Source organism: Amblyraja radiata, chromosome 30 (genome assembly GCF_010909765.2).
Source record: "Amblyraja radiata isolate CabotCenter1 chromosome 30, sAmbRad1.1.pri, whole genome shotgun sequence".
Classification (NCBI taxonomy): domain Eukaryota; kingdom Metazoa; phylum Chordata; class Chondrichthyes; order Rajiformes; family Rajidae; genus Amblyraja; species Amblyraja radiata.
The window spans coordinates 13,418,512-13,558,268 of NC_045985.1; the positions used below are offsets into that span (position 1 = coordinate 13,418,512).

General features: G+C 47.3%; 4 protein-coding genes and 2 long non-coding RNA genes across 13 annotated transcripts; 3 read left to right on the top strand and 3 right to left on the bottom strand.

The window, feature by feature from the left end:
• Positions 1-28,061: 28,061 nt before the first annotated feature.
• Positions 28,062-69,482, bottom strand: LOC116989964. The gene is made up of 14 exons (XM_033047519.1): positions 68,736-69,482; positions 68,550-68,645; positions 67,423-67,656; positions 66,746-66,768; positions 66,529-66,647; positions 53,098-53,416; positions 40,081-40,295; positions 37,392-37,987; positions 34,289-34,879; positions 34,103-34,198; positions 33,276-33,509; positions 32,196-32,218; positions 31,974-32,092; positions 28,062-28,789 (listed from the first exon to the last, which is right to left on the bottom strand). Exons 1-14 carry the CDS (start codon positions 69,144-69,146, stop codon positions 28,260-28,262), a joined length of 3,606 nt encoding a protein of 1,201 aa, XP_032903410.1. The 5' UTR covers positions 69,147-69,482; the 3' UTR covers positions 28,062-28,259.
• Positions 40,545-45,535, bottom strand: LOC116990141. Its single transcript, XR_004416434.1, has 3 exons — positions 45,480-45,535; positions 44,081-44,295; positions 40,545-40,608 (listed from the first exon to the last, which is right to left on the bottom strand). It is a non-coding gene; the product is annotated as an uncharacterized LOC116990141 (long non-coding RNA).
• Positions 69,483-71,971: 2,489 nt separating the features above from the next.
• LOC116990143 lies at positions 71,972-78,403 on the bottom strand. The gene is made up of 2 exons (XR_004416436.1): positions 78,193-78,403; positions 71,972-72,865 (listed from the first exon to the last, which is right to left on the bottom strand). It is a non-coding gene; the product is annotated as an uncharacterized LOC116990143 (long non-coding RNA).
• On the top strand, positions 78,131-101,357 carry LOC116990130 (RNA-binding protein 4B-like). 7 transcript variants are annotated; one of them, XR_004416427.1, is made up of 8 exons: positions 78,131-78,443; positions 87,732-88,038; positions 90,107-90,840; positions 92,121-92,244; positions 96,792-96,831; positions 99,081-99,187; positions 99,780-99,965; positions 100,926-101,357. XR_004416427.1 is itself a non-coding variant. In XM_033047683.1 (4 exons), exons 1-3 carry the CDS (start codon positions 78,339-78,341, stop codon positions 90,832-90,834), a joined length of 1,140 nt encoding a protein of 379 aa, XP_032903574.1. In that variant the 5' UTR covers positions 78,131-78,338; the 3' UTR covers positions 90,835-90,840; positions 100,926-101,357. The 7 variants fall into 7 exon arrangements, 1 of the variants encoding a protein (XP_032903574.1); XR_004416429.1 differs by having other exon boundaries at positions 99,081-99,174; XR_004416431.1 differs by lacking the exon at positions 99,780-99,965.
• Positions 101,358-103,805: 2,448 nt separating this feature from the next.
• Positions 103,806-113,078, top strand: LOC116990137 (E3 ubiquitin-protein ligase PPP1R11-like). 2 transcript variants are annotated; one of them, XM_033047690.1, is made up of 4 exons: positions 103,806-103,882; positions 110,238-110,437; positions 111,915-112,023; positions 112,685-113,078. In XM_033047690.1, exons 2-4 carry the CDS (start codon positions 110,342-110,344, stop codon positions 112,936-112,938), a joined length of 459 nt encoding a protein of 152 aa, XP_032903581.1. In that variant the 5' UTR covers positions 103,806-103,882; positions 110,238-110,341; the 3' UTR covers positions 112,939-113,078. The 2 variants fall into 2 exon arrangements, with proteins under 2 accessions (XP_032903581.1, XP_032903582.1); XM_033047691.1 differs by having other exon boundaries at positions 103,806-103,878; positions 110,235-110,437.
• Positions 113,079-132,610: 19,532 nt separating this feature from the next.
• LOC116989965 (E3 ubiquitin-protein ligase TRIM39-like) lies at positions 132,611-137,935 on the top strand (the record flags this gene model as incomplete). The annotated part of the gene is made up of 2 exons (XM_033047520.1): positions 132,611-133,109; positions 137,931-137,935. Coding segments are annotated over 2 exons (504 nt in total), but the record flags the coding sequence as incomplete, so codon positions are not given.
• Between the last annotated feature and the right edge of the window lie 1,822 nt (positions 137,936-139,757).

Below are 139,757 nucleotides of genomic sequence, written 5' to 3' on the forward strand. Positions count from 1 at the left end.
AATTTAGTTTCAGAAGCGTTGGAATGAATCAGGGCTATTTTCCCAGCGTGGAAAAGTCAAAGACGAGACGACATTGAATTTAGCACTGTAGGGGGATCTTTCAAGAAAATGTGCGGGGCATGTTTTATTACACAGGGTGGTGGGTGCCTGGAACGCGCTGCTGGAGTGATGGTCGAGGCACATACGGTGCAGGCATTGCAGTCTGATGTGGGCTCTCCATAAAGACATCCTCTATGGAAAGCTGCATCTGGGAGGAGAACCATTGGCCTAACCCCAGCTACGTTACAAGGATGTCTAGAATTAGAACTTTTTAAGTTCTAGGCTAGAACTTTTTAAATATCGACACTTTTTAAAAACTTTTTATATATATTTATTTTACAGAACCATGCACATGAGGCATTTTTATGGACGCGCCTAGCACTTTTACTTTTACTATTTACCTGATTGGAGAGTCAAATGCAACGAAATTTCGTTCAAGGTGCACTGTGTCTAGGTGTATATCTGAATGACAATAAAGTTTTCATTCATTCATTCATTCATTCATTCATTCATTCATTCATTCATGTCTGCAAGAGAGATATGAAGGTGCTCGACATCGATGTGGTGTCCTGGGAGAGCCTTGCAGCTGTCCGCATGAGGTGGAGAGGTACCCTGAACCAACATCTCAAAATGGGGGAAGAGAAACTGTTGAACGCAGCAGCAGACAAGTGGGGCACGCAGAAAGGAGCGCAGCAACTTCAACAAACCAGAGACCACACGCAAATGTGACCATTGCGACAGAGATTGGCACTCCCACATTGGTCTCTTCAGCCACAAGCGACGCTGCTCCAGCCGAGGTTTGTAACAAGAAGCCAACAACTAGGATGCATCACCCATGGTCAGTCATGACCGAGGGGGACCCCACAATATTAAAGTTCTGATCTTGAGAATATCACATTTTTGAATTTTCAAGGCAGTCTGGGTGTTTATTACTATTTCCGTCACAAAGGTCAATTTTGTAATTATCTACAATTAGGTAACTAAGTAATTATACGCTTTAATTTCAGGTCATCCAAGTAAGATGTATCATGTGTTTAAGAAGGAACTTCAGATGGTGGAAAATCGAAGGTCAAATGTAAAATTACCTAAAATGTATCATATTTGTTTCAGTCTATAATAACTGAACATTTCATTCAGTTATCTTATTTTTTAAGAAAGTTATGAGCTTTTATGTCAATTGGCTGTCCGTGATCACAGCTTTTGTATTAAGTTTATGGAAAAGCAAGAGGGAACAAGATGCCAATTTCTGAGTATGAAAATGATCATAACTTTTTTAATACTGAAGATATGAAAGTGAATTAGGCATCAAATTAAAGTTGTTTTGTGCTTTATCTGATGGGATAAATTACAGGTTTGATTTTTTTAATCTCAAAATTGTGTAACATTCCTACAGAGTGGAGCTTACTTTACTTTAGAGATACAGCATGGAAACAGGCCCTTTGGCCCACCGAGTCCACACCGATCATCGATCACCAATTTAAGCTTGGACTCTGATATCCCGCTTTGCCGTTCACTCCCAAAACACTTGGGGCAATTTACAGAGGGGCAATTAACCTACACACCCGCAAGTCTTTGTGATGTGGGAGGAAATCGGAGCACCCGGAGGAAACCCACGCAGTCACAAGGAGAACGAGCAAACTCTGAACAGACAGCACCCGAGGTCAGGATCAAACCCGGGTCTCTGGCACTGCAAGGCAGCGGTTCAACCCGACTGCTCCACAGTAGCTCAGAAATATTAACCCTTCCCGTTCCAGATACTCTATACTGCCTACTTGCTGAATGTCGACAACATTTTCTGTTTTTGCTGGTAGTTTATGGTCAGATACACATTCCAATCTCTCATTCAACTGGAAAAACTAAAAAATACACAGATGCTGAAAATCTGAAATAAAGAAATGCTCAGCAGGTCGGTTAGCTTCTGTTGAGAAAGAAGCAGAGTTAATAACTCAGGTTCAACACCATTCATCATCAGTATTAGATCTGAAATGGAAGGTCTGTTTCACCTTGCAGATGCTGTCTGACCAGCTGAGCATTTGGGGCAATTTCTTCTTTTATCCCACATTTTAAAGCCTCGACATTTTAGCCATGCATTTGGTTTGGGCCGCATACTAAATAATGTGGGTGTACAAAAATGCTGGAGAAACTCAGCGGGTGAGATGCTGCCTCACCAGTGTATTTTTTAACATGTTCAATAAATTAATTTAAAAAAATTAATAAAGTAAGTACCTTGGTGCTTTTAAGATGGAAATCATCCTAAAAATGCTTGGCTGTGCAGCTTGTTTTTAAACTCCATTTTTGAATATTCCTGCGTGCAATTTGTAATTGCAATATTTCCTACATTGCAAAATAGTGGCTGCATTTCCAAATTATTTTGTCAGTAAAGTACTTTGGAGTCTCCTGTGGGGATATTGTACGAATGCAAGAAGGTTCTTTGTGGCACGAACTTGGGCTTGGAAGAAACACTCCATTTCCAATGCTGAAACTGAAGTGAGTAGACAAAGTGGCCGAAGGTGTCCGCGGCCTTGGAATGGAAACTGGTCGCTCGCCCTTGCCCAGAAATGGAGACAGAGCCGCCGAGAAATGGAGGAGGGCAGTGCGAAACTAAACAGAGAAAAGTGGTGACTATTTGGAAAGTGAGGGAGATAAAACGATAAAAAAAAGATAAAGAACTGGACAAGCTAGATGCAGGAAAAATGTTCCCAATGTTGGGCGAGTCCAGAACCAGGGGCCACAGTCTGAGAATAAAGGGGAGGCCATTTAAGACTGGGGTGAGAAAAAATGTTTTCACCCAGAGTTGTGAATTTGTGGAATTCCCTGCCATCGAGGGCAGTGGAGGCCAAGTCACTGGATGGATTTAAGAGAGAGCTAGATAGAGCTCTAGGGGCTAGTGGAATCAAGGGATATGGGGAGAAGGCAGGGACGGGTTATTGGTTGGGGACGATCAGCCATGATCGCAATGAATGGCGGTGCTGGCTCGTAGGGCCGAATGGCCTCCTCCTGCACCCATTTTCTATGTTTCTAAAACATTAAAGTGGTGAACGAGAGCAGCAGCGATACAGACATAGAGTCACACAGCACGGAAACAGAACTTTCAGCACAGCTGTTCCATGCCGACCAAGATGCCCCATCTAAGTTAGTCCTATTTGCCGCGTTTGGCCCATGCACCCCATCTAATCTTTCCCGCCCATGCACCTGTCCAGATGTATTTTAAATGCCTCAAACAACCGCCATATAGTACCCGAAGAAGCGGCGGGGGAGGGTTGTGGCTACGACTGAAACAAGGAACGTTCCCCGTAGTCTACAGAGAGGTAGGCAGAGCCTGATCCCTAACGGGTTCCCACCCGGAATCTGGAATTTGTTTTGGACCAATTCTTGCACAGATCAATTCATTAGAAAACGAATCTATTGCGTGAAGAGGAAATGTTGGAAAAACGATATAAACACAACGTGAGAGCGGGCTTTAGGATTTGGGGGAGCCCGGAGCTGTGGACCCGCCGCGGCTGCTGCTGAACCCGCGGTCAATGAGGTTTTGTGCGCGAAACGGCGGCGGAACAATCAATGAAAGGAGCGGGGCCCGGCTGAGGGGAGGCGGAGCTCAGCCCCGTCAATCACAGCCCTGACCAGAAAGTGGATGTAATTTGTAATCAGCTTCGGGTAAATTTCATTCCCTTAAACTAAATACATCAGTGCTTCCTATCGTGAATTGTTCATTATGTTAGGCTGTACAATAATATTACTTATACCGCAAATACTATAATGAATAAGGGTCTCCTCCCGTGATGGAAATGGGTTTTAGGAACTAGAGGGTACGCTAAGGTCCGTCAGGCTGAAGGGGGGGGGAGGGGGATATTTTTAATGTGCGGTCATACCCATGTAAGAGTACACGAGTGCATAACTTGTTTATTGTGTATTATATGACACAGCTGCTTTCTTGTGTCTCTCTCTCTCTCTCTCTGTGGCTCTGCCCATCGTCTGCTTCGGTGAAGGAAGCTGGTGATTGGTTACAACGCCCCTCGGAGACTGTGTCTGATTGGCCATCGAGTGACCAGTGCATTACGTGATTGGACACAATGGCCTTGGAGACAGCGGCTGATTGGATGGGAGGGAGACCGATTTGTTGATTGGACGGGAATGTTCAGGGAACCTGGTTGGTGATTGGTCACAACGCCCCCGCTGAGACTGTGTCTGATTGGCCATGTAGTGACCAGCGCATTACGTGATTGGACACAATGCCCTTGAAGACAGCAGCTGATTGGACGGGAGGAGACCGATTTGTTGATTGGACGGGAATTTTAAGGGAAGCTGGTCGGAGATTGGACGCAACCCCCTTCGAGACAGCGGTTGATTGGCCGCCAAATAATCGGGCACAAAAACTGACAAATAGGTAGAAAAAAAAAAAAAATCGGAATTGCAATTTAAATCTGATATAAGGTACATAGGGTGGGTATCGATTAATTCTAAACAACAGATTTAAAAAATAATCTAACCCCATTAATTAACTCAAGGTGTATTATGATGTGTTCTACAGTATGAAGTGTACAGCAAAACTTGCACTTCCAGAGTGGTCTATCATGTTGTTTCTTCAGTGGACCACCGATTTATTTTAAGAGCAAAACATAATGTGCTGGAGAACTCAGCAGGTCCAGCTGGATCTATGGAGGGTCCGAAGAAGGTTCTCGACACAAAACGTCACCTATTCCTTCTCTCCAGAGATGCTGCCTCACCCGCTGAGTTACTCCAGCATCTTGTGTCTATCTATGGAGGGAATGGCTAGGCGACGTTGAGGGTCGGGTCCCTCCTTCTGGCATTTTTAAGGGGTTGGGAAAGATCGAAAATTTTACGTATTTAAACATTATGTTACAAATATAACTAGTAGTGTGGGGTAAAATTCCATGAGCTACAATTGCCACATACATACCGGGGTGGAAGATTGCAACCTTCACCCTGTTTCGACTAATGCAATCAACTCGACGTGCACAAACGGAAGATCAAATAGAAGTATCAAGTATCAAGTAGCCTTTATTGTCATTCAGACCTTGCGGTCTGTAATGACAATTTTGTTGCCACGCTGGGAAAATAGCCCTGAATCATTCCAACGCTTCTGAAACTAAATTTATCATTAAAAAAATCTCCAGACTTACATCGATCTGTATTCCTCAGTCAATATAATTGTGTTGTGACAGAACAAGTTGTCCAACAACTTTAGGCTGTGCACGCCACACGAAAGAAGAAGCCACATACATACCCAAAAGTAGAAATGTAGAAAGTTACAGTGTGTAAAAAAAATAGATATCTGGAACATTGTAGACTCCTTGTACCAAATTCAAAATTCTATATGTTGAAAATGTGCAAAGCAAAGAGGAGCATGTTCTCTAGAAAGGCTTATCCTAAAATAATTGATCGGAAGGGTGTGATTTTCAGTCAGGATGTTTGAATCATTCAGTCAGCGAGCTCGCGGTCCGGACCCCTTCTCTATTACCCTTCTACATAAAAGCAAAGTGTCAATGCCTCTTCAAGTTCTATTAATCCACCCGAAGCTTCAGTTGCAGGTACAGCTGAAGGGATTTGGCGCTCGGGCAACGCTATGAATTTATATGAATTTTTAAAATCCGATACGTTTAAATCGTTCAAAAGCTACAACCACAACGTGATAAATAACGCTAAATAAAACAGAAGCAAATAAAGGCAAACAGAAGAACTAACCTTGAAGGAGAGAGAGAAAACAACACGCATACAAATTACTAAATAATGTGGGTGTACAAAAATGCTGGAGAAACTCAGCGGATGAGATGCTGCCTCGCCTGCTGGGTTTCTCCACAATTTTGTTTCTACCTTCGTTTGTTCCAGCATTTGCAGTTCCTTCTTAAAATAACATGGGTGAATGCCTATACCTGCACAGCAGGAAGAAGCCTATGCTCGCGATACGGAGCCCTTAATGACAGTAAGTTTTAAGAAATTCTCCCGTGAATTTTATTCAAAGGAACGTGGCGTCATTAATACTTGGTCACAACACAATTATATTGACTGAGGAATACAGATCGATGTAAGTCTGGAGATTTTTTTTAATGATAAATTTAGTTTCAGAAGCGTTGGAATGAATCAGGGCTATTTTCCCAGCGTGGAAAAGTCAAAGACGAGACGACATTGAATTTAGCACTGTAGGAGGATCTTTCAAGAAAATGTGCGGTGCATGTTTTATTACACAGGGTGGTGGGTGCCTGGAACGCGCTGCTGGAGTGGTGGTCGAGGCACATACGGTGGAGGCATTGCAGTCTGATGTGGGCTCTCCATAAAGACATCCTCTATGGAAAGCTGCATCTGGGAGGAGAACCATTGGCCTTCCCCAGCTACGTTACAAGGATGTCTGCAAGAGAGATATGAAGGTGCTCGACATCGATGTGGTGTCCTGGGAGAGCCTTGCAGCTGTCCGCATGAGGTGGAGAGGTACCCTGAACCAACATCTCAAAATGGGGGAAGAGAAACTGTTGAACGCAGCAGCAGACAAGTGGGGCACGCAGAAAGGAGCGCAGCAACTTCAACAAACCAGAGACCACACGCAAATGTGACCATTGCGACAGAGACTGCCACTCCCACATTGGTCTCTTCAGCCACAAGCGACGCTGCTCCAGCCGAGGTTTGTAACAAGAAGCCAACAACTAGGATGCATCACCCATGGTCAGTCATGACCGAGGGGGGCCCACAATGTTAAAGTTCTGATCTTGAGAATATCACATCTTTGAATTTTCAAGGCAGTCTGGGTGTTTATTACTATTTCCGTCACAAAGGTCAATTTTGTAATTATCTACAATTAGGTAACAAAGTAATTATACGCTTTAATTTCAGGTCATCCAAGTAAGATGTATCATGTGTTTAAGAAGGAACTTCAGATGGTGGAAAATCGAAGGTCAAATGTAAAATTACCTAAAATGTATCATAGAAACATAGAAACATAGAAATTAGGTGCAGGAGTAGGCCATTCGGCCCTTCGAGCCTGCACCGCCATTCAATATGATCATGGCTGATCATCCAACTCAGTATCCCGTACCTGCCTTCTCTCCATACCCTCTGATCCCCTTAGCCACAAGGGCCACATCTAACTCCCTCTTAAATATAGCCAATGAACTGGCCTCGACTACCCTCTGTGGCAGGGAGTTCCAGAGATTCACCACTCTCTGTGTGAAAAAGGTTCTTCTCATCTCGGTTTTAAAGGATTTCCCCCTTATCCTTAAGCTGTGACCCCTTGTCCTGGACTTCCCCAACATCGGGAGCAATCTTCCTGCATCTAGCCTGTCCAACCCCCTAAGAATTTTGTAAGTTTCTATAAGATCCCCTCTCAATCTCCTAAATTCTAGAGAGTATAAACCAAGTCTATCCAGTCTTTCTTCATAAGACAGTCCTGACATCCCAGGAATCAGTCTGGTGAACCTTCTCTGCACTCCCTCTTTGGCAATAATGTCCTTCCTCAGATTTGGAGACCAAAACTGTACGCAATACTCCAGGTGTGGTCTCACCAAGACCCTGTACAACTGCAGTAGAACCTCCCTGCTCCTATACTCAAATCCTTTTGCTATGAAAGCTAACATACCATTCGCTTTCTTCACTGCCTGCTGCACCTGCATGCCCACTTTCAATGACTGGTGTACCATGACACCCAGGTCTCGCTGCATCTCCCCTTTTCCTAGTCGGCCACCATTTAGATAATAGTCTGCTTTCCCGTTTTTGCCACCAAAATGGATAACCTCACATTTATCCACATTATACTGCATCTGCCAAACATTTGCCCACTCACCCAGCCTATCCAAGTCACCTTGCAGTCTCCTAGCATCCTCCTCACAGCTAACACTGCCCCCCAGCTTAGTGTCATCGCATAATCGGAGATATTGCCTTCAATTCCCTCATCCAGATCATTAATATATATTGTAAATAGCTGGGGTCCCAGCACTGAGCCTTGCGGTACACCACTAGTCACTGCCTGCCATTGTGAAAAGGACCCGTTTACTCCTACTCTTTGCTTCCTGTTTGCCAGCCAGTTCTCTATCCACATCAATACTGAACCCCCAATGCCGTGTGCTTTAAGTTTGTAAACTAATCTCTTATGTGGGATCTTGTCGAAAGCCTTCTGGAAGTCCAGATACACCACATCCACTGGTTCTCCCCTATCCACGCTACTAGTTACATCCTCGAAAAATTCTATAAGATTCGTCAGACATGATTTACCTTTTGTAAATCCATGCTGACTTTGTCCAATGATTTCACCACTTTCCAAATGTGCTGCTATCCCATCTTTAATAACTGACTCTAGCAGTTTCCCCACTACCGATGTTAAACTAACTGGTCTGTAATTCCCCGTTTTCTCTCTCCCTCCCTTCTTAAAAAGTGGGGTTACGTTTGCTACCCGCCAATCCTCAGGAACTACTCCAGAATCTAAAGAGTTTTGAAAGATTATTACTAATGCATCCACTATTTCTGGAGCTACTTCGTTAAGTACTCTGGGATGCAGCCTATCTGGCCCTGGGGATTTATCAGCCTTTAATCCATTTAATTTACCCAACACCACTTCCCGGCTAACCTGGATTTCACTCAATTCCTCCAACTCCTTTGACCCGCGGTCCCCTGCTATTTCCGGCAGATTATTTATGTCTTCCTTAGTGAAGACGGAACCAAAGTAGTTATTCAATTGGTCCGCCATATCCTTGTTCCCCATGATCAACTCACCCGTTTCTGACTGCAAGGGACCTACATTTGTTTTAACTAATCTCTTTCTTTTCACATATCTATAAAAACTTTTGCAGTCAGTTTTTATGTTCCCTGCCAGTTTTCTTTCATAATCTATTTTTCCTTTCCTAATTAAGCCCTTTGTCCTTCTCTGCTGGTCTATGAATTTCTCCCAGTCCTCCGGTATGCTGCTTTTTCTGGCTAATTTGTACGCATCATCCTTCGCTTTGATACTATCCCTGATTTCCCTTGTTATCCACGGATGCACTACCTTCCCTGATTTATTCTTTTGCCAAACTGTATCATATTTGTTTCAGTCTATAATAACTGAACATTTCATTCAGTTCTCTTATTTTTTAAGAAAGTTATGGGCTTTTATGTCAATTGGCTGTCCGTGATCACAGCTTTTGTATTAAGTTTATGGAAAAGCAAGAGGGAACAAGATGCTAATTTCTGAGTATGAAAATGATCATAACTTTTTTAATACTGAAGATATGAAAGTGAATTAGGCATCAAATTAAAGTTGTTTTGTGCTTTATCTGATGGGAAAAATTACAGGTTTGATTTTTTTAATCTCAAAATTGTGTAACATTCCTACAGAGTGGAGCTTACTTTACTTTAGAGATACAGCATGGAAACAGGCCCTTTGGCCCACCGAGTCCACACCGATCATCGATCACCAATTTAAGCTTGGACTCTGATATCCCGCTTTGCCGTTCACTCCCAACACACTTGGGGCAATTTACAGAGGGGCAATTAACCTACACACCCGCAAGTCTTTGTGATGTGGGAGGAAATCGGAGCACCCGGAGGAAACCCACGCAGTCACAAGGAGAACGAGCAAACTCTGAACAGACAGCACCCGAGGTCAGTATCAAACCCTTCAACCCGACTGCTCCACAGTAGCTCAGAAATATTAACCCTTCCCGTTCTAGATACTCTATACTGCCTACTTGCTGAATGTCGACAACATTTTCTGTTTTTGCTGGTAGTTTATGGTCAGATACACATTCCAATCTCTCATTCAACTGGAAAAACTAAAAAATACACAGATGCTGAAAATCTGAAATAAAGAAATGCTCAGCAGGTCGGTTAGCTTCTGTTGAGAAAGAAGCAGAGTTAATAACTCAGGTTCAACACCATTCATCATCAGTATTAGATCTGAAATGGAAGGTCTGTTTCACCTTGCAGATGCTGTCTGACCAGCTGAGCATTTGGGGCAATTTCTTCTTTTATCCCACATTTTAAAGCCTCGACATTTTAGCCATGCATTTGGTTTGGGCCGCATACTAAATAATGTGGGTGTACAAAAATGCTGGAGAAACTCAGCGGGTGAGATGCTGCCTCACCAGTGTATTTTTTAACATGTTCAATAAATAAATTAAAAAAAATTAATAAAGTAAGTACCTTGGTGCTTTTAAGATGGAAATCATCCTAAAAATGCTTGGCTGTGCAGCTTGTTTTTAAACTCCATTTTTGAATATTCCTGCGTGCAATTTGTAATTGCAATATTTCCTACATTGCAAAATAGTGGCTGCATTTCCAAATTATTTTGTCAGTAAAGTACTTTGGAGTCTCCTGTGGGGATATTGTATGAATGCAAGAAGGGTCTTTGTGGCATGAACTTGGGCTTGGAAGAAACACTCCATTTCTAATGCTGAAACTGAAGTGAGTAGACAAAGTGGCCGAAGGTGTCCGCGGCCTTGGAATGGAAATTGGTCGCTCGCCCTTGCCCAGAAATGGAGACAGAGCCGCCGAGAAATGGAGGAGGGCAGTGCGAAACTAAACAGAGGAAAGTGGTGACTATTTGGAAAGTGAGGGAGATAAAACGATAAAAAAAAGATAAAGAACTGGACAAGCTAGATGCAGGAAAAATGTTCCCAATGTTGGGCGAGTCCAGAACCAGGGGCCACAGTCTGAGAATAAAGGGGAGGCCATTTAAGACTGGGGTGAGAAAAAACGTTTTCACCCAGAATTGTGAATTTGTGGAATTCCCTGCCATCGAGGGCAGTGGAGGCCAAGTCACTGGATGGATTTAAGAGAGAGCTAGATAGAGCTCTAGGGGCTAGTGGAATCAAGGGATATGGGGAGAAGGCAGGCACGGGTTATTGGTTGGGGACGATCAGCCATGATCGCAATGAATGGCGGTGCTGGCTCGAAGGGCCGAATGGCCTCCTCCTGCACCCATTTTCTATGTTTCTAAAACATTAAAGTGGTGAACGAGAGCAGCAGCGATAGACATAGAGTCACACAGCACGGAAACAGAACTTTCAGCACAGCTGTTCCATGCCGACCAAGATGCCCCATCTAAGTTAGTCCTATTTGCCGCGTTTGGCCCATGCACCCCATCTAATCTTTCCCGCCCATGCACCTGTCCAGATGTATTTTAAATGCCTCAAACAACCGCCATAAAGTACCCGAGGAAGCGGCGGGGGAGGGTTGTGGCTACGACTGAAACAAGGAACATTCCCCGTAGTCTACAGAGAGGTAGGCAGAGCCTGATCCCTAACGGGTTCCCACCCGGAATCTGGAATTTGTTTTGGACCAATTCTTGCACAGATCAATTCATTAGAAAACGAATCTATTGCGTGAAGAGGAAATGTTGGAAATACGATATAAACACAACGTGAGAGCGGGCTTTAGGATCCGGGGGAGCCCGGAGCTGTGGACCCGCCGCGGCTGCTGCTGAACCCGCGGTCAATGGGGTTTGGGGCGCGAAACGGCGGCGGAACCATCAATGAAAGGGGCGGGGCCCGGCTGAGGGGAGGCGGAGCTCAGCCCCGTCAATCACAGCCCTGACCAGAAAGTGGATGTCATTTGTAATCAGCTTCGGGTAAATTTCATTCCCTTAAACTAAATACATCCGTGCCTCCTATCGTGAATTGTTCATTATGTTAGGCTGCACAATAATATTACTTATACAGCAAATACTATAATGAAGAAGGGTCTCCTCCAGTGATGGAAATGGGTTTTAGGAACTAGAGGGTACGCTAAGGTCCGTCAGGCTGAAGGGGGGGGCGGGGGATATTTTTAATGTGCGGTCATACCCATGTAAGAGTACACGAGTGCATAACTTGTTTATTGTGTATTATATGACACAGCTGCTTTCTTGCATCTCTCTCTCTCTGTGGCTCTGCCCATCGTCTGCTTCGGTGAAGGAAGCTGGTGATTGGTTACAACGCCCCTCGGAGACTGTGTCTGATTGGCCATCGAGTGACCAGTGCATTACGTGATTGGACACAATGGCCTTGGAGACAGCGGCTGATTGGATGGGAGGGAGACCGATTTGTTGATTGGACGGGAATGTTCAGGGAACCTGGTTGGTGATTGGTCACAACGCCCCCGCTATGGCTGTGTCTGATTGGCCATGGAGTGACCAGCGCATTACGTGATTGGACACAATGCCCTTGAAGACAGCAGCTGATTGGACGGGAGGAGACCGATTTGTTGATTGAACGGGAATTTTAAGGGAAGCTGGTCGGAGATTGGACGCAACCCCCTTCGAGACAGCGGTTGATTGGCCGCCAAATAATCGGGCACAAAAACTGACAAATAGGTAGAAACAAAAAAATAATCGGAATTGCAATTTAAATCTGATATAAGGTACATAGGGTGGGTATCGATTAATTCTAAACAACAGATTTAAAAAATAATCTAACCCCATTAATTAACTCAAGGTGTATTATGATGTGTTCTACAGTATGAAGTGTACAGCAAAACTTGCACTTCCAGAGTGGTCTATCATGTTGTTTCTTCAGTGGACCACCGATTTATTTTAAGAGCAAAACATAATGTGCTGGAGAACTCAGCAGGTCCAGTTGGATGTATGGAGGGTCCGAAGAAGATTCTCGACACAAAACGTCACCTATTCCTTCTCTCCAGAGATGCTGCCTCACCCGCTGAGTTACTCCAGCATCTTGTGTCTATCTATGGAGGGAATGGCTAGGCGACGTTGAGGGTCGGGTCCCTCCTTCAGGCATTTTTAAGGGGTTGGGAAAGATCGAAAATTTTACGTATTTAAACATTATGTTACAAATATAACTAGTAGTGTGGGGTAAAATTCCATGAGCTACAATTGCCACATACATACCGGGGTGGAAGATTGCAACCTTCACCCTGTTTCGACTAATGCAATCAACTCGACGTGCACAAACGGAAGATCAAATAGAAGTATCAAGTATCAAGTAGCCTTTATTGTCATTCAGACCTTGCGGTCTGAATGAAATTTTGTTGCCACGCTGGGAAAATAGCCCTGAATCATTCCAACGCTTCTGAAACTAAATTTATCATTAAAAAAATCTCCAGACTTACATCGATCTGTATTCCTGTCAATATAATTGTGTTGTGACAGAACAAGTTGTCCAACAACTTTAGGCTGCGCACGCCACACGAAAGAAGAAGCCACATACATACCCAAAAGTAGAAATGTAGAAAGTTACAGTGTGTAAAAAAAATAGATATCTGGAACATTGTAGACTCCTTGTACCAAATTCAAAATTCTATATGTTGAAAATGTGCAAAGCAAAGAGTAGCATGTTCTCTAGAAAGGCTTATCCTAAAATAATTGATCGGAAGGGTGTGATTTTCAGTCAGGATGTCTGAATCATTTAGTCAGCGAGCTCGCGGTCCGGACCCCTTCTCTATTACCCTTCTACATAAAAGCAAAGTGTCAATGCCTCTTCAAGTTCTACTAATCCACCCGAAGCTTCAGTTGCAGGTACAGCTGAAGGGATTTGGCGCTCGGGCAACGCTATGAATTTATATGAATTTTAAAAATCCGATACGTTTAAATCGTTCAAAAGCTACAACCACAACGTGATAAATAACACTAAATAAAACAGAAGCAAATAAAGGCAAACAGAAGAACTAACCTTGAAGGAGAGAGAGAAAACAACACGCATACAAATTACTAAATAATGTGGGTGTACAAAAATGCTGGAGAAACTCAGCGGGTGAGATGCTGCCTCGCCCGCTGGATTTCTCCACATTTTTGTTTCTACCTTCGTTTGTTCCAGCATTTGCAGTTCCTTCTTAAAATAACATGGGTGAATGCCTATACCTGCACAGCAGGAAGAAGCCTAGGCTCGCGATACGGAGCCCTTAATGACAGTAAGTTTTAAGAAATTCTCCCGTGAATTTTATTCAAAGGAACGCGGCGTCATTAATACTTGGTCACAACACAATTATATTGACTGAGGAATACAGATCGATGTAAGTCTGGAGATTTTTTTTAATGATAAATTTAGTTTCAGAAGCGTTGGAATGAATCAGGGCTATTTTCCCAGCGTGGAAAAGTCAAAGACGAGACGACATTGAATTTAGCACTGTAGGGGGATCTTTCAAGAAAATGTGCGGGGCATGTTTTATTACACAGGGTGGTGGGTGCCTGGAACGCGCTGCTGGAGTGATGGTCGAGGCACATACGGTGCAGGCATTGCAGTCTGATGTGGGCTCTCCATAAAGACATCCTCTATGGAAAGCTGCATCTGGGAGGAGAACCATTGGCCTAACCCCAGCTACGTTACAAGGATGTCTAGAATTAGAACTTTTTAAGTTCTAGGCTAGAACTTTTTAAATATCGACACTTTTTAAAAACTTTTTATATATATTTATTTTACAGAACCATGCACATGAGGCATTTTTATGGACGCGCCTAGCACTTTTACTTTTACTATTTACCTGATTGGAGAGTCAAATGCAACGAAATTTCGTTCAAGGTGCACTGTGTCTAGGTGTATATCTGAATGACAATAAAGTTTTCATTCATTCATTCATTCATTCATTCATTCATTCATTCATTCATGTCTGCAAGAGAGATATGAAGGTGCTCGACATCGATGTGGTGTCCTGGGAGAGCCTTGCAGCTGTCCGCATGAGGTGGAGAGGTACCCTGAACCAACATCTCAAAATGGGGGAAGAGAAACTGTTGAACGCAGCAGCAGACAAGTGGGGCACGCAGAAAGGAGCGCAGCAACTTCAACAAACCAGAGACCACACGCAAATGTGACCATTGCGACAGAGATTGGCACTCCCACATTGGTCTCTTCAGCCACAAGCGACGCTGCTCCAGCCGAGGTTTGTAACAAGAAGCCAACAACTAGGATGCATCACCCATGGTCAGTCATGACCGAGGGGGGCACCACAATATTAAAGTTCTGATCTTGAGAATATCACATTTTTGAATTTTCAAGGCAGTCTGGGTGTTTATTACTATTTCCGTCACAAAGGTCAATTTTGTAATTATCTACAATTAGGTAACAAAGTAATTATACGCTTTAATTTCAGGTCATCCAAGTAAGATGTATCATGTGTTTAAGAAGGAACTTCAGATAGTGGAAAATCGAAGGTAAAATGTAAAATTACCTAAAATGTATCATATTTGTTTCAGTCTATAATAACTGAACATTTCATTCAGTTCTCTTATTTTTTAAGAAAGTTATGGGCTTTTATGTCAATTGGCTGTCCTCGATCACAGCTTTTGTATTAAGTTTATGGAAAAGCAAGAGGGAACAAGATGCCAATTTCTGAGTATGAAAATGATCATAACTTTTTTAATACTGAAGATATGAAAGTGAATTAGGCATCAAATTAAAGTTGTTTTGTGCTTTATCTGATGGGATAAATTACAGGTTTGATTTTTTAAATCTCAAAATTGTGTAACATTCCTACAGAGTGGAGCTTACTTTACTTTAGAGATACAGCATGGAAACAGGCCCTTTGGCCCACCGAGTCCACACCGATCATCGATCACCAATTTAAGCTTGGACTCTGATATCCCGCTTTGCCGTTCACTCCCAACACACTTGGGGCAATTTACAGAGGGGCAATTAACCTACACACCCGCAAGTCTTTGTGATGTGGGAGGAAATCGGAGCACCCGGAGGAAACCCACGCAGTCACAAGGAGAATGAGCAAACTCTGAACAGACAGCAACCGAGGTCAGGATCAAACCCGGGTCTCTGGCACTGCAAGGCAGCGGTTCAACCCGACTGCTCCACAGTAGCTCAGAAATATTAACCCTTCCCGTTCCAGATACTCTATACTGCCTACTTGCTGAATGCCGACAACATGTTCTGTTTTTGATGGTAGTTTATGGTCAGATACACATTCCAATCTCTCATTCAACTGGAAAAACTAAAAAATACACAGATGCTGAAAATCTGAAATAGACATACCATTCAAGAAATGCTCAGCAGGTCGGTTAGCTTCTGTTGAGAAAGAAGCAGAGTTAATAACTCAGGTTCAACACCATTCATCATCAGTATTAGATCTGAAATGGAAGGTCTGTTTCACCTTGCAGATGCTGTCTGACCAGCTGAGCATTTGGGGCAATTTCTTCTTTTATCCCACATTTTAAAGCCTCGACATTTTAGCCATACATTTGGTTTGGGCCGCATACTAAATAATGTTGGTGTACAAAAATGCTGGATAACCTCAGCGGGTGAGATGCTGCCTCACCAGTGTATTTTGTAACATGTTCAATAAATTAATTTAAAAAAATTAATAAAGTAAGTACCTTGGTGCTTTTAAGATGAAAATCATCCTAAAAATGCTTGGCTGTGCAGCTTGTTTTTAAACTTTATTTTTGAATATTCCTGCGTGCAATTTGTAATTGCAATATTTCCTACATTGCAAAATAGTGGCTGCATTTCCAAATTATTTTGTCAGTAAAGCACTTTGGAGTCTCCTGTGGGGATATTGTATGAATGCAAGAAGGTTCTTTGTGGCACGAACTTGGGCTTGGAAGAAACACTCCATTTCCAATGCTGAAACTGAAGTGAGTAGACAAAGTGGCCGAAGGTGTCCGCGGCCTTGGAATGGAAATTGGTCGATCGCCCTTGCCCAGAAATGGAGACAGAGCCGCCGAGAAATGGAGGAGGGCAGTGCGAAACTAAACAGAGGAAAGTGGTGACTATTTGGAAAGTGAGGGAGATAAAACGATAAAAAAGATAAAGAACTGGTCAAGCTAGGTGCAGGAAAAATGTTCCCAATGTTGGGCGAGTCCAGAACCAGGGGCCACAGTCTGAGAATAAAGGGGAGGCCATTTAAGACTGGGGTGAGAAAAAACGTTTTCACCCAGAGTTGTGAATTTGTGGAATTCCCTGCCATCGAGGGCAGTGGAGGCCAAGTCACTGGATGGATTTAAGAGAGAGCTAGATAGAGCTCTAGGGGCTAGTGGAATCAAGGGATATGAGGAGAAGGCAGGCACGGGTTATTGGTTGGGGACGATCAGCCATGATCGCAATGAATGGCGGTGCTGGCTCGAAGGGCCGAATGGCCTCCTCCTGCACCCATTTTCTATGTTTCTAAAACATTAAAGTGGTGAACGAGAGCAGCAGCGATACAGACATAGAGTCACACAGCACGGAAACAGAACGTTCAGCACAGCTGTTCCATGCCGACCAAGATGCCCCATCTAAGTTAGTCCTATTTGCCGCGTTTGGCCCATGCACCCCATCTAATCTTTCCCGCCCATGCACCCCATCTAATCTTTCCCGCCCATGCACCCCATCTAATCTTTCCCGCCCATGCACCCCATCTAATCTTTCCCGCCCATGCACCTGTCCAGATGTATTTTAAATGCCTCAAACAACCGCCATATAGTACCCGAGGAAGCGGCGGGGGAGGATTGTGGCTACGACTGAAACAAGGAACGTTCCCCGTAGTCTACAGAGAGGTAGGCAGAGCCTGATCCCTAACGGGTTCCCACCCGGATTCTGGAATTTGTTTTGGACCCATTCTTGCACAGATCAATTCACTAGAAAACGAATCTGTTGCGTGAAGAGGAAATGCTAGAAACACGATATAGACGCAACGTGTCGGCGGGCTTTAGGACCCGGGGGAGCCCGGAGCTGTGGACCCATCGCGGCTGCTGCTGAACCCGCGGTCAATGGGGTTTTGTGCGCGAAACGGCGGCGGAACAATCAATGAAAGGGGCGGGGCCCGGCTGAGGGGAGGCGGAGCTCAGCCCCGTCAATCACAGCCCTGACCAGAAAGTGGATGTCATTTGTAATCAGCTTCGGGTAAATTTCATTCCCTTAAACTAAATACATCAGTGCTTCCTACCTCTGCCTATCCTTAGCCCCACGTCCCCGTCCCTTTTCATCTGTGCATTAATTGCCTCATACTGTGTTTTGTATTGAATTATGTCTTTACTTTGTGTACTAGTCATGTCTCTACTATTTATTTCATTCCCCTTACATGTTTTTCCTCTACATGCTCAATTTTTGTAAGGTGTCCTTGAGACTCTTGAAAGGCGCCCATAAATAAAATGTATTATTATTATTATGTTAGGCTGCACAATAATATTACTTATACAGCAAATACTATAATGCATTTCGTTGTCTCTGTACTGTACACTGACAATGACAATTAAAATTGAATCTGAATCTGAATAATGAAGAAGGGTCTCCTCCAGTGATGGAAATGGGTTTTAGGAACTAGAGGGTACGCTAAGGTCCGTCAGGCTGAAGGGGGGTATTTTTAATGTGCGGTCATACCCATGTAAGAGTACACGAGTGCATAACTTGTTTATTGTGTATTATATGACACAGCTGCTTTCTTGTATCTCTCTCTCTCTCTCTGTGGCTCTGCCCATCGTCTGCTTCGGTGAAGGAAGCTGGTGATTGGTTACAACGCCCCTCGGAGACTGTGTCTGATTGGCCATCGAGTGACCAGTGCATTACGTGATTGGACACAATGGCCTTGGAGACAGCGGCTGATTGGATGGGAGGGAGAACGATTTGTTGATTGGACGGGAATGTTCAGGGAACCTGGTTGGTGATTGGTCACAACGCCCCCGCAGAGACTGTCTGATTGGCCATGGAGTGACCAGCGCATTACGTGATTGGACACAATGCCCTTGAAGACAGCAGCTGATTGGATGGGAGGAGACCGATTTGTTGATTGGACGGGAATTTTAAGGGAAGCTGGTCGGAGATTGGACACAACCCCCTTCGAGACAGCGGTTGATTGGCCGCCAAATAATCGGGCACAAAAACTGACAAATAGGTAGAAAAAAAAAAAAATCGGAATTGCAATTTAAATCTGATATAAGGTGGGTATCGATTAATTCTAAACAACAGATTTAAAAAATAATCTAACCCCATTAATTAACTCAAGGTGTATTATGATGTGTTCTACAGTATGAAGTGTACAGCAAAACTTGCACTTCCAGAGTGGTCTATCATGTTGTTTCTTCAGTGGACCACCGATTTATTTAAAGAGCAAAACATAATGTGCTGGAGAACTCAGCAGGTCCAGCTGGATCTATGGAGGGTCCGAAGAAGGTTCTCGACACAAAACGTCACCTATTCCTTCTCTCCAGAGATGCTGCCTCACCCGCTGAGTTACTCCAGCATCTTGTGTCTATCTATGGAGGGAATGGCTAGGCGACGTTGAGGGTCGGGTCCCTCCTTCAGGCATTTTTAAGGGGTTGGGAAAGATCGAAAATTTTGCGTATTTAAATATTATGTTACAAATATAACTAGTAGTGTGGGGTTAAATTCCATGAGCTACAATTGCCACATACATACCGGGGTGAAAGATTGCAACCTTCACCCTGTTTCGACTAATGCAATCAACTCGACGTGCACAAACGGAAGATCAAATAGAAGTATCAAGTATCAAGTAGCCTTTATTTCTCCGTTATTGTGCCGAAATTTTGTTGCCACGCTGGGAAAATAGCCCTGAATCATTCCAACGCTTCTGAAACTAAATTTATCATTAAAAAAATCTCCAGACTTACATCGATCTGTATTCCTCAGTCAATATAATTGTGTTGTGACAGAACAAGTTGTCCAACAACTTTAGGCTGTGCACGCCACACGAAAGAAGAAGCCACATACATACCCAAATGTAGAAATGTAGAAAGTTACAGTGTGTAAAAAAAATAGATATCTGGAACATTGTGGACTCCTTGTACCAATCAAACGCCAAATTCAAAATTCTATATGTTGAAAATGGGCAAAGCAAAGAGTAGCATGTTCTCTAGAAAGGCTTATCCTAAAATAATTGATCGGAAGGGTGTGATTTTCAGTCAGGATGTCTGAATCATTCAGTCAGCGAGCTCGCGGTCCGGACCCCTTCTCTATTACCCTTCTACATAAAAGCAAAATGTCAATGCATCTTCAAGTTCTATTAATCCACCCGAAGCTTCAGTTGCAGGTACAGCTGAAGGGATTTGGCGCTCGGGCAGCGCTATGAATTTATATGAATTTTAAAAATCCGATACGTTTAAATCGTTCAAAAGCTACAACCACAACGTGATAAATAACATTAAATAAAACAGAAGCAAATAAAGGCAAACAGAAGAACTATCCTTGAAGGAGAGAGAGAAAACAACACGCATACAAATTACTAAATAATGTGGGTGTTCAAAAATGCTGGAGAAACTCAGCGGGTGAGATGCTGCCTCGCCCGCTGGGTTTCTCCAAATTTTTGTTTCTACCTTCGTTTGTTCCAGCATTTGCAGTTCCTTCTTAAAATAACATGGGTGAATGCCTATACCTGCACAGCAGGAAGAAGCCTATGCTCGCGATACGGAGCCCTTAATGACAGTAAGTTTTAAGAAATTCTCCCGTGAATTTTATTCAAAGGAACGCGGCGTCATTAATACTTGGTCACAACACAATTATATTGACTGAGGAATACAGATCGATGTAAGTCTGGAGATTTTTTTAATGATAAATTTAGTTTCAGAAGAGTTGGAATGATTCAGGGCTATTTTCCCAGCGTGGAAAAGTCAAAGACGAGACGACATTGAATTTAGCACTGTAGGGGGATCTTTCAAGAAAATGTGCGGGGCATGTTTTATTACACAGGGTGGTGGGTGCCTGGAACGCGCTGCTGGAGTGGTGGTCGAGGCACATACGGTGGAGGCATTGCAGTCTGATGTGGGCTCTCCATAAAGACATCCTCTATGGAAAGCTGCATCTGGGAGGAGAACCATTGGCCTTCCCCAGCTACGTTACAAGGATGTCTGCAAGAGAGATATGAAGGTGTTCGACATGGATGTGGTGTCCTGGGAGAGCCTTGCAGCTGTCCGCATGAGATGGAGAGGTACCCTGAACCAACATCTCAAAATGGGGGAAGAGAAACTGTTGAACGCAGCAGCAGACAAGTGGGGCACGCAGAAAGGAGCGCAGCAACTTCAACAAACCAGAGACCACACGCAAATGTGACCATTGCGACAGAGACTGCCACTCCCACATTGGTCTCTTCAGCTACAAGCGACGCTGCTCCAGCCGAGGTTTGTAACAAGAAGCCAACAACTAGGATGCATCACCCATGGTCAGTCATGACCGAGGGGGGCCCACAATGTTAAAGTTCTGATCTTGAGAATATCACATTTTTGAATTTTCAAGGCAGTCTGGGTGTTTATTACTATTTCCGTCACAAAGGTCAATTTTGTAATTGTCTACAATTAGGTAACAAAGTAATTATACTCTTTAATTTCAGGTCATCCAAGTAAGATGTATCATGTGTTTAAGAAGGAACTTCAGATGGTGGAAAATCGAAGGTCAAATGTAAAATTACCTAAAATGTATCATATTTGTTTCAGTCTATAATAACTGAACATTTCATTCAGTTCTCTTATTTTTTAAGAAAGTTATGGGCTTTTATGTCAATTGGCTGTCCGTGATCACAGCTTTTGTATTAAGTTTATGGAAAAGCAAGAGGGAACAAGATGCTAATTTCTGAGTATGAAAATGATCATAACTTTTTTAATACTGAAGATATGAAAGTGAATTAGGCATCAAATTAAAGTTGTTTTGTGCTTTATCTGATGGGAAAAATTACAGGTTTGATTTTTTTAATCTCAAAATTGTGTAACATTCCTACAGAGTGGAGTTTACTTTACTTTAGAGATACAGCATGGAAACAGGCCCTTTGGCCCACCGAGTCCACACCGATCATCGATCACCAATTTAAGCTTGGACTCTGATATCCCGCTTTGCCGTTCACTCCCAACACACTTGGGGCAATTTACAGAGGGGCAATTAACCTACACACCCGCAAGTCTTTGTGATGTGGGAGGAAATCGGAGCACCCGGAGGAAACCCACGCAGTCACAAGGAGAACGAGCAAACTCTGAACAGACAGCACCCGAGGTCAGGATCAAACCCGGGTCTCTGGCACTGCAAGGCAGCGGTTCAACCCGACTGCTCCACAGTAGCTCAGAAATATTAACCCTTCCCGTTCCAGATACTCTATACTGCCTACTTGCTGAATGTCGACAACATTTTCTGTTTTTGCTGGTAGTTTATGGTCAGATACACATTCCAATCTCTCATTCAACTGGAAAAACTAAAAAATACACAGATGCTGAAAATCTGAAATAAAGAAATGCTCAGCAGGTCGGTTAGCTTCTGTTGATAAAGAAGCAGAGTTAATAACTCAGGTTCAACACCATTCATCATCAGTATTAGATCTGAAATGGAAGGTCTGTTTCACCTTGCAGATGCTGTCTGACCAGCTGAGCATTTGGGGCAATTTCTTCTTTTATCCCACATTTTAAAGCCTCGACATTTTAGCCATGCATTTGGTTTGGGCCACATACTAAATAATGTGGGTGTACAAAAATGCTGGAGAAACTCAGCGGGTGAGATGCTGCCTCACCAGTGTATTTTTTAACATGTTCAATAAATTAATTTAAAAAAATTAATAAAGTAAGTACCTTGGTGCTTTTAAGATGGAAATCATCCTAAAAATGCTTGGCTGTGCAGCTTGTTTTTAAACTCCATTTTTGAATATTCCTGCGTGCAATTTGTAATTGCAATATTTCCTACATTGCAAAATAGTGGCTGCATTTCCAAATTATTTTGTCAGTAAAGCACTTTGGAGTCTCCTGTGGGGATATTGTATGAATGCAAGAAGGTTCTTTGTGGCACGAACTTGGGCTTGGAAGAAACACTCCATTTCCAATGCTGAAACTGAAGTGAGTAGACAAAAGTGGCCGAAGGTGTCCGCGGCCTTGGAATGGAAATTGGTCGCTCGCCCTTGCCCAGAAATGGAGACAGAGCCGCCGAGAAATGGAGGAGGGCAGTGCGAAACTAAACAGAGGAAAGTGGTGACTATTTGGAAAGTGAGGGAGATAAAACGATTAAAAAAAAGATAAAGAACTGGACAAGCTAGATGCAGGAAAAATGTTCCCAATGTTGGGCGAGTCCAGGACCAGGGGCCACAGTCTGAGAATAAAGGGGAGGCCATTTAAGACGGGTGAGAAAAAACGTTTTCACCCAGAGTTGTGAATTTGTGGAATTCCCTGCCATCGAGGGCAGTGGAGGCCAAGTCACTGGATGGATTTAAGAGAGAGCTAGATAGAGCTCTAGGGGCTAGTGGAATCAAGGGATATGGGGAGAAGGCAGGGACGGGTTATTGGTTGGGGACGATCAGCCATGATCGCAATGAATGGCGGTGCTGGCTCGTAGGGCCGAATGGCCTCCTCCTGCACCCATTTTCTATGTTTCTAAAACATTAAAGTGGTGAACGAGAGCAGCAGCGATACAGACATAGAGTCACACAGCACGGAAACAGAACTTTCAGCACAGCTGTTCCATGCCGACCAAGATGCCCCATCTAAGTTAGTCCTATTTGCCGCGTTTGGCCCATGCACCCCATCTAATCTTTCCCGCCCATGCACCTGTCCAGATGTATTTTAAATGCCTCAAACAACCGCCATATAGTACCCGAGGAAGCGGCGGGGGAGGGTTGTGGCTACGACTGAAACAAGGAACGTTCCCCGTAGTCTACAGAGAGGTAGGCAGAGCCTGATCCCTAACGGGTTCCCACCCGAAATCTGGAATTTGTTTTGGACCCATTCTTGCACAGATCAATTCATTAGAAAACGAATCTATTGCGTGAAGAGGAAATGTTGGAAAAACGATATAAACACGTGTCAGCGGGCTTTATGACCCGGGGGAGCCCGGAGCCGTGGACCCGCCGCGGCTGCTGCTGAACCCGCGGTCAATGGGGTTTGGGGCGCGAAACCATCAATGAAAGGGGCGGGGCCCGGCTGAGGGGAGGCGGAGCTCAGCCCCGTCAATCACAGCCCTGACCAGAAAGTGGATGTCATTTGTAATCAGCTTCGGGTAAATTTCATTCCCTTAAACTAAATACATCAGTGCTTCCTATCGTGAATTGTTCATTATGTTAGGCTGTACAATAATATTACTTATACAGCAAATACTATAATGAAGAAGGGTCTCCTCCCGTGATGGAAATGGGTTTTAGGAACTAGAGGGTACGCTAAGGTCCGTCAGGCTGAAGGGGGGGAGGGGGATATTTTTAATGTGCGGTCATACCCATGTAAGAGTACACGAGTGCATAACTTGTTTATTGTGTATTATATGACACAGCTGCTTTCTTGCATCTCTCTCTCTCTCTCTGTGGCTCTGCCCATCGTCTGCTTCGGTGAAGGAAGCTGGTGATTGGTTACAACGCCCCTCGGAGACTGTGTCTGATTGGCCATCGAGTGACCAGTGCATTACGTGATTGGACACAATGGCCTTGGAGACAGCGGCTGATTGGATGGGAGGGAGACCGATTTGTTGATTGGACGGGAATGTTCAGGGAACCAGGTTGGTGATTGGTCACAACGCCCCCGCTGAGACTGTGTCTGATTGGCCATGGAGTGACCAGCGCATTACATGATTGGACACAATGCCCTTGAAGACAGCAGCTGATTGGACGGGAGGAGACCGATTTGTTGATTGGACAGGAATTTTAAGGGAAGCTGGTCGGAGATTGGACGCAACCCCCTTCGAGACAGCGGTTGATTGGCCGCCAAATAATCGGGCACAAAAACTGACAAATAGGGAAACAAAAAAAAAATCGGAATTGCAATTTAAATCTGATATAAGGTACATAGGGTGGGTATCGATTAATTCTAAACAACAGATTTAAAAAATAATCTAACCCCATTAATTAACTCAAGGTGTATTATGATGTGTTCTACAGTATGAAGTGTACAGCAAAACTTGCACATCCAGAGTGGTCTATCATGTTGTTTCTTCAGTGGACCACCGACTTATTTTAAGAGCAAAACATAATGTGCTGGAGATCTCAGCAGGTCCAGCTGGATCTATGGAGGGTCCGAAGAAGGTTCTCGACACAAAACGTCACCTATTCCTTCTCTCCAGAGATGCTGCCTCACCCGCTGAGTTACTCCAGCATCTTGTGTCTATCTATGGAGGGAATGGCTAGGCGACGTTGAGGGTCGGGACCCTCCTTCAGGCATTTTTAAGGGGTTGGGAAAGATCGAAAATTTACGTATTTAAACATTATGTTACAAATATAACTAGTAGTGTGGGGTAAAATTCCATGAGCTACAATTGCCACATACATACCGGGGTGGAAGATTGCAACCTTCACCCTGTTTCGACTAATGCAATCAACTCGACGTGCACAAACGGAAGATCAAATAGAAGTATCAAGTATCAAGTAGCCTTTTTTGTTGCCACGCTGGGAAAATAGCCCTGAATCATTCCAACGCTTCTGAAACTAAATTTATCATTAAAAAAATCTCCAAACTTACATCGATCTGTATTCCTCAGTCAATATAATTGTGTTGTGACAGAACAAGTTGTCCAACAACTTTAGGCTGTGCACGCCACACGAAAGAAGAAGCCACATACATACCCAAAAGTAGAAATGTAAAAAGTTACAGCGTGTAAAAAAAATAGATATCTGGAACATTGTAGACTCCTTGTACCAAATTCAAAATTCTATATGTTGAAAATGGGCAAAGCAAAGAGTAGCATGTTCTCTAGAAAGGCTTATCCTAAAATAATTGATCGGAAGGGTGTGATTTTCAGTCAGGATGTCTGAATCATTCAGTCAGCGAGCTCGCGGTCCGGACCCCTTCTCTATTACCTTCTACATAAAAGCAAAGTGTCAATGCCTCTTCAAGTTCTATTAATCCACCCGAAGCTTCAGTTGCAGGTACAGCTGAAGGGATTTGGCGCTCGGGCAACGCTATGAATTTATATGAATTTTAAAAATCCGATACGTTTAAATCGTTCAAAAGCTACAACCACAACGTGATAAATAACACTAAATAAAACAGAAGCAAATAAAGGCAAAGAGAAGAACTAACCTTGAAGGAGCGAGAGAAAACAACACGCATACAAATTACTAAATAATGTGGGTGTACAAAAATGCTGGAGAAACTCAGCGGGTGAGATGCTGCCTCGCCCGCTGGGTTTCTCCACATTTTTGTTTCTACCTTCGTTTGTTCCAGCATTTGCAGTTCCTTCTTAATATAACATGGGTGAATGCCTATACCTGCAAAGCAGGAAGAAGCCTATGCCCGCGATACGGAGCCCTTAATGACAGTAAGTTTTAAGAAATTCTCCCGTGAATTTTATTCAAAGGAACGCGGCGTCATTAATACTTGGTCACAACACAATTATATTGACTGAGGAATACAGATCGATGTAAGTCTGGAGATTTTTTTTAATGATAAATTTAGTTTCAGAAGCGTTGGAATGATTCAGGGCTATTTTCCCAGCGTGGAAAAGTCAAAGACGAGACGACATTGAATTTAGCACTGTAGGGGGATCTTTCAAGAAAATGTGCGGGGCATGTTTTATTACACAGGGTGGTGGGTGCCTGGAACGCGCTGCTGGAGTGGTGGTCGAGCACATACGGTGGAGGCATTGCAGTCTGATGTGGGCTCTCCATAAAGACATCCTCTATGGAAAGCTGCATCTGGGAGGAGAACCATTGGTCTTCCCCAGCTACATTACAAGGATGTCTGCAAGAGAGATATGAAGGTGCTCGACATCGATGTGGTGTCCTGGGAGAGCCTTGCAGCTGTCCGCATGAGGTGGAGAGGTACCCTGAACCAACATCACCCATGGTCAGTCATGACCGAGGGGGGCCCACAATATTAAAGTTCTGATCTTGAGAATATCACATTTTTGAATTTTCAAGGCAGTCTGGGTGTTTATTACTATTTCCGTCACAAAGGTCAATTTTGTAATTATCTACAATTAGGTAACTAAGTAATTATACGCATAAATTTCAGGTCATCCAAGTATGATGTATCATGTGTTTAAGAAGGAACTTCAGATGGTGGAAAATCAAAGGTACACAAAAAAGCTGGAGAAACTCCAGCTTTTTTGTGTACCTAAAATGTATCATATTTGTTTCAGTCTATAATAACTGAACATTTCATTCAGTTCTCTTATTTTTTAAGAAAGTTATGGGCTTTTATGTCAATTGGCTGTCCTCGATCACAGCTTTTGTATTAAGTTTATGGAAAAGCAAGAGGGAACAAGATGCTAATTTCTGAGTATGAAAATGATCATAACTTTTTTAATACTGAAGATATGAAAGTGAATTAGGCATCAAATTAAAGTTGTTTTGTGCTTTATCTGATGGGATAAATTACAGGCTTGATTTTTTTAATCTCAAAATTGTGTAACATTCCTACAGAGTGGAGTTTACTTTACTTTAGAGATACAGCATGGAAACAGGCCCTTTGGCCCACCGAGTCCACACCGATCATCGATCACCAATTTAAGCTTGGACTCTGATATCCCGCTTTGCCGTTCACTCCCAACACACTTGGGGCAATTTACAGAGGGGCAATTAACCTACACACCCGCAAGTCTTTGTGATGTGGGAGGAAATCGGAGCACCTGGAGGAAACCCACGCAGTCACAAGGAGAACGAGCAAACTCTGAACAGACAGCACCCGAGGTCAGGATCAAACCCGGGTCTCTGGCACTGCAAGGCAGCGGTTCAACCCGACTGCTCCACAGTAGCTCAGAAATATTAACCCTTCCCGTTCCAGACACTCTATACTGCCTACTTGCTGAATGTCGACAACATTTTCTGTTTTTGCTGGTAGTTTATGGTCAGATACACATTCCAATCTCTCATTCAACTGGAAAAACTAAAAAATACACAGATGCTGAAAATCTGAAATAAAGACATACCATTCAAGAAATGCTCAGCAGGTCGGTTAGCTTCTGTTGAGAAAGAAGCAGAGTTAATAACTGAGGTTCAACACCATTCATCATCAGTATTAGATCTGAAATGGAAGGTCTGTTTCACCTTGCAGATGCTGTCTGACCAGCTGAGCATTTGGGGCAATTTCTTCTTTTATCCCACATTTTAAAGCCTCGACATTTTAGCCATGCATTTGGTTTGGGCCGCAGGTGTGGTAACAGGTCACAACAGTCACTTATTAAATCAGATTTCCGCTGTTTCTGCAATTGTCAAAGTTAATTCTCAAAGTTACAGCTGGTCTTTGGTGACGCGGTTAACGCGTTGAAATGAACGGACCGACAGACAGCTCTGATTTCAGTTGCTGTTTATTTCACTCTTCCCACATTTACATTCCTCCTGGTTTTATTTCCACGCTCACTGGGATTTTACGACGCGGAATTTGGGGATTAAATGGGAGCCGTTCAGCGCCGACCTGTTGTCCACCGGGTTTCTGCCCCACAGGCACTGTGCCCCGCTCCTGACGCCGGTCCTGGGACCCGACCATTTTACACACCCGGATCGGAACCGGAGCAGATTCTCAGCCAATTTCCATCCCAAGTCCCAAAGAACGGATAAAGTTTCTCCGTGAATTTATTCCCTGTGAAGGTGTGGACATGGGACTTGGTGTCCGCGTCGTAAAATGAAACTGTCCCGGACTCGTAACTGAGATAAACTCCCACCCTCCCGGGGATGGGACGGGCGGGGAGACGGGATGTTGGGGAGGTGAGTGCATCAAACTCGCCTTGCCGCCGCCAGATCCTCCAGACACCAGTCTCGGGGGTCAGTGTGACCCCTCTCTTCCTCTCCACAGACTCTGCGGCGACTCCCAAACTCCAGCCCCGACTCCCCGCCACCTCCACCTCCCAGTAATGTCTCCCCGATGTGAATCCCTCCGATCCCAGCACACACACCGCGACTGTAAACCTCTTCCCGGTGTCAGGGAGACTCCTTCGGGTCTCGGCCCATCTCACCTTCTTCCGATCCTCAGACACCTCGAGCCGCGGATGCGCTGCTTCCATATCCAGGGTGACGGAGACTGGGGGGAGAAGAAGAGAATCAGAGAGTCCCCGGGATCGGGGGGAGACTCGGGCAGCGCGGCCCCGGGACCGAGGGAGAAGCCGCTCAGCCTCAGACACAGGCGGGCGGACAACTGAAACCGTGCCCGGGGTTCCACCCCAACCACATCCGGTGGACATAGAAACATAGGTGCAGGAGGAGGCCATTCGGCCCTTCGAGCCAGCACCGCCATTCATTGTGATCATGGCATGACAATAGACATCTTTCCCGGAATTTTTATTCGGGATGGAGAGGGGAATTTTGTCAGGTGGGGAAGGGTGGACAGGGAGGACAAGTGCGGAGAGTGAGGAGGATTGCAAGATTGCGGTGGGGATGGAGAAATGAAGCGGGCTAAATAGATATGGAGGCAGATCGGAGCAAGAGGATATTGAGGTGAGTGGTAATTTGAGGTTGTTAAAGAGGAGGTAGAGGTGTGGGGTGGAGCCGCCATGATCATAGTGAATGGGGGGGGGGGGGGGGGGGGGGGGGTGACATGAGGGGCCAGATGACCTGCCCCTGTTTCTTTGAGCGGAGGGTGAGAGAGAAGGAGGGGTGGCTTGGACCATGGAACGAAGCAGAGGTTGAATGATCGGGCGTTAGACAGAATGGGTGGAGACTTGTGGTCGTAGGGTCGCCGAAAGAGAGGGGATTCACGGGTGGATTTGATGGGTGTGTACAACCAAAAACACACTGATCTCATTGTGAACCAATGTATGATCTTCACTGAGGGACTTGACAATGTTGCACATGTAAGGCTGGTCCAGAAAGGCAGGTGGGATCCAAGGCGAGCTGGTGAAATGGATCCAAAGTTGGCTTGGTGGTTGGAGGTAAAAGGTAGCGGTAGAAGGATGATTTTTCTGCTTGGAGGTCTGTGACTGGTGGAGTGCAGCAGAGATCGGTGCTGCAACCTTTGCTGTTTATGTTATATGTTCATGGCTTGGATGTGAATGCATGAGGTGTGATTAGTAAATCTGTGGAGGACGGAAAAATTGTGGATAGCAGGGAAGGCTGTCAATGTCTGCAGCAGGATATCGGGTAGATTATCAAAATCGTATACGCATGCAGGGATATCAGATCAAGAGAGTGCAGGTTTATTTTTAGAGCAAGGAATTTTAAAGTGGTTCTGAGTTGTAAGTTTTCTTTACATTGAGAGTGGGTGATATCTGGAACATGCTACAGAGGTGGTGGAGTGAGATATAATCACTATATTTGAGACACTTAAATAGGTGAGGTGCAGAAGAATAGCAATGTAATCTGGGCAAATCGATTAGTATAGCTGGGAAATAGGTGGACATGGACGTGATGGGCCGAAGGGCCTGATTCTGTAATGTACAACCATGGCTCTCAGCTCTAAGAGCACTGAATAACTGAGTCTCCACAGCCACCGGTGCAGGGAATTCCAAAGGTTCCCCAGTCTCTGCGTGCAGTAATGTCTCCTTATCTCTGTCCTACATGGTGCAGCCCACATTCTGAGAGGGTGCCCGTTCTCCAGACCCCGCAGATAGTGGAAACATCCTCCCTGCATCCAGCCCACTGAGCCCTGTAAGAACTTTGTTTCACTAAGATCTCCTCCAATACACCCGAACTCTCGAGTACCCAGTCCTAGTCTACTCAATCTCACCCCGCACAACAAAATCATTGTCCCAGGAACAAGTATTGTTAATCTTTGCTTCAATTCCTCTGTGTCAAGTCTGTCAATTTATCAATTTATCGGTACACAGGAGCATAGGAACACAAGAAAACAGGAGCAGGTTTAGGATCCGCTCCTCAGGCTTGCCCCTCCATTCAATGTGATCATGGCTGATATAAACTGGCACCAATTCCTCTTTTGTGTGAGTTCCCCATAATCTAAAATATTCGATCAATCAAATATTTATTTGTAGCCAAGTTGCACAGATCCAATAACTCAGCGTTTCACCACCACCTTGGGCACAACATTCCAGATATTCACTGCCCTCTGAGAGATGCAACTTCCACACATCGCATGAGAGGTCGCTCTGGAAGGTTGGATCTCAAGGAATCCGGGGTGAACTAGCCGATGGAATACAAAATTTACCTGAAGGTCGCAGACAGAGGATGTTGGTAGAGGGTTGTTTTTCAGACTGGAGACAGAGTCCATTGTTGTTACTTATTTATATACACGATTGGGTGTGTATGTAGGTTGCACGGTTAGTCAGTTTGCAGATGGAACTAAAATTGGTGACATTGTGGAGAGTGAAGAAGGTTATCTGAGAGTAAATAGGATCCCTGTGAACTGGGCCAATGGGCTCAGGAACGGCAGGTGGGATTTATTCATGTGAAGGTGAGGTGATGCACTTTGCTGAGACAAACCAGGGCAGGACATACACAGTAAACGGGGAACTTTATAGAACTGAGAGATCTCGGGCTGCAGGTACACAGTGCCATGGAAGATGCAACAGGGACAGGCAGGGTGGTGAAGAATGTGTTTGTTGCTCATATTTTCAAAGGTCAGAATAAGAAATACAGTTTGACACAATAAGTTTGTAAGCAAATTGGAGAGAGTGCAAAAGGATTTAAAATAATTTCATCAGGTCTGAAGGGCTGGGTTATAAGGAGACGGGGCAGGGACATTTGTCTTTGGAGTCCATCAGCTTTTACAGATGTATATAAGATTTATATAATGTGCACAGATAAGGTGAGTAGCCGGAGTATTTTACCCAAGGCAGGAGAGTCTAAACATCTGACTCTGTGATGCTTCCCGGCTGATGAGTTTAGTGGTTTAGCTCCGACCGCTGGCATGCTTGGGGCCTATATCAGCGAGAAGCCGCGGTCTCCGGTAAGAAAGTGGCCGATTCGGGTGCTCCAAGCCGCGGAGTGTGTTCCATCCGTCCTGACGTCAGAGCTTCGATCATCCCGACGAGAAGGCTTGTACATCGGGCCATCCCTGGCGGCGACTGCGGAGGGTCAAGGCCCCAAACAGGGGAGAACAAAAGGAGGAAGACTGACTGAACTTTATTGCCTTCCATCACAGTGATCACTTTGGTGGATGTTTACGTTAAGTTCTATCGTTCGTTTTAATTGTGTTGTGTTCTTTTAATTGTACGGCTGCATGGTAACTCAAATATCACTGTGCCTTAATTGGTGCATGTGACAATAAATGTGAATCTGAGATACAAGAATAATGGAAAAGGTACAAGCTTTACCTCGCTTGAAGTCATCAGATATTTCTTTGAATGTCGTGTTGAACAAAACAGGGCAATTAAACTTTTCAATCTGCAAGGCATCATCTACCACCGACAGTGGTTTGGCATCATCACGAACCCTGGAAACACAGTATTTTAACATCTGGTCATAAACTGAGCATTAGAAATGTTTTGAGTTGTTCCACAAAAACGTACCATGTTTCGGTCAAGACAATGTCTTACCTTCGCTTACAACCAGCTTCCTCCTGAAAGAAATAAAACACAAATCTCAATTGATTGAGATGGACCGTCCTCATCTCGACAGCGGGAATTTCACCAAATTTCTACAACCCTCTGATAATTCCCATTTCCCAACTCTTATCGCCACTGACATGCAGACAGAAAGCGGATATTGTCGCAGAGATGTAGAACGATGGGGGAAAGCACAAGGAATGTTCATGAGAATGACGCGATAACTGAGAGGATGGAACTTAATGAAAAGACTGGACAGGTCGTGGGATTTCATCCGGAGAAGATGTCAGGAATGATGGGAGGGAATTTAATATTATCGGTGGATTTAAATGTGTGGGGATGAAATAATATCTCAAGTCGAAGGGGAGACCAATAATCAAAGTTGAAATGTAACGTGGTCTTCAATATATACCGAAAGAAATAGTCATGAGAACATGGACCTCACTTGCATTGGAGGGACTGAAGCCAACAGCAGAGATAAATTTAAGTGCAAGCGGGATAAACACATTAAGGCTCCTGGAATTGGGGTATTGTTACCGGGTGTGGAGAGTAGATGGGAGGGATGATGAGTGGAGCAGAAAACTTGACTGGATAGGATGGGCCAAATGGCCTGTCTATGATGTAGAATGGGATTCATTCAATGGTGAAACAAGATGGAGAAAACATAAAGAGCAAATTCCCCCAAGGTGACCACCCACTGCTGATGGGAACCAGATATAGATGATCAATCTGATGTGCACGCCACTTCTAGATTACATTGTTAAACCTCTCAGTCTCTTGGTTGGAGAATCCCAGATATTTACTGCCCTCTGTCCATTCGTGGTCTTTGGGATCAGATATAGGATCACCCGTCGTTGTTCAAAACATTACAGAATACAAACACCTCTCTACATTCCGGCCAGGCATTCCTGAGATGCCATGGATTATATGGGAGGCCAATTAGTTTGCTGGAAAAGAGGGAACATTTACCTAATTCCCAATTACTGGTAAATGCAGCATTTATTTCGGAAATGTCACCCACCATTTTGTGACTGCACTTTCACTTTGCCAAACTGTAGTGTAACCCCTCACCTTCAGAAACACCGCACTGTCTTTTTGACCCATGTGTTGCTGCAACTTAAAGAGATCCTCCTGAATAGATTTTAAATTCTCTTGAATCTCTCCAAGATTTTTCCCCATTGAATTTAGAATCTTCTTCTCTTCCTCTCGGATATCTGCCAGTACGCGCTGTTCTTTCTCAGTGAGAATCTGGTGCAGTTGAGCAAACTGGGATGTGATCTTGGACTGAAGGTTGTGTGACTGTTCCTGTGAAATGAAAGGTGAAGATCACTACATAATGTCACTGATTGTGTTTCCTCACGACTTTGACCGTGACATTTGTCCTGTGCATTTTTTATTTGGCAATTCAATTCCAAATGTTTCTGAAATATCATGACGGTAATCTTATAACCCATCAATCCTCTACCCCCAATGCAATTCCCTGCTGCCTATTCCTTTTCATGTGCCCTTTAATTCCAATTCATCCGCCCACTTTCCGAGGGGTAATTTAGTCGCCGATTGACCATTGAACCAGCATGAATGAAAATGACTAAAAATGCTGGAGTAACTCAGTGGGTGAGACAGCATCTATGGAGAGAAGAAATAGGCGACCCTTCAGGTCAAGACCCATTGCTCCATGGATGCTGCCTCACCGGTTGAGTTTCTCCAGCATTTTCTGTCTACTTTCGATTTTACCAGTATCTGCAGTTCCTTCTTAAACATTGAAGCAGCGTGTATAGGGGTCGTGGAAGGAATCTGATGCGGTCACAGGGAGAAGGCATGAAGGTTACACTATCATTACACGCACCACAGGGATCAAATCTACAAAAGATCAGGAAATCGAAACTGGAAAGTCTCACCAGAACTCCAGAAATATTCAGTTTCTGTTGCTGCTCCATTTGCTGGATGTCTGATTCATTTGTTGTGAGAGATTCGAAGGAAGATTTCACCTGATCCTGGGATTGTGTTTGAAAATCAGAGAATAAAAGTGTTAGACAATTAAAATGTAATTAAACAATGATGCGATCAACATCGATTTGCTTTACCTTGTAGAATTCTGCAGCTTCTGCTATCAGCGTGAAGTTGTGAGCTTTGTGTTCCTGTCCGGCTGCACAAATCACACAGATCAGCTTCTTGTCAGTTTCACAAAACAGCTTCAGTTCTTCCTGATGTTCCTCGCATTGAAGTTTTCTTGCCTTCTCTGTCCGAATCAGGCTCAGTGTTCGAGCTTTCTCAGACAGTCTCGCCAAGGCCCGATTCACCCTGAGGGTGCGGTCTGTAAATTCCTCTCTACATTCCGGACAGGAGTTTCTCCCCTCCCTGTCCCAACTCTGTGTGATGCAGGAGCGGCAGAAGTTGTGCCCACAATCCAGTGACACCGGATCGGTGAAGAAATCCAGGCAGATGGGACAAATTATCTCCGCGGTCCAACTCTCGACCTGGTCGTTCGATGCCATTTTAACTCCTCCTCTTCCTGGTTCAAAAGAGGATTCCCTTTCCCTGAACTGCTGACCCCTCCTGCAGTACCGCGTGTGTCCACTGCGCACGCAGCCGTCTCGGGGAATGAATGTAATCCGGCTGCAAGTGTTCAGTGTGAAGATGCAGAAACATGGAACTGCAGATGCTGCTTCACAACAAAAAGGCACAAAGTGCTGGATTAACTCAGCGGGTCAAGTAGCACCTCTGAAGAACGTGGACAGGTGATGTTTCGGGACAGGATCCTTCTTCAGACTGATTGTAGGGGCGGTGGGTGGGAGATGGAAGAACGATGGAGGAAGGTTGGCAGGACAAAGCCTGGCTGGTAATAGGTTGACATGGTTGAGGGGGAGTTGATAGGCAGACGGTTCGACAAAGAGCAGAGATGAAACACAGAACGTGTGTGACTGGAATAGCATCCTTCTCCTCATCAGAACTGCCCCCTCCTTTAAGTCACGACTCAAAAACTTATTTCTACTCCCTAGCGTTTAGGGAGCTTATCTGTGTGGGCGCTGTAAACAGATTTATGCATGTATTGTTAGGTCTGCCTACCGTTGTATGTATCAAATTAGTACCTGCACTGATGTGTAGCACTTTGGTCAACGTGAGCTGTTTTTATATGTGCTATACAAATACATTTATTATTATTATTATTATTAAAATGAATTGTGTCCTGATCTTCAAACACTCTTCTCCTCAGACGGCCAAAGGTTGTCCAGGTGCACTGAAGGCGCTGGTGAATTTCACCATCAATGTCTGCCTTCCTCTGGGAAGAGGAGCGCCGGCCACAGGACCCGAGGGTCACCATCGTTACGACCATTTTTAAAGGAAGGAGACAAATCCACCCGCGGAAACTATGGAGGGTTCTTCTCCCGCTCTCGACCGCAGGGAGGGGTCAGTTACACATTAAACTGTCCTGAATATAGACGAAAGCGGAGAGTAGCGCTTGGGACAATATAAGGCAGGATAAAGAGCTGGGAAAAACTGCAGAGTAGATTGACGAAGCTGGTGCCAGGATTTGAGGGCCAGGGCGAAAGGGAGAGGTTGGGCAGGGAAGGATTTATTAATTGGAGCGCGGGTGGCTGAAGTGTATGCACATTAACCCCTTGATATTATATTACTATTATTCATTGGCTCCTTTTACCCCATCCCCACCCTATCTCGAGGGGCAAAGAAAGTGGGGCAGAAAAAGAGAGGGAGAGGGGGGAGGGAGATGAGGGGAGAGTGGGGGTGGAGGGAGGGGGAGATGGGATGGGGAGGGGGAGAGATGGAGAGGGGGAGGTGGAGAGGGACGGGGGGGGGGAGAGAGTGGAGATGGGGAAGCAAGGGGGAGCAGAAGGTGGGGTAGGGGAAGCGGAAGGAGAGGAGGGGGAGAGGGAGGAGAGCGGGGAGGGGGAGGGGCGGAGAGAGGGGGAGGAGGTGGAGAGGGACGGGGGGGAGGAGAGAGGGGATGGGGAGAGAGTGGGGAGGGGAAGGAGGGGGGATGGGGAGAGGGAGGAGAGCGGGGAGGGGGAGGGGCGGAGAGAGGGGGGGAGGTGGAGAGGGGGGAGGTGGAGAGGGATGGGGGGAGGAGAGAGGGGATGGGGAGAGAGTGGGGAGGGGAAGGAGGGGGAGGGGGGGGGAGAGGGGGAGGGTGAGGAGAGGGGGGATGGGGAGGGGCGGATGGGGAGGGGCGGAGAGGGGGGATGGGGAGAGAGTGGGGAGGGGAAGGAGGGGGTAGAGGGAGGCAGATGGAGGGGGGAGAGGGGAGGGGCGGAGAGAGGGGATGGGGAGAGAGTGGGGAGGGGGAAGCGGAAGGAGGGGGGATGGGGAGGGGGAGGAGAGCAGGGAGGGGCGGTGAGGTGGGGCGGGGAGAGGGGAAATAGAGGGGAGGGGCATGGGGAGAGGGAGAGGGAGGAGGGAGGGGGAGAGAGAGAAGGCGGGAAGAGAGAGGGAGAGAGAGAGGGAGAAAGAGAGAGGGGGAGAGAAATGGGGAGAGAGAGTGGGGTGTGAGAGTAGAGGGGGTGGTGAGAAGGAGAGGGGGAGATGGGGAGGAGAGAGAGGGAGGGGAAGGGGGAGGGAGGGAGGGGGAAGAGGAAGGAAAGGAGGGGGAGGGAGGCTGGCGAGGGGGAGGGAGGATGGCGAGGGGGAGGAGAGCAGGGCGAGGGGGAATAGAGGGGAGGGAGGGAGAGAGGGAGGGGAGGAGGGAATGTAGAGGGGGGGGGAAAGAGAGGAGGAGAGGGGAAAGGGGGCAGAGAGTGGGGGGGGGGGAAGGGGAGGAGGGCGAGGAGGATAGAGATGGGAGGGGGAGAGAGAGAGAGGGGTGTGAGAGCTGTAGAGGGAGAGGGAGGGAGAAGAAAGGGTGAGAGGGGGAGAGAGAGAGGGGGGAGAGAGAGAGGGGGGGAAGCGAGAGGGGGGAGAGAGAGAGGGGGGTGGGAGAGAGGGGGGAGAGAGAGAGGGGGGAGAGAGAGGGGGAGAGAGAGAGGGGGGGAGAAGAAAGGGTGAGAGGGGGAGAGAGAGAGGGAGGGGAGAGAGAGAGGGGAGAGAGAGAGGGGGAGAGGGAGCAGGGGGAGGGGAGAGAGACACGAAACCTCACCTTCCTTTCTGCAGAGATGCTGCCTGACCCGCTGGGTTTTTTTTGTATCTATCTTCGGTATAAACCAGTATCTGCAGCGCCAAGCCGGGCAAAATGACTCGGCATTTAGGCTTTGAAAAGAAGCGGCCGCTCTCAGCGCGGGAAGCAACGGCCGCCATTGCGCGGGAGCGAGCGCTGTCAGTTGGTCTGGGCGCGGGAGCGTTGACAGTTGGTCTGGGCGGGAGCGCGAGCGTTGACAGTTGGTCTGGGCGCGGGGGGAGCGAGCGTTGACAGTTGGTCTGGGCGCGAGCGCGAGCGTTGACAGTTGGTCTGGGCGCGGGAGCGAGCGCTGTCAGTTGGTCTGGGCGGGAGCGCGAGCGTTGACAGTTGGTCTGGGCGCGAGCGCGAGCGTTGACAGTTGGTCTGGCGCGGGGGGAGCGAGCGTTGACAGTTGGTCTGGGCCCGGGAGCGCGAGCGTTGACAGTTGATCGGGCGCGGGGGGAGCGAGCGTTGACAGTTGGTCTGGGCCCGGGAGCGCGCGCGTCCACAGTGTGGTCTGGGCGGGAGTGCGCGCGTCCACAGTTGGTCGGGCCGCCCGGGAGCGCGAGCGTTGACAGTTGGACGGGCCGGGAGCGCGAGCGTCCACAGTGTGGTCTCGGGCCGCCCAGGAGCGATGGTCGACTGTTGGGGTAGGTGAATGAGCGAGGGTCAACAGCTGGACGGCCGGAGCGTCGACAGTCGTGTTGGGTGGGGGGCGGTTTAACGGGCATTGAACAATTGATTGAGTGTACGGGCGGGAAGGGCCGGCAACAGTTCGATTTACAGGTTGATGGGCGCCGACAATTGAGAGGGTGAAGGCGGGAGTGTCGACAGCTGGATGCCGTGAGCGAACGAGCGTCGACGGCGTGGGGGGGGAGACGGGATGTTAACGGGCTGGAGAGTTGGGTCGGCGGGAGGTTAACGGGCGACGACAAGTGGCGCCGGAGCGAGCACCATGCGGCTGCCCGCGCTGCTTGGGGGGGGGGGGCTCGCGCGCTGTCACCACCCACCCCCCCCCCCTCGCATCGTCACCACCCATCCCCCCCCCTCGCATCGTCACCACCCATCCCCCCTCGCATCGTCACCACCCATCCCCCCCCTCGCATCGTCACCACCCATCCCCCCCCTCGCATCGTCACCACCCATCGCATCCCCCCCCCTCGCATCGTCACCACCCATCCCCCCCCGCATCGTCACCACCCATCGCATCCCCCCCCCCCCCGCATCGTCACCACCCATCCCCCCCCCCCCCGTCGCATCGTCACCACCCATCGCATCCCCCCCCCCCCCCGCATCGTCACCACCCATCGCACCCCCCCCTCGCATCGTCACCACCCATCGCATCCCCCCCCCTCGCATCGTCACCACCCATCGCATCCCCCCCCCTCGCATCGTCACCACCCATCCCCCCCCCGCATCGTCACCACCCATCGCATCCCCCCCCCCCTCGTCACCACCCACCCCCCCCCCCCCCCGCATCGTCACCACCCATCCCCCCCGCCCCCGCATCCCATCGCCGTCCCCGGATCATTGGCGTCTCCCTACCCTCGGTACAAGAACTGTTCCAGAGCCGCTGTCTGTAAAAAGCACTGAGAATAGCTAAGGACATAGATACATAGAAATTAGGTGCAGGTGCAAATTAGCCATTTGGCCCTTCGAGCCCGCACCGCCATCCAATATGATCATGGCTGATCACCCAACTCAGTATCCTGTACCTGCCTTCTCTCCATACCCCCTGATCCCTTTAGCCACAAGGGCCACATCTAACTCCCTCTTAAATATAGCCAACGAACTGGCCTCAACTACCTTCTCTGGCAGAGAATTGGAAGGAGAGAGAGAGAGTGGCGGAGAGAGAGGGGGGGGGAAGAAAGGGGGAGGGGGAATGGGGTTTAGGGGTGAGGGAGGGGAAGGGGAGGAAGAGGGAGCGAGAGGGGGAGGGAGAGATGGGGGGGGGAGGGGGGAGAGAGAGATGGGGGGGGGGGAGGGGGGGAAAGAGAGATGGTTTTATTTCCACACTCACTGAGGTTTTACGATGTTGAATTTGGGGATTAAATGCGAGCCATTCAGCACCGACCTGTTGTCCACTGGATTTCTGCCCCACAGCTCCTGAGCCCCGCTCCTGTGTTAAGGTTCACTTATTAAAACAGACAACTCACAATGGGTGAGATAAACCAACTCAAGCTTTACTGATCAACAGCCGGCGAGAGTGTCAGGGATACAGAGTCAATGAAACAGACACTTGACTCCCCGAGCCACCACTCTAATGAATGAAGTCATACAAGATATTTTATTGTGTTTTGGAAATGCAGTCACATGTTTGTACAGGGTTGCAGAAATGACGTTTAACACGCATCAATCACAGTATGTATACATTCAAAGTATATTTGTCACTAACACAATACACTTGTCATACTATCCTTAAATCAATCACAAAACTTCTAAACAACAGGAACTTAGTAAATTGCCCAATGTTTGTAATCCCGTCTTAAACAATGTAAGCATCATGTAGGCAAAAACTCCCGAGTCCCCAGGAAACATATTCTCTCCCACTATTGTTAATGGTCCTTTGCTTGCGCATTACAGGAATGCTTGGTATGCAGGCTTCCTGATTACCACAACTCTTCTAGTATAGTATAGAATTGCAAACTTCAGTTTATTCAGAACCCAAAAAGTCAACGTAATCTTTTACTTAATAAAATATTTTACAGTACAATTATTACATGATCATGATATTCTCACCTGATGCCGATCCCGGGACCCGACCCGTTTACACACCCGGAGCGGAACCGGAGCACATTCTCAGCCAGTTTCCATCACAAGGCCATAAGAAAGGATAAAGCTTCTCCGTGAATTTATTCTCAGTGAAGGTGTGGAGATGGGACTTGGTGTCCGCGTCGTAAAATGAAACTGTACCGGACTCGTAACTGAGATAAATTCCCACCCTCCCAGGGATGGGACGGGCGGGGAGACGGGATGGAGGGGAGGTGAGTGCATCAATCCCGTCACCCCACAGCCCGAGGCTCCAGACTCCAGTCTCCGGGGTCAGTGTGACCAGACTCTTCCTCTCCACAGACTCTGCGGCGAGTCCCAGCCTCCAGCCCCGACTCCCCGCCACCTCCACCTCCCAGTAATGTCTCCCCGATGTGAATCCCTCTGATCCCAGCACACACAGACTGCCTGTAAACCTCTTCGCAGTGTCAGGGAGACTCCTCCGGATCCGGATCCATCTCACCCTCTTCCGATCCTCGGACACCTCAAGCCACGGATGCGCTGTTTCCACATCCAGGGTGACGGAGACTGAGGGGAGAAGCAGAGAATCAGAGAGTCCCGGGGGTCGGGGGGAAGACTTGGGCAGCGCGGCCCCGGGACCGGGGGAGAAGCCGCTCGGCCTCAGGCACAGGGGGGCGGACAACTGAAACCTTGCTTAGAGCTTTTATCCAGGGATGGAGAGGGGAATTTTGTGAGGTGAGGGAGGGTGGATGGGGAGGGAGAGTGAGGAGGATTGCGAGATTGCTTGGGGATGGAGGAATGAAGCGGGCTATTCAGATATAGAAGGTAGACATAGATGCTGGAGAAACTCAGTGGGTGCGGCAGCATCTATGGAGCAAACAAAATAGGCAGGGGTTTCGGCCCGAAACATTGCCTATTTCCTTCGCTCCATAGATGCTGCCGCATCCGCTGAGTTTCTCCAGCATTTTTGTCTACCTTCGATTTTCCAGCATCTGCAGTTCCTTCTTGAACTATTCAGATATGGAGGGAGATCGGAGCAAGAGCATATTGAGGTGAGTGGCAATTTGAGGTTGTTAAACAGGAGGTAGAGGTGTGGGGAGGAACCACCATGATCATAGTGAATGGGGGGAGACATGAGGGGCTAGATGACCTGCCCGTTTCCTTCAATGGAGGGTGAGAGAGAGGGAGAGGGGTGGTTTGGACCATGGAAGGAAGCAGAGGTTGAATGATCGGGTGTTGGACAGAATGGGTGGATACTTGTGGTTGTGGCGTCGCTGAAAGAGGGGATTCACGGGTGGATTTGATGGGTGTGTACAACCAAGAACACACTGATCTCATTGTGAACCAATATATGAACTTCACTGAGGGACTTGACAATGTTGCGCATGTAAGGCTGGTCCAGAAAGTGAAGGCAGGTGGGATCCAAGGCGAGCTGGTGAAATGGATCCAAAATTGGCTTGGTGGTTGGAGGTAGAAGGTAGCGGTAGAAGGATGAGTTTTCTGCTTGGAGGTCTGTGACTGGTGGTGTGCAGCAGAGATCGGTGCTGCAACCTTTGCTGTTTATGTTATATGTTCATGGCTTGGATGTGAATGCATGAGGTGTGATTAGTACGTCTGGAGGACTCAAAAATTGTGGATAGCGGGGAAGGTTGTCTGCAGCAGGATATCGGGTAGATTATCAAAATCGTATTCGCATGCAGGGATAACAGATCAAGAGAGTGCAGGTTTATCTTCAGAGCAAGGAATTTTAAAGTGGATCCGAGTTGGAAGTTTTCTTTACACTGAGAGTGGGTGATATCTGGAACATGCTACAGAGGAGGTGGCGGAGTGAGATATAATCACTATATTTGAGACACTGAAATAGGTGAGGTGTAGAAGAATACCGATGTAATGTGGGCAAATCAATTGGTATAGCTGGGAAAAAGGTGAACATGGACGCGATGGGCCGAAGGGCCTGATTCTCTAATGGACAACCATGGTTCTTAACAGAGTGCAGGGAATTCCAAAGATTCCACAGTCTCTGCTTGTAGTAATGTCTCCTTATGGTGTAGCCCATATTCTGAGAGGTCGCTCTAGAAGGTTGGATCTCATGGAATCTGGGGTGAACTAGCCGATGGAATACAACATTTACTTGAAGATCGCAGACAAAGGATGTTGGTGAGGGTCGTTTTACAAACTGGGGACAAAGTCCACTTGTTCATTATTCATATCAATGATTGGGTGTGTGTGTAGGTTGCACGGTTAGTCAGTTTGCACAAGGAACTAAAATTTGTGACATTGTGGAGAGAGAAGAAGGTTATCTGAGAGTAAATGGGATCCCTGTGAACTGGGCCAATGGGCTCAGGAACGGCAGGTGGGATTTATTCATGTGAAGGTGAGGTGATGCACTTTGCTGAGACAAACCAGGGCAGGACATACACAGTAAACGGGCAACTTTATAGAACTGAGAGATAGCGGGCTGCACGCATACAGTGCCATGGAAGATGCAACAGTGACAGGCAGGGTGGTGAAGAATGTGTTTGTCACTCATGCTTTCATAGGTCAGGATATTAATTACAGTATTTGGTACAATAAGGTTGTTAGCAAGTTAGAGAGGGTGCAAAAGGATTTACAATCATTTCATGAGGTCTGAAGGACTGGGTTATAAGGAGACATTGGACAGGCAAGGATATTTTTCTTTAGAGCCCATCAGAATGCTTTTATAGATGTGTATACGATCTATATAAGGTGCCCAGATCAGGTGAATAGGAGCAGTATCTTATCCAAGGCAGGAGAGTCTAAACCTCTGACTTCATGATGCTTCCCAGCTGATGAGTTTAGTGGTAGATCAAATCTCCAATTTCCCTCCAGTCCACACCAGAATTAATCTTTGCATCTATGAATTGCTTAAAGATGTATAGAAATGAACTGCAGAGGCTAGTTTAAACCGAAGATACTCAAAGAGCTGGAGGAACTCAGCGGGACAGGCAGCATCTCTGGAGAGGAGTGGGTGACGTTTCGGTTTGAGACCCTTCTCCAGACTGGTTATGGATAAGGGAAACAAGATATATAGCCGTAAAGACATAAAGAATAATGAATGGAATATATGCAAAAAATAACGATTATATCGGAAACAAGCCATTGTTAGCTGTTTGTTTGGTGAAAACGAGAATCTAGTGCGACTTGGGTGGGGGAGCGACAGAGAGAGAGAGAGGGAATGCCCGGGCTACCTGAAGTCAGAGAAATCAACATTTCATACCACAGGGCTGTAAGCTGCCCAAGTGAAATATAAGATGCTGTTCCTTCTATTTGCGTTTAACCTCACTCTGACAATGGAGGAGAGCTAGGACAGAAAGGTCTGTGTGGGAATGAGAAGGAGAATTAAAGTGTTCAGCAACCAAGAGATCAGGTAGGTTCAGGCAGACTGAGCAAAGGTGTTCAGCGAAACGATCGCCCAGTCTGCATTTGGTCTCATCAATGTATAAGAGTCCACATCTTGAACAATGGATACAGTAGATGAGGTTGGAGGAGGTGCAAGTGAACCTGCAAGTGAATGCAGTCATCAATGTAATGGAGATAGAGTTCGGGGATAGGGCCTTGGACTTGGTAGAAGTGGAAGGATTCGAAGGAGCAGTTATTAAGAGTGAGAACCAACTCCGCTAGGTGGAGTAGTGTTAGTAGAGGGAAATTGGATGGTTCTGTGGTCGAAGAAGAAACGGAGGCCATCCTGGTGGGGGATGGAGGTGTTGAATGGCTGAACCTCCATATTAAAGATGAGAGGGTGAGGGCTCTGAAAGTGGAAGTCATTAAAGGGACAAAGGCATGTGAGGTATCTTGGACATGGGTTGGTACAGATTGGACCGGGGGGGGGGGGGGGGGGGGGGGGGGAGATAGGATGGAGACGACGTATGTGGAAATCATTTCAGTGGGGCAGGATAGTTGTTTTTATGGATTTTGGGGAGAAGTTAAAGCCGGGCTGTGTGAGGCTGGAAAATGATAAGGTGTCAGGTGTATGTCTTAAAGATGTCAGAAACAAGAATAATGGAAAAGCTTGAATTACCTTGCTTGAATGTCGTGTTCAAGAAAACAGGGCAATTAAACTTTTCAATCTGCAAGGCATCATCTACCACCGACAGTAGTTTGGCTTCATCACAAACCCTGGAAATATTTAACAGCTGGTTATAAACTAAGCAGTAGAAATGTTTTGAGTTCCACAAAAACTTACAATGTTTCCATCAAGACAATGTCCTACTTTCGCTTGCGACCAGCTTCCTCCTGAAAGAAATAAAACACAAATCTCAATTGATTGAGATGGACCGTCCTCATCCCGACAGCGGGAATTTCATCAAATTTCTATAACCTTCCGATAAATCCCATTTCACAACTCTTATTGCCGCTGTCATGCAGACAGAAAGCGGATATTGCCGCAGAGATGTAGAACGATGGGGGAAAGCACAAGGAATGTTCATGAGAATGACGCCATAACTGAGAGGATGGAACTTAATGAAACGACTGGGCAGGTGGTGGGATTTCATCTGGAGAAGATGTCAGGAATGATGAGAGGGAATTTAAGTTTATCGGCAGATTTAAATGGGTGGGGATGAAATAATATCTCAAATCGAAAGGGAGACTAATAATCAAAGCTGAAATGTAACGTGGTCTTCAATAAATACCAAAAGGAATGCAGTCATGGACCTCACTTGCATTGGAGGGACTGAAGCCAAAGGCAGAAATAAATTTAAGTGCAAGCGGGATAAACACATTAGGGCTCCTGGAATTTGGGGTATTGTTACCGGGTGTGGAGAGTAGATGGGAGGGATGATGAGTGGAACAGAAATCTTGACTGGATAGAATGGGCCAAATGGCCTGTCTATGATGTAGAATGGGATGTCATTCTATGGTGAAACAAGATGGACAAAACAAACAGAGCAAATTCCCCCAAGGTGACCACCCACTGCTGATGGCAACCGGATATAGATGATCAATCTGATGTGTGCGCCACGTTCTAGATTTCAATGTTAATCCCCACAATGTGGTCATGGCTGATCTAGCCCAGGACTGAACTCCTCCTCTTTGCCCCATTCCTTTCGATTTCAATTCCCCGAATGTTCAAAATGTATCTTCCTCTAGTTTAAATACGTCTAACAGGTTAAACCTCTCAGAGTCTATTGGTTGGAGAATCCCAGAGATTTACTGCCCTCTGTCCATTCCTGGTCCTTGGGACCTGTCGTTGTTCAAAACGCTACAGAACACAAACACCTCTCTACATTCCGGCCAGGCATTCCTGAGATCCCATAGATTATACGGGAGGACAATTAGTTTGGAAACAATAACAGCTGGAACAGAGGGAACATTATGCAGTTTTCAATTACTGGTAAATGCAGCACTTATTTCTGAAATGTCACCCACCATTTTGTGACTGCACTTTCACTTCACCAAACTGTAGTGTAACCCCTCACCTTCAGAAACACCACACTGTCGTTTTGATCCATCTGTTGCTGCAACTTTAAGAGTTCCTCCTGAATAGATTTTAAATTCTCTTGAATCTCTCCCAGATTTTTCTCCATTGAATTTAAGATCTTCTTCTCTTCCTCTCGGATATCTGCCAGTGTGCGCTGCTCTTTCTCAGTTAGAATCTGGTGCAGTTCAGCAAACTGGGATGTAATCTTGGACTGAAGGTTGAGTGACTGTTCCTGGGAAATGAAAGGTGAAGATCAATATATAATGTCACTGGTTGTGTTTCTTCACAACTTTGACAGATTAAATCAAAAAAAAATATTCACACACAGAGTTGTGTGTCTGTGGAATTCTCTGCCTCAGAGGGTGGTGGAGGTCGATTTTCTGGACACTTTCAAGGGAGAGCTAGACAGGGCTCTTAAAGATAGCGGAGTCAGGGGATATGGGGAGAAGGCAGGAATGGGATACTGATTGTGGATAATCAGCCATGATCACTTTGAATGGTGGTGCTGGGTCGAAGGGTCGAATTGCCTACTCCTGCACCTATTGTCTAATGGTCGTGACATTTGTCCTGTGCATTTTTTATTCGTTTTGGCAATTCAATTCTTTGTCCAAATGCTTCTGAAATATCGTGACGGTAATCTTATAACCTATCAATCCTCAACCCCAATGCAATAACCTGCTGCCTATTCCTTTTCACGTGCCCATTAATTCCATTCATCCGCCCACCACCCACCTTCCCAGGGATAATTTACAGTCACCGATTGACTATTGAACCAGCGTGTATTGGGGTCGTGGAAGGAATGCGACGCACTCACAGGGAGAAGGTTGCCTTTTTATTACACACATCACAGGGATCAAATCTACAAAAGATCAGGAAATCGAAACTGGAAAACCTCACCAGAACTCCTGAAATCTTCCTTTTCTGTTGCTGCTCCATTTGCTGGATCCCCAATTCCTTTTTTGTGAGAGACTGGAAGGAAGCTTTCACCTGATCCTGGGATTATGTTTGAAAATCAGAGACTAAAAGTGTTAGACAATAAAAAAAAAGGAATTAAACAATGCTGCAGCAATCAACATCGATTTGCTTCACCAAAGGACAAAGGACATTTTTTGTCACATACACCAATTGGTGCAGTGAATTTGAGTTACCATACAGCCCACAAATAAGATAAACACAACACTATAGAATTTAACATAAAACATCCCCCACAGCGGAATCAACGTTTAGTCCCCTTCCTCATGTTCACCCGTGGTCGGGGCCTACCTTGTAGAATTCTGCAGCTTCTGCTATCAGCGTGAAGCTGTGAGACTTGTGTTCCCGCCCAGCTGTACAAATCACACAGATCAGCTTCTTGTCAGTTTCACAAAACAGCTTCAGTTCTTCCTGATGATCCTCGCACTGAAGCTTACTTGCCTTTTCTGTCCGAATCAGGCTCAGTGTTCGAGCTCTCTCAGACAGACTCGCCAAGGGCCGATTCACCCTGAGGGTGCGGTCTGTAAACTCCTCTCTACATTCCGGGCAGGAGTTTCTCCCCTCCCTGTCCCAACTCTGTGTGACACAGGAGCGGCAGAAGTTGTGCCCGCACTCCAATATAACCGGATCGGTGAAGAAATCCAGGCAGATGGGACAAATTATCTCCGCCGTCCAATTCCCGATCTGGTCGTTCGAAGCCATTTTAACTCCTCCTCTTCCTGGTTTAAAACGCACTCCCTTTCAAAGATCCTATTGCTCCCTTTCGCTGCACCGCAGAGCCTTCTTTCGCTCAAAGATCCTATAGCGGAGCTCCTCTCGTATCTTTGTGCTGAACTGCAGGGGAGGCGGCGTTCAACCCGTCAATCACATCCCTGACCAGAAAGCCGATGTAATTTGAAAGCAGCTTCGGGTAAATTTCATTCCCTTAAACGAAATACATCCGTGTTTCCTATCGTGAATTGTTCATTATATTAGGCTGCACAATAATATTCGTTCTATAGCAAACATTGTTATTTTATTTAACAGTCTCATGTGCAAACTTGAATTCAACTCAATGATTCAATTATACTCTATTGTCACATGTACCAAGGGACGGTGAAATTCGTTGTTTTTGCACGTAATCCGGTAAAATACAGACATCATACAGGCAGTACAGAGAGAGTCACCACGTTTCTGGCGCCGACAAAGTTGCGAGAAGTTCAGTGAATTCTGCGTTATTTTCCTCTCGAATTATTTTTTCCAATTTCATTCCCTGCTCCCATTTACACATCCTCAGTAAGACCTATACTGTCCTCGTCCGATCAACATCAACACCAATTCATTCACTCTGGCACAGCGGACTCGTAATTCTTCTAAGTTTCAGACATGCCAAACTTCCTCGGTCTTCTGAGGAAGTAGAGGCGTTTAGATGTAAAGGAGGCCACATCGACAGAACCGAGTGCCATAGACGAGGATAGAGGAGATGCAAGTGAATCTCTGCCTCCCATGAAAGGGCTATTTGTGTTCCTGAATGGTGGTGAGGGTCGAGGTGTAGGGACAGAGTGGCGCCTCCCCTGGTGGGTTGTAGGGGAAAGCGCCTGGGGATGGGATGATGGGGTGAAAGATGAAGACCAGGGATCTCTACGCTTATTCTCTCTGGAGGGGAGGGAGGTGAGATCTGAGTACAGATAGTGGTGGAGATACAAGTGAGGGCACCATCAATTGCAGTGGAGTTGAAGCCCTGTTTCCTGAAGAAAGAGGACACCTCCGATGTCTTGAAGTAGAAGACCTCTCGCTGTTCCCCCTCTGAGATCCCTAACCAGTCTGAAGAAACGTCACCCATTCCTTCTCTCCAGAGATGCCGCTGAGTAACTCCAGCTTTTCGTGTCTATCCTCGGTTTAAACCAGCATCTGCATTTCCTTCCTACACACCTCATCGAGAGCACCGATGCGGCGGAGACGGATTGTCAAAGTGGTCTTTGGCGCACCACGTGACGTTGCTGCCATTTAGTGGCCATAACCAAAATGTGCAAGTAGTTCTGCTTGCGATTAACAGAACATGGTTTGGTGTAGATAGGCCTTTCGGCCCACCGAAGACACACACAGCTGAGTCAGACAGCATCTCTGGAGAAAAGGAATTTCGGGTCGAGACCCTTCTTCAGACTTATGTGAGGGTGGGGAGGGGTGAGAAGAAGAAAGGAAGAGGCGGAGGCAGTGGGCTGTGGGAGAGCTGGGGAGGGGAAAGAGGGAGAAAGCAAGGACTATATGAGTCAATGTTCATACCACTGGAGTGTAAACTACCCAAGCGAAAATTGATTTGCTGCTCCTCCAATTTACGGTGGGACTCGCTCTGGCCATGGAGGAGGCCCAGGACAGAAAGGTCGGATTGGGAATGGGAGGGGGAGTTGAAGTGCTGAGCCACCAGGAGATCAGGTTGGTTATTACGAACTGAGCAGAGGTGTTGGGAGAAACGATCACCAAGCCTACGCTTGGTCTCACTGATGTAGAGCAGCTGACACCTAGAGCAGTGGATGCAATAGATGAGGTTGGAGGAGGTGCAGGTGAACCTCTGCCGCATCTGGAAAGACAGCTTGGGTCCTTGAATGAAGTCAAGGGGGGAGGTAAAGCGACAAGTGGAGCATTTCCTGCAATTGCAAGGGAAAGTACCAGGGCAGGGTGTGGTTTGGGTGGGAAGGGACGAATTGACCAGGGAGTTACCGAGGGAGCGGTCTCTGCGGAAAGCCGAAAGGGGAGATGGGAACATGTGGCCAGTGGTGGGATCCGTTGGAGGTGGCGAAAATGTCGGACGATTATCTGTTGTATGTGATGGCTGGTAGGGTGGAAGGTGAGGGCAAGGGGGGGGACTCTGCCCTTGTTATGTGTGGGGGGTGAGAGCAGAGTTACGGTGTATAGAAGAGACCCTGGTGAGAGCCTCATCTATAGTCGAAGAGGGGAACCCCCGTTCCCTAAAGAATGAGAACATATCCGATGCCCTGGTTTGGAACACCTCATCCTGGGTGCAGATGCGGCGTAGACGGAGGAATTGGGAGTCCTACAGGAAGCAGGGTGGGAAGAAGCCATGGGAATCAGTGGGTTTATAGTAGATGTTGGTCAGTAGTCTGTTACCTGCGATTGAGATAGTGAGGTCCAGAAACTGTAGGGAGATGTCAGGAATGGTCCCGGTGAATTTGAGTGCCGGATGGAAGTTAGTAGTGAAATGGATGAAGTCAGTGAGTTCTGCATAGGTGCAGGAGGTAGTACCTGATGGCTGAAGGCAGCAATGCAATGAACTGATCTTCCTGACATGCATGAGGTGGAATAGTGGAGGCTCCCTCAATGCAGGAGTGAGGAATAAACATCTGGTAGAATTAAAAGGATAAAGAGGCATTTGTGGAAAATAAGTCAAGAGCCTAGACCCAGAATCATGACGAAATGATGCAGGATTGAAGATACCAGCATCTGCAAACTTTTGTGTATCCATGAACTCAGGACTTCAACAAAACTAACAACAGAAAATGTTTTAGAGAGGAGATTAACGCAATGGAAAGGAAGGACATTAGTTTGCAGGATGTGGAATCGGTATGGGTAGAGCTGCGAAACACTAAGGGGCAGAAAACGCTGGTGGGTGTTGTGTACAGGCCACCTAACAGTAGTAGTGAAGTTGGAGATGGTATCAAACAGGAAATTAGAAATGCGTGCGACAAAGGCAAAACCGTTATAATGGGTGACTTCAATCTACATATAGATTGGGTGAATCAAATTGGCAGGGGTGCTGAGGAAGAGGATTTTTTGGAATGTATGCGGGATAGTTATCTAAATCAACATGTAGAGGAACCAACGAGAGAGCAGGCTATTTTAGACTGGGTATTGAGTAATGAGGAAGGGTTAGTTTGCAGTCTTGTTGTACGTGCCCCCTTGGGCAAGAGTGACCATAATATGGTTGAGTTCTTCATTAGGATGGAGAGTGACATTGTTAATTCAGAAACAATGGTTCTGAACTTAAAGAAAGGTAACTTTGAGGGTATGAGACGTGAATTGGCCAAGATTGACTGGCAATTAATTCTAAAAGGGTTGACGGTGGATATGCAATGGAAGACATTTAAAGACTGCATGGATGAACTACAAAAATTGTTCATCCCAGTTTGGCAAAAGAATAAATCAGGGAAGGTAGTGCATCCGTGGATAACAAGGGAAATCAGGGATAGTATCAAAGCGAAGGATGATGCGTACAAATTAGCCAGAAAAAGCAGCATACCGGAGGACTGGGAGAAATTCATAGACCAGCAGAGAAGGACAAAGGGCTTAATTAGGAAAGGAAAAATAGATTATGAAAGAAAACTGGCAGGGAACATAAAAACTGACTGCAAAAGTTTTTATAGATATGTGAAAAGAGATTAGTTAAAACAAATGTAGGTCCCTTGCAGTCAGAAACGGGTGAGTTGATCATGGGGAACAAGGATATGGCGGACCAATTGAATAACTACTTTGGTTCCGTCTTCACTAAGGAAGACATAAATAATCTGCCGGAAATAGCAGGGGACCGCGGGTCAAAGAAGTTGGAGGAATTGAGTGAAATCCAGGTTAGCCGGGAAGTGGTGTTGGGTAAATTAAATGGATTAAAGGCCGATAAATCCCCAGGGCCAGATAGGCTGCATCCCAGAGTACTTAAGGAAGTAGCTCCAGAAATAGTGGATGCATTAGTAATAATCTTTCAAAACTCTTTAGATTCTGGAGTAGTTCCTGAGGATTGGCGGGTAGCAAACGTAACCCCACTTTTTAAGAAGGGAGGGAGAGAGAAAACGGGGAATTACAGACCAGTTAGTCTAACATCGGTAGTGGGGAAACTGCTAGAGTCAGTTATTAAAGATGGGATAGCAGCACATTTGGAAAGTGGTGAACTCATTGGACAAAGTCAGCATGGATTTACAAAAGGTAAATCATGTCTGACGAATCTTATAGAATTTTTCGAGGATGTAACTAGTAGCGTGGATAGGGGAGAACCAGTGGATGTGGTGTATCTGGACTTCCAGAAGGCTTTCGACAAGGTCCCACATAAGAGATTAGTTTACAAACTTAAAGCACACGGCATTGGGGGTTCAGTATTGATGTGGATAGAGAACTGGCTGGCAAACAGGAAGCAAAGAGTAGGAGTAAACGGGTCCTTTTCACAATGGCAGGCAGTGACTAGTGGGGTACCTGCAAGGCTCAGTGCTGGGACCCCAGCTATTTACAATATATATTAATGATCTGGATGAGGGAATTGAAGGCAATATCTCCAAGTTTGCGGATGACACTAAGCTGGGGGGCAGTGTTAGCTGTGAGGAGGATGCTAGGAGACTGCAAGGTGACTTGGATAGGCTGGGTGAGTGGGCAAATGTTTGGCAGATGCAGTATAATGTGGATAAATGTGAGGTTATCCATTTTGGTGGCAAAAACGGGAAAGCAGACTATTATCTAAATGGTGGCCGACTAGGAAAAGGGGAGATGCAGCGAGACCTGGGTGTCATGGTACACCAGTCATTGAAAGTGGGCATGCAGGTGCAGCAGGCAGTGAAGAAAGCGAATGGTATGTTAGCTTTCATAGCAAAAGGAATAGAGTATAGGAGCAGGGAGGTTCTACTGCAGTTGTACAGGGTCTTGGTGAGACAACACCTGGAGTATTGCGTACAGTTTTGGTCTCCAAATCTGAGGAAGGACATTATTGCCATAGAGGGAGTGCAGAGAAGGTTCACCAGACTGATTCCTGGGATGTCAGGACTGTCTTATGAAGAAAGACTGGATAGACTTGGTTTATACTCTCTAGAATTTAGGAGATTGAGACGGGATCTTATAGAAACTTACAAAATTCTTAAGGGGTTGGACAGGCTAGATGCAGGAAGATTGCTCCCGATGTTGGGGAAGTCCAGGACAAGGGGTCACAGCTTAAGGATAAGGGGGAAATCCTTTAAAACCGAGATGAGAAGAACTTTTTTCACACAGAGAGTGGTGAATCTCTGGAACTCCCTGCCACAGAGGGTAGTCGAGGCCAGTTCATTGGCTATATTTAAGAGGGAGTTAGATGTGGCCCTTGTGGCTAAGGGGATCAGAGGGTATGGAGAGAAGGCAGGTACGGGATACTGAGTTGGATGATCAGCCATGATCATATTGAATGGCGGTGCAGGCTCGAAGGGCCGAATGGCCTACTCCTGCACCTAATTTCTATGTTTCTATGCAAACTTTTGTGTATCCATGAACTCAGGACTTCAACAAAACTAACAACAGAAAATGTTTTAATGTGCAGCAGAATTGACAGGGTCAGGGCAAATTCCGACCAAAGAAAGTGTTTCTGTTCCGTTCCGTTAACGCGTTGAAATGAACGGATCGACAGCTCTGATTTCAGTTGGTGTTTATTTCACTTTTCCCACATTTACATTCCTCCTGGTTTTATTTCCGCACTCACTGGAACCCAACCCTTTTACACGCACGGAGCGGAACCGGAGCAGATTCTCAGCCACAGGTCTTCACCCAAAGGCTCGAAGAAAGGATAAAGTTTCTCCGTGAATTTATTCCCAGTGAAGGTGTGGAGATGGGACCTGGTGTCCACGTCGTAAAATGAAACAGTCCCAGACTCATAACTGAGATAAACTCCCACCCTCCTGGGAATGGGACGGGCGGGGAGACGGGATGTGACTGCATCAAACTCGTCATCCAACCGCCCGATGCTCCAGACACCAGTCTCCGGGGTCAGTGTGACCCGTCTCTTCCTCTCCACAGACTCTGCGGCGACTCCCAGACTCCACCACTCACTCCCCGCCACCTCCACCTCCCAGTAATGTCTCCCTGATGTGAATCCCTCCGATCCTAGCACACACGTACTGTCTGTAAACCTCTTCCCGGTGTCAGGAAGACTCCTCCGGGTCTCGGTCCGGGTACATCTCACCCTCTTCCGATCCTCAGACACCTCGAGCAGCGGACCCGCTGTTTCCACATCCAGGGTGACGGAGACTGGGGAGAGAAGCAGAGAATCAAAGTGTTCATGGGGGTTCGGGAGGAGACTCGGGCAGGGCGGCCCCGGGACCGGGGGAGAAGCCGCTCGGCCTCAGGCACAGGCGGGCGGACAACTGAAACCTTGCCCGGGTTTTCACCCCAACCACATCGGATAGACAACAGACATCTTTACGGGAGTTTATAACTGGGCTGGAGAGGGGAAATTCCGCGGGTTATCGAGAAGTGCAGGAAACAAATGCGGAAAGTGAGGATGAACGAGAGATTGCGGATGGAGATGGAGAAATAAGGCGGATATTCAAATATCTTGCCAGTAGATGTCGAGGGAGAGGCTAATTGGAAGATGAGGAGACGGAGGTGAGTGGTAATTAGAGGTGGTTAAAGAGGATGTAGGGATATGGGGTGGAATTGCCGTGATCATACTGAACGGGAGTGGACTGGACAGGCGAGGCAATCTGCTACTGTTTACTTGCTTTCTTTAGTGGAAGATGGATTTGATGCATCTGTACAACCAAGAACACTCTGATCTCATTATGAAGCAATATATGAACCTCACTGAGGGACTTGACAATGTTTCGCATGTAAGGCTGGTGGGATCCAAGACAAGTTGGTAAAATGGACCCACAATTGGCTTGGTGGTTGGAGATAGAAGGATGATTTTTCTGCCTGTAGGTCTGTGACTGGTGGTGTGCAGCAGAGATCGGTGTTGCAACCTTTGCTGTTTATTTTATGTTTTCATGGCTTGGATGTGAATGTAGGAGGTGTGAATACTGAGTTTATCGAAAACGGGTAATGTTGTTGATAGCATGGAAGTCTGTCAAAGTCTGCAGCAGGATATAGGCTAGCTCATCGAAACCTTATTGTTATGCAGGGATATCAAAACTGGAGGACGCAGTTTTCTTCACACAAAGAGTTGTTAATACAATAGACACAGGAGTCGGCCAATTAGCTCTTCGAGCCAGTGAACATGGCTGATTAACCACATTCAGTACCTCGTTCCTGCCTTCTCATCATGTCAGAGCCATTTATGCTTAAGTCAGTATATTATAGTCATGTCTAGATATTTCTAGTTCTTATCTGTATGTTAGCTGGTAGGTGGATTTTGATACGTAGTGGGATGTGTCTATCTGGAGAGGGAAGCGCAGACTCAGAGATTTAGAATTTAGTTTGCCTCGAGGGATGGTGAGGACAACAGGTTTCAACACGTCCACATTGACAAGATGCCAAACGGAAGAAACAGTTAGTAAGAATGAAAAGTTGTGAATTATTTCTTTGTTTTGTATCACTTCAATAAAAGACCAATTAATCAAGAAACAGCGACTGGAAGATTCGTTTTTGCTATCTGTCAGTGCATAAACTATATCTCCACCACATCCCCGAGTAGTAACGGTAAATAAAAGTTGGACGTTGATAAGTTTCGAAATTACCGTTACATTAGAGTAATAAACGCATTCTACGATTGGAACTGAAGAAGGAAGCTGAATCTCTATGAGTGAGATTAGAGCTTGAAATCCTGGAACCAAGAATCTGCCAGTCGCAGGTTAATCGACACTGTCTACACCTGGATTATAACAGTCTAGTGTACTTTATCTGTTTATTTATGTGTATATATATATATATATATGGTCTTATGCTTTCAATATTCTGTTGTGCTGCAGCAAGCAAGAATTTCATTGTCTTATCTGGGAAACATGACAATAAAACTCTTGACTCTTGAACGAACATTGAAGACTTTGTAATTGGGTACCGTGAGTAGATCGGCTACATGTCGTATTTGATAGCCAACTTTCTTTAAGGCCCACCCCCCCACCCTCACATCAGTCTGAGGAAAGGTTTCGGCCCAAAACTTTGCCTATTTCCTTCGCTTCATGGATGCTGCCTCACCTGCTGAGTTTCTCCAGCATTTTTGTCTACCTTCCATTGAGACTTACAAGCTTTATGTTTGAGCTGCAGTAATATCACCGAAAGCAGCCTGAAGATTGTGTACTGTAGTTTAAAGACAAGCTGCTAGCGCTGAACAGGCGGTGACCCTGATAATCTCAAACTTTAGCCGATGTTTTTAAACAAAAATGAAGTTTTAAATTCTTAGAAGATACGGCGTGCTGTACCCAGCGATTGTTAACCATAAATACTGGCAGAGGAATTCCAGGAGCTCGAATATTCTGATGTTTTGGATTCCTGCGAATGTTTAAAGAACACTCTGATAAAAGATACATTTATTATGGATCTTCAAGCAGGTAAGTATGAAGAAAAGCCACAGGAGGGCGATGAACAGCAGGAGTCGAGAAGATATGAAAAGAGAAGCATCAAGCTCAGTGAGAAAGGGCAAGTGGCATTAAAACACGATATGTTAACGAGTTAATTGAAAACTACAGGGAACTCGTGTATCTTGATGAGAAAAGTGGAGGAAGTGTGATACAACAAAGTGTTGCGACTACAGAAGAGATTAGACTGTAAATAATATTTCAAATGTCTCAATACGAAGATCATAAATCTGGTTCTGTGGCCACTTCAGCCACAAGGGTCTCTGCTTGTATGGAAGCTGAAGCAGTTATGGCTCCTCTTTCGCTACAAGCTGCCGCCTTGGAGAAAAAGCACAAGATTTAAGCACAGGAAGAACAGTTGAGGAGAGGAGGAAACAGAATAAAATGGAATAGAATAGAATAGAATAGAATTGCATTTATTGTCATTCAGACCTTACGGTCTGAACAAAATTTCGTGCCTGCAGTCATACATACAATAATACAATAATAAACAACAATAAACACAAATTAACATCCACCACAGTGAGTCCTCCAAGCACCTCCTCACTGTGGTGGAGGCAAAAATCTTAGGGCTGCAGTCTCTTCCCTCCTCTTCTCCCTCTGCGTTGAGGCGATACCCCACCGGGCGATGGCACAGACAGTCCCGCGGCTCACCGAACCCCGCAAACGGGCCGGCTCAAACAGCCCGGGGTGGTCGAAGCTGCCGCCCTCCAGTCCAGCGGACGCAGCCGCTGCTGAACCCCGGTCTCAGGTCACCGCCGCCAGAACGCCGTCCCAGCCACCGGAGCACCGTTCCAGCCCCGAGCTGGATCGCCCTCACGTGAGTGCCGTTCCACCCTCGAGCTGGGCCGCTCCGACGAGAGCGCCGTACCTCCCTCGAGCTGGGCTGCTCCGCCGGGAGCGCCATTCCACCCTCGAGCTGGGCCGCTCCGACGGGAGCACCATTCCACCCTCGAGCTGGGCCGCTCCGACGGGAGCGCCGTTCCACCCTTGGGCTGGGCCGCCCCGACGGGAGCGCCGTACCTCCCTCGAGCTGGGCCGCTCCGACGGGAGCGCCATTCCACCCTCGGGCTGGGCCGCCCCGACGGGAGCGCCGTACCTCCCTCGAGCTGGGCCGCCCCGAAGGGAGCGCCATTCCACCCTCGAGCTGGGCCGCTCCGACGGGGGCGCCGTTCCACCCTTGGGCTGGGCCGCCCCGACGGGAGCGCCGTACCTCCCTCGAGCTGGGCCGCTCCGACGGGAGCGCCATTCCACCCCGACGGGAGCACCATTCCACCCTCGAGCTGGGCCGCTCCGACGGGAGCGCCATTCCACCCTCGGGCTGGGCCGCTCCGACGGGAGCGCCGTACCTCCCTCGAGCTGGGCCGCTCCGACGGGAGCGCCATTCCACCCTCGGGCTGGGCCGCCCCGACGGGAGCGCCACAGCCCCTCACGGGAGAGTCTCAGCCCCGCGCCAGGCCGCCCTCACGGGAGCATCACAGCCCCTCACGGGAGCGCCGTTCCAGCCCCGAGCCGGACCGCCCTCACGGGAGCGAGCCCAGGGCAAGTCCTGACTGGCTCTGCCTCCGGAGTCTCGAGGTCGCCAGCTCCGCCATTAGGCCTCAGCGCAGACGGAGGCAGAGAAGGGGGATACGACAAAAAAGTTGCATTCCCCCGAAGGGAGAGACAGCAAGCCCCGTTTCAACCCCCCACCCCCCCCCCCCACATAAACACAACCTAAAAACCAAAAACGTAACTAGACAAAACGAAAAGAACAACACAAAAAAAGTAAAAACGAACGGACTGCAGGCGAGCCGCTTCCGGATGAAGAGAGAGGCTGAGGCACATGTGGAATAGTTAATATACAATAGGTGCAGGAGTAGGCCATTCAGCCCTTCGAGCCAGCTCCGCCATTCAATGTGATCATGGCTGATTATCCCCAATCAATACCCCGTTCCTGCCTTCTCCCCATATCCCCTGACCCCGCTATCTTTAAGAGCCCTATCTAGCTCTCTCTTGAAAGTATCCAGAGAACCGTCCTCCACTGCCCTCTGAGGCAGAGAATTCCACAGACTCACAACTCTCTGTGAGAAAAAGTGTTTCTTCATCTCTGTTCTAAATGGCTGACCCCTTATTCTTAATCTGTGGCCCCTGGTTCTGGACTCCCCCAACATCGGGAACATGTTTCCTGCCTCTAGCGTGTCCAAACCCTTAACAATCTTATATGTTTCAATAAGATCCCCTCTCATCCTAAGAGAGGAGGAATAGATGAAGAGGGAGGCTGAGGAACATGTGGAACAGATGAAGAAAGAGACTGAGGAACAAAGAAGGCAGTTAAGTAGAGAGAAGAAACAGCTGGAACCAGATATGAAGTTAGCAGTAACTGAAGACTAAGATTCTCTTGCGTACTATAAATGAAGAGAAATGCTGCGATAGTCATCTTGCTACAAGTTTATAAATCTTGTCTGGCCAAAAATTATTTTATACCACTATCTGATGTGTTTACTCACAAGACCATGTCTGTTTCTCATCTAAACATACCCAAACAAGCAAATCTGAAAAAATGGCCTTGCAAAATATCAAGATTCCTAAAATACAATCTGGCATCCACGTACTTATCGTAACAAATGCTTCAAAGGTATTGGAACACAGAGAGTTTGTTTGTAGTCAAGGGGATGGACCATTTACTGTGAAGACCCTCCATGGATGGGTTATCTATGGCCCCTTGAGAAGGAACAACAAAAGCAGGAATAAGAATAGCTACCCTGCTGCTTCTGCTAATCGAATATCAATTGTGAACAGAGGAGTTATTGATCAAGAAATACAGTCACGACTTTAATGAAAGAACCAGCAAAGAATCAGAAGAAATGTCCAGAGAAGAAGCGAAGTTCTTGGATATTGTGAAGTACTCAGTAAAGATGATAGACGGACGCTATTGTCTGGACTTACCTTTCAAACAAGAAAGTGTTAGTCTGCCGAATAACCGTTGCATTGCCGAGCAGCACATTCAGAATCCGAAACGCAAGTTTGGCAAGAATACGAAATTTCATGATGAATATACATCTTTCCTAAAAGAAATGATTGACAATGGTTATGCTGAAATAGTACCAACAGACCAGCCGAATCGAAGTGATGGAGAGCATACCGACTGGTTGCATCGTGGCCTGGTTCGGCAACTTGAACGTCCAGGAACGGAAGAGTTCTACAAAAAGTTGTGAGCACTGCACAGTCCATCGGCTTTGACCTGCCCACCGTTGAAGGAATCTATCATAGTCGCTGCCTCAAAAAGGCAGCCTACATCATCAAAGACCCACACCATCCTGGCCACACACTCATTTCACTATTGGCACCTGGAAGAAGGTACAGGAGCCTGAACACTGTAACGTCCAGGTTCAGGAACAGCTTCTTCCCAACAGCCATCAGGCACAACAACAAATAAGCTCTGAGCTCTGAACTGCAAAAGACTATTATTACTACACTATATTTGTCATTTGTTTAACTTTTTTTTCTTCCTCCATTATGTACTATGTTAACATATTCACATATTCTGTTGTGCTGCAGCAAGTAAGAATTTTATTCTGAAGCTTCTGAATGTTGTAGTCGGCAGGGCAGTACTCTGCATATCGCCAACTTGGACAATTTTTTTTTTTTTTATCAAGCCAATTAACCTACAAACCTGTAAGTCTTTGGAGTGTGGGAGGAAACCGAAGATCTCTGAGAAAACCCACGCAGATCACAGGGAGAACGTACAAACTCTATACAGACAGCACCCGTAGTCGGGATTGAACCTGGCGCTGCATTTTGCTGTAAGGCAGCAATTCTACCGCAGTGCCACCATTGTCCCATCTGGGACATACGACAATAAAACCCTCTTGACTTGACTCTGGAGCTTTCCCACACCATGGGGTGTAACACTCAAAGAAAGGGCCTTGAGGGTGGTATTTGACTGTGCAGCAGTCTTCAAAGGAACATAATTTAACTGCCAACTGCCGCAGGATGCAGACCGTACTAATTCACTCATTGGAGTTCTTCTTCTTCTTCTTGAGATTGGAGTTCTCATCAGATTTACACAGGAACCAGTTGCTTTGATGGCTGATGTTTCATCAATGTTTCATCAAGTTGAAGTATCAGAAAGGCATAAATGACTATTTCCGATTCCTGTGGTGGCCTGATGGGGATGCACCGCAAGATCTTGTTGAATATCGGATGAAGGTACATCTCTTTGGAGTAGTGTCATCAGCAAGTTGGGCAAACTTTGCATTAAGGAGGACCGCTGAAGACAATGAAGCTCACTTTCCAGAAGAAGTGATAAACACAGTAAAGAACAACTTCTATGTGGATGATTGTTTAAAATCTATGTCTTCCGATCAAAAGGCAATTCAAATGGTCGTACACCTGACTTCCCTCTGCCAGAAGGGAGGATTCATGCTATCAAAGTGGATCAGCAACAGCTGTGCTGTATTGGAAATCATTTCACCAGACAACAGAGGCAAAGAGACCAGGAAGTTGGATTTGGACAAAGACAATCTGCCTATGGAAAGAGCACTGGGATTTCACTGGTGTGTTGAAACGGATGTGTTCAAATTTAGAATCTCGATTCAGCAACGACCATGTGCAAGACGGGATTTTGGGATTTCTTGCACCATTTACTCTGCTAGCCAAGTTAATTATGCAGGAGCTTTGTAAGAAAAACTTGGATGGGACGAGAATATAACGCAAACCTTTTCTCAGCGATGGACAGAGTGGTTAGCAGATCTCGACAAGATATCAGAATTCAAAGTAGACCGGTGCATGAATGGCCAATGTTTAAATTGGAATCTGAAATATCTACTAATGATCTGGAAATCAGCAAAACATCACAATGAATGTTATTGTTAATGATAAACAATTTAATTACCCATTTCTCATCGCGGAATAAGCCGAGGTCTGTGGTGACTTGGTTTCTTAAAGCCAGGACAAGGTTCTTGCTGTTGGCTCAAAAAAGAAAGATTACTGAAGGTATATTTGAAAAGGATCCTGGTAAACAAAAGGAAAAGGTTGAAGAAAAGATGCGAGTCTTTAAGACGCGTACCGCGTACAGTGTTTACGCCCTGATGATCTTCTCAAAGCAGGAAACGCAATTATCTCTTTCTGTCAAAGACAAAGATACAAGGAAGAGTTATAGACGTTAGAAGCTGGTGTACAAAAGAAGCAGTCACTTGTGCAAGGTTGATCCGGTACTGGAAGAAGGATTTCTGAGAGTAGGTGGTCGCCTGAGTGGAATAGCCATGCCTGAAAAGGCTAAGCATCCTATTATTCTCTCGAAGGGCTTTCACATTTCAACACTACTGTTACAACATATTCATGAACAGATTGGACATAGAGTTGCTGTCGCAACTTCGTAAGAAATATTGGATTATCAAAGCTAACTCCGCTGCAAGAAAGATAATTAAAAAATTTACTGTGTGCAGACGACAGCGTGGAAAAGTTGGAGAACAAATAATGGCAGACTTACCTCTGGAAAGGATTTTACCTGATAAACCTCCATTTACAGATGTAGGAGCAGATTACTTCGGTCCTATAGAAGTCAAGAGAGGACGAAGTCTTGTGAAAAAGTATGGAGTCATTTTCACTTGCATGGTACATCTTGAAGTTGCATCTACACTTGACACAGACTCCTGCATTCTTGCATTACGAAGATTCATCTGTCGACGAGGTCAAGTTTCATCATTAAAATCAGATAATGGTACGATTTTGTTGGAGTGGACAGAGAGTTGAGAGAAGCGGTTAAAGGCTTAAATCAGGATAAAATCCAGTGTGCTATGCTCTAGCAACGGATACCATGGAATTTTAATCCCCCTGGGGGATCCCACCACGGCAGTGTTTGGGAACGATTGGTCCGCATTGTTGCAAATGTGCTACGTTCTGTTCTTAAACAACAAGTTCTGGACAATGAAGAATTGCAAACGTTATTTTGTGAAATTGAAGCAATCTTAAGTGATCGACCCATTACCATGAGTTCTGTTGATCCTAGTGACCTGGAAGCACTTACACTGAATCATCTTCTTCTATTGAAGACCAATTCAATGCTACCACCTGGGCACTTTGTGAAAGAAGATTTGTATTTTAGATGACGATAGAGACAGGAACAAAATATGACAGATCTTTTTTGGAAACAAGAATACTTGCCGCTAATCCAAGAACGACAATGATGGTCAAGGGTTAGGATAAATTTTATTCCAGGTGATATCGTTTTGGTGGTTGATTCAACTGCACCACGAGGTTCTTGGTTGATGGGCAGAATACTGGAGATCATGCCAGATGTTAAAGGCTTGGTGCGTACTGTATGACCTCAGACTAAGAACAACGTCTTGGTAAGACCAATAACCAAGATTGGTCCTTTTCCCTTTTTCCTTCCTCCCACAATATTTAATATGTAAAAGAATATGGGATTCTGTTCCATTCTGTTTGTAGTTTGTTTGTCTTTTTGCACAAAGTCCGGCATTGCCACTTTTCATTTCACTGCACATCTCGTATGTGTATGTGACGAATAAACTTGACTTGATGTCTGCTTCTAGAAGGCGAAGATAGAAGAATCGCCAAAGAAGTCTGAATGTTAACATATAGTGCATATTTCATTGTTTTTTGATGTACATTAAGCTTATAGCTCCTATTAATGTCTATTGGTAATTGCTTCGTTATAGACGTAGAACAATTAGGGGTCGGTATGTAGGGGAGCCACTTATGCTCAAGTTAGTATATCATAGTAATGTCCAGATATTTCTAGTTCTTATCTGTATGTACGCTGGTAGGTGGGTTTTGATAGGTAAAAGGATGTGTCTACATCTGGAGAGGCTAGCGTAGACTCAGAGATTTAGAGTTAATTTGCCTCGAGGGATGGTGAGGACAAGTTTTTACCACATCCACGTCCACGTTCATTTTCACGAGAAGCCACACAGAAGAGTTATGAATTATTTCTTTGTTTGGTATAACTTCAATAAAAGACCAATTAATCAAAGAAACAACTGGAAGATTTGTTTTTCCTACCTGTCAGTGTATTAACTATATCTCCACCACATCCCAGAATAGTAACAGTAATTAAAAGTTAGACATTGAAAAGTTTAGAAATTGCCGTTACGCACCATATCCCCCGACTTTAAGAGCTCTATCTAACTCTCTCTTGAAAGCACCCAGAGAATTGGCCTCCACTGCCTTCTGAGGCAGAGAATTCCAGATTCGCAACTCTCTGGGTGAAAAAGTTTCTCCTCGTCTCCGAACTAAATGGTCTACCCCTTATTCTTAAACTGTGGCCCCTGGTTCTGGACTCCCCCAACATCGGGAACATGTTTCCTGCGTCTAGCGTGCCCAATCTCTTAATAATTTTATATGTTTCAATAAGATCCCCTCTCATCCGTCTAAACTCCAGAGTATAGAAGCCCAGCCGCTCCATTCTCTCAGCATATGACAGTCCTGTCATCCTGGGTATTAACCTTGTAAACCTACGCTGCACTCCCTCAATAGCAAGAATGTCCTTTCTCAAACTAGGGGATCAAAACTGCACACAGTATTCTAGGTGTGGTCTCACTAGGGCCCTGTACAACTGCAGAAGGACCTCTTTGCGCCTGTTCTCAACTCCTCTTGTTTTGAAGGCCAACATGCCATTTGCTTTCTTCACTGCCTGCTGTACCTGCATGCTTACTATAGATTATAGTCATGTCTAGATATTTCTAGTTCTTATCTGTATGGAATTCTTATTCTTACCTCACTCACTCTATACTCAGGACTGCGTAGCTGGTCATAGTGCGAACTCCATCATCATGTTCGCTGACGACACCACTGCTGTGGGACGTATCACTGATGGGGACAAGTCAGAGTATAGAAGAGAGATCGACCGACTGACCAAATGGTGCCAGCACAATAACCTGGCCCTCAACACCAGCAAAACCAAGGAACTGATTGTGGACTTTGGAAGAGGTAGGATGGGGACCCACAGTCCCGTTTATATCAATGGGTCGATGGTGGAAAGGGTCAAGAGCTTCAAATTCCTGGGCGTGCACATCTCTGAAGATCTCTTCTGGTCCCAGAACACTGATACAATCATAAAGAAAGCACATCAGCACCTCTACTTCCTGAGAAGATTACGGAGAGTCGGTATGTCAAGGAGGACTCTCTCTAACTTCTACAGGTGCACAGTAGAGAGCATGCTGACCGGTTGCATCGTGGCTTGGTTCGGCAACCTGAGCGCCCAGGAGCGGAAAAGACTGCAAAAAGTAGTAAACACTGCCCAGTCCATCATCGGCTCTGACCTTCCTACCATCGAGGGGATCTATCGCAGTCGCTGCCTCAAAAAGGCTGGCAGCATCATCAAGGACCCACACCATCTGACCACACTCATCTCCCCGCAATCTTCAGGTAGAAGGTACATGAGCCTGAAGACTGTAACGTTCAGGTTCAGAAACAGCATCTTCCCCACAGCCTTCAGGCTATTGAACTCAACTCAAACAAAAATCTGAATATTAATAGCCCAGTCCTGTTTATTTGCACTTTATCTGTTTTATCTATTCATGTGTGTATATATTTATACAATGGTATATGGACACACTGATCTGTTCCGTATTCATGCCTTCTATAATGCTGTTGTGCTGAAGCAGAGCAAGAATTTAATTGTCCTATCTGGGACATATGGCAATAATCTCTCTTGAATCTTGAATGTAAGCTGGTAGGTGGGTTTTGATACATGGAGGGATGTGTCTACATCTGGAGAGGCTAGCGCACTCAGAGATTTAGAGCTTAGTTTGCCTCGAGGGATGGTGAGGACAACAGTTTTTACCACGTCCACGTTCACATTCGTGTTCACGAGACGCCACACAGGAGTTAGCAAGAGAAGAAAAGTTATGAATTATTTCTTTGGTTGCTATTAGTTCAATAAAAGACCAATTAATCAAGAAACAACAACTGGAAGATCTGTTTTTCCTACCTGTCAGTGGAAAAACTATGTCTCCACCACATCCCCAAGTAGTAACGGTAATTAAACATTGGACATTGAAAAGTTTAGAAATTGCCGTTACACACCATATCCCCTGACTCCGCTATCTTTAAGAGCTTTATCTAATTCTCTCTTGAAAGCACCCAGAGAATTGGCCTCCACTGCCTTCTGAGGCAGAGAATTCCACAGATTCACAAGTGTCTGGGTAAAAAAATTTCTCCTCATCTCTGTTCTAAATGGCCTACACCTTATTCTTAAACTGTGCGCCTGGTTCTGGAATGCTCCAACATCGGGAACATGTTTCCTACCTCTAGTGTGTCCAATCCCTTAATAATTTTATATGTTTCAATAAGATCTCCTCTCATCCTTCTAAATTCCAGAGTATACAAGCCCAGCCACTCCATTCAATCAACATATGACAGTCCTGCCATCATAGGAATTAACCTTGCGAACCTACGCTGCACTCCCTCAATAGCAAGAATGTCTTTCCTCGAATTTGGAGACCAAAACTGCACACAAAACTCCAGGTGTGGTCTCAATAGGGCCCTGTACAACTGCAGAAGGACCTATTTGCTCCGGTACTCAACTCCTCTTGTTATAAAGGCCAACATGCCATTCGCTTTCTTCACTGCCTGCATTACCTGCATGCCCACGTTCAGTGACTGATGAACAAGGACCCCCAGATGTCTTTGTACTTCCCTTTTTCCTAACTTGACATAATTCAGATAAAAATCTGCCTTCCTGTTTTTGCCACCAAAGTGGATAACCTCACATTTATCCACATTAAACTGCATCTGCAATGAATCTGCCCACTCACCCAACCTGTCCAAGTCACTCTGCATCCTCCTCATAGTTCACATTGCCACCCAGCTTTGTGTCATCTGCAAATTTGCTAATGTTACTTTGAATCCCTTCATCTAAATCATTGATGTACATTGTAAATAGCTGTGGTCCCAGCACCGAGCCTTGCCGTACCCCACTAGTCACTGCCTGCCATTCTGAAAGAGACCCGTTAATCCCTACTCTTTGTTTCCTGTCTGCCAACCAATTTTCTATCTGTCAGCACTCTACCCCCAATACCATGTGCTCTAATTTTTCCCACTAATCTCCTATGTTGGACCTTATCAAATGCTTTCTGAAAGTCCAGGTACACTACATCCACTGGCTCCCCCTTGTCCATTTTCCTAGTTATATCCTGAAAAACTCCAGAAGATTAATCAAGCATGATTTCCCCTTCGTAAATCCATGCTGACTCGGACCGATCCTGTTACTGCTATCCAAATATGCGGCTATATCATCTTTTATAATTGACTCCAGCATCTTACCCACCACCGATGTCAGGCTAACTGGTCTATAATTCCCCGTTTTCTCTCTCCCGCCTTTCTTAAAAAGTGGGATAACATTAGCTACCCTCCAATCCACAGGAACTGATCCTCAAAGAACATTGGAAAATGATCACCAATGCATCCACGATTTCTAGAGCCACTTCCTTAAGTACCCTAGGATGCAGACAATCAGGCCCTGGGGATTTATCAGCCTTCATTCCCATCAGTTTACCCAACACCATTTCCTGCCTAATGTGAATTTCCTTCAGTTCCTCCATCACCCTCGATCCAAAGGTCGCCCAGTCTTTGCGTGCAGTAATGTCTCCTTGTCTTTGTCCTACATGGTCCAGCCCACATTCTGAGAGGGTGTCAGACAGGGGATGCATCCTCGCTGCATCCAACCCACTGAGCCATGTAAGGAATTTGTGTTTCACTGAGATCTCCTCTCAGTCTCTGATACACTTCGCTCTCTGTCTCTCTGATACGTCCGCCAGAGTCGACCAATACCATTAATCTTCACATGTAAGTATTGCATAAAGATGTCTTAAATAAGAACAATGGAAAAGTTATTAGTTTTACCTCGTTTGATGATATCAGATGTTTCTCTCAATGCCATGTTGTAGAAAAAGGTGCGATCATAGTTTTCAATGGGCAACGCTACATATACCGCCAACATTGTTTTGGTTTCATCAATAACCCTGCAAATATTTAACAGCTGGTTATAAACTGAGCATTAGCTGTTTTTTTGAGCTGTACTATAAAAACAAACATTGTTTCAGTCAAAAGCATGTCCTACCTGCTGTTACGACCAGCTTCCTCCTGAAATAAATAAAACACAAATCTCAATAGACTGAGATGGATCGTCATGAACCCGACAGCGGGTATTTCAGCAAATTGCAACAAAAAAACCCTCTAAAAATTCCCATTTTCCAACTCTTTGCCGCTGTCACACAGACAGAAAGTGGATATTGTCATGGAGACATCGAACACGGGGAAAGCATTAGGAATGTCAATGAAAATAACTGCGAGTATGCAACTTACGAGTAAGACCAGGCAGGTCATGGGATTTTATCTGTAGAAGGTCAGAGATAATGGGATGGAACATTTTAAGATCAGTGGCAGATTTGAATGGGTGAGGGATGGAAATATTATCTCTACTTGTGGGGAGAAGAAAAATAAAACCTGAAACGTTTTGTTGTCTTTAATAAATTCCACAAGAAATGTAGTAAACAGAACATGGAACTCACAGGGCGGCCTGAAGACAAGATTAAAGATAAATTTTTGAAGTGGGATAAATACATGAGGATTCCTGGAATTTGGGGCATTATTGTCGGATGTGGTGAGTAGTTGGAACAGACGGGACATTGACCCAGTATTGAATTATTGGTAAATGCAGCATTTATTTCAGAAATTTTACCCGCCATTTTGTGACTGTGCACTTTCACTTCGCTAAACTGTAGTGTAACCCCTCACCTTCAGAAATATTACACCGTCCTTGTGGTTTGCCTGTTCCCGTAACTTTGAGAGTTCCATCTGAATGGAATTTAAATTCTCTTGTATCTCTTGAAGATTTTTCTCCATAGTTTTTATAATCTTCTCCTCTTCTTCCCGGACACCTCCGAGTAAGCGCTGCTCTTTCACAGTGAGAATCTGGTGCAGCTCTGCAAACTGGGATGTGAGCAGTGACTGAAGGTTGTGTGACTCTTCCTGTCAGATGAGAATCAATATATTATGTCACTCGAGTGAAATACGCCATTCGGCCCAACATATGGGCAACCCAAATACCACCGACCTTGGTTGTGTGGCAATTAAATTATATCTATCTATCTATCTATCTATATCCACGCTGGGCTCTGTATGTTTCTACACTATTCCCATTTACATGTATTTGATCCATAGGTTTCATTACCTTGGCAATTCAAGAGCTCGTCTTGATAATTCTGAAATATTTGGTGAAAGTAATGTACAATCACATCATTCCCATTTCCCCAGTACAATTCCCTGCAACCTATTCCATTTCATGTGCCCATTAACCCTCAGTGGACAGAACCAGGTCCCCAGAACTAGCAAATAGCAGCACCACTTAGAATGACAGACTTCACAGAGTCAAACAGCAAAGGATGTTAGATACCGACCAAAACGCCCCATCTGTGCTATTTACAGCTGTTGGCATTTGGCCAAGACAGTTCTAAAACTTTTCTTTCCACGAATGTTTGAATATCTTTTAAATGTTGTTACGGTATCTGACTCAACTACCTCATCTAGCAGCTCGTTCCATGTACCCACTACCAAAGTTGTCCTTCATGTCCGTTTTAAATACTTTCCCTCTCACCTAAAACATATACCCCCACATTCTCGACCCCCCTACTGGGGGTAAAAGACTGACCATCCAATGTATAATTTTGTTTCATGATATTATACACATGCCACAGGCCATTTTTCAGACTGCTATGCTCCAGGGAGTAAAATCCTTGGCTGCTCAACCTCTCCCAACAGTTCTGGCCCTCGACTACTGAGCTCTATAGAGTTGCCAAATTATTGCACACATCACATGGATGAAATCTACACAAAAACATTAAATCCACATTATAAAGCCTCACCTGAACTCCAGAAATGCTCTCTTTCTGTTTCTGCTCCATTTTCTGGATCTCCGATTCCTTTTCTGTGAGAGATTCGAAGGAAGATTTCACCTGTTCCTGGGGTTGGATTTCAGATCAGAGAATAAAAATGTCAGACAAGGAAGAAAAGATTAGAAAAAGATGTGATCAAAAGTGATTTGGTTTTACCTTGTAGAATTCAATTGCTTCTTCTATCAGCGTTAAGCTGTGAGACTTGTGTTCCCGCGCAGTTGCACAAATCAAACAGATCAGTTTCTTGTCAGTTTTACAAAACAGCTTCAGTTCTTCCTGATGTTCCTCGCACTGAAGTTTACTTTTCTTCGCTTTGAGATTCAGGCTCAGTGTTCGAGCTTTCTCAGACAGTCTAACCAAGGCCCGATTCACCCTGAGGGTGCGGTCTGTAGATTCCTCTCTACATTCCGGGCAGGAGTTTCTCCCCTCCCTGTCCCAACTCTGTGTGATGCAGGAGCTGCAGAAGTTGTGTCCGCACTTCAGCGCCACCGGATTGGTGAAGAAATCTTTGCAGATGGGACAAACTACCTCCGCGGTCCAACTCTCGACCTGGTCTTTCGCAGCCATTTTAACTGCAGCACTTCCGAGTTCAAAATGTTGTCACTAACGTAAAGCTGCTGACCCCCTGCAGTACCGCGTGTGTCCACTGCGCTCGCTGCCATTCCGGGCAATGCATGTTATTTGGCTGCAAGTGTTCAGTGTTCAATGTCCTGGCCACTTCCAACTAATCTCAGACGGGGGAGGGGTCCGTTAGACATTACAGACGAAAGCTAAGAGAGGGGCTTTGGAAAGACTAAGTCCAGCGCCTGCAGTTCCAGGTGTCTTGGTTTCCTCGATGGAGAGTGCGGGAAGCCTCTATGTTGGACTGAGAACATCCAATATGACTCTCAGTCCCTCTGCAACTGGCTGTTCCCGTCTGTGGAGCGACACCACCACCTGCAGGTCACGGCCGGTGCTGCAGGGGACAGTGCGCTCTTTCAGGCTCTGTCCGTGGAGCGACACCACCACCTACAGGTCACGGCCGGTGCTGCAGGGGACCGTGGGCTCTGTCCATGGAGCGACACCGCCACCTGCAGGTCACGCCGGTGCTGTAGGGGACCGTGGGCTCTCTCAGGTTCTGTCCGTGGAGCAACACCACCACCTACAGGTCACGGCCGGAGCTGCAGGGGACCGTGGGCTCTCTCAGGATCTGACGTCTGAAGAAGGGTTTAGGCCCAAAACGTTGCCTATTTCCTTCGCTCCATAGATGCTGCTGCACCCGCTGAGTTTCTCCAGCATTTTTGTGTACCTTCTCTCAGGATCTGTCTGTGGAGCGACACCACCACCTGCTGGTGACGGCCGGTGCTGCAGGGGACAGGATCTTGACTGCAGGAGGCATGTCAAACCCCATCACCAAACCATCCCCTCCACTATCAGGTGCGGCACAGTGGCGCAGCGGAAGAGCTGCTACCCTACAGCGCCAGAGACCCGGGTTAGATCCTGACTATGGTTGCTGTCTGTGCGTAGTTTGTACGTTTACGCTTGGTGACCTGTGTGGGTTTTCTGCGAGATCTTCTGTGTTTCCTCCCACGCTCCAAAGACATGCAGTTGTGTAGTCTAATTGGCTTAGCGTATGTGTAAACTGTCCTTTGTGTGTGTGTAGGATAGTGTGGGGATCACTGGTTGGCATGATAGAATGGCGGGGTAGACTCGATGGTCCAGTGGGTTGTCTGCCCGCTGATAGATGCAAAAAGCTGGAGAAACTCAGCGGGACAGCATCTCTGGAAAGAAGGGAATGGGTGACGTTTTGGGTCGAGACCCTTCTTCATACTCTGAAAGAAGGTTTAGTTTATTGTCACGGGTACCAAGGTACAGTGAAAAGCTTTTTGTTGCGTGCTATCCAGTCAGCGGAAAGACTCTGAAGAAGGGCCTCGACCTTTTCTCCAGAGATGTCCAGAACCAGGGGCCACACAGTCTTAGAATAAAGGGGAGGTCATTTAAGACTGAGGTGAGAAAAAACGTTTTCACCCAGAGAGTTGTGAATTTGTGGAATTCCCTGCCACAGAGGGCAGTGGGGGCCAAATCACTGGATGTATTTAAGAGAGAGTTAAATAGAGCTCTAGGGGCTAGTGGAGTCAAGGGATATGGGGAGAAGGCAGGCACGGGTTATTGATAAGGGACGATGAGCCATGATCACAATTAATGGCGGTGCTGTCTCGAAGGGCCGAATGGCCTCCTCCTGCACCAATTTTCTATGTTTCTATGGTGCCCGCCTACCTCATTGTGACGTCATCAGTCGAAGCTGGTTGAAGAATGTGTGTGTGAAAGTTAAAAAGGCAGTTTTGTCTTTTTCTTACATTTTATTCACCAATAACTTGTGAAATATGGGATCAAATCTTGTGAACCTGATCACTGCGTGGAAGGGTAAAATGTGAGTCAGAATATGTAAACATTTAAGCACTACTGCGTAGCATTTTGGCGAAAATACAAAAACACATACATACAAGATGAGACCTTTATAGGTATGGATATGTAACAAGTCGCATTGAGATGCTTTGTCTTGTATTGGACAGGCTAGATGCAGGTAAAATGTTCCCCATATTGGGGGAGTCCAAAACCAGGGGCCACAGTTTAAGAATAAGAGGTAGGCCAATTATGACAATAGACAATAGGTGCAGGAGTAAGCCATTCGGCCCTTCGAGCCAGCACCACCATTCAATATGATCATGGCTGATCATCCACAATCAGTACCCCGTTCCTGCCTTCGCTCTCTTTCACTCAGAGAGTTGTGAATCTGTGGAATTCGTTGCCACAGAAGGCAGTGGACGCCAATTCACTGGATGTTTTCAAGATAATGGAACCAAGGGATATGGGAAGAAAGCAGGAATGGGGTACTGATTATAGATGATCAGCCACAATCAAATTGAGTGGCTGTGCTGGCTGGAAGGGCCAAATGGCCAACCTCTGCACCTATTTTCTGTGTTCAGTTCAGTATTTAATTTAATGTCATTTTAACTGAGTACTTACATACACAGATGAAACGAAAAAATTGTTTCTCAATCAGTTCCCATCAGTGCGGTTAATAAAAACAGAATAAATACATATAGCTTTAAAAAAAAATTTAAATGACCATTTCTAAAAGTAGGCCTAAAAATTGAAATAAAAACAGACATTCAGACCGAACAGTGGCTTTACTTTGACAGTGTAAACCTCAGCATACAAAGGGTGCTGACAAAGTAACAAAGCACCCCCCTTTTTTTGCCCCAATGGGCCCCCCCCACCCCGTAGTTCTTGACACCCCCTCCCCCAGGTCACCCCTTAGTTCTCAACAGCCCCCCAATCCGACGCTTGGGACTCTGATGGCACGGACTCGGTGGGCCGAAGGGCCTGTCTCCACGCTCCAACTAAACCGGTCAAGACAAGAGTGTTTTATTATATGTCGCAGATAGAACAATGAAATTCTTACTTGCAGCAGCACAACAGAATATGTAAGCATCGAACATGGTAAACAATATAATAGCAATAACAGTCTATGTAGTTCAGAGCTTATTTGAGATTGTAGTGTTTAATAGCCAAATGGCTGTAGGGAGGAAGCTGTTCCTGAACGAGACACAAAATGATGTTCAAATGCTTTTGAGAATCGCTTACATGCATTGTGTACGTGGTGGCAAATATTGCCATCTATATCATGGAGATGAGAAGCATGAGAAGCATCCTTATCCTTGTCTCCAATCCACTCTTCAAACCTCTCATGACATTACATGAATCCATCAAGATAGGTATCACATTTGTCCATGGAATGTTGTGTCGTTGCAGCAATCTCTGTTTGGAGAGTCTCACCATAATCAAACTATTCACCACAATCAAACTGAGCGAGGCAAAATGATTGATAAGCACCTTATTCAATGATGGGGAATAGTAGCTTACCGAGACGGGCAAGATTTTTTTGTTATTGTCTGGTGGCTTCATCAATGTTCATGGAAAACATGTTGCTTAGAAGATCTTGGACAAGTTCATCTTGAAAGGTTTTTGCCAAACCAAGCAGCATCTTGCATGACGCTGTATTCCTACCCATAGATAGTTGGTTGAGCAGCTTGGGATCACCTGCAAAATTCCTTGATAAGTTGATCAGTTCAGGTGCCAAGCTGAATGGTAACGACTTCTCCGCAAGAAATGGTAACAGCATGGCCACTCTATCAACTAGAGGGACTTTGTCTTGCAGAGGTGCCCACGATGGTACTGCTTTTGTCTTGAAGGATGCAACCCATACGTTGAGCTCGTACTTGATGTGGCTGTAGCAGATTTGGCTGTAAAGAGAGAGGAGAAAGGGTTTTTGCTATTACATTAACAATAATATATTTTCAATAGACAATTGGTGCTAGAGTAGGCCATTCGGCCCTTTGAGCCAGCTCAGTCATCCAACTCAGTATCCTGTACCTGCCTTCTCTCCATACCTCCTGATCCCTTTAGCCACAAGGGCCACATCTAACCCCCTCTTAAATATAGCCAATGAACTGGCCTCAACTACCTTCTGTGGCAGAGAATTCCAGAGATTCACCGCTCTCTGTGTGAAAAACGTTTTCCTCATCTCGGTCCTAAAAGATTTCTCCCTTATCCTTAAACTGTGACCCCTTGTTCTGGACTTCCCCAACATCGGGAACAATCTTCCTGCATCTAGCCTGTCCAACCCCTTAAGAATTTTGTACGGACAAACTGCACCCCCTCCACACACATCTGGATCTCCAGCCATCAGGCAAGAGATACCATAGCATCAAAGCCCAGACTACCAGACTGCTAAACAGCTTCCTGCCACAGGCTGTGAGGCTGCTAAACAGTCACTCCACCTGATTCTGCTGCCTTGCACTGACAATTTAATAACTCTGGCACTGGCCACTCAAATCAGCTGCCCTGGACATTTTAATGACTGTTTGTACTGTTGCTGTTTTACCTGCTTTTAACTATTTATACTGTTTCATCAGGGACTGGATTGTGTTTATTGTTTTATTATGTGTGAAATGTTTAAGATTTATGTGCGATACTCCGGTATTCTCTGGGAAACGTCTTCTCATTTTGCACTGTACAATTGTTGCTTTGCAAGATGACAATAAAGGTTGATTGATTGATTGATAGGACAATGAAATTCTTGCTTTGCTTCAGCACACAGAACATGGTAGGCATTTACTACAAAACAGAACAGTGTGTCCATATACCATAATATAAATGTATACACACATGAATAAATAAACTGATAAAGTGCAAATAACAGTTTGTTAATAATCAGAGTTTTGTCCGAGCCAGGTTTAATAGCCTGATGGCTGTGGGGGTGTAGCTATTCCTGAACCTGGTCGATGCAGTCTTCAGGCTCCCCCTTCTACCTGAAGGTAGTGGGGAGATGAGTGTGTGGCCGGGATGGTGTGGGTCTTTTGATGATACTGCCAGCCTTTTTGAGCCAATATCTGCGTGGGCCAGGCTGCCAGGCAGCACACATAGTGCCTATTCCTCGGCACTGATGTGCATGCTATGTGCAATCATGCATAGTGAATTCTGATGGCAAATTGGATCGTAATACAAAACTCAAAAATAATCTGAGCACAACTTGTCGGTAGGCCGATGACAATTTTTATCCCTAAAGTTCAATGAATTTCTTTAAAATAGTTAGAAACTTACTAATAACCAGTTGACGGTATGGACAAATTTTCACCAGGCATGGGGCATACCTAATTATGATAGCAATATAACAAAAATAAAAAATAAAATTTACTACGTATTACAGGTGCACAACCTTTTATCCGAAAGCCTTGGGACCAGACACTTTTCGTAATTCAGAATTTGTCGGCCTTCGGAATGGAAATTTTTTAGCGTAGATTTTAATGGCTGGCTCAGTGGTAGAGTGCTCGGCTCATATCCGCAAGGTCGCGAGTTTGCGCCTTGATCCCGGCAGTTACTCGGTCGCGAGTTTGAGTCTTCAATGTCGTTTTTTCTTGCAGAATAAATGTCTGTATGAAATGCAGTGTGTTGAATGAATTCCTGAATTTGTAAATGTGCCCGCAGCATTGAATCACCTCTCGCACTCATGTCACCCTAGCGGGGCTACATGCCCTTAGGCGGCCTAGCTCGGGGATTCTTGAATCCCCGAGCTAGGTCGCGAGTTTGCGCCTCGATCCTGGCAGTTACTCGGTCGCGAGTTTGAGTCTTCAATGTAGTTTTTTCTTGCAGAATAAATGTTTGTATGAAATGCAGTGTAGGAGAGGTGTACTGACTGTGTGGGCAGAACGTTGGAAGTGATTGCCCACCAGTCTAAAGAGCCGCTGTGTCTCCCTGTCCCTGGGATAGCAGGGGGCGATCAAACAGCACAATACCCCCCTCCCCCTCCAACTCCAGAGGAATCTGCTCCCCGATGGGCCGCTACGGCGACAAGTGGCAGTTTGCCCACAGCTCGAGCTGCGCCCCCTCATCCGCCACCCCAAGAACAAGACGTACCTTGCACACCATCAGCTTCTGCCCCTACGTGTTCCTCTGGAGTTGGAGCGGGGCTGGGCTGGAGTTGCTGCTGGCTGTGGGTCTCTGGGATCTCCGTGCTTGCAGTGGGCCTGGGGGTCGGTGTCCCGTTGGTCCTGACGTCTCCGGCCACCCCCCTGGACTGGAGCTGAGACTGGGAACTGTACCGCCCTTGCCCCCTCCCTCTGCAACTGCAAACAACCCCACTCTCCTGCAAGGGCGGTACAGTTCCCGGAGGATGGCAGGTGGCCGGAGACGTCAGGACCAACAGGAACCCGCTCCCCGATGGGCCCCTACGACGCCCCGAGCTGCGCCCCGTCATCCGCAACCCAGGTTCCTCTGTAGTTGGAGCGGGGCTGGGCTGGGCTGCTGTTGGCTGTGGGTCTCTGGGATCTCCGTGCTTGCAGTGGGCCTGGGGGTCGGTGTCCCGATGAGGGGGCGCAGCTCGGGGAACGGCTTCTGGTGATCCTGACGTCTCCGGCCAGTTTGCAGTTTTCCTCTGGAGTTGGAACGGGGCTGGGCTGCTGCTGGCTGTGGGTCTCTGGGATCTCCGTGCTTGCAGTGGGCCTGGGGGTCAGTGTCCCGTTGGTCCTGACGTCTCCGGTGACTGGCACTAACCTGCTGGTATCGCCGACGTGAAGACAGTGCAAAGCCCCCGCGCCGGTGCAATGAGCGGGGAGCTGGAGAGGGGAGGGAAGGGGTCACACACATGGCCGGGAAGCAGAGGGGTGTCGGTGGGGTGAAACTGAAGCGAGCGACAATCTGCTGCTGCTTGCCCGCTGAGTTAAACAGTTCCCACGCAAGACTCACGATACACTGTGTATCGTGAGTCTACCGTGGGAACTTTTTAACTCAGCGGGCAGGCAGCAGCATATTGTCAATTATTAACCCTCCCACGCAATATACCCTCACCTTCTCATTTATGAATGGGGATTTAGTTCCCCTTTCTTCGAGGACTGACCGGAGGTTCCGCTGTCACCTCTGCGGGCCGCCCTCGGTGAACGTTTTCAAGGACCGAAAAAATGTTTTTGTTATTTGGATCTTCGGATAAAAGGTTGTGCACCTGTAGTAATAGAAAGATTTCAAAGAGTCAGTTTTGTCGGACTAACGTCATATTCTTGGCATGAAATTTGTACAAGTTCTCATTATTTTCTTATCCGATGAAAATGTCACCATATTTTTAATTTGAAAAAAGTTGGAAAGTCTCTTTCTAACTCTAAGTCTAAGGGCCATAACTTAAGGTTTGCAGTAATTTTCTAACTTTAGTCTAGACTAGCTAAGACGGCATGACATGGCTGATTCTGGCATTTCTTTTTCCTGCTGGAATTTCAACTCCAGGCGTGCATAAGTAATTTGTAATCCATGGTATTTGCAACAATTAATCAGAACACGCTTACCACTGAAGCTATACCTTGTCTGCCTCAGTTTCTTCCTATCCATGTGTTTCATCTTTGTGATCACTACAAAGCCTCCATTTCCCTACATGATGTCATAGTCACACCAGATACAGTAGGCTTTCCCTGGTTGAGCAACTTTCCTTATGTACTCTGATGTTAAAGTGCCTTTGACTGTTTTCTGGGTCCATTTCCAAGACAACTTATCGCGAACAGATGCATCAATTTCCTTCACTTGAGTCGCGTCCTTTCGATCAAGGGCACATCTTTCAATGTCAAATTCAACCAAGGGAAGTGAATTCCACTCGCCAGATCAGATTCACGAAGCTAGCGATCGCCATCGCGAGCAAATGAACAGTGTACAGTATATGCATATGCACATACACGACACATTCACATGTTACACCTACGTGGATGTACATACTCTGGAGCACAAAATACATTTCGCGGATTCCAATGATGAATCTAAAAATGACAGCGTAATTCCAATGTTGATACATAGATACATAGAAAATAGGTGCAGGAGTAGGCCCTTCGGCCCTTCGAGCCTGCACCGCCATTCAATATGATCATGGCTGATCATCCAACTCAGTATCCCGTACCTGCCTTCTCTCAGGGCCACATCTAACTCCCTCTTAAATGTAGCCAATGAACTGATCTCCACTGGTCAGCCACGATTGAATGGTAGAGTAGACTTCATGGGTCGAATGGACTAATTCTGCTCCTATCACTTATTGTGTCTTTTATTGTATTGACAATTCGTTACATCTCCTTCCCACTTTGCAAACGGCTTTAACATACACCTATTGAAATAATTGGTTGAAATAATTGCAATATGCCCAAGAAATGTTACTGTGTTTGCAGTCTTTGTGCCCCTTTTACTGCATTTTATTTCCATTGAGGGAGCCACGTGTTATTCAAGGACCGGTTGCCAGGATGAAATATGGCGGCGGCCTAACCCACACAGAGATCAACATTCATCCACTTCAATGAAAAGATAAGGAGTGAAATGTGCAGCTAGCCGGCTAGAAGATGCTCCAGAAAACCAGACCGTGGTCTAATTGGGAATATGCTCCCTTCCTGTCCCGTCGCTTAGCGGCCTTTCACCGAAAAACCCGAGAGATGAGATCAAAGAGACAGGCGGAAACCCGACGTCTTGGTACCGCCCACCCAGGTCGTCTCTGCGATAATCGACATGACTTGGAGCCAATCAAGTGAGAGAATGCGCCCGCTTGTTGATGTCACGGCGTTGACTGACGTTACTTTGAACCAATCATCTGCAGGGCGGACGTCGCGACGGCGATTCACGTGATTTGGAGCCAGGACCCGCCCACATGAAGACGTCACTGCGATGATTGACGTGGCACAGAGCCAATCATCCACAGGTCCCGCCCACACGAAGACGTCACTGCGATGATTGACGTGGCGCAGAGCCAATCATCCACAGGTCCCGCCCGCGGGTGGGCGTCACGACCTTGATCAATGTGCCTTGGAGCCAATCGCCTGCCGGGCCCGCCCACCTACCGACGTCACCAAAGATCTTAGAGCAGGGCGCTCTGCTCTAAGATCTTTGGACGTCACGGCAATGATTGACGCCAGCGCGCACCAATGAGCGGCCGTGTCGCGCAGGGGGCCGGGCCAATAGGGCTAGGGTGGGGGGCGGGACGACGGGGGATGCCGCCATTTTATATCGCAGCGAGAGAGAGATAGAGAGAGACGGGCGTCGCCGAGGCTTCACTTACTTTCACGCTCCCTTGTTAATTACTCCTCCACCTCCTCCACCACCTTCTTCAACTTCTCCGACGCAGAAGAAGAAGGCGACGACGACGACGACGGTCCAAACATTCTCGGCGTAAAGCAGCAGGGAGCGGAGGGGCAGCGAGCCGACATGGTGAAGATCTTCGTGGGGAACCTGCCGCGCCCGACCACGGCCGAGGAGATCCGCGCTCTCTTCGAGAAATACGGTGACGTCAGCGAGTGTGACCTCATCAAGGTGGGCGGGGCTGCGAGCTGGGGGGGGCGGGGCCGGTGGGCGTCATGGCAACTGGGGGGGAGGGGCGGCAGGGTCCAGTTTAAGGATTCAATTCAATTCAATTCAATTCAACTTTAATGTCATTGCACAAATACTGAGTATGGGTACAACGAAATGCAGTTTTGCGTCAGTCCGTAGTAGTAGTGCAATATGGAAATTTAAAAAAAATAGAGGATACAGAATAACCAAAAATACAGAATAATTAAACAATGGGGACGGAGGGACCGGAGGAATCTATCGGCGGGACTCCGAGTTCAGCAATGCGACGGTATAATTGTAGAAGCTGTTCCTCATCCTACTGGTACGAGACCTGAGGCTCCTGTACCGCCTCCCTGATGGGAGGAGGGCAAACAGTCCATGGTTGGGGTGAGAGGGGTCTTTAATGATCTTCCCGGCCCGTCTCAGACACCGTTTTCGGTGGAGGGCATCCATGGCAGGGAGCGGGGCACCGATGATGTGCTGCGCGGTTTTCACCACCCGTTGTAGTGCCTTCCTGTCCGCAACAGTGCAGCTGCTGTACCATACCGTGAAGCAGGTGGTCAGGATGCTCTCGTTGGTACAGCGGTAGAAGTTGGTCAGGATCTAGGGGGACAGGTGGGCTTTCTTGAGCCTCCTCAGGAAGTAAAGGCGCTGCTGTGGATGAGGAGTAAGTCAAGTCAAGTCACATTTATTTATATAGCACATTTAAAAAACAACTCTCGTTGGCCAAAGTGCTTTACATTTGTTATAACAATAGCACAACAAAACAGACTACATACATATATACATGTAGCCCTCACTCAGAGGACGTCAGGAAAGGCTTGGGAGTATAGATAAGTCTTTAGTCTTGACTTAAAGGAGTCATAGAAACATAGAAAATAGGTGCAGGAGTAGGTCATTCGGCCCTTCGAGCCTGCACCGCCATTCAATATTCAATTAAAATTCTTAAGGGGTTGGACAGGCTAGATGCAGGAAGATTGCTCCCGATGTTGGGGAAGTCCAGGACAAGGGGTCACAGCTTAAGGATAAGGGGGAAATCCTTTAAAACCGAGATGAGAATAACTTTTTTCACACAGAGAGTGGTGAATCCCTGGAACTCCCTGCCACAGAGGGTAGTCGAGGCCAGTTCATTGGCTATATTTAAGAGGGAGTTAGATGTGGCCCTTGTGGCTAAGGGGATCAGAGGGTATGGAGAGAAGGCAGGTACGGGATACTGAGTTGGATGATCAGCCATGATCATATTGAATGGCGGTGCAGGCTCGAAGGGCCGAATGGCCTACTCCTGCACCTAATTTCTATATGATCATGGCTGATCATCCAACTCAGTATCCCGTACCTGCCTTCTCTCCATACCCCCTGATCCCTTTAGCCACAAGGGCCACATCTAACTCCCTCTTAAATATAGCCAATGAACTGTGGCCTCAACTACCTTCTGTAGCAGAGAATTCCACAGATTCACCACTCTCTGTGTGAAAAATGTTTTCCTCATCTTGGTCCGAAAAGATTTCCCCCTTATCCTTAAACTGTGACCCCTTGTTCTGGACTTCCCCAACATCGGAAACAATCTTCTTGCATCTAGCCTGTCCAACCCCTTAAGCATTTTGTAAGTTTCTATAAGATCCCCCCTCAATCTTCTAACCGAGTCTATCCAGTCTTTCTTCATATGAAAGTCCTGACATCCCAGCAATCAGTCTGGTAGTGGTATAATAAAAATAATAATAATATATCTTTTATTGTCATTGCACGTCAGTGCAACGAGATTTAGTGTGCAACTCCACTGATGTACAAGAAAGGTAAATAACTACAATACATAAATAAACAAGCTGAATTGATTGACGTGACCAACTGAGGGAGACTGTCCAAAGGGGGTGAGTGGGGGGGCACTCATTAGGGCCGGTTCAGAGCCGCTATAGCTCTTGGGATAAAACTGTACCTGAGTCTGGAGGTTCGGGCGTAGAAGGCCTTGTAACGTCTGCCGGAGGGAAGTAGTTGAAACAGACCATGGCAGGGGTGTGATGAGTCCTTATGGATGCTGAGGGCCTTCCTGAGGCACCGCGTGTGGTAGATGCCCTCCAAGGCTGGTAGCTCTGTCCCGATGATCCGCTGCGCTCTGTTGACGATTCGCTGAAGAGCTCTCCTCTCCGCCTCCGTGCCGCTGAGATACCACACAGAGATACCATACGTTAGTATGCTCTCTGTGGTGCAGCGGTAGAACGTTGTCAGCAGCTGTTGGGGCAGACCAGTCTTTTTTAATGTCCTCAGGAAGAACAGTCGTTGCTGTGCCTTCTTGACCAGCGCGGCGGTGTTCGTGGACCATGTGAGGTCTTCTGAAAAGTGAGTGCCCAGAAACTTAAAGCTGGACACTCTCTCCACACTTTCCCCGTAAATGGAGATTGGGGCGTATTCTCCAGAATGGGACCTCCTGAAGTCAATAATCAGCTCCTTGGTCTTGGAGGTGTTTAGTGCCAAGTTGTTATTGGCGCACCAGTCCGCCAGGTTCTGCACCTCCGCTCTGTAGTTTGTTTCATCACCGTTGCTGATCAGCCCAATCACTGTTGTGTCGTCTGCAAACTTCACGATGGTGTTGGTGTCGAATGCAGGGACACAGTCGTGAGTGAAGAGGGAGTAGAGCATGGGGCTTAGTACACAACCCTGTGGTGTGCCGGTGCTCAGGGTGATGGTGGAGGACAGGTGCGGGCCCAGTCTCACTGCCTGCGGTCGCTCCGGTGTGGGAATTGTGGGGGGCAGTTAAAGTGTTTAGCAACCGGGAGATCAGGTAGATCCAGGCAGACTGAGCAAAGGTGCCTTCTCCCCTGACTCAGGCTGAAGAAGGGTTTCGACCCAAAAGATTATTAAGGGTTTGTACACGCTAGAGGCAGGAAACATGTTCCTGATGTTGGGGGAGTCCAGAACCAGGGGCCACAGTTTAAGAATAAGGGGTCAGCCATTTAGAACGGAGACAAGGAAACACTTTTTCTCACAGAGAGTTGTGAGTATGTGGAATTTTCTGCCTCAGTGTGGAGGCCGGTTTCTTGGTCCTCCAAAATATTCCAAATTGAATTTAAACTGGAGGTGGTGGAGGGAGGGCTTAAGCCAGAAAGGGTTATTGGGAAGAAAGAGCTACTTTAAATTTAGTTGCATCTGGTTGGGTAACTATAGTTAGGTGGAGATTATTGCATGCTTTAATTGTGCGGGGGAAGAACGAATTGCTGTACACATCTGTCTTTGTAGCTGGGATCACAAATTGGATCGAATGCCCTCGTCTGCTCCTAATTGGTTTGGGTTTGGTGTAGGTCTTGTAGTCTATGTCGAGCTGACCATTTAACATTTTGTAAAAACAGGTCAAACGGTGAGCTTCACGTCTGTCTTGGTTCTCTGGATGCTTTCAAGAGAGAGCTAGATATGGCTCTTAAAGATAGTGGAGTCAGGGGATATGGGGAGAAGGCAGGAATGGGGTACTGATTGTGGATGATCAGCCATGATCACATTGAATGGCGGTGCTGGCTCGAAGAGCCGAATGGCCTCCTCCTGCACCTATTGTCTATTGAGATCCTTTTTCCCCATGACTATCAAACTGTCTAACTCCTACCCCTTCTGTCGTGGGATAGACTGACACCCCCTCCCCCTCCACAATCTTTGCATACTCCTGATCCTGGACTTTCCACTCGTCACTTTAATTTCATTTTTCATATAGCTTGTACTTTATGACTTGGCAGACCTATTTCCTTCCTCGGATAAATAAAGTTCTATCGTATCGTTACAGTGTATTGATACATGATAAGGGAATAACATTCAGTGCAAGGTGAAGCCAGTAAAGACAAACCAAGGATAGTCCGAGGGTCACCAATGAGTTTCAATAGTAGTTCAGTACTGCTCTCTGGATCTGTTAGGATGATTCAGTTGCCTGATCTTTTAGTTTAGTTTAGAGTGCCGAAACAGGTCGTTCAGCCCACCAAGTCTGCGCCAACCAATGATCCCCGCACACTAACACTATCCTATCCAGGGACAAATTACATTTTTTTAAATACCAAGCCAATTAACCTACAGGCATATACGTCCTTGGAGTGTGGCAAGTAATCGAAGATCCCGGAGAAAACCCAGACAGGTCACGGGCTGGGGGGGGGGGGGGGGGGTGGCGGACGAACAAACTTTGCACATGCAGCACCCATGATCGGGATTGAACCCGGGTCTCTGGTGCTGTGAGGCACGAGCTCTACCGCTGCGCCTCCGTGCTGCTCTATCATCCATTAAAAATTCTGAGATACATGGCCGTCAATGATCAGAAGATCGCAGGCTCACACCGGGTGCTGGATCTGTGGAATTCATGGCTGTGGCGGCCAAGACTATGGATATTTTTAAGGTGGTTAGACACAAAAGGTTGGAGTAACTCAGCGGGACAGGCAGCATCTCTGGACTCTCTCCAATGTCAGCACATTCTTCCTCAGATACAGGGCCCAAAATTCCTCTCAATATCCTAAATATGGTCTGACCTGCACCTTTATTAAAGCCGCATCACTATCAGTTTTAGTCATCAGTTTACATGCCTTATCTTATCAGTTTTAGTTTAGTTTAGCTTAGCAACACAGTGCGGAAACAGGCCCTTCGGCCCACCGAGTACGTGTCGACCAACGATCCCCGCACACTAACACGACCCCTATACACACTGGACATTTTAACATTTATACCAAGCCAATTAAACTTCAAACCTATCCGGCTTTGGAGTTGCAAATCATTTGCACAAGGAGGGGGAATCCTTTGTCTTTGTGTTGTGCCTTTGTGACCTCGGTGCATGCCAAGGCCGTTTCAGCCAATGAAGCAGCGGTCATTATTGCCATGTAGCACAAGACTGTCAGTTTGGCAACTCGAGAGAGAGGGAGAGAGACAAACCAGAGTGGATTCAATGACCAGATCATTGTCTCTTTTCTTAAGATAAATGTGGAAAAATCTCGCAGCGTCTCTAGAGAGAACCAAACTTATGTTTCAGGTCAATGATTTTAATATATATATATTTAATATATATATTTGTATATATGTAGACAATATGAGAATGATCGCAAGAATTAATGGTTTAACATAAGATGAGCTTTTGACGTCACTGGGCCTCTACTCGCTGGAGTTTTGAAGGAGGGGGGGAGGGGTGCTTCATTGAAACTTACCGTATGATGAAAGGCATGGATAGAGTGGATTTCCACAAGTGGGAGAGTTTAGGACCAGAGGTCATAGCCTCAGAATTAAAGGACATTCCTTTACAAAGGAGATGAGGAGAAATGTCCGCTACATTCTCCTGCCATCTCCCCATAACCCGTGACACCCTTCCAATATCACCCGTACGCTTCTGTCAATCTCCACCTTAATACCTTCAGACCCACCTTCAGACCTGTCTGAAGAAGGGACTCGACCCGAAACGTCACCCATTCCTTCTCTCCAGAGATGCTGCCTGTCCCGGTGAGTTGCTCCAACTTTTTTTGTGTCTATCCACCTTAGAAATATCCATAGTCTTGGCCTCCGCAGCCATCTGTGGCAATGAATTCCACAGATTCACCACCCTTGATGATGGATCCCTCTGCCATGAGACAGCACCCGGTGTGAGCCTGCGATCTTCTGATCATTGATGGCCATGTATCTCAGAATTTCTAATGGATGATAGGGCAGCACGGAGATGCAGCGGTAGAGCTAGTGCCTCACAGCACCAGAGACCCAGGTTTGATTCTGATTACGGGGGCTGTATGTGCAAAGCTTGTACGTTCCTTCCCCGTGACCTGTGGGTTTTCTCCGGGATCTCCGATTTCCCCCCACACTCCAAAGATGTATATGCTTGCAGGTTAATTGGCTTGGTATTAAAAAAATTGTGATTTGTCCCTGGCGTTTAGGATAGTGTTAGTGTGTGGGGATCATTGGTTGGTGCAGGCTTGGTGGGCCAAAAGGCCTGTTTCTGCACTCTAAACTAAACTAAACTAAACTAAAAGATCAGTCAACTGAATCATCCTACCACATCCAGAGAGCAGTGCTGAACTACTATCAACCTCATTGGTGACCCTCGGACTATCCTTGATTGGTCTTTACCTTGCACTGAATGTTATTCCCTTATCATGTATCAATACACTGTAACGATACGATAGAACTTTATTTATCCGAGGAGGGAAATCGGTCTGCCAACAGTCAAATACAACAAGATATATGAAGAATGAAATTAAAGTGACAAGTGGAAAGTCCAGGATTGGGGATATGCAAAGATTGTGGAGGGGAAGGGGGAGGGGGAGTAAGTCTACCCCACAACAGAAGGGGCAGGAGTTGGACAGTTTGATAGCCACGGGGAAAAAGGATCTGTGGCATTCTGCTCTGTAATGGCTCAAATGTAATCATGCCTTGTCTTTCCGCTGACTGGTTAGCACGCAACAAAAGCTTTTCACTGTGCCTCAGCACACGTGATAATAAACTAAACCGAAGATAGTCTTTATTTGTTATTAATTTAGTGAATTAGGTCAGTGATTCCCAACCTGGGGCCACATGGCAAATTTCAGGGGGGCCACAGAAAAAAATTGGGATTTAGGGGGCCACCGGCTCAATGAAGGGGGCCAGAGTTACCACCCTGGTGCCTCCTAAATTTCAGTTCTAAGAAATGTAAATCTATGTAGTTGAAATATATTTTTAATGTATGATTATAAATGGTTGTTTTATTGAACCCACAAAATATATTTGATGTTTGTGGAATAGAATAAAAGAGCATATATTTGCAATTAATAGACACGGATATTTTTATGGATGGTATTATAATATTGAAGTTTTTTTTCCCCGCTAATAATGTCGGGGGGGGGGGGGCACAGAAAAATTAAAAGATCCCAAGGGGGCCATGAGCTAAAAAAGGTTCGGAACCACTGAATTAGGTCATTCGACCCATCATGTCTACTCCTCCATTCAATCATGGCTATCTATCGCTCCTTCCTAACCCCATTCTCCTGCCTTCACCCCATAATCAATAACCCCACTCTCACCGTCGACGGCACCACTGTCTCCCCATCTCCCCAGGCCCGCAACCTTGGCGCGATCTTTGATTCCACCCTCTCCCTTGAGCCTCACATCCGCCATGTCATTAAAACCTCCTTCTTTCATCTCCGCAACATCGCCAAACTCAGACCCTCTCTCACACCTCCCGCTGCTGAAAGACTCATCTATGCCTTCATCTCCTCCCGACTGGACTATTGCAACTCACTTCTCCTTGGCATCAGCTCCACCTACATCAACCGACTCCAACTGGTCCAGAACGCAGCCGCCCGACTCATCACCCACATCAAATCCTGGCATCACATCCCTCCAGTCCTCAAACAACTTCACTGGCTTCCCATCTCCCACCAGATCACCTACAAAATCCTGATCCTCACCTACAAAGCCCTCCACCATCTGGCCTCCCCATATCTCACTGACCTCCTCTCCCCCTACCAACCCTCACGGTCCCTCAGATCGACATCAGCCGGTCTCCTCTCCATCCACAAGTCCAACCTCCGCAGTTTTGGGGACAGAGCCTTCTCCAGGGCAGCTCCCAGGCTCTGGAACTCCCTCCCCCAACTGATCCGCAATTCCGTGTCCCTCACCATCTTCCAGTCCCGCCTCAAGACCCATCTCTTCACCTCTGCCTATCCTTAGCCCCATGTCCCCCTCCCTTTTCATCTGTGCTTGAATTGGCTCATATTGTGTTTTGAATTGAATTCTGTCTTTACTTTGTGTACTAGTCATGTCTCTACTATTTATTTCATTCCCCTTACATGTTTTTCCTCTACCTGCTAAATTTTTGTAAGGTGTCCTTGAGACTCTTGAAAGGCGCCCATAAATAAAATGTATTATTATTATTATTATTATTATTACCTCTGACACCTGTATTAATCAAGATCTATCTATATCTGCCTTAGAAATATCCACTAACTTGGCCTCCACAGCCTTCTGTGGCAATAAATTCCATAGATTCACTACCCTCTGATTAAAGGAATTCCTCCTCCTTCCTAACATAACGTCCTTTAAATTCTGCGGCTACAACCTCTAGTCGTAGACTCTCGCACTAGTGGAAAGATCCTCTCCACATCCACTCCTGACACCCGTACTAATCAAAAATCTAGCTGGAGTAACTCAGCAGGTCTTGCAGCATCTCTGGAGATGCTTTTAAAAAAAAAATGTAAATACTGGTTCTGTTCTGTTGTGTTGCAAAATCCCGCAGGCATTGCCACTTTCATTTCACTGTACATCTTGTATGTGTATGTGACAAATAAAGTTGACTTGAGTTGACTTGGAGAGTCAAGTCAACTTTTCCTTCTCTCGTGAGATGCTGCCTGTCCCACTGAGTCACTAGCTTTTTGTGTCGATCTTCGAATAGAAACATAGAAACATAGATAATAGGTACAGGAGTAGGCCATTCGGCCCTTCGAGCCTGCACCGCCATTCAATATGATCATGGCTGATCATCCAACTCAGTATCCTGTACCTGCCTTCTCTCCATAATACCTGATCCCTTTAGCCACAAGGGCCACATCCAACTCCCTCTTAAATATAGCCAATGAACTGGCCTCAATTACCTTCTGATGCAGAGATTCACCACTCTCTGTGTGAAAAATGTTTTCCTCATCTCGGTCCTAAAAGATTTCCCCCTTATCCTTAAACTGTGACCCCTTGTTCTGGACTTCCCCAACATCGGGAACAATCTTCCTGCATCTAGCCTGTCTAACCCCTTAAGAATTTTGTAAGTTTCTATAAGATCCCCCCTAAATCTTCTAAATTCTAGCGAGTACAAGCCAAGTCAACCCAGTCTTTCTTTATATGAAAGTCCTGACATCCCAGGAATCAGTCTGGTGAACCTTCTCTGTACTCCCTCTATGGCAAGAATGTCTTTCCTCAGATTAGGAGACCAAAACTGTACGCAATACTCCAGGTGTGGTCTCACCAAGACCCTGTACAACTGCAGTAGGACCTCCCTGCTCCTATACTCAAATCCTTTTGCTATGAATGCTAACATACCATTCGCTTTCTTCACTGCCTGCTGCACCTTGCTTGCCTACTTTCAATGACTGGTGTACCATGACACCCAGGTCTCGTTGCATCTCCCCCTTTCCTAATCGGCCACCATTCAGATAATAATCTATCTATCTGTGCCTTATCGATGCAAGACTCTCTTTATCTCTGCTGTAAAAATATCCACTGACTTGGCCTCCATAGCCGTCTGTGGCAATGAGTGTCACAGGTTCTCCACCCTGGTGTACATTGTCCCGCGTTTCTTCTCCCCAACAGAACTATGGGTTTGTGCACATGGACAACAAGGAGGCGGCGAAGGAGGCGATCGAGCACCTGCACCACTACAAGCTGCACGGGGTCACCATCAATGTGGAGGCCAGCAAGAGCATGACCAAGTCGTCCACCAAGCTACACGTGGGAAAGGTCAGCCCGCTCTGCACCAGCCAGGATCTGCAGGCCAAGTTCGAGGAGTACGGGGCCGTGCTCGAGTGCGACATCATCAAGGACTACGCCTTCGTGCACATGGAGAGGGGCGACGACGCCATGGCCGCCATCAAGGGGCTCGACGGCACCCAACTCAAAGGTGAGCGGCGGGGTGCTGCGCTGGCATTGGCACCCCTCTTGCAGTTGAGGGAGTGCAGCGCTGCAGAAGGCATCTCTACCCATCAACAGGCATCCCCCTCCACCTGTGGCCAAAGTACAGAGGATGGGACAATAGACAATAGGTGCAGGAGTAGGTCATTCGGCCCTTCGAGCCAGCACCGCCATTCAATGTGATCATGGCTGATCATCCACAATCAGTACCCCGTTCCTGCCGTCTCCCCATATCCCCTGACTCCGCTATCTTTAAGAGCCCTATCAAGCTCTCTCTTGAAAGTATCCAGAGAACTGGCCTCCACCTGAGGCAGAGAATTCCACAGACTCACAACTCTCTGGGTGAAAAAGACAGTGAGGCAGTGGGTCTGGGAGTGGTGGGGCTGGACATGGGGCGTTGTGGGTACAACAGGCAGTGAATAAGGAATATGGCATGTTGGCATTCAGAGCTAGAGGATTTGAGTTTAGGAGCAAGGAGGTCCTACTGCAGTTGTACAGTGCCCTGGTGAGACCACACCTGGACTATTGTGTGCAATTTTGGTCTCTTAATTTGAGGAAGGACATTCTTTCTATTGAGTGTACACAAAAATGCTGGAGAAACTCAGCAGGTGCAGCAGCATCTATGGAGCGAAATAGATAGGCAACGTTTTGGGCCGAAACCCTTCTTCGATTTTCCAGCATCTGCAGTTCCTTCTTAAACACTACGCTGCACTCTATTGAGGGAGTGCAGCGTAGGTTCACCAGGTTAATTCCCGGGATGGCGGGACTGACATCTGATTAAAGAATGGGTCGACTGGGCTTGTACCCCCTGGAATTTAGATGAGAGGGGATCTTATAGAAACATATAAAATTCTTAAGGGATTGGACAGGCTAGATGCAGGAAAAATGTTCCCCATGTTAGGGAGTCCAGAACCCGGGGTCACAATTTAAGAGTAAACGGTCGGCCATTTAGGACTGAGATGCGGAAAAACGTTTTCACCCAGAGAGTTGTGAATCTGTGGAATTCTCTGCCACAGAAGGCAGTGGAGGCCAATTCACTGGATGTATTTAAGAGAGAGTTGGATTTAGCTCTTAGGGCTAATGGAATCAAGGATTATGGGGAGAAAGCAGGAATGGGGTACTGATTTTGGATAATCGGCCATGATCATATTGATCAAAGCTGGCTCGAAGGGCCTACTCCTGCACCTATTTTCTATGTTTCTATGCTACCGACAGCTTAAAGGCACATCACAAGCCTGTGATCCCACGCCACCAGGTCCAGGAACAGGTCCTTTCCCACAACCATCAGGTTGTGGTTCTTGAACTGACCTCCCCCACCAGATCCTCACTGACTATCCATAAGGTGGTGGTAATAGAGTTGCTGCCTCACAGCGCCACAGATCTGGTACATATACATTAGGAGAAGGAGACGCTTTGTGTTTGGGGCACCCGGTGTCATTATCAATCGTTGAGAACTTGGCTGTAATGAGGCAGCAATGACTCCTCAACACCATCCGTTCAAAGGGCGGCACGGTGGTGCAGCGGTAAAGTTGCTGCCTCACAGCGCCAGAGACCCGGGTTCCATCCCGACTACGGGTGCTGTTCTCCCCGTGACCTGTGCGGGATTTCTCCGAGATCCTCGGTTTCCTCCCACACTCCAAAGGCGTGCGGGCTTGTAGGTTAATTGGCTTTGATAAACTTGTAAAATGTCCCGAGTGTGTGGGATGGAACTAGTGCACAGATGATTTGTTTAAGAAGGGTCTCGACCCAAAACGTCACCTATTCCTTCGCTCCATAGAGGCTACCTCACACGCTGTGTTTCTCCAGCATTTTTATCGACCTTGTATCAGCTTCGGTAAGTTTCTGTCTGGCCTGCAGGTGAACCTGCCTCACTACGCAGACCGTATCTCTGTGCTTCTCTCTAGTTTTCCAATTCTCCTTGTCCGGGACCCTTCCACTGCCCCGGCCTTGTGTGTATGTTTGGTGTAACCCAGCATGTGCAGTTGCTTGCTGCAGGGGAGGGGGCTTGCTGGTAGCTGGGGCCGTGAGTTTGAGCGTGTCTATGCTTCGTGTTGCAGGCAAGCGGATCCACGTGGAGCTGTCCAAGAGCCGGCTGCGGGTGCAGCCAGGCATGGGGGAGAAGAACACCTGCTTCCGCTGCGGAAAGGATGGCCACTGGTCCAAGGAGTGTCCGACGGACCGTTCCGACGTGGGCATGAGCATTCCTGCCCACTACCTTGACGCTTACACCATGTCGGGCCGGTACGGGGAGCAGGCGTTCTACGATAGCCGCTACGTGGACTACTACGAGAAGTACCGGGCGGGGGCGTACGGGGCGGTGGGCACTCCCTACCCGGACCGCTGGGGCGCCCAACTGGGGGGCTACGGCGCCAGCCTGCGGGAGCGCAAGGCCCTGGAGGCCTACGGGCAGAGTGCCATCTCCCAGCCGCCCACCTACTACGCCCGCGACCGCAGCCCGCTGCGCCGCTCCGTGGTCTCCAACGTCACCGACTACGCCACGGCGGCCACCGAGTATGCGGCGGCAGCCACCGCCTCGGCCACGGCCAGCGACTACGCTGCCCAGGCCGCCAGCTACGCCGCCCAGGACTACGCCGGGGCCGGATATGCCGGATACGCTGCCCAGTCGGCTGCCGCAGACTACGCCGGCGGCAGCTACACGGCCGCAGACTACGCCGGCGCCTACGGCTACGACTACTCCGGGGCAGCCTCCAACAGCGCGGGTTACGGCGCTGCCGGAGCCACCGCAGACGCCTACGTGGGACAGGCGCAGTACTCTGCCTACTAATCACAGGTGAGTGAGGGGCAATCCTGGGTCTATGGCATCACCATACCCTCTCCCTCCCTCCCATCCCCTTGAACTCTCCCCATCACCCTTCCCCCACCTCTTTCCCTCCCCCCTCTTTCTCCCACCCCCCCCTCTCTCCCATTCCCCCCTCCTTCTCCCCACCCCCCTCCTTCTCTCCCACCCCCCTCTCTTCCTCCCACCCCCCTCTCTCCCATCCCCCCCCTCTCTCCCATCCCCCCCCTCTCTCCCATCCCCCCCTCTCTCCCCATCCCCCCCCTCTCTCCCATCCCCCCCTCTCTCCCACCCCCCCCCCTCTCTCCCATCCCCCCTCTCTCTCTCCCACCCCCCCCCTCTCTCCCCTCCCCCCCTCTCTCCCATCCCCCCTCTCTCCCAACCCCCCCCCTCTCTCCCACCCCCCCCCCCCCCCCTCCCTCCCCCCCACCTCTCCCCCACCCCCCCCTCTCTCTCCCCTCCCCCCTCTCTCCCACCCCCCCCCTCTCTCCCCCCCCCCCTCTCTCCCCTCCCCCCTCTCTCCTCCCCCCCCCCCCTCTCTCCCCTCCCCCCCCTCTCTCCCCCCCCCCTCTCTCCCCCCCCTTCTCTCCCTCCCCCTCCTCCATCCCTCCCCCCCCCTCCCCCCTCTCCCCCCCTTCCCCCCCCCCTCTCTCTCCCCATCCCCCCTCTCTCCCCTCCTCCCCTTCCTCCCCTCACCCCCCTCCCTCCGCCCCTTCCTCCCATTGCCCCCCTTCTTTCTCCAATCCCCCCTCTCTCCAATCCCCCCCTCTCTCCCATCCCCCCCTCTCCCATTCCCCCCTCTCTCCCATTCCTCCTCCACCCTCCCTTCCACCCCCCCTCTCCTCCCATCCGTCTTTTCCTCCCATCCCCCCTCTCTTCCTCCCTCCCCCCCTCTCTTCCTCCCACCGCCCCTCTCCCTTCCTGTCGGTGGCCTGCCGTTATTTCCACCCCCAGCCCCATGGGGAAAAGGTTTCACCCTCTCCCGCCAGCCCCGCGAGGTCCAGAGCAGGCCCCTGGGACCCCTGCCCTGGTGTGTGCATGTGTCGACCACTCTAGCCCGCACGCCTCTGTTCATTGCCGCGGTCGAGAATTGAAAATCTAGCTGTGTCGGTGTGCCCTCTCGCTCTCTCTCCCTCCCTCCCATCCCTCCATCTCCCTCCACCTCCCTCTCCCCCACCCACCCCCCCCACCCCCCCCCCCCCCCCACCCTCTCTTGTCTTCGGGCACTCTCCACACTCTCATGGGTCTTTTCCTTCTGCTGCCTACCTGCCTAGGAAGGAGAGGAGAATGCAGGAGCTTCCCTGCCCCCACACACCTGCACTGTCGGACGGTGCCTCTCCTCCCACTGGCCGGGCTCGCTCCAGGTCTCCTCCCCGGCCAAACCCGCCTCCTGCTTCGGTAGGTCATCGCCGAGTGTCCGTCTTAGCCAAAAACAAAACGGAGCAGCGGCCGGCTTGGCTACGCGGGTCGCGGCGTCTGGCGGATCTCCCCGTCGTGCTCGGTTTGGTCGGGGGCCCGTCGGGAATGGAGCCATTCACTACCCGCCCCCCCCCCTCCCCCCAGAGAAAAGCAACCGCAGCTGCCCCATACCTGGGACAAACGGTGGCAAGCTGAGAGCTGGAGCTGGACGTTTGCCCCATGCTCTGTGCTCTCTCTGCCTCGTTCCAAACATCCGTCTGACACAAAAATGCCGGAGTAACTCAGTGACGATGATAAAGGAAACGGGCCGTTGTTAGCTGTTTGCTAGGTGAGAACGAGAAGCTGGTGCGACTTGGGTGGGGGATGGATAGAGAGGGAGGGAATAACTTGAAGTTGAAGAAATCAATTTCATACCACTGGGCAATAAGCTACCCAAGCGAAATATGAGATGCTGTTAAGGGGTTAGACAGGCTAGATGCAGGAAGATTGTTCCCGATGTTGGGGAAGTCCAGAACAAGGGGTCACAGTTTAAGGATAAGGGGGAAATCTTTTAGGACCGAGATGAGGAAAACATTTTTCACACAGAATCTGGAATTCTCTGCCACAGAAGGTAGTTGAGGCCAGTTCATTGGCTATATTTAAGAGGAGTTAGATGTGGCCCTTGTGGCTAAAGGGATCAGGGGGTATGGAGAGAAGGCAGGTACAGGATACTGAGTTGGAATGATCAACCATGATCATATTGAATGGCGGTGCAGGCTCGAAGTGCCGAATGGCCTACTACTGCACCTATTGTCCATGTTTCTATGTCTATGTCCCTCCAATTTGCATTTAGTCCCGCTCTGGAGGCCCAGGGCAGAAAGGTCAGTGTGGGAATGGGGGGAGGGGGGGGGGGCAGTTAAAGTGTTTAGCAACCGGGAGATCAGGTAGATCCAGGCTGACCGAGTAAAGGTGGCTTCTCCCCTGACTCAGGCTGAAGAAAGGTCTCAGCCCAAAAGATTATTAAGGGTTTGGACACGCTAGAGGCAGGAAACATGTTCCTGATGTTGGGGGGAGTCCAGGACCAGGGGCCACACAGTTTAAGAATAAGGGGTAAGCCATTTATAACGGAGACGAGGAAACACTTTTTCTCACAGAGAGTTGTGAGTTTGTGAAATTCTTTGCCTCAGAGGGCGGTGGAGGCCGGTTCTCTGGATGCTTTCAAGAGAGAGAGCTAGATAGGGCTCTTAAAGATAGCGGAGTCAGTGGATATGGGGGAGAAAGCAGGAACGGGGTACTGATTGGGGGTGATCAGCCATGATCACATTAAATGGCAGTGCTGGCTCGAAGGGCCGAATGGCCTACTCCTGCACCTATTGTCTATTGTCAACCATTCCTTCTCTCCAGAGATGCTACCTGTCCCTCTGAGTTACTCCAGCATTTTTGTGTCTATCTTGGGTTTAAACCAGCATCTGCACTTCCTTCCTATGCACATGGGTCTGACCCTCCGCGCATTCCCAACTGTCGACCACACAGATTGTGTCTGCGGAGTTTTGCACTGTGCGTGCCTGACCCGCCACACTGTGGTCGTGAGTTTTATGTCTTCCCCCACCCTCCCTTGTCGTTCCAAGCTGCTGTTTGCTGGACTGTTACTTGTTACAGGTGTGTCACTTGGACTTCCCCCACACAGCTGAAGGCTCCTCTCCATGGTTCCCCCCCTCCCCCTCTCCCATTTCTGCAAACCCCTCACTTTTGACTCCCCCAGCAATCGATAGACTGCAGGTAGTGCTGCTCTAACGCCATGGCTGTGTATGTAGGAAACCCCACCCTGTGTGCAAGGCCGTGTTACAACAGAGCAGAAGATAGACACAAAGCAGGAGTAACTCAGCAGGTCGTCAGGTCATGTGATAGGAGACGAATTAGGCCATTCGGCCCATCAAGTCCACTCCGCCATTCAATCATGGCTGATCTATCTCTCACTCCGAACCCCATTCTCCTGCCTTCTCCCCATAACCTCTGCCACCCGTACTAATCAAGAATCTATCTCTTAAAAATATCCATTGACTTGTGGCCTCCACAGCCGTCTGTAGCAATAAATTCCACAGATTCACCACCCTCTGACTAAAGAAATTCCTTCTCATCTCCCTCCTAAAAGAGCGACCTTTAATCTGATGCTTTGACCTCTAGTCCTAGACTCTCCCACGAGTGAAAACACCCTCTCCACATCCACTCTATCCAAGCCTTTCACTATTCGGTACGTTTCAATGAGGTCCCCCCTCATTCTTCTAAACCCCAGTGCTGTCGAACGGCCATCATCAGTTAACCCACTCAGTCCTGGGATCAAGCTTGTAAACCTCTGGACCCTCTCCAGAGCCAGCATTTTTTGGGCGAGACCCTTTTTAGTCTGAAGAATGGTCTCGACCCAAAATGTCACCTATTCCTTTTCTCCAGTGATGCTGCCCGACCTGCTGAGTTACTCCAGCACTTTGTGTCTATCTTCGGTGTAAACCAGCATCTGCAGTTCCTCCCGACACGTTACAGCAGAGCAGCATGTTTCACAGCAGAACCATGTATCAATTGTACCGATGATCACAAATGGCTTTGCAACAGGGTCCCTCAGGCCACCCCGCGCCCCCTTACTCTTCTCCTCATTCCTTCAGTGCCCACTGGTGTTGAACGACTGAGCATCCACAGTCCACTAGCAAAGAATTCAGTCGTACAGTGTAGAAATAGGCCCTTCAGCACAACTTTCATACGCCGACCAATATGTCCCATCTACACTAGACCAACGTGTCTAGACCAACATGTCCCATCTACACTAGACCAACGTGTCGCATCTACACTAGACCAACATGTCCCATCGACACTAGACCAACCTGTCCCATCTACACTAGACCAACATGTCCCATCTACACTAGACTAACATGTCCCATCTACACTAGACCAACATGTCTCACCTACACTAGACCAACATGTCCCATCTACACTAGACCAACATGTCCCATCTACACTAGACCAACATGTCTCACCTACACTAGACCAACGTGTCCCATCGACACTAAACCAACATCTCCCATCGACACTAGACCAACGTGTCCCATCAACACTAGACCAACATGTCCCATCGAAACTAGACCAACATGTCCCATCTACACTAGACCAACATGTCCCATCGACACTAGACCAACATGTCCCATATACACTACACCATGTCCCATCTACACTAGACCAACATGTCCCATCTACACTAGACCAACATGTCCCATCTACACTAGACCAACATGTCCCATCTACACTATACCAACGTGTCCCATCTACACTAGACCAACGTGTCCCATGTACACTACACCATGTCCCATCTACACTAGACCAACATGTCCCATCTACACTAGACCAACATGTCCCATGTACACTACACCATGTCCCATCTACACTAGACCAACATGTCCCATCTACACTAGACCAACATGTCCCATCTACACTAGACCAACGTGTCCCATCTACACTAGACCAACGTGTCCCATCTACACTAGACCAACATGTCCCATCGACACTAGACCAACGTGTCCCATCTACACTAGACCAACGTGTCCCATCTACACTAGACCAACATGTCCCATCGACACTAGACCAACGTGTCCCATCTACACTAGACCAACATGTCCCATCGACACTAGACCAACATGTCCCATCGACACTAGACCAACATGTCCCATCGACACTAGACCAACATGTCCCATCGACACTAGACCAACATGTCCCATCTACACTAGACCAACATATCCCTCTCAACCTGTCCTATCCATGTACCTGTCTAAATATTGCAACAGTACCTGCCGCAACGACCCCTTCCAGCAGCTCGTTCCACACGCCCACCATCCTTTGTGTAAAAAATGTTCTCTCTCAGTTTCCTATTAAATCTTTTCCCCCTCACTTAAATCTATGGTTCTCGAGGTCATGGGGAGAACGTACAAACTCCATACAGGCAGCACCCATAGTCAGGATCGAACCCAGGTCTCTGGTGCTGTGATGCAGCAACACTGCCGCTGCCGGGCTGGAGTGTTTCACCCTGATATCTGCTTCTGCCACCCTTTCAGCCTCTCCATCCCCGACCTAGTTCAGTTTTAACCTCCACCCCGCCGCCACTTGTCATTGTGTCTTGTCGCTGTACCGGGCTAAGACTGGAGCTCTGTCTCGGTTACTTTGTGGCTGACCGGCGGAAGGCGATGGGCACGGGGCTGGGCGAGTGCAGGTGAGGCGTACGTGCGTGCGTGTGTGCGCGTGCGCGCGGAGCCCCGAGAGATGGGGCCGTTCCCGGCCTGGCGTGACCCCCCCCCCCCATTCTGTGATGCCAGCCTCTGAGCATCCTGACTCCAGCCGCGGGAATGGGAGCACGCAGGGGGAGATTGCAACCCGCCCGCCTGCGGTCTCCCGGCGACGGGCTCACCTTGTCAGTCGGTAGCCGCGGTGACTTGTGTACACGCTGCGGGCAGCACTGCTGTCTGCTAACGCGCGGCTGGGTTACATGAGTTGTGCCTCTTGTGTTCCAGATATCCCGTCTGCACCACTTTGTACAGACCTATTTCTAACGTGAGCTAAGGAAGTTTGTCATTTTGATTACACCTAGTGTGCAGGCTTTGATCCCTCCTCCCCCCCCCCCTCCCCACCCTGTTCCTTCCCTTCCCCAACATAACTCCTCCACTGCAGGACCTGACCTACCTCACCCCTCCATGACCTGACCTACCTCACCCCTCCATTACCTGACCTGCCTCACCCCTCCATGACCTGACCTGCCTCACCCCTCCATGACCTGACCTACCTCACCCCTCCATGACCTGACCTACCTCACCCCTCCATGACCTGACCTGACCTCCCTCACCCCTCCATGGCCTGACCTACCTCACCCCTCCATGACCTGACCTGACCTCCCTCACCCCTCCATGGCCTGACCTACCTCACCCCTCCATGACCTGACCTGCCTCACCCCTCCATGACCTGACCTACCTCACCTCTCCATGACCTGACCTGCCTCACCCCTCCATGACCTGACCTACCTCACCCCTCCATGACCTGACCTGCCTCACCCCTCCATGACCTGACCTGCCTCACCCCTCCATGACCTGACCTGACCTACCTCACCCCTCCATGACCTGACCTCCCTCACCCCTCCATGGCCTGACCTACCTCACCCCTCCATGACCTGACCTGACCTACCTCACCCCTCCATGACCTGACCTCCCTCACCCCTCCATGGCCTGACCTACCTCACCCCTCCATGACCTGACCTACCTCACCCCTCCATGACCTGACCTACCTCACCCCTCCATGACCTGACCTACCTCACCGCTCCACTGCGGACCTGACCTGCTTCAATGGTTCTACGGTGCTTTTATTGTCACGTGTGCAAAGTGCTAACGCTGTGAAATTATTTTTCTTACAAGCATAAGAGTTCTGCCATCCCTCCCGATCGTCGATTAGCAAGTCTACCGATCCTGCTTGCCGGGGGGGGGGGGGGCGCCATGTTTTGCCGGTATTTCCAAAGTCCGTGCTCTTGTTCCCATGAGCGGTGCCTGTTGCAGGCAAATCCCAGGCTGCTGCCTTGCTTGGACACCACGTCCCTCTCCTCCCCTCGCCCCCGTCCAACTTTGTTCCCCAGGTGATGAGAGCCCCCCGCAGCCGACCTCGAGGGGCCGGAGGGCCAGACTCCAGTTCCCTCTCCTTGTCCAGGATTCGGGTCTCTCTCCTTCTCCCCCGTCACCCACATCCCCCCCCACCCTGTACTAAAGATAGCACAAAAAGCTGGAGTAACTCAGCGGGACAGGCAGCATCTATGGAGATAGGGAATGGGTGACGTTTCGGGTCAAGACTTCTTCAGCCTGAGAGTCAGGAAAATAGACCACTTTTGCTCAATCTCCACCTTAATACCTTCAGACAAATCTGAAGAAGGGTCTCGACCCGAAACGTCACCCACCCCTTCTCTCCAGAGATGCTGCCTGTCCCGCTCGGTTACTCCAGCTTTTTGCGTCTATGGTTTAAACCAGCATCTGCAGTTCCTTCCTACAGACACCCTCACCCCCCAACCTCATCTGTACTACCCGCTGCACGGGGACCGAGCCCCTCAACGCTCCCCCTCTCCCGGGGCACTGTGTGGAGTTGGAGGTGGAGGTGAGGCAAGTCTTGTATCCTCCCGCTTCCCGGGCACCTGTTATTGCATGCTGCAGGTGGACAGGAATGAAGGTGGGTCGGCTTCAGAGATGTCCCTTCGTGCTACCCCGCGGTGAGGCTGTTCGGCCCCGTTATCCGTGGCGTGCTGTCCCTCTTAAAGGGTGTGATTTGTGGTGAGAGCGCGGGCATTTCCAGTGCTTTTACCCCTCTATCGCCGCATTGTGGCCATCTGCGACGTGTCAATCCGTGGTGTGGCAGTGTTGATGAGAGGAGTTGTGTGTGTGTGTGTGTGTGAGAGGGTGGAGGAATACGTCTAACAAACCCCCCACTCCACCCTCGAGTACTAACCCAGGCCTAATGGCCGCCCGCCCGCTGCCAATGTGGAGATCAGTCAGCCGGAGAGTGGAGGGAAACGGAGCTGGCGTCGCCCAGCGAGGTGGACGAGGGCAGAGACGGAGGGGAGCTGCAGCAGCAAGGCCAGTGTCCGTACCCCCCCCCCCCCCCACCCCCACCCTCTCCCCCCTCGAGTGCGGAGTGCATTTGCCGGCTGTGGCGCGGCGAGACGAGACGTTTGCTGGAGTTGCCGGCGGGTTTGTCTGTGTGCGCGACCAACCCAGCTCGCGGGTTTCCTGAATGAACTGAAATGCTGTGTCGTCTCCCCTCCTCTTTGACAGTTGTGTATCCACCTACCTGCCTGCCTGCTGGAGAAACCAGCTCCTGTAGCCACCAGCGGAGACTGAACAGTAGCAACTCTCAGACTAGCTTCAGGTTGCGTCATGTGGTAACTGGCGCCGAAACTTATTTCTCTTGTCCATCGCTTACTCCCCACCCCCCCCCCCCCCTCCCCTTTTTTTTGTTTCTGTTGGAACTGTTCACTTTATTTCCCCCCCCCCCTCCTTCCTCTCCTGATAGTCACTGGGACACTTATCCCAGGTGACCCCCCCCCCATCTCTCCCCCCCCCCCCCATCTCTTCCCCCCCCCCCCACCTCTGTTTTTTTCTCCTCTCCCCCCCCCCCCCTCCATCCGAGCAGCGCACAGCGCGGGCACAGTGCGTGACCTCTCAACACGCACCTACGTACGCGGGCGCGGGCAAGCCTCTACCCCCCCCTTCCCCACCCCCTTCCTCCCTTCCCCCACCCTCCCCACCCCCTCCCTTCTTCCACCCATGTCCAGTCTATGCTGGAGGGGCGTCGAGGGCAGTGGGGCGTGCAGAGACAGAGAGACAGATAGAGTGAGAGAGAGAGAGAGAGAGAGACAGACAGAGAGAGAGGGACAGAGTGAGAGAGACAGACACAGTGAGAGACAGAGGGAGAGAGAGAGAGAGAGAGAGCGCGGCTGCCGATTTAACTACCTGCTCTTGTCCACTTCCCAGTCGCCATCCCCAGCAGCGCCGAGACTCGAGAGATGGAAGTGCAGTTAGAGTGCGGAGGGGCCTGAATCCGGCCTGGTGCTACCTGCTCCACCTGTGACAGACATAGAGCTGGCTGGCTGTCGCCTGGATGTGTTGATCGCAGTCTGCAGTGTGAAGCTGCTTGTGTTTGCTGCCTCCTGGAGACAGGTGTTCCTATTATCGTGCAATTCCACAACTCCTGCATTTGCCTAGCGCCCTTAGACGTTTTGCCTCGGCGGATATAAGAGGCGGGCGTGTCAGACTCCAGCCCCAGGTGGCCATGTTAGGACGGGCGAGCACATTTAAATAAATGAATACATAGTGAAGCTCGGGTCAAAGAGGCAGGTTGTGGAGGAGGAATGAGGAGCGGTGAGATTCAGGGAAGAAATTCCGGAGTTCCGGTTTCGGAGTGAGCGGGGTGGGAAGGAGGGGGAGTTTGTCCAGGAAGGGTGGGTGGGTAGTTCAAAGCTTCTTGTGAGGTGTAGACTGTGGAGGCCTTGCTGGTCCAGACGGGCGAGCTAGAGAGATTCCAACGCAAGCCTGTGGTACTTGCACAGCCGAGGAGCGGTCGGTTCGGGCACGCCGTTGGTGATTTCGGATTTGCGGTGGTGGTCTGTTCGGTCCCGTGGGAAGGATAGGTCGTGCTACCTCTCCCACACCCCCTCTCCTACTGCTCGCTGCATCGTCGGTGGCTCTGTCTGCAGCTAGCTCTCCAACCATTCCGTTGTGTTCCAGCACCTCTCCCATCAGGCGGGCACGGTTCCAACCCCCTCTGCCCCTCCACCACTCCCCTCTGCTCTAATGTTGGTACCACCCTCACTTACGACCTCCACACACAACTGACTGCTGCAGCCAGCACGTGAATGTAAACGGCCTGGCGTGAGCTCCTCTCCACTGTGCTGTGAATGAACCACCAAACATCCGCGAGGGGAGTTCGAGAACGAAAAAAAAACACTTCAGTGGTTCTGCTAACTTCTCTCTAGCCCCTCTTGTTGCGACATGTTGGGGCAAGAGATGTTGCCCTGCAAAGGCGAGTTGTGTGTGCGTGCGTGCGCGCGTGCGTGCTTTCTCCCTCACGTGGCCACTAGAGTATCTTTGAACAGTTTGTGATGTGTTTCCTCTTTGCAGATTTGGTAATACCTGTTGGTGAGACCGCGGCTGCTCCACACACAAACTCGGCTCGGACCTTGTGCAGAGTACCCACACCATCGAGATTTAGCACAGAGAACTCCGGGAACAATACTATCTGTAGATGTGAAATGTTGGTGTTTTTCTTTCAAAAATACTAGCAGAAAAAAGTCGATTTTCTTTCTAATTCCCCCTCCCCCACCCACCCCAATATGATCTGTGACTGTTCTGGGTTTTATTTGAAGCTATTTGTTACTCATTTAAAAAAAAATAAAGATTTTTTTTTTGGTTTTCGTGTTGTTGGTAAATGTTGTGTGGTGGTGGAAGTCTCTATAAAAGGGAGCGACTCCTGAATGTAGACCTGATGGTGACCACAAATCCCCCCCCCCCTCCCTGTAGCACCCTGCAATAAACGATGAGTATTTGAACTGATGGAGTCCGTGTAAAGTTGCTTTTTACTCTGCTCGACTCGAGAATCAGAGAGAAACGGTGTCCAAACAGGCCCTTCGGCCCACCCAGTCCAGGTCTCCCTACTTTTATTTTTACATTAACAGCAGTATGGTGGCAGAGCAGTAGAGTTTATTTCAGAGACACAGCGCTGAAACAGGCCCTTCGGCCCACCGAGTCCACATCGACCAGCGATCCCCGCACATTAATACAAGCCGACACACACTAGAAACAATTTACACTTATTCCCACTTATAACAACTTCATTCCCGCCTCCTTGCGTATAACCTATTTGAACCCCTCCATTCTGGCTTTCACCCCCTCCATAGCACAGAAACTGCTCTCCTCAAAGTCCTCAACGACCTCCTCACCTCTGCTGACACTGGTTCCCTCAACATCCTCATCCTCCTCGACCTGAGCGCAGCCTTCGATACAGTGAACCATAACATCTTGCTCACCAGACTCAAAGACCTCGGCATTGAAGGCTCTGCACTCAGCTGGCTCCGTTCCTACCTTTCCAACAGATCCCACTTCATCTCTCTCCACAACCACACCTCTGCTACAGCCACAGTCACTCAAGGCGTTCCCCAAGACTCCGTACTCGGCCCCCTCCTCTTCATCATCTACATCCTCCCCCTTGGTCAGATACTCCGTCACTTCAACCTGGACTTCCACTGTTACGCCGATGACACCCAGATCTACCTCGGCACCGAATCCCCCCACAACCCCCCCCCTCTCCCATATCAACTCCTGTTTGTCAGCTATAAAAACCTGGATGCAACATAACTTCCTCAAACTCAACAGCGATAAGACAGAATTCCTCCTCATAGGCTCCAAAGCCACACTCAGCAAAATCAATAACCCCACTCTCACCATCGACGGCACCACTGTCTCCTCATCTCCCCAGGCCCGCAACCTTGGCGTGATCTTTGATTTCACCCTCTCCTTTGAGCCTCACATCCGCCATGTCATTAAAACCTCCTTCTTTCAACTCCGCAACACCGCCAAACTCAGACCCTCTCTCACACCTCCCGCTGCTGAAATACTCATCCATGCCTTCATCTCCTCCCGACTGGACTATTGCAACTCAATTCTCCTTGGCATCAGCTCCACCTACATCAACCGACTCCAACTGGTCCAGAACGCAGCCGCCCGACTCATCACCCACATCAAATCCTGGCATCACATCCCTCCAGTCCTCAAACAACTTCACTGGCTTCCCATCTCCCACCAGATCACCTACAAAATCCTGATCCTCACCTACAAAGCCCTCCACCATCTGGCCCCCCCATATCTCACTGACCTCCTCTCCCCCTACCAACTCTCACGGTCCCTCAGATCCACATCAGCCGGTCTCCTCTCCATCCACAAGTCCAACCTCCGCAGTTTTGGGAACAGAGCCTTCTCCAGGGCAGCTCCCAGGCTCTGGAACTCCCTCCCCCAACTGATCCGCAATTCCGTGTCCCTCACCATCTTCCAGTCCCGCCTCAAGACCCATCTCTTCACCTCTGCCTATCCTTAGCCCCACGTCCCCCTCCCTTTTCATCTGTGCATTAATTGCCTCATATTGTGTTTTGAATTGAATTCTGTCTTTACTTTGTGTGCTAGTCATGTCTCTACTACTTATTTCATTCCGCTTACATGTTTTTCCTCTACCTGCTAAATTTTTGTATGGTGTCCTTGAGACTCTTGAAAGGCGCCCATAAATAAAATGTATTATTATTATTATTATTACTTATGCCAAGTATACAGACCCATGCCAACAGTGGCAGTGACGGACTGGCCAGGGTGTCAGCTTGCCCGATGGCAAGTGGGCCCCTGATGAAGTGGCAACCAATATTTTAGACCCAGTCTGCCACTGCCTACAAAGCAATACTTCTTTGGGGTGTGGGAGGAAACCGAAGATTGGTGTCTGTAGCAAAGATCTTAGAGCAGAGATCTTTGGTCTGTAGGGAGTAAGGACGTTCTCCCTGTGACCACATGTGACTATTTTCCATGTGACTGGGGAGGGGGGGGGGGGGCTGCCAGCATTAATAATGTCGGCACCCTGCCAGGGAAGTCCGCCAACATCAAATATGGCGATCGTCCCCTTCCCATCAAAGATCATATAGGATCTTTGCTTCCCAGTGAATGCCGCCAGCATCAAACATGGCGCGCGCCCCCTGCAAAAACAAGGGATGGTTGTTGCCAATATCAAACATGGTGGTCGTCCCCTCCCAGTGAATGCCGCCAGTATCAAACATGGCGCGCGCCCCTGCAAAAACAAGGGATGGTTGTTGCCAATATCAAACATGGCGCGCGCAACCCCTGCAAAAACAAGGGATGGTTGTTGCCAATATCAAACATGGCGGGCCGCCCGGGTTAGAGGGGAGGGGAAGGTTCCGGGGTGAACACCAGAGCCGGGAGCGGAAGTCAGGGGGAGGGGGAGGAGGAAGGAGATGGGCGGCGGAACGGGGGACAGAGCGCAGGGACGGGCCTGGAAGGTGGAGGCGGAGTGAGCGACGCTCAAGGTAACGCGGGGCCGGGATAACCGGGATAACCGGGATAACCGGGCCCAGGGTCACATCGGTGGGTGAGAAGGAACTGCAGATGCTGCTTTAGAAACATAGACAATAGCTGCAGGATTAGGCCATTCGGCCCTTCGAGCCTGCACCGCCATTCAATATGATCATGGCTGATCATCCAACTCAGTATCCCATCCCTGCCTTCTCTCCATACCCCCTGATCCCTTTAGCCACAAGGGCCACATCTAACTCCCTCTTAAATATAGCCAATGAACTGTGGCCTCAACTACCTTCTGTGGCAGAGAATTCCACAGATTCACCACTCTCTGTGTAAAAAAATGTTTTCCTCATCTCGGACCTAAAAGATTTCCCCCTTATCCTTAAACTGTGACCCCTTGTTCTGGACTGCCCCAACATCGGGAACAATCTTCCTGCATCTAGCCTGTCCAACCCTTTAAGAATTTTGTAAGTTTCTATAAGATCCCCCCTCAATCTTCTGAATTCTAGCGAGTACAAGCCGAGTCTATCCAGTCTTTCTTCATATGAAAGTCCTGACATCCCAGGAATCAGTCTGGTGAACCTTCTCTGTACTCCCTCTATGGCAAGAATGTCTTTCTTCAGATTAGGAGACCAAAACTGTACGCAATTAGAAGGAACTGCAGATGCTGGTTTAAACCGAGGACAAGTCTGAAGGAGGGCCTCGACCTAAAACGTCGCCCATTCCCTCTTGTCCACAGATGCTGCCTGTCCCGCTGAGTTACTGCAGCATTTTGTGTTGATCTTCAGGGTTAACGGGGCTGGGACTGTAGTAGATATCATTTTCTGTAGTAAATGTATCTTATATAATCTGTATTTAAAAGTAGTTTTGTTAGTGTGGCCGTTCTCAGTTTACAGGCCATTTGGTCACAGACCACATGCTTTTTCATGAGGACACATTCCTCAGCTCTTCTGTAAAACAAAGGGCTCAGCGTTTACGACTGACAACTGTTTATATTAGTCTTAGATAGCAAGACGTCGCAGGATCTGTGAGCTACGTTTAATTATACTCATGTTGAGATATGAGGAAAGACAGATAAGATGGGTAGAAGTTCGTTGGGTGGGGGGTATGTGACCTTTGTATGTTGGATTTCTTTTGTTTATACAAACTGAGGGGACTAAGATGTTGGGAAAGAGATGGTGGTCTGGAAATGTAACAATGCTTTGAATAATGTTGTCAGTATGCTGCAGATGCTGGTTTAAACCGAGGACAAGTCTGAAGAAGGGCCTCGACGTGAAACGTCGCCCATTCCCTCTTGTCCACAGATGCTGCCTGTCCCGCTGAGTTACTGCAGCATTTTGTGTTGATCTTCAGGGTAACATCGGGGCTGGGACTCGGGTAAAGGGCTTAGATTCAGATAACCGACAGGGCTGGGGCTGGGACCCAGGTAAAGGGACTGGGACCTCGACCCAGTCAAGGAAGGGCTTGGATTGGACTCAGATTAACGGACTTGAGCCGGTCTCCATGGGGACCCGCCGCCTCTGCTGCAATTTAACACACTGCAGCATGGGGAGGAGGCAGGGCTGTAAATAATAATAATAATAATATCTTTTATTGTCATTGCACATCAGTGCAACGAAATTTAGTCTGCAGCTTCCAACCGATGTAAAAGAAAAGTAAAATAAATAAATAAGCTGTGTGACGTGACCATCCGAGGGAGACAGTCCAGGGGGGATGGGGGGCACTCAGCAGGGCCAGTTCAGAGCCGCTATAGCTCTGGGAATAAAGCTGTTTCTGAGTCTGGAGGTTCGGGCGTAGAAGGCCTTGTAACGTCTGCTGGAGGGAAGTAGTTCGAACAGTCCGTTACAAGGGTGTGAGGAGTCTTTATGGATGCTGACGGCCTTCCTGAGGCACCGTGTGTGGTAGATGCCCTCCAAATAAACCCTCCTACAAACTGCTGCAACAGAGTGGGAATTCAGAAGTATCCTCTCTGGATATTAATCTTAAACATTATCTATAATGTGGGTCTGTCAGTAAATAAATATCTCTCCCCCACCCCCATATATACATTATTGTCACGATTTAAACAGCATGTATTGTGTGGGTCAACTCTTAAATAGTCTCTTCCATTACCTAATGCACATTAATATATGAGCATTACATTAATATAACTGAACATTATCTATACTGTGGGGCAGTAGTGAATTAATATCATGTTTAAAAAGGAACTGCAGACGCTGGAAAATCGAAGGTAGTGAATTAATATCCCCCCATTACATCAATATTGGGCTTTAAAAACAACGTATAGCTTGTGGACAGCTGGCAAATGGCATCTATAACTTAATAACATTCTAAATATAAAGTATGTTTGTTAATGTTTGCATCTATGAACTAATATCACTCAAAACATAATCTATATTGTGCGGCAACTAGTAAATTAATATTCCGCCTCGCACCCCACCATGCATTAATATTGTGTTTTAAACACAATGCATTGTACGAGACTACTCGCTAATGGCATCTAAAAACTAATAACATGCTCTAAACATCGTCTATAAAGTGGGGTAGTTGGGGAAGTAATAGCTCCCTGTACATTAATGCTGTGTTTTAAATACTACATATTAAATGGAGAAACCTCAGCTATAAACTAATATTAGGTTCTAAACATAATCTATACATTACTGCCTTGCTGTAAACACAATGTATTGTCTGGTGACAGTTAGTAAATGTTCTAAGCTATAAAATAATATGAGGCTCTGACCGTTATAATGTGGGACAGCTGGTACATCTGTACCCCTCCCCGATTCATTAATATTGTTCTTTAAATACAATGCAGCTCCCAGGCTCTGGAACTCCCTCCCCCAACTGATCTGCAATTCCGTGTCCCTCACCATCTTCCAGTCCCGCCTCAAGACCCATCTCTTCACTTCTGCCTATCCTTAGCCCCACATCCCCCTCCCTTTTCATCTGTGCATTAATTGCCTCATACTGTGTTTTGAATTGAATTCTGTCTTTACTTTGTGTACTAGTCATGTCTCTACTATTTATTTCATTCCCCTTATATGTTTTTACTCTACCTGCTAAATTTTTGTAAGGTGTCCTTGAGACTTTTGAAAGGCGCCCATAAATAAAATGTATTATTATTATTATTAATGTATTCAATGAGGCATTAAAAATTGGTCTCATCTATATACTAATGTCCCCTTATACATTTATATTGTGCTTTAAACAGCATGTATTGAGTGGAGAAACTTCATAACTGCTCCCATCAATAATCAAGCTCTAAACAATTTTGGTGAATTAATATTTGGTGAATTAATATCTCCCTATTCATTAATAAAGTGATAGTGATACAGGTCCTTCAGCCCAACGTGCCCAGCTGCACTAGTCCCACCTGCCTGCGCTTAGTCCATATCCCTCCAAACCTGTCCTATCCATGTACCTGGCCAACTGTTTCTGAAACGTTGGGATAGTCCCTGCCTCAACTACCTCCTCTAGCAGCTTGTTCCATACACCCACCCCCTCAGATTCCTATTAAATCTTTTCCACTCCACCTTGAACCTATGTCCGCTGGTCCAAGATTCCCCTACTCTGGGCAAGAGATTGGGGATACATGTACATATGTAGAAACCTAGTAAATGGTCTCATCTATAAACTAATATCCCCTTACACATTAATCTAAACAGCCTCTATTGTTTGGAGAATCCTTGTAACTGGTCTAACCTATAAACTAATATCAGGCTTGAAACATAACCTATAATGTGGGGTAGCTGGTAAATAAATATTTTCTAATAATTAATGTAAACAATGCATAGCTTGGGTGGAAGATGGGAAATTTTCTCAGCTGTAAATTAATATCAGGCTCTAAATATCATCTATAAAGTGGGATGGTTGGTAAATAATTCTCCCCTGTAAAATATTCTCCCCTGTAAATTAATGTAATGTCCTAAGCAAAATGTGCAGGGCAGCTGATTCATATTTTGTCAATCTGAAGGATCCAATAAGAAATCAAAATGTCATCAGTCCATTCCGCCCTCAGATGCTGCCTGACTTGCTGAGTTCCTCCAGCACATTGGCTCAAGACTCCAGCGTCTGCAGTTCCTTGGGCCTCCAGTCTTCTCTTGGCATTGGTTTATTATTGGCATGTGTTGTGAAAAAGTGTGTTTAGCGAAAATTATACTTTACATAAGGTAGTACAACAGAATATGGTGTTCCAGCTATGGAGAAAGTGCAAGTAAAATAAAAGTGCAAGGGATGCAATGATATACATCGGAAGATCGGGAGTGTAGCATATAAGGGCAGCCACGGTGGCTCAGCTCAGCGATAGAGTTGCTGCTTTACAGCGCTTGCAGAGCCGGTGACCTGGAGTCTGTACGGAGTTTGTACATTCTCCCCATGACCCGGTGGGTTTTCTCCGAGATCTGCGGTTTCCTCCCACACTACAAAGACGTGCATGTTTCTAGGTTAATTGCTTGGTATATTTTCTCTATTTTCAAGATCTAGCTCTGAGGGCTAAAGGAATCAAGGGATATGGGGAAAAAGCAGGAATGGGTACTGATTTTAGATGATCAGCCAAACTTACAAAATTCTTAAGGGGTTGGACAGGCTAGATGCAGGAAGATTATTCGCGATGTTGGGGAAGTCCAGAACTAGGGGTCACAATTTAAGGATAAGAGGGAAGTCTTTTAGGACCGAGATGAGAAAATTATTTTTTACACAGAGAGTGGTGAATCTGTGGAATTCTCTGCCAAAGAAGGTTGTTGAGGCCACAGTTCATTGGCTATATTTAAGAGGGAGTTAGATGTGGCCCTTGTGGCTAAAGGGATCAGGGGGTATGGAGAGAAGGCAGGTACAGGATACTGAGTTGGATGATCATGCATGATCATATTGAATGGCGGTGCAGGCTCGAAGGGCCGAATGGCCTAATCCTGCATTTATTCGTCTATATTTCTATACGTGTAAATTGTCCCTAGCGTGAGTGGGATAATGTTAATGTGCAGGGATCTGTGGTCAGTGCGGACTCGGCTGCATCTCTAAACTAAACTAAAAGAGGTCCATTCAAGACTTTAGACTTTAGGAATACAGCGGGGAATAGCCCACTGAGTGCGCCGACCAGCAATCACCCCGCACTATCCTACGCACTAGGGACAATTTTAATTTTACCAAAGCCAATTAACCTACAAACCTGCACGCCTTTGGAGTGCGGGAGGAAACCGGAGCACCCGGGAAAAGCCAACGAAGGTCACGGGGAGAACGTACAAACTCTGTACAGACACCGCCCGTAGTGAGGATCGAACGCTGGTCCCTGGCGCTGTGAGGCAGCAGCTCTACCTCTGTGCCGCCCTGAGTGTCTGATAGCAGTGGGGAAGCAGTGGAAGGAAGCTCGCCCAGAAAGTAAATTGAAGAGAGCATTGTTAGTAATTTTGAGGGTCTTTGAATGGGTGATTTGAAAGAGTTGGATGATTATGATGGGTGCAAGGAGATCCGTTTGTGCCAGTGCCGCAGAGTCGCCACAGGGTGACGCCATCTGCCTGTTTCTTGGCCTTAATGATGGCCTATAGATTATAGTTGTTAAACACGTAGCTCCCATTGCAAACAGAGCAGAACCTGAGAGGCTATAACTAACCGGGGGAGGCTGAATACAGGATGTACAGAGGACTGTTTAATGTGATTGAATAGCAGAGTGGAGTCGATGGGCCGAATGGCCTAATTCTACTCCTTGTAACTTGTGAGCTTGTGTTCCGCGGTGGACAGTGTGCTGCAGGGGGGTTGTGAGCTGTGTTTACAGTCTTCCCCGCTGCTGGGGCGGACACCCCTGTGCGTGGGGTAGAGGGGAGCAGGGCCGAAGGTGTCCTGGTTGGGTTGCTCCTGGGCCGGGCAAGCAGACCATCATCCGGAGTCACAGCGCCAGGCGGAAGAGGGCTCTGCCCGAGCCAGCTGCCCGCCCCCTTTTCCGGTGTTACAACCGCAGCCTGGGTGGCACGAGAGAATGGGATCTATGCACTGTCCACGGGCGCCTGGGGATTTCAGGGAGCGCGTGGTGGGTGGGGTGGATTGTGGGGTGTGGGGTGGGGGATCAGGTGGGTGTGCGGGGTGGGGGGATGGGGGGGGTGTGGTGGGGGGGTTGGGGTGGGGTGTGGGGGGGTGGGGTTGGTATTTGGATTGCTATCCTCAATAAGGATGGGAAACTGTTAATTTTTAAGAATATATTGCTTTATGTTTGTATATGTGGTGGGTTTGTTTGCATTTTTGTGTAGATAGTTGATTAAAATGATTTTTGGTTGGCGGTTAGTGTGGAGTGATCGTGGCCCCCCCCCCCCCCCGTGTGCATTGGTTGGGGGGGGGGGCTGTCGCGCTGCTTTAACGCCGTTCCCCACTCTGCAGGGAGCCGCGTTGTGGAGAGTGATCGCGACCGTCCATCTGTCCGTCACCACCCCCTCGCAGCTGTCGAGGGCCGGTGGGCAGAGACGGGGGCAGCCCTGGCGACAATGGAGAGGGAGCCGGAGCGCGGAGCCATGGCTGAGACCGCCAGCTCTTCAGCCACCATCACCGAGACGGTGGACAGCACGCAGCCCGCCCCAACCGTGAGTGCCGCCTCTCCCACATCCCCCCCCCCCCCATCTCCCTCACCCTGTCCTTCCCTATCCCCCCTCCCTCTAACCCCCAACTCCCCCTCCCTGTTCCCCCATCCCCCCAATCCCCACCCCCATACCCATTCCCCCCTTTCCTGTACCCACCCATCGTCCTGTCCGGTCCCACCCCAGTCCTCCCCCTCCGCCCGAAACGTTGCCTATTTCCTTCGCTCCATAGATGCTGCTGCACCCGCTGAGTTTCTCCAGCATTTTTGTGTACCTATTGAGTAGAGAAGTTGGGAGGTCATGTTGCAGTTGTATAAAACTTTGGTGAAACTGCATTTAAAATATTGTAGGTACACAAAAATGCTGGAGAAACTCAGCGGGTGCAGCAGCATCTATGGAGCGAAGGAAATAGGCGACGTTTCGGGCCGAAACCCTTCTTCAGACTGATGGGGGGTGGAGGGGAGAAGGAAGGAAAAAGGGAGGAGGAGGAGCCCGAGGGCGGGGGGATGGGAGGAGACAGCTCGAGGGTTAAGGAAGGGGAGGAGACAGCAAGGGCTAGCAAAACTGGGAGAATTCAACGTTTATGCCATCCGGATGCAATCAACCCAGGCGGAATATGAGGTGCTGGTCCTCCAATTTCCGGTGTTGCTCACTCTGGCAATGGAGGCGACCCAGGACAGAGAGGTCGGATTGGGAATGGGAGGGGGAGTTGAAGTGCTGAGCCACCGGGAGTTCAGGTAAGTTATTGCGGACTGAGCGGAGGTGTTCGGCGAAACGATCGCCCAACCTCCGCTTAGTCTCCCCGACAGAAATTGTGTTCAGTTCTGGGCACCATGTTACAGGAAAGATATTGTCAAGCTTGAAAGGGTTCAGAAAATATTTATGGGGATGTTACCAGGACTAGAGGGTGTGAGCTATAGAGAGAGGTTGAGTAGGCTGGGTCTCTATTCCATGGAGCGCAGGAGGATGAGGGGTGACCTTAGAGAGGTGTACAAAATCATGAGAGGAATAGATCGGGTAGATGCACAGAGGTTTTTACCCAGAGTAGGGGAATCGAGGATCAGAGGTCATCGGTTCAAGGTGAAGGGGAAATGATTTAATAGGAATGTGAGGGGTATCTTTTTCCACACAAAGGGTGGTGGGTGTATGGAACAAGCTGCCAGAGGAGGTAGTTGAGGCTGGAACTATCCCATCGTTTAAGAAACAGTTGGACAGGTACATGGATAGGACAGGTTTGGAGGGATATGGACCAAGCACAGGCAAGTGGGACTAGTGTAGCTGGGACATTGTTGGCCGGTGTGGGCAAGTTGGGCCGAAGGGCCTGTTTCCACACTGTATCACTCTATCCACACACATCTCAATGCCTGCCCCCCGCCCCTGGGCCTGTGTGGACACTGTGCGGGTGTGTTGATCCACTCGCTGAGGTTCTGGTCAACATCTCACTGCCTCCCTCTCTTTCCCCCCCCCCCCCCCCCCTCCGCAGGAGAACCGCAGCATCACCATCCGCCTGAGGAAGCGGAAAACAAACAAGAAGGTGGAGTGGTCCAGTGACACTGTGGACAACGAGCATCTGGGCCGTCGCTCCTCCAAGTGTAAGCCTCCCCCCCCCCCCGGCCGTGAACCCCCCTTCCCCTTGTGGACTCCCCGCGGACCACTCATCCCCCCCCCCCCTCCATCCCACTCCCTCGCCCCACCCTCCCCTCCACCTCCCCATCCCTTGGACCTCCCTGCCCTGCCCCGCATGGACCCCTCCTCCCCACCCCTCCATGTGGCCGCCGGTCCCCTCCCCAACCCCCCGCCCCCCCAATCCCGCGGATCCCTCCACTCTGGGGTCAGCACACAGAACATAGTAGGCATTGACTACAAAACAGATCAGTGTGTCCATATACCATTTTATTTATATATATATATATATATATACACACATGAATAAATAAACTGATCAAGTGCAAATAACAGATAATGGGTTATTAATGATCAGAGTTTTGTCCGAGCCAGGTTTAATGTCCTGATGGCTGTGGGGAAGTAGCTATTCCTGAACCTGGTTGTTGCAGTCTTCAAGCTCCTGTACCTTCTACCTGAAGGCAGCAGGGAGATGAGTGTATGGCCAGGATGGTGTTGTAATGGGGCGTAATGTCGAGGGTAGGCTGATCTCTAACGGGGTTCCCCCCCTCTCTCCCTCTCTCTCTCTCCCTCTCTCTCTCTCTCTCTCTCTCTCTCTCTCTCTCTCTCTCTCTCTCTCTACCCCCGCAGGTTGCTGCATTTACGAGAAGCCTCGAGCGTTCGGGGAGAGCAGCTCGGAGAGCGAAGAGGAGAACGGCGGCTGCGGCAACGCTCACTGCCTGCGGGGCCACAAGAAGCCCTTCCCGGGAGCTGCTAGTGCGGGGCCCGCTGGCGGGGGGGCCAGCAGCAAGCCCGGGGGTCCCCCCGACAAACCCCACCCCCCAGAGCCGGCCCACAGCCCCAAACACCCCACCCTCCGGCACCCCCACCTGCCCCACAAATGACCCGGCGGCAGAGGCACTGGGGAGGGGGGAAGGGGGGGGGGACGCATCACCATCCCCCTGGACCACCCACTCCCCTCCCTCCCTCGCACCTCCCCTCACCCCCTCCCTCAACCGCCCTGCGACCCCCAGCAAGTCTGCCCCCCTCCCCGAACTGAACCCACCCCCCCAACCCGCTGAACCTTTGCTTTCTCCCACAGGAGAGGTTTCTTTTTTAAACTAGATCTGTACGTTTATATTGCATTTGTAATTTATTTAATAGGAACCTTTTTTTTCTTCTTTTGTTTTCGGTTTGCCACAGCAGGCGGGCCCTGGGGAACGGGGAAAGGGGATGGACCCGGAGGGGTGGAGGGGTTGGGGGGGGAGGTTGCATGCGACGCACGGAACCACAGGTTTGCACGATAATCCCGCAGCTAATTTGTGAATGGAGGGGGCGAGAGAGGGGGTAGAAAAGAGTTAAGAGGAGAGAGGAGGGGAGAGGAGAGAATGAGAGGATTGAGGGGGAGGGGGAGAGTGGGAGGAGCGGAGAGGGAGAATGGGGAGGACTGAGGAGGGGGTGGGAGAGAGAGAGAGAGGATGGGAGGTTAGAGAGGGGAGGAGAGAGAGTTGGAGGAGGATTCGGGGGAGTGGAGGGGGCAAATATTTGTCGCTGGGGATCGCGTGATCGAGACCCATGGAAGGTCGCGGAGAGGAAGGGGCGTAGGGTAGACATCTGTCCCCGTAGGGCCCGAGATAGGTGGCACGGTGTAGACTGTCTTTGCACCCTCCCCCACCCCTTGTGTCCTCCCCCTTCCCTCAACACAGTCACGCATGTGGGAGTCTCTTCACCCCCGCCCCACGCCACAGATCGGATGTATTGAAATAAAATTGGTCTTGCTCAACACGAGGTAGCGTGGGGGACATTGAATGAAGCGCCGGGGGCCGGTGTACTGTACTGTACTGTCTGTGTGGACTTTGTGCGTTCCTTCCCCTGTGACCTGCCTGCGGTGGGTTTCCTCCCACACTCCAAAGACGTGCAGATTTGCAGGTTAATTGGCTTCGGTTAAAAACTACAAATTGTGTGTAGGTGGTGTGTTGTGTCGGATGGTGTTAGTGTACCGGGAGAGGAGAGGGAAAGGGGATCGTCCCCTTTGGGGTCAAAATCATAAGTGATAGGAGTAGAAGGCCATTCGGCCCATCAAGTCTACCCCGCCATTCCATTGTGGCTGATCTATCTCTCCCTCCTAACCCCATTCTCCTGCCTTCTCCCCATAATCTCTGACACCCGTAACTAATCAATAATCTATCTACAGTGCCCTCCATAATGTTTGGGACAAAGACCCATCATTTATTTATTCGCCTCTGTACTCCACAATTTGAGATTTGTAATAGAAAAAAATCACATGTGGTTAAAGTGCACATTGTCAGATTCTAATAAAGGCCATTGTTATACATTTTGGTTTTACCATGTAGATATTACAGGAGTGTTTATACAAAAGCCCCCCCCCCCCCCCCCCCCCCCCCCATTTCGGGGAACCATAATGTTTGGGACACAGCAATGCCATGTCAATGAAAGTAGTCATGTTTAGTATTTTGCTGCATATCCTTTGCATGCAATGACTGCTTGAAGTCTGTGATTCATGGACATCACCAGTTGCTGGGTGTCTTCTCTGGTGATGCTCTGCCAGGCCTGTATTGCAGCCGTCTTTAGCTTATGCATGTTTTGGGGGCTAGTCCCCTTCAGTTTTCTCTTCAGCATATAAAAGGCATGCTCAATTGGGTTCAGATCGGGTGATTGACCACGGTGTTTCACAGATGAGGTGGTATGCTTTGGATCTTGGGCAGTTCCTTCTCTCCTCCATACTTTGCTCTTGCCATCACTCCGATAGAAGTTAATCTTCGTCTCATCTGTTCACAAGACCTTTTTCCAGAACTGTGGTTGCTCTTTTAAGTACTTCTTGGCAAACTGATTTTTGCGGTTAACCAGTGGTTTGCATCTTGCAGTGTAGCCTCTATTTCTGTTCATGAAGTCTTCTGCGGACAGTGGTCATTGACAAATCCACACCTGACTCCTGAAGAGTGTTTCTGATCTGTCAGACAGGTGTTTGGGGATTTTTCTTTACTATAGAGAGAATTCTTCTGTCATCAGCTGTGGAGGTCTTCCTTGGCCTGCCGGTCCCTTTGCGATTAGTAAGCTCACCAGTGCTCTCTTTCTTCTTAATGATGTTCCAAACAGTTGATTTGTAAGCCTAAGGTTTGGCTGATGTCTCTAACAGTTTTATTCTTGTTTCTCAGTCCCATAATGGCTTCTTTGACTTTCATTGGCACAACTTTGCTCCTCCTGTTGATAAACAACAATAAAAGTTTCTAAAGGTGATGGAAAGACTGGAGGAAAGACTAGGTGCTGAGAGCTCTCTTATACCTGCATTAAGGAGGCATTTAAACACACCTGAGCAATCTGAAGAAGGGTTTGGGCCCGAAACGTCGCCTATTTCCTTCGCTCCATAGATGCTGCACCCGCTGAGTTCCTCCAGCAATTTTGTGTACCTTCGATATTCCAGCATCTGCAGTTCCCTTTTGAACACAATTACAAACACATGTGAAGCCACGTGTCCCAAACATTATGGTGCCCTGAAATGGGGGGACTTTGTAAAAACACAGCTGTAATTTCTACATGGTGAAACCAAAATGTATAAAAATAACCTTCAATAATACTGACAATATGCACTTTAGCCACATGTGATTTTTTTTTCTATTACAAATCTCAAATTGTGGAGTACAGAGGCAAATAAATAAATGATGTGTCTTTGTCCCAAACATTATGGAGGGCACTGTATCTCTGCCTTAAATATATCCATTGACATGGCCTCCACGGCCTGCTGTGGCAAAGAATTCCACAGGCGGATTCTACAGATTAACTCCACAGACCACCCTCTGTCTAATGAAATTTCTCCTCATCTCCTTCCTAAAAGAATGTCCTTTAATTCTGAGGCTATGACTTCTAGTCCTAGACTCTCCCACTAGTGGAAACTAATAAATTGTCCCCTAGTGTGTGGATGAGAAAGTGGGATAACTAGTGTGTTCAATGGTCGGCGTGGACTGAAGGTTCTGTTTCCACGCTGTATCTCTGTCTGTTTGGAGTTTGCACGTCCTCTCTGTGACTGCATGGGTTTCCTCCCACACTTCAAAGGCATGCAGGTTTGTGGGTTAATGGCTGGCAGTTGCCTGATGGGCCGAATGGACTGTTTACGTGCTGGCTGGAGACAGAAGCCCGGACAAAGGTCAGGCCGATCGGGATTAAATAATTCACCAAAAAACTTCCAAACGGGAGATACCTCGCTCCATGTGTCCCACCTCGTCCTTGTCTGAAGAAGGGTCTCGACCCGAAAAGTCACCCATTCTGATAGAATCTTATAGAAACTTATAAAATTCTTAAGGGATTGGACAGGCTAGATACAGGAAAAATATTCGCCATGTTTGGAGGGGGGGGGGGGGGGGGGGGGGGGGGGAGGAGGGAGGGAGGGAGGGGGCAGAACAGTTTAATAGTCACAGTTTAATAATAAGGGGTAGGCCATTTAGGACTGAGATGAGGAAAAACAATTTCACCCAGAGAGTTGTGAATCGATGGAATTCTCTGGCACAGAAGGCAGTGGAGGCCAATTCACTAGATGTTTTCAAGAGCGAGTTAGATTTAGCTCTTAGGGCTAACGGAATCAAGGGATATGGGGGGAAAAGCAGGAACGGGGTACTGATTCTGGATGATCAGCCATGATCATGTTGAATGGCGGTGCTGGCTCGAAGTGCCGAATGGCCTACTTCTGCACCTATTTTCTAAGTAACATCCTCTCCACATCCACTCTATCCGAGCCTTTCACTGTTCGGTATGTTTCAATGAGGTCCCCCCTCACACTTCTAGACTCACTCTGTGACTTTGTGGCAGGGTAGGGGCATGTGTCACACCTATTCTCTATGTTTCTATTCTGTTTCTTCAGAGATGCTGCCTGACCCACTGAGTTACTCCACCTTTTTGTGTCTTCTCTTCTTGTGTTGTGTGTTAGGGTAGATCTGCAGGCGGGGGGTTCTGGATAAAGGGACAAAGTGCTGGAGGGCCTCGTGGGTCAGGCGGCATCTGTGGTGGGGGCAGGAAGGGGTGGCGTCACATCTGGAGGTTTCCCCCAAGATGGACACAATAAGCTTGAGTAACTCAGCACGACAGGCAGCATCTCTGGAGAGAAGGAATGCGTGAGGTTTCGGGTCGAGACCCTTCTTCAAACTGAGAGTCGGGAGAGGGAGACACGGAGATATGGAAGGGTAAGGTGTGAAACGCAAGATCAAAGGGGACAATGTTCAAGGAAAATGTAGAATGGGTCATTGTTGGCTGAGGTGAAGGTGACAATGAGGCGTACAAAGTAAAATATAACCAGGGGGACAGTCAGGCTGGTCGGAGAATAGGATGGGGGAGAGATGGATATAGCTTCCACTGCACCATCTTGTGGAATAGGGTTCTAGGGCAGCACACAGTGTAGAGAGTAGACCTGCTGTCTCCCAGTGTCAGAGACCCGGCTTTGATCCTGACTTTGGGTGCTGTCCAGGTGGTGTTCGCACGTTCTCCCTGCGACCGCGTGGGTTTCCCCTTGCATCCCAAAGACGAGGAACTCAAGACTGGACGGTGGGAGGGGAGGCAGAAGCTGCAATCAATGCAGGGGAGGGGAGGAGGAAACCTAAAAAATAGGTGCAGGAGTGCTAAGAACTGTTTCGGTCTCCTAATCTGAGAAAAGACATTCTTGCCATAGAGGGAGTACAGAGAAGGTTCACCAGACTGATTCCTGGGATGTCAGGACTTTCATATGAAGAAAGACTGGATAGACTCGGCTTGTACAAGCTAGACTTTAGAAGATTGAGGGGGGATCTTATAGAAACGTACAAAATTCTTAAGGGGTTGGACAGGCTAGATGCAGGAAGATTGTTCCCGATATTGGGGAAGTCCAGAACAAGGGGTCACAGTTTAAGGATCAGGGGGAAATCTTTTAGGACCGAGATGTGAAAAACATTTTTCGCACAGAGAGAGGTGAATCTCTGGAATTCTCTGCCACAGAAGGTAGTTCATGCATTTTGTTGTCTCTGTACTGTACACTGACAATGACAATTAAAATTGAATCTGAATCTGAATCTAGTTGAGGCCAGTTCATTGGCTATATTTAAGAGGGAGTTAGATGTGGCCCTTGTGGCTAAAGGGATCAGGGGGTATGGAGAGAAGGCAGGTACAGGATACTGAGTTGGATGATCAGCCATGATCATATTGAATGGCGGTGCAGGCTCGAAGGGCAGAATGGCCTACTCCTGCACCTAATTTCTATGTTTCTATGAAAGAACTGCAGATGCTGGAAAAATCGAAGGCAGACAAAAATGCTGGAGAAACTCAGCGGATGAGACACGCAAGGATTGCATGAGGCTGCCTCACCCGCTGAGTTTCTCCAGCGTTTTTGTCTACCTTCTTTGTACATGTGATTTGATGCCTGCCATCCGGGGCAGAATCCATGTGTACACGTGATTACATGTGGCCCGCCATCTGCTCACAGACATGCGTCCTGGCCCCTATGCAGAACAAGGTTGCCGACCTCTGGACTAGAGGTACAGGGTACCGCTGACTGGAAACCCGTCTGGAGGGGAGGGAGGGCCGGTGCGCGGACCGGCTGCAGAAGGGGCTAAAAGGCCTTGACGGGGGAGTGGGCCGCTGGAGGCCCCGCAGCAGACTGGGGCCCGGCTGGACCAGGCGCTGCTCCAGGAGGCCGAGCACGTGGACCGGACGCAGCCTACAGAAGTGGGGGACAGCACGGCTATGTTCCTTTCTTTTTAAATCTGTTTATTAATTTTTTTCAAAAACAAAAACAAAACAACACAAAAAAACCCCAATAATGATAAACATAACAGTGATATTGATACATAGGGATCAGGATTACATTAATAACAGGTATAACCCAAGTATGAGTCCAGTGTCAAAATACACATTGGGTATAGACCTCCCGGTCTCCATGTAAATATAGTTAAGTGTTTAAAAGAGAACTTGTATATATAAAAACAAAAAGAGAAAAAGAATTAAAAGAGAAAAACAAAACCCCCTAAACGCAAAACAAAATCTGGGCTACAAAGAATTTCAACAATTGAAGTCCCTGTTTGTCGTCAAGTCCGTCCCACCGTATAAAGGTAAAATAATTATAATAACGGTTGGAGAGGGGACAATTTATATTGTGTGAAAATGTTGAATAAAGCTTCCCCAAGTCCTATCAAATTTAGCCAAGGGTTCAACAATGTCACTCCTAATGTTTTCTAAATTTAAACATTATATCGTTTCAGAGTACCAATGAAACGTGGTAGGAGGATTAGAGTCTTTCCCATTAAATAAAATAGATCTTCTGGCAATTAATGTAGGAAAAGCAATCAGCCGATGGGCAGATAAGTAGAATCTAACATTGGTAGCCCAAATATTGCAGTAATAGGTTGAGGTTGTACCTAAAACTACAGAAATAGTGTCAAAAATTTATTTCCAATATTTTTCCAATGTTGGGCAAGGCCAAAACATGTGAGTCAGTGAGGCCACTTCAGAGTTACATCTGTCACAGATAGGATTTATATCACCATAAAAACCAGCTAACTTATCCTTTGACATATGAGCGCTGTGAACCACCTTGAATTGTATCAGAGCGTGTCTTGCACACATTGAAGAGGTATTAACTAATTGAAGAATCCTCTCCCATTTCTCTATAGGTAGAGAAATTTGAAGTTCTCTTTCCCAGAGAAATTTGAAATTCTCTTTCCCAGTCATTCTTAATTTTATCCAATGTATCTATTTGTAATTTCAAAATCAACTCATCAATAGTCGTTATTAAACCTTTCTGATAAGTGTTCAAATGTAAATTTTTTTTACACGATTTCGGTTTGATGTAACGAAAAAGAGGGTAGAGTGGCCTTCAAAAAATGTCTAATTTGTAAATATCGAAAGAACGGTGAGTGAGGTAGATGATATTTATTGGAGAGTTGTTTGAAAGACATGAATCAGCCATCCAAAAACAAGTCACGAAAAACTGATAATCTCTTCCTCTTCCATAACAGAAAGGCTTGATCAGTACTAGGTTGTAAGAAAAAATTAGATATGATAGGATTCGATAAGATAAAATTATTCAATCCAAAAAACTTACGAAATTGAAACCATATTCGGAATGTATGTCTTATTATTGGGTTAATCGTAAACTTATTCAATCTCGTAATTGTAAAGGGTAACGAGGCCGCTAGAATAGAAGCCAATGATAGCCCTTGCGTAGAATCACGTTCAAGATTTATCCATCCTGGGCATTGGGTAGCTTCTAAATCTTTTGTCCAAATCGATAAATAGCGAGCATTAATTGCCCAATAGTAAAATCTAAGGTTCGGCAGTGCCAAACCACCATCTTTTTTTGAATTTTGTAGGTATTTTTTACTTAGTCTGGGATTTTTATTCTGCCATATCTATGAAGAAACTTTTGAGTCAAAAAAGATTTAGCAATAAAAATTGGTATCGACTGAAATAAATACAAGCATTTTTGTAGGATAAACATTTTAATAGCATTGATTCGGCTGATTAGAGATAAGGACATTGGTGACCATTTAGTAAACTGTTGTCTAATGTGGTCAATTAGGGGCATAAAATTGGCTTTAAATAGATCCTTGTGTTTCTTGGTAATCTTAATGCCTAAATAAGTAGAACAGTCGGTAGTCAATCTAAATGGAAACTGTCCATAATTCGAAATTTGATTGTTTAATGGAAAAAGCTCACTCTTACTTAGATTTAGTTTATAACCAGAAAAACTACTAAATTGATTAAGTGGTGCTACTGTTGCAGGAATAGATTTTTCCGGGTTAGAGATAAATAATAACAGATCATCTGCATAGAGAGATAGCTTATGCATCTTATTCTCACCAACAATACCAAAAATATTAGGGGATTCCCTAAGAGCGGTGGCCAAAGGTTCCAAAGTGATATCAACCAATAAAGGACTGCTCGTCTATTACCTCGAAAGAGCCCGAAAAAAGGGGATTTCTGATTATTGGTAAGTACAGAAGCTTGATATGATATATCAGCTTGATCCAAGAGATACATTTTGGACCAATCTTAATTTTTTCAAGTGTATTGAATGTATTCCCATGCTAATCTATCAAATGCCTTCTCAGCATCAAGTGAAATGACACATTCTAGAGTTTTATTTCATGCTGTATATACAATATTCATTAATCTCCTAACATTAAAGTATGAGTAAAGATTTTTAATAAAACCTGTCTGATCTTCAGAAATAATTTGCAGTAAAATATTTTCCAATCATAGAAACATAGAAAATAGGTGCAGGAGTAGGCCATTCGGCCCTTCGAGCCTGCACCGCCATTCGATATGATCATGGATGATCATCCAACTCAGTATACCATCCCTGCCTTCTCTCCATACCCCCTAATCCCTTTAGCCACAAGGGACACATCTAACTCCCTCTTAAATATAGCCAATGAACTGTGGCCTCAACTACCTTCTGTGGCAGAGAATTCCACAGATTCACCACTCTCTGTGTAAAAAATGATTTTCTCATCTCGGTCCTAAAAGACTTCCCTCTTATCCTTAAACTGTGACCCCTAGTTCTGGACTTCCCCAACATCGGGAACAATCTTCCTGCATCTAGCCTGTCCAACCCCTTAAGAATTTTTAAAGTTTCTATAAGATCCCCCCTCAATCTTCTAAATTCTAGCTTGTACAAGCCTGTCTAAATGCTTCTGAAACGTTACGATAGTGCCCGCATCATCTACCTCCTCCAGCAGCTCATTCCATACACCCACCACCCCTTGTGTGAACAAAGTTACCTCTCAGGTTTCTATTAAACCTTTCCACCCTCCCCTTAAACCTATGTCCTCTGGTACTTGATTCCTCTCCTCTGGGCAAGGGGCTCTGTGCGTCTACCCGATGTGTTCCTCTCATGATTTTTTTACATCTCTTCTAAGATCATCCCTCATCATGGAAAAGCAGCCAACATAATGAAATACTTCTGAAGAAGGGTTTCGGCCCGAAACGTCGCCTATTTCCTTCGCTCCATAGATGCTGCTGCACCCGCTGAGTTTCCCCAGCAATTTTGTGTACCTAATGAAATACTTGTTCTACCCCGGCCATTCCTTCTTCTCACTGTTCTTGTCGGGCAGAAGGTACAGAATCTTGAAAGCGCGTACTACCAGTCTCAGGACCAGCCTCCTTCCCTCTGTTATCAGGCTTCCGAATGGTCCTTCCATAAGCTAGACATTGTGTGTTGAAGGCCCTGTTCCTGTGCAGTATTGATGACGACTTGTTTTCTCTGTTGAGCGGCAGTGCAAGGTTGATTTTCTGACCAGAGTGGAGCTTACTTTACTTTAGAGATACAGCATGGAAGTAGGCCCTTCGGCCCACCGAGTCCACATCGACCATCGATCACTTGGTCTCTGTTATCCCACCTTCCCGTTCACTCCCAACATACTTGGGGCAATTTACAGAGGGCCAATTACCCTACAAACCCGCATGTCTTTTGAATGTGGGAGAAAACCGGAGCACCCGGAGGAAACCCACGCGGTCACCGGGAGAATGTGCACGTTCCGAACAGTGAACATGGTCAGGATCGAACCCGGGTCTCTGGCCCCGTGAGGCAGCGGTTCAATCTGCTGCTCCATATTACCTCAGAAATATTAACCCTTCCCTTTCCAGATACTGTACACTGCCCGACCTGCTGAATGCCGACAACGTTTTCTGTTTTTTTGTTGGCATTTTATGGTCAGACTCACGTTCCAATCACCCATTTAACTGGAAAAACTTTAGTTTCAGGGAATGAAATTTACCCGAAGCTGATTACAAATGACATCGGCTTTCTGGTCAGGGCTGTGATTGACGGGGCTGAGCTCCGCCTCCCCTCAGCCGGGCCCCGCCCCTTTCATTGATCGTTCCACAGCTCCGGGCTCCCCCGGGTCCTAAACCCCGCCCACACGTTGTTGTCCAGCCTCACTGACCTCCTCTGGCAGCTTGTTCCATTTCCCCACGACCTTCTGTGTGAAAATATTGTTCCTCAGGTTCCGATTAAATCTTGCACCTCTCACCACAAACCTGTGTCCTCTAGTTCTCGACTCCACTACTCCGGGTAAAAGACTGTGCATTCACCCTATCCATTCACCTCTTGATCCCATGCACTTCAGCCTCCGGCGCTCCAATTAATAAATCCTTCCCTGCCCAACCTCTCCCTTTCGCTCTGGCCCTCAAATCCTGGCACCATCTTCGTGAATCTACTCTGCAGTTTTCCCAGCTCTTTATCCTGCCTTATATTGTCCCAAGCGCTACTCTCCGCTTTCGTCTATATTCAGGACAGTTTAATGTGTAACTGACCCCTCCCTGCGGTAGAGAGCGGGAGAAGAACCCTCCATAGTTTCCGCGGGTGGATTTGTCTCCTTCCTTTAAAATGGTCGTAACGATGGTGACCCTCGGGTCCTGTGGCCGGCGCTCCTCTTCCCAGAGGAAGGCAGACATTGATGGTGAAATTCACCAGCGCCTTCAGTGCACCTGCACAACCTTTGGCCGTCTGAGGAGAAGAGTGTTTGAATATCAGGACACAATTCGCAAGTCCTGGATCATTTTGTCACAGACTTTCTGTCTTTCATCTCTGGACTTTGTCCAACCGTCTGCCGATCAACTCCCCCCTCTCCCCCTCAACTGTGTCAACCTATTACCAGCCAGGCTTTGTCCTGCCCCCTTCCTTCCATCGTTCTTCCATCTCCCACCCACCGCCCCTACAATCAGTCTGAAGAAGGGTCCAGACCCGAAACATCACCTGTCCATGTTCTCCAGAGGTGCTACTTGACCCGCTGAGTTAATCCAGCACTTTGTGCCTTTTTGTTGTGAAGCAGCATCTGCAGTTCCATGTTTCTGCATCTTCACACTGAACACTTGCAGCCGAATTACATTCATTCCCCGAGACGGCTGCGTGCGCAGTGTCAGCAGTTTCAGCGAATGGGAATGCGTTTTGAACCAGGAAGTGGATGGTTAAAATCAAATGTTAAAATGGCTTCGAAAGAGCAGGTCGAGGGTTTAACCGAGGAGGTTGTTTGTCCCATCTGCCTGGATTTCTTCACCGATCCGGTATCACTGGAGTGTGGGCACAACTTCTGCCGCTCCTGTATCACACAGAGTTGGGACAGGGAGGGGAAAAACTCCTGCCCGGAATGTAGAGAGGAATTTACAGACCGCACCCTCAGGGTGAATCGGGCCTTGGCGAGACTGTCTGAGAAATTTCGAACACTGAGCCTGAATCGGACAGAGAAGGAAAGTAAACTTCAGTGCGAGGAACATCAGGAAGAACTGAAGCTTTATTGTGAAACTGACAAGAAGCTGATCTGTGTGATTTGTCGGGATGCGCGGGAACACAGAGATCACCGCTTCATGCCTGTTAAAGAAGCTGTTGAAACCTACAAGGTACATGCAAACCGATTTTGATCGCATCATTGTTTAATTCCATCTTTATAATCTAACCTTTTTATTCTCTGATTTTCAATCACAATCCCAGGATCAGACGAAATCTTCCATCCAGTCTCTTACAAAAAAGCAATCAGAGATCCAGCGAATGGAGCAGCAACAGAAACAGAACATTTCTGGAGTTCTGGTGAGGCTTTTAAGTTTCGATTTCCTGATCTTGTGTAGATTTGATGCCTGTGATGCGTGTAATAATAGGTCTAACTGTCTAAATGCTTCTGAAGTCTGAAGAAGGGTCTCGACACGAAACGTCGCCTATTCCTTCTCTCAATAGATGCTGCCTCACCCGCTGAGTACCTCTAGCATTTTTGTCTACCTTAGACAAACTATTGAATTGCCAAAGTAAATAAAAAATGCACAGGCCAAACGTCACCGTTAAAGTCGTGAGGAAACACAATCAGTGACATTATATATTGATCTTCACCTTTTATTTCACAGGAACAGTCACACAACCTTCAGTCCAAGATCACATCCCAGTATGCTGAACTGCACCAGATTCTCACTGAGAAAGAGCAGCGCACACTGGCAGATATCCGGGAGGAAGAGAAGAAGATTCTGAATACAATGGAGACAAATCTTGGAAACATTCAAGAGAATTTAAATTCCATTCAGGAGGAACTCTTAAAGTTGCAGCAACAGATGGATCAAAAAGACAGTGTGGTGTTTCTGAAGGTGAGGGGTTACACTACAGTTTGGTGAAGTGAAAGTGTACAGTCACAAAATGGTGGGTGACATTTCAGAAATAAATGCTGCATTTACCAGTAATTGAGAACTGAGTAAATGTTCCCTCTGTTCCAGCTGTTGTTGTTCAGAAACTAATTGGCCTCCCGCTGAATCTATGGGATCTCAGGACTGTCTGGCCGGAATGTAGAGAGGTGTTTGTATTATGTGGAGTTTAGAACAATGACAGGTGATCCTATATCTGATCCCAAGGACCAGAGGACAGTGAATATCTGGGAGTCTCCAACCAAGAGACTCTGAGACGTTTTACATGTTAGACATATTTTTAAACCAGAGGAGGATACATTTAAAAGAAATTTGGGGAATTGTAATAGACGGGAATGAGTCAAAGAGGAGGAGTTCAGTCCTGGGCTAGATCAGCCATGACCACATTGTGGGGATTAACATTGAAATCTAGAACGTGGCGCACACATCAGATTGATCATCTATATCCGTTTCCCATCAGCAGTGGGTGGTCACCTTGGGGGAATTTGCTCTGTTTGTTTTGTCCACCCTGTTTCACCATAGAATGACATCCCATTCTACATCATAGACAGGCCATTTGGCCCATCCTATCCAGTCAAGTTTTCTGCTCCACTCATCATCCCTCCTATCTATTCTCCACACCCGGTAACAATACCCCAAATTCCACGAGCCCTAATGTGTTTACCCCACTGTTAATCCTGGCTAAATTGGACCAGCTAGGACTTCAAAATGGGGTTAGGTTTCAGGGTTTGCTGGGAGATTTGGTCAAATTGGAATTGCTCTCTGGGACAGGCTGCGAGAGATGCCAGGAAGTCTGGAACTTTGCTACAATTTGCAAGCAAAGAATGGGAAGCCTTGCAAATCCTGTCAATCTGGTACTAAATGTATAGAATGGATTGGATGGCTGCAAACCAGACATATACCTTGTAAATAGCTTGTAAATAATGTTGCAGAGTCTGACTCTGCTAAGTGTTGATTGGATGGGGTGTTGAGCCCTGTCTGAGAGTTCTGCTCATCAGGGTAAATGTTTCCAAGTTGACTTCATCTTGAAGTCCGTTGTGAATACAATGTATTGAATTGTTGTATCATTGGGTTAGGGAAATGCCTGTTATGTATGGGGTTAATCGATATTTGTAATAGGGTGATTTCACGAAAGGTCACTGGAGCGTAAATCCCCACTCACGTGACCGAAAATTTTAACTGGGGGACAAGCGTCACTTCCGGTACATGTTAGTGGATGGGAAAACACGCACTTTCACACCCGTTAAAAACATCGAAAACGGCCAGTTTTTGAGCTGCAATTTACGGAGCCAGTCGGGGTGACCGTGAGGAACAGCTACTTAAATTTACAGTCCAAAAAAAAGATAGAAACTAAGGTAAATACAAGAGCGAGCTGAAGGTGTAAACAAGGCGGAAGTGCTAGCGGACTTTTTTCTTGGAGATTTAAAGATCCAAAATATCGGGAATTATCGCGTTTGCTCGCTGCATTTCATCAAAAGTGGCATTATTGACTTTGTTATCTTTATTCATTTGTTAGATGAAAAGTATTAAAAGTTAGAAACCCGTCAGTAAAATTGCAAAATCGCCCATGGTTCTCGGGTGGGGTTTAACATGCAAAATGAAATCGCTTCTGAAGCTACATTTACCATTTAAATAATCGTAAACTCTCAATGCGTTTCGAAATAAATTTTACTGAGATGCAAGCTTACGATTATTTAAATGGTAAATGGAGCTTCAGAAGCGTGTTCATTTTGCATGTTAAAACCCACCCGAGAACCATGGGCGATTTTGCAATTTTACTGACGGGTTTCTAACTTTTAATACTTTTCATATAACAAATGAATAAAGATAACAAAGTCAATAATGCCACTTTTGATGAAATGCAGCGAGCAAACGCGATAATTCCCGATATTTTGGATCTTTAAATCTCCAAGAAAAAAGTCCGCAATCAACTTCCGCTCATTTTACACCTTCAGCTCGCTCTTGTATTTACCTTAGTTTCTATCTTTTTTTTGGACTGTAAATTTAGGTAGCTGTTCCTCACGGTCACCCCGACTGGCTCCGTAAATTGCAGCTCAAAAACGGGCCGTTTTCGATGTTTTTAACGGGTGTGAAAGTGCGTGTTTTCCCATCCACTAACATGTACCGGAAGTGACGCTTGTCCCCCAGTTAAAATTTTCGGTCACGTGAGTGGGGATTTACGCTCCAGTGACCTTTCGTGAAATCACCCTATAGGGTTGTTGCACGAAAGGTCACTGTGTCAGAGGGCTCGACGCACGGAGCTGCTAAATCCATCTGGAGGACATCCGTCACTTCCGATATATGTTATTAATGCTAAAAACGCGTACTTTCCTACCTGTTAAAAACCGCCAAAATGCTGAATTTTTGCACTGAAAAAAATTGTGGGAGTCGGGGTAGGTGTGAGAGACATGTACCCAACTTTAGAATTCCAAGCGTGAAGCGAAATGAAGGTATAGAGAAGCGAGAACTGAAGGGACTACAGCAGCTAAAGTGCTTGATAAACATTGGCCGTGCAGATATCGGAATTGAAAATGTTGGGAATTATCGCGTTTGCTCACTGCATTTCATCAAGTCAGACATTATTGTGTTTTTTCTTGATTCCTTTGGTATCTAAAAAATCTCAGAAGTGATAAATCTGGCTGTAAATTTTTCTTCAGATGCGTTTTCATTTTGTATGTAAAACCCACGGGAACTATGGGCCATTAAAAAAAATTACAGCCAGATTTATCACTTCTGAAACTTTTTAGATGCCAAAGGAATCAAGAAAAAACACCTTAGTTGATGAAATGCAGTGAGCAAACGGCCAATGTTCGCCAAGCACTCTGGCTGTTGTTGTCCCTTCAGCTCTCGCTTTTATCTACCGTAATTTCTCCTCACTTTTAGAATTCTGAAGTAGGCTAAATGTCCCTCACGCTTATCCCATTTCCATAATTATTTACAGGCAAAAATTGACAATTTCAGCGGGTTTTAACGGGCCCGCTACGCTGGAAACAATGGTAAGTGCCTACCTGCAGTTCATCGCGTGTACTCCAGTTGGAGTAGCGTAGCAACAGTACGGTCATGGGTCGTGACCCGACTGCCGTGAAACATCCCTATTGGGTGATTAAGAGACAACCACCATGTGGTTCAGCCCTCGAGTTTGCGGGGCATATAAAAGTCCCTGGTCACGAGGCTCAGGGCCCATCTTCTGGAAGAGCGCTCAGGACCAGGTACCCTTCTGGAGTGCCTCTGTCTGTGCGAGGCCTAGATGGCTTGAACAGATAGACGCAGGGATCGAACCCACGGTGGGATAGGTACAGTCTGTGATCTGTGGCGTGCTTTTGGTAGAAAACAATTAATTGATTCAAGTGCTTGATTCAGTGTTTTTACTGAAACTAGACTGGGGGGAAGCTTAGAACCGAGCAATTATCACCGCTTGCATTTAAATTTATCTCTGCTGTTGGCTTCAGTCCCTCCAATGCAAGTGAGGTCCATGTTCTCATGACTGCATTCCTTTAGGTATTTATTGAAGACCACGTTACATTTCAACTTTGATTATTGGTCTCCCCTTCGATTTGAGATATTATTTCATCCCCACACATTTAAATCCACCGATAATATTATATTCCCTCTCATCATTCCTGAAAACTTCTCCAGATGAAATCCCACGACCTGCCCAGTCTTTTCATTAAGTTCCATCCTCTCAATTATGACATAGAAACATAGAAAATAGGTGCAGGAGTAGGCCATTTGGCCCTTCGAGCCTGCATTCGATATGATCATGGCTGATCATCCAACTCGGTATCCCATCCCTGCGTTCTCTCCATACCCCCTGATCCCTTTAGCCACAAGGGCCACATCTAACTCCCTCTTAAATATAGCCAATGAACTGGCCTCAACTACCTTCTGTGGCAGAGAATTCCACAGATTCACTGTGTAAAAAATGATTTTCTCATCTTGGTCCTAAAAGACTTCCCCCTTATCCTTAAACTGTGACCCCTTGTTCTGGACTTCCCCAACATCGGGAATAATCTTCCTGCATCTAGCCTGTCCAACCCCTTAAGAATTTTGTAAGTTTCTATAAGATCCCCCATCAATCTTCTAAATTCTAGCGTGTACAAGCCGAGTCTATCCAGTCTTTCTTCATATGAAAGTCCTGCCATCCCAGGAATCAGTCTGGTGAACCTTCTCTGTACTCCCTCTATGGCAAGAATGTCTTTCCTCAGATTAGGAGACGTCATTCTCATGAACATTCCTTGTGCTTTCCCCCATCGTTCTACTTCTCTGCGGCAATATCCGCTTTCTGTCTGCATGACAGTGGTGATAAGAGTTGGGAAATGGGAATTATCAGAGGGTTGCAGAAATTTGGTGAAATTCCCGCTGTCGGGATGAGGACGGTTCATCTCAGTCAATTGAGATTTGTGTTTTATTTCTTTCAGGAGGAAGCTGGTCGCAAGCGAAGGTAGGACATTGTCTTGACGGAAACATTGTACGTGTTTTGTGGAAAACCTTAAAACATTTCTAATGCTCAGTTTATAACCAGCTGTTCAATATTTCCAGTTTTCGTGATGAAGCCAAACCACTGTCGGTGGTAGATGAAGCCTTGCCGATTGAAAAGTTTCATTGCCCTGTTTCGTTCAACACGACATTCAAAGAAACATCTGATGACTTCAAGCGAGGTAAAGCTTGTACCTTTTCCATTATTCTTGTTTCTGATATCTTTAAGCCATACCTAGATGCAAACATTAATAGTATTGTGGACTGAAGGGAAATTGGATCTACCACTAAACCCATCAGCTGGGAAGCATCACAGAGTCAGATGTTCATACTCCTGCTTTGGGTGAAATACTGTGGCTATTCACCCTATCTGTGCACCATAAAAACACCTGGATGGGCTCCAAAGACAAATGTCCCTGCCTGTCCAACGTCTCCTTATAACCCAGCCCTTAAGACCTGATGAAATTATCATAAATCCTTTTGCACCCTCTCTAATTTGCTAACAACCGTATTGTGTCAAACGCTGTATTTAATATCCTGACCTATGAAAGCATGAGTGACAAACACATTCTTCACCACCCTGCCTGTCACTGTTGCATCTTCCATGGCACTGTGTACCTGCAGCCCAAGATCTCTCAGTTCTATAAAGTTCCCCGTTTACTGTGTATGTCCTGCCCTGGTTTGTCTCAGCAAAGTGCATCACCTCACCTTCACATGAATAAATCCCACCTGCCGTTCCTGAGCCCATTGGCCCAGTTCACAGGGATCCCATTTACTCTCAGATAACCTTCTTCACTCTCCACAATGTCACCAATTTTAGTTCCATCTGCAAACTGACTAACCGTGCAACCTACATACACACCCAATTGTGTATATAAATAAGGAACAACAGTGGACTATGTCTCCAGTCTGTAAAACAACCCTCTACCAACATCCTCTGTCTGCGACCTTCAGGTAAATGTTGTATTCCATCGGCTAGTTCACCCCGGATTCCATGAGATCCAACCTTCCAGAGCGGCCTCTCATGCCGTGTGTAGAAGTTGCATCTCTCAGAGGGCAGTGAATATCTGGAATGTTGTGCCCAAGATGGTTGTGAAAGGCTGAGTTATTGGATATGTGCAACTTGGCTACAAATAAATATTTGATTGATCGAATATTTAAGATTATGGGGAACACACACAGAAGAGGAATTGGTGCCAGCTTAGATCAGCCATGATCACATTGAATGGAGGGCAAGCCTGAGGAGCGGATCCTAATCCTTCTCCTGTTTTCTTGTGTTCCTATGCTCCTGTGTACTGATAAATTGACAGACTTGACACAGAGGAAATGCAGCAAAGATTAACAATACTTGTTCCTGGGACAATGAGTTTGCTGTGCGGGGTGAGATTGAGTAGACTAGGCCTGTGTACTCGAGAATTCGGGTGTATTGGAGGAGATCTCAGTGAAACACAAAGTTCTTACAGGGCTCAGTGGGCTGGATGCAGGGAGGATGTTTCCCCTGTCTGAGGGGTCTGGAGAACGGGCACCCTCTCAGAATGTGGGCTGCACCATGTAGGACAGAGATAAGGAGACATTACTGCACGCAGAGACTGGGGAACCTTTGGAATTCCCTGCACCGGTGGCTGTGGAGACTCAGTCATTCAGTGCTCTTGGAGCTGAGAGCCATGGTTGTACATTACAGAGTCAGGCCCTTCGGGCCATCACATCCATATCCACATATATCCCAGCTACACTAATCTGTTTGCCCGCGTTACATTGGTTATATTCTGCACGTCACTTATTTAAGTACCTCTTAACTGTAGTGATTCCACCTGATTCCACCACCCCCTCTGTGGCTTGTTACAGATAACAAACACTCTCAGTGTGAAGAAAACTCACCACTCAGATCCACACCACTCCTTCCCCTCACCATAAAACTGCCCTCTCTAGATTTGTAACCCTGAATGAGAATAATGTTTTTGATAATCTACCCGACACCCTGCTGCAGACTTTAACAACCTCCCTCACTATCCACAAGTGTCACGTCCTCCACAGACTTACCAGATATAACTCCGACATTCACTTCGAAACCATGAAAATAGAAGATAAACAGCAAAGGTTGCAGCACCGATATCTGCTGCACTCCACCAGTCACAGACCTCCAAGCAGAAAAGTGCTCCTTCTACCTCCAACCACCAAGCCAATGTTGGTTCAATCTTTCACAGCTCACCTTCGGATCCCACCTGCCTTCACTTTCTGGACCAGCCTTACATGCGGAACATTGTCAAGTCCCTCAGTGAAGTTCATATATTGGTTCACAATGAGATCAGTGTGTTCTTGGTTGTACACACCCATCAAGTCCACCCGTGAATCCCCTCTCTTTCAGCGACCCTTCAACCACAAGTCTCCACCCATTCTGTCCAACACCCGATCATTCAACCTCTGCTTCCTTCCATGGTCCAAGCCACCCCTCCCTCTATCTCACCCTCCACTCAAAGAAACAGAGGCAGGTCCTCTGGCCCCTCATGTCTCCCCCTCCCATTCACTATGATCATGGCGACTCCACCCCACACCTCTACCTCCTCTTTAACAACCTCAAATTTCCACTCACCTCAATATCCTCTTGCTCCGATCTGCCTCCATATATGAATAGCCCGCTTCATTTCTCCATCCCCACTGCAATCTCGCAATCCTCCTCACTCTGCGCACTCGTCCTCCCCGTCCACCCTCCATCATCTCACGAAATTCCCCTCTCCTTCCCTGGATAAAATCTCCGGTAAAGATGTCAGTTGTCCACCAGATGTGGTTGTGGGGGTGAAACCCCGGGCAAGGTTTCAGTTGTCCGCCCGCCTGTGCCTGAGGCCGAGCGGCTTCTCCCCCGGTCCCGGGGCCGCGCTGCCCGAGTCTCCCCCCGACCCCCGGGGACTCTCTGATTCTCTGCTTCTCCCCCCAGTCTCCGTCACCCTGGATGTGGAAACAGCGCATCCGCAGCTCGAGGTGTCTGAGGATCGGAAGAGGGTGAGATGGACCGGGACCGAGAGGAGTCTCCCTGACACCGGGAAGAGGTTTACAGGCTGGCATTGTGTGCTGGGATCGGAGGGATTCACATCGGGGAGACATTACTGGGAGGTGGAGGTGGCGGGGAGTCAGTGGTGGACTCTGGGAGTCGCCGCAGAGTCTGTGGAGAGGAAGAGAGGGCTCGCACTGACCCCGGAGACTGGAGTCTGGAGCATCGGGCGGTGTTATGACGTGTTTGATGCACTCACCTCCCCTCCATCCCCTCTCCCCGCCCGTCCCATCCCCGGGAGTGTGGGAGTTTCTCTCAGTTACGAGTCCGGGACAGTTTCATTTTACGACGCGGACACCAAGTCCCATCTCCACACCTTCACTGGGAATAAATTCACGGAGAAACTTTATCCTTTCTTCGGGCCTTGGGATGGAAACTGGCTGAGAATCTGCTCCGGTTCCGCTCCGGGTGTAAAAAAAATGTAAATGTGGGAAGAGTGAAATAAACAGCAACTGAACTCAGAGCTGTCTGTCTGTCTGTCGATCAGTCAATTTTAACGCGTTAACCGCGTCAGGCAACGGAACAGAAATTACTTTAGTGAAAATATAAAGATTGAAACAATCTCCCTTCCCGCGGGTTCAGCAGCAGCCGCGGGTGGGCGGCGGGTCCTGAGCTCCGGGCTCCCCCGGGTCCTAAACTCCCCCCGAGTAACAACGCGACACAAGCGGTGTTGGTGCGGAATTCAACAGCGGCGTAAAGGCGAGTTTGGGGATAGGTGGAGATAGAAGGGCGGAATAACATCGGAAGTGGTCAAGATCTTACTTTTGATATAGATATAAATTAAAATGTATTTACAAATAAAATCCGACATAATATTTATAGCGGGTAGATGGATAGAGGTGTTTTAGAAATTGGTATATATGAAACATAGAAACATAGAAATTAGGTGCAGGAGTAGAGGCCATTCGGCCCTTCGAGCCTGCACCGCCATTCAATATGATCATGGCTGATCATCCAACTCAGTATCCCATCCCTGCCTTCTCTCCATACCCCCTGATCCCTTTAGCCACAAGGGCCACATCTAACTCCCTCTTAAATATAGCCAATGAACTGGCCTCAACTACTTTCTGTGGCAGAGAATTCCAGAGATTCACCACTCTCTGTGTGAAAAATGTTTTCCTCATCTCGGTCCTAAAAGATTTCCCCCCTTATCCTTAAACTGTGACCCCTTGTTCTGGACTTCCCCAACATCGGGAACAATCTTCCTGCATCTAGCCTGTCCAACCCCTTAAGAATTTTGTAAGTTTCTATAAGATCCCCCCTCAATCTTCCAAATTCTAGCGAGTACAAACCGAGTCTATCCAGTCTTTCTTCATATGAAAGTCCTGACATCCCAGGAATCAGTCTGGTGAACCTTCTTTGTACTCCCTCTATGGCAATAATGTCCTTCCTCAGATTGGGAGACCAAAACTGTACGCAATACTCCAGTTGTGGTCTCACCAAGACCCTGTACAACTGCAGTAGAACCTCCCTGCTCCTATACTCAAATCCTTTTGCAATGAATGCTAACATACCATTCGCCTTCTTCACTGCCTGCTGCACCTGCATGCCTACTTTTAATGACTGGTGTACCATGACACCCAGGTCTCGTTGCATCTCCCCCTTTCCTAATCGGCCACCATTCAGATAATAGTCTACTTTCCTGTTTTTGCCACCAAAGTGGATAACCTCACATTTATCCACATTATACTGCATCTGCCATGCATTTGCCCACTCACCCAGCCTATCCAAGTCACCTTGCAGCCTCCTAGCATCCTCCACACAGCTAACACTGTCCCCCAGCTTTATGTCATCTGCAAATTTGGAGATGTTGCATTCAATTCCCTCGTCCAAATCATTAATATATATCGTAAATAGCTGGGGTCCCAGAACTGAGCCTTGCGGTACCCCACTAGTCACTGCCTGCCATTGTGAAAAGGACCCGTTTACTCCTACTCTTTGCTTCCTGTCTGCCAGCCAGTTCTCTATCCACATCAATACTGAACCCCCAATACCGTGTGCTTTAAGTTTGTATACTAATCTCTTATGTGGGACCTTGTCAAAAGCCTTCTGAAAGTCCAGATATAACACATCCACTGGTTCTCCCTTATCCACTCTACTAGTTACATCCTCGAAAAATTCTATAAGATTCGTCAGACATAATTTACCTTTCATAAATCCATGCTGACTTTGTCCAATGATTTCACCACTTTCCAAATGTGCTGCTATCCCATCTTTAATAACTGATTCTAGCAGTTTCCCCACTACCGACGTTAGACTAACTGGTCTGTAATTCCCCGTTTTCTCTCTCCCTCCCTTTTTAAAAAATGGGGTTACATTAGCTACCCTCCAATCCTCAGGAACTACTCCAGAATCTAAAGAGTTTTGAAATATTATCACTAATGCATCTACTATTTCTGGGGGCTACTTCCTTAAGTACTCTGGGATGCAGCCTACCTGGCCCTGGGGATTTATCGGCCTTTAATCCATTCAATTTACCTAACACCACTTCCCGGCTAACCTGGATTTCACTCAGTTCCTCCATCTCATTTGACCCCCGGTCCCCTGCCATTTCCGGCAGATTATTTATGTCTTTTAATATTATTTATGTCTTTTAATATTATTTAGTATTATATGAGGGAGATTGAATTGAGTTACGCGAAGTGCGTGTAGGATGGTGTTAGTGTGCGGAGATTGTTGGTCGGCGTAGACTTGGTGGACCGAGGGGCTCGTTTCCACTCTGTGTCGTCAAATTAAACAAATTGCGAGCAATTTCGCAAAGTGCAATGTGAGTAACTCAGCTGGTTTCCCCCAAGAATGACACCCAAAGCGTTGAGTTACTCCAACACTTTGTATCCACAAGTACATCCACTTCCTCCCGAATGAGGAAGTTCAAACAGGCTGCCACCTGACGTCACCTCGTCCGTTACTCAATTCTCCAACACATTGCACAACACCGTATCATGCAAACTATTCTGAGAATCATTTCACCCCATAATTTGCTGGAGTTACTATAGAAAACATAGAAAAACATAGAAAATAGGTGCAGGAGTAGGCCATTCGGCCTTCAAGCCTGCACCGCCATTCAATATGATCATGGCTGATCATCCAACTCAGTATCCCATCCCTGCCTTCTCTCCTTACCCCCTGATCCCTTTAGCCACAAGGGCCACATCTAACTCCCTCTTAAATATAACCAATGAACTGGCCTCAACTATCTTCTGTGGCAGAGAAATCCACAGATTCACCACTCTCTGTGTAAAAAATGATTTTCTCATCTCGGTCCTAAAAGACTTCCCTCTTATCCTTAAACTGTGACCCCTAGTTCTGGACTTCCCCAACATCGGGAATAATCTTCCTGCATCTAGCCTGTCCAACCCCTTAAGAATTTTGTAAGTTTCTATAAGATCCCCCCTCAATCTTCTAAATTCTAGCGTGTACAAGCCGAGTCTATCCTGTCTTTCTTCATATGAAAGTCCTGCCATCCCAGGAATCAGTCTGGTGAACCTTCTCTGTACTCCGTCTATGGCAAGAATGTCTTTCCTCAGATTAGGAGACCAAAACTGTACGCACTCATTTGTTTTTTGTGTAAAAATTCAAAAATTTTGGACTGAAATTTTTGAAATCTTCACAAAATTATTTAAAATAAAATTGATACCAAAAGCAGAATTGATTATTTTTGGAACAATGGAAGGCAGCCCTGAACTAACTGTGTTTCAAAAGAATCTATTTAATTAAGGGTTAATAACGGGAAAAAGACTTATACTTAAATTCTGGCAAAACGCCCCTATACCAACAATAAATATGTGGATTTCAAATATGTTCGAAACATTACACCTGGAAGATATGAGATTCCTTCTTGCAGGCAAATCAGACCACTTCCAAATGACGTGGTCTGCATTTATCGACTTACTACAAGTATAAAGTGCAACAGTACTCTGAAAAGAAATGGTTTCAGGCTCTGGTAAGGGGGGGATGAAACATACGAAGTTGGTATATCTCTGCGTAAGAAACTTACAGCTCTGCGTTTAACACAATCATTCCGCAGCAGCTGGTGGAGAAGTTGGAGCTATTGGGGGTTGATGCTGGCACATGTAACTGGGTCCTGAACTTTCTATCACAACGGCAGCAGACAGTCAGGGTGGGCAGTAGGACATCAAAAACCATAGCCGTGAGCACTGGCTCGCCCCAAGGCTGTGTCCTAAGCCCCCTGCTGTTTAGTCTGCTTACACACGACTGTACTGCTAGACTCAATAACAACTTCATCAACAAGTTCGCTGATGACACAACAGTGGTGGGTCTCATCAGTGACAATGATGAGTCGGCGTACAGGATGGAGGTGGAGCTGCTCACAGGATGGTGCAAATCCCACAACCTCATTCTCAACGTGGGAAAAACTAAGGGGATGGTGGTTGACTTCAGGAGGGCGGAAAAACAACACCATACACCTCTGCACATCGATGGAGCTGATGTGGAAAGGGTCAGCAGCGTGAAGTTCCTAGGACTCCACCTGTCAGATGACCTGATGTCCACAACCAACACCACAGCACTGGTCAAGAGAGCCCAGCAGCGACTACACCCTCTCCGAAGATTACGTAAAGCAGGTCTCCCCACTACACACCTACGAACTTTTTATAGAGGGACAATCGAGAGCACATTAACCAACGGCATCACTTCCTGGTTCGGGAGCTGCAAGGCGTACGAACGGCACCAACTTGACAGGATTGTGAAGACCGCCAGCAGGATTATTGGTGCTCCACTCCCTTTCTTGCTGGACATATACAGGAAGAGATGTATCAACAGAGCCATCTCCATCATCAAAGACCCCTACCACCCATCGCATCACATATTCTCCATCCTGCCATCTGGGAAGAGGTACAGGAGCATTAGCTGCAAAACCAGCAGGATGCTCCTCAGCTTCTTCCCGCAGGCTATAAGACTGATAAACGGACTTAGCCCCCTGCCAAAGTATCGCGCACCAACCATCAACCTGGACACACTGCAGCAGCTGTCGATCGGAACGCCTGTTGATGTTTAGTAGAGAGTAGAGTGTTTAATTTAATTTGTTCATGATATATGTTTTTTATTTCTAGTTATTTGTTGTTATTTGTACTGCACACTGAATGGACACTGGTTGAGCAACGTTTTTTTGTTTCCTCTGGGTATGTGAGTACTCAGGAAAATGACAATAAAGATATACTGATACTGATATCCCTTTCTGCCCTGTCTTCTTAATAGAATAGAGCTTTTGTTTCATTTTCTCTTTTTTCTTTTCTACGGCCTATTTTTTAACTTTTTTCTCTAACTCTTCGCGTAATGGGTCTTTTTTCTTGATCACATTTTCACACAATCACGACTTTCTCACTTTCTTTACTTTTTTCTCTTTTGAAAGCTTAAAAAATGAAGTGGTACAAGAAATGTAATAAGTTATATTTGGCTTGTATTAATGTAATGTACTTTACTTCTAAAAAATAAAAAATAAATAAAATAAAATAAAAATAATAATTTTACTGGAGCCAAAATAAAACATCTTTATAAAGCATCTTTAGGGTGGCATTGTGACGTAGTGCGAAAAGAGTGAAGACATACACCACCAGATTCAGGGACAGTTTCTTCCCAGCTGTTATCAGGCAACTGAATCATCCTACCACAACCAGAGAGCAGTCCTGAACTACCATCTACCTCTTTGATGACCCTTGATCGAACATTGCTGGCTATATACTGACTGTAAACTAATCTAACTAAACTGGCGTTAGATCACATGCCTTACGGCGCCAGAGACGCGGGTTCAATCCTGACTACGGGTGCTTGTCTGTGCGAGGTTTGTACATTCCAACATGGGTTTCCTCCGACATCTTCGGTTTCCTCCAACACTCCAGAGACGTACAGTTCTGTGGGTTAATTGGCTTGGTATAAATGTAAATTGTCCATAGTGTGTGTAGGATAGTGTTGATGTGCGGGGAACGCTGGTCGGTACGGGCTCAGTGGGCCGAATGGCCTGTTTCCGCGCTGTATCTCTAAACCAAATTAAACAAATTACAAATCCAGGGCCAGACATGGCACAACAAACGTGAATAAAAGCATTACACCAAAATTAATTAAATAGACTACACATTTTTTACACAATAATGAAATTTCAAATATAGTACCAGGAATTTTCATTATCAATCCCTTACAACAATGTCAAATTAATACACTAGATGGCAGTAAAATGTCATTCATTTTTAAATTACAGTAAAAAAATCCAGTTTACAACCCAATTACAAATTACAGTATGAATATTGATTCCTCTAGCACCGTAACCCCTGCATCCTCTCTCTCTCTGTCCCTTCCCCACACAAGTACTTCTACCAGCTTCAAAGCCGTCTTGTTGAGTCTCATTGTCTGTAACTCATTCGCATCCAGCCCGCAGCTAACATGGACATTTCTTCCCAATAACCCTTTCTGGCTTAAGCCCTCCCTTCACCACCTCCAGTTTAAATCCCATTTGGAATATTTTGGAGGACCAAGAAACCAAGAACCAAGAACCAAGAACATAGAAATTAGGTGCAGGAGTAGGCGATTCAGCCCTTCGAGCCAGCACCGCCATTCAATATGATCATGGCTGATCATCTAAAATCAGTACCCCGTTCCTGCTTTCTTCCCATATCCCTTGATTCCATTAGCCCGAAAAGCTAGGTAGACACAACATGCTGCAGGAGCTCAGCGGGATAGGCAGCACCTCTGGAGAGGCATTCCTTCTCTCCAGAGATGCTGCCTGTGCCACTGAGTTACTCCAGCATGTTGTGTCTACTTTCAATTTAAACCAGCATCTGCAGTTCTTTCCTAGCCGCAAGAGCTATATTTAACTCTCTCTTGAATATATATGCAGTGAATTGGCCTCCACTGCCTTTTGTGGCAGAGAATTCCACAGATTCACAACTCTCTGGGTGAAAAAGTTTTTCCTCATCTCAGTTCTAAATGGACTACCACTTAGTCTCACACTGTGACACCTGTCACTGGACTCCCCCAACATCGGGAACATATTTCCACCATCTAGCCTTTTTCCCTTTATCATTGGTATTT

Excerpts from the sequence above, each read along its gene's own strand:
- LOC116989964 (XM_033047519.1), bottom strand. The coding sequence starts at position 69,146 with ATGGCTGCGAAAGACCAGGTCGAGAGTTGGACCGCGGAGGTAGTTTGT. Across the intron at positions 66,648-66,745 it reads GAAGCTGGTCGTAACAGCAG|GGTTATTGATGAAACCAAAA; the intron begins GTAGGACATGCT and ends AAATATTTGCAG. Across the intron at positions 40,296-53,097 it reads GACGAGTTTGATGCAGTCAC|CTCCCCTCCATCCCGTCTCC; the intron begins ATCCCGTCTCCC and ends TGATGCACTCAC.
- LOC116990130 (XM_033047683.1), top strand. The coding sequence starts at position 78,339 with ATGGTGAAGATCTTCGTGGGGAACCTGCCGCGCCCGACCACGGCCGAG. Across the intron at positions 78,444-87,731 it reads GCGAGTGTGACCTCATCAAG|AACTATGGGTTTGTGCACAT; the intron begins GTGGGCGGGGCT and ends TCTCCCCAACAG. Across the intron at positions 88,039-90,106 it reads CGACGGCACCCAACTCAAAG|GCAAGCGGATCCACGTGGAG; the intron begins GTGAGCGGCGGG and ends TTCGTGTTGCAG.
- LOC116990137 (XM_033047690.1), top strand. The coding sequence starts at position 110,342 with ATGGAGAGGGAGCCGGAGCGCGGAGCCATGGCTGAGACCGCCAGCTCT. Across the intron at positions 110,438-111,914 it reads GCACGCAGCCCGCCCCAACC|GAGAACCGCAGCATCACCAT; the intron begins GTGAGTGCCGCC and ends CCCCCTCCGCAG. Across the intron at positions 112,024-112,684 it reads GGGCCGTCGCTCCTCCAAGT|GTTGCTGCATTTACGAGAAG; the intron begins GTAAGCCTCCCC and ends CTACCCCCGCAG.